The 103,141-nt window shown below is 39.4% G+C and overlaps 4 protein-coding genes across 7 annotated transcripts; 2 read left to right on the top strand and 2 right to left on the bottom strand.

Annotated features, from left to right (window-relative positions):
- Window positions 1–2,328: 2,328 nt before the first annotated feature.
- On the bottom strand, window positions 2,329–28,226 carry GPRIN2 (G protein regulated inducer of neurite outgrowth 2; the record flags this gene model as incomplete). Of its 2 annotated transcripts, none has more annotated exons than XM_084210382.1 (2): window positions 28,121–28,226; window positions 2,329–4,133 (listed from the first exon to the last, which is right to left on the bottom strand). In XM_084210382.1, the coding sequence occupies exons 1-2, from the start codon at window positions 28,161–28,163 to the stop codon at window positions 2,329–2,331; spliced, it is 1,848 nt and encodes a 615-aa protein (XP_084066508.1). In that variant the 5' UTR covers window positions 28,164–28,226. The 2 variants fall into 2 exon arrangements, with proteins under 2 accessions (XP_084066508.1, XP_084066509.1); XM_084210383.1 differs by lacking the exon at window positions 28,121–28,226 and adding an exon at window positions 5,072–5,175.
- Window positions 28,227–30,512: 2,286 nt separating this feature from the next.
- Window positions 30,513–39,551, top strand: LOC311156185 (synaptotagmin-15-like). Its single transcript, XM_084209938.1, has 8 exons — window positions 30,513–30,563; window positions 33,621–33,819; window positions 34,464–34,606; window positions 35,125–35,420; window positions 36,217–36,387; window positions 36,869–36,989; window positions 38,030–38,209; window positions 39,296–39,551. The coding sequence occupies exons 1-8, from the start codon at window positions 30,557–30,559 to the stop codon at window positions 39,430–39,432; spliced, it is 1,254 nt and encodes a 417-aa protein (XP_084066064.1). The 5' UTR covers window positions 30,513–30,556; the 3' UTR covers window positions 39,433–39,551.
- A 2,284-nt stretch (window positions 39,552–41,835) lies between these two features.
- On the bottom strand, window positions 41,836–70,651 carry SHLD2 (shieldin complex subunit 2). 3 transcript variants are annotated; one of them, XM_084210440.1, is made up of 11 exons: window positions 70,408–70,651; window positions 61,720–61,887; window positions 52,721–52,868; window positions 49,234–51,687; window positions 48,621–48,728; window positions 47,666–47,848; window positions 46,677–46,811; window positions 45,507–45,713; window positions 44,427–44,661; window positions 42,721–42,836; window positions 41,836–42,197 (listed from the first exon to the last, which is right to left on the bottom strand). In XM_084210440.1, exons 4-11 carry the CDS (start codon window positions 50,735–50,737, stop codon window positions 42,025–42,027), a joined length of 2,661 nt encoding a protein of 886 aa, XP_084066566.1. In that variant the 5' UTR covers window positions 50,738–51,687; window positions 52,721–52,868; window positions 61,720–61,887; window positions 70,408–70,651; the 3' UTR covers window positions 41,836–42,024. The 3 variants fall into 3 exon arrangements, 2 of the variants coding, with proteins under 2 accessions (XP_084066566.1, XP_084066567.1); XM_084210441.1 differs by having other exon boundaries at window positions 42,048–42,197; window positions 42,725–42,836; XR_014616341.1 differs by having other exon boundaries at window positions 42,170–42,197; window positions 44,608–44,661.
- Window positions 70,652–70,944: 293 nt separating this feature from the next.
- On the top strand, window positions 70,945–100,011 carry GLUD1 (glutamate dehydrogenase 1). Its single transcript, XM_084210186.1, has 13 exons — window positions 70,945–71,469; window positions 83,146–83,226; window positions 84,056–84,111; window positions 84,999–85,062; window positions 86,682–86,776; window positions 90,911–91,090; window positions 92,602–92,739; window positions 93,801–93,938; window positions 94,069–94,149; window positions 94,910–95,033; window positions 95,917–96,008; window positions 97,988–98,050; window positions 98,651–100,011. Exons 1-13 carry the CDS (start codon window positions 71,037–71,039, stop codon window positions 98,768–98,770), a joined length of 1,665 nt encoding a protein of 554 aa, XP_084066312.1. The 5' UTR covers window positions 70,945–71,036; the 3' UTR covers window positions 98,771–100,011.
- The last annotated feature ends 3,130 nt before the right edge of the window (window positions 100,012–103,141 follow it).

Raw genomic sequence — 103,141 nt, 5'->3', positions numbered from 1 at the left:
CCAATGCATAATCCATAACTAATTGATACCAGAACTGCATGAAATACAAGAATTGTTCCAGGTTTTATAGCACAACAGACAAAGAATTCAAGGGACTTTGCTGTATTATTCCAGTCCCTTCTGCAAACTCTCTCTTTCTGACCAGGTTGATACTGGTCTTATTATATCACATTCCTACAGTTAGGGGCTTTGTTTTGGAGAGGTGCCTGGAACAGCAGGGGTGGGAAGGAGAATATAGTTTTTCCACATGTCAAAGTATGGACTACAATGGCCATGGGAGGAAGGTACTCTTGCTATTTTAAAGCTTTAGTTTGACTCTTCAAATCTTGAATTCTCCTGCAACCTGAGGACAAGCTAACAGACAGCACGAGGTTTTATACCACTATAATGCTTAAAATTCTCAAAGTGTAATGTTTAAGAAAGAAAAAAAATCAGTGTTCAATATTCTGCACCATAAAATAAACCTGTATAGAAACTGCTTAGCTAAACTCTAAATAACAGCAGAGTCATTTTATTCAGTTAGTCATTACTTCCTTACTCCTATTAAAGCTTCACTAAAAGGAATTTTAACATCTAGAATCATTAGCAGAACTTAGATGCTCACAGCTATAGAGGCATACTGACTAAGGCATTATATTCCAGTGGCTTCATATTTGGTTTGTCTAAAACTCATTTTGAGCTCAGACTTCTTTGAGGCCAAAATCCCAGGGTCTAAACAAAGCTTCCTGAACACCAGGCGCATTTCACAGGAGCCAGCTCTTTGCCCAGGAGTGAAAATTTGATCTTGAACTACTCCACATCATTAAATTAATGCATCACAGGACATTCCAACTAGCAGGTCCTACATTTAAGGTTTTTATAGATGAAAGTTTAAAGCTGTCCTAATCACCAGGAGTTCCTCTGGACATGCAAAGTCAGGTGAACATTATGGTGTCAGTCTGCTAACTTACTGGGACAAAAACCAAACCAATCCAACAAAGCACAACCCCACATATTTAAAGTAAGAGTCAGTAATTCCACAGCAGTAGGTTCTCAGACATTGCAAATTTTCCTTTGAGACAGAAATGAATGTTTCTCTTCTCTCTCATAAAAAAAAATATTGCACATCTCATTTCCCCAAGAATCTTAGGCATTCACCAAAAACACATATGACACTAGAAATGGTATTCTCAGCTTTCTTGACAAACCTTTTACTTCGAATAGGCCCTGCACTACAGCTGCATTACACAATCATAACAGATTTCTCACTGAAAACTTGTTTGTGAAGTTGTTTCTAGAAGAAAATAAATCTTTAAGCTGCCCAAATGACCAAGGCACTCAGAATAACCTTAGGACTATCCTTTGGGGAAGATACAAGGTCTCACTTTCAGCAGATGCCTGACGTCAGACCAGAGAGGGAACACAAGACAGGCAAAGGTTACATGCAAACTGTCCCCTGTGGCTCATGCAAGAGCCAAATAACCACTGCTCAGGATAGATGCACATAAAAAGAACTCACTGGGAATTACTTTTAATATAAGCAAACCAAAACTGCTCGTGAGTTGTAGGGTATGGTGGTGCCACAGGCTAATCTGAACAGCTTCCATTTCAGGTCTCTAAAACAAGCATTCACATTACATCAGTCATCTTTGGTAACACTGTACACTTGTGTCAATCACTTGGTAAACATAAGTTCTGGATATTTTAGAGTGTAATTCATCATATCTACAAACTAATTGGAAAGCTGATGGAGTGTCCTCCAACTGTACATGAGCTTGCTAAGGGAAGAGTTCAGACTAGTAACACTGAAATTACTTCACAGTAATATAGACAAAAGTCACAATTCTTTGTCATAGAACATTACACTAGTTTGTTATTTTCTCTGCAGTTAAAGTGAGTTTATAGTCAGGATTATTAAATTAACAGCAAAACAGCTGCCAAAACAATTTAAAGGAATGTGATTTAAAGCTAAAAACTTGGATTAAACCATTTTTTCTAACCCTAAATTATTAAAATACAGAAAAAAGTCCTCATTGTTTCCAAAAGATGTATCATTAAAAAAGAAGTTCCATTCCCTACAATACAGTTTAAAACTAATGTAGAAAGAAACAGTGCTACATTAAATACAGTCAAGAGCATTTGGATGGCATTATTTAAGTCAAATCTTATGTTTTCTGTTTTATAGTCCAGCCATGGACTTCTCCTTGCTTTAGTGCATATTTGATGATCACTGAACTTTTCCCACTCGTCCTGGTGGGGGCTGCCCACACATATTGTGTTCACACTTAAGAGTCAGCATTTATGTACAATTTAAAAGCAGCACAGCTATCCTACACCCTACAGCTGTGCTCACTCCACTGCAGTACTGGAGCGAGCACAACAGCTTGGATATCTCAGGGAATGCATCATTGTTCTGAAAGGCCTTTTTTTCCCAGTTTTTTCAGCAGGTTGCTCCTCATTACTTTTCTCAGCTGCCTCAGCAGGCTCTGTCTGGAACTGCTCTATTTGAAACTCGAGATGTTTTTGAATGGCTACCCCGAGGACTTCCGGATCCACAGATGCCCCATACACTTCCCACGTCATTCCTTCATCATCCCATCTCACTTCACGAACTGGAGATTTGGGGGCCTCCAAGCCTTGCTCCAGGTTCACCTCTGGGAACACGTGTGAGTGACCTTCTGCTGCAGCTGCTGGGCTTGTTGCCACCGATTTGCATTCCATGGTTGGAAGAGTTTGTACCTCGGCATCTCTGCGCTCCAGGGCCGGTTTCAGGCCTTTGGTTATGTCATTCATAGAGGTCATAGTCCACATATCCTTAGTTGTCACTGCCATGTCTGCACCTTGCTGGCTGCTCAGGGCAACACAGGCAGCCTCGGCTTCTGGAGGAGCTCTCTCCTGCGGAGCAGGTTGCAGTTGTTCTCCAGAAACGTTACAGCACTTCAGGATTTTCTTGGCATCCAGGCCTGATTCACTTACTGAAGACACCAGCTTAGGATATGTCAGAATGTCAGAAGCAGAAAAGGGATGAAAGTAGCCAGGTGCTGCCTGCTCTTTTCCCGTCTCACTGACGGAGCACACCAACCGTGGGATGAGCTGGATGGATGGGATGGGCAAGGAGTGGCAATAGGCTGGGATGGTGGCGTCTGCCTTCAAGGTGTCCTGCCTGAGACTGCAGGGCCCCGCTGAGTTGTTGTGAACCGTCATCACCATGGGGGAGTAGGCAGAGTTTGGAATACTACCGTAAGTCAGACCACCATGAATAATCCCAGGGGCTTGACTGAACGTTGTCCTGTTTGGGAAACCATTTCCAGGCATGTGGGGTCCCAGAACAGCAGTGTGAAATGTGCCAGGATCTGTGTAAACAGTAGTGTTACGTGGAATACTGCCACTGTCAAAGGTATTTGTGGGTACTTGCTGGTCTCTAGGTAGGACTGGAAGATGAGTCACAAGGTTTTGATAGTGAGATGTGTTTTGATTTGTTTCTGATCCATAGCTCTGCGTTTGGAAAGACATTCTAGCCACTGGCGGACCGTGCCTGCAGCCAGAGGAGCTTAGGCTGGAGTGAGTAGCACTGGTTTCTATGTGAGTGACATGAGTCTGCTGTTTGCAGCTGCAGGTTAGGTCTGAGTGGCTTCTCTGAAGGGCAGGTCCTGATTCCTCCATTTTACACATGCCTTGCTGGTGAACAAAGCAGGCTGAAGAAACATTCTCAGCAGTGCTGCTCTTCACACACATCTTAGTGTCCCCCATTCCCCAGGATGCTGAGGACTGTTCAGTGACAAGAACATGGTTTGTATTCTTAGTTCTTCTCTCTGAATGGTCATTGGCTGACTGGTCATTTATGGTTGGGACCTCTGATCCAAGTCCCATCATTCCAGGCTGTGAGGAGGACCATCCAAGACTCTGTGCACTCCTTGCATCACTCCTGTTTTCCAGGATATGGCAGATGGTGCTACTATGGCTTTTCTTCAGCTCCTGTTTGTTTTGCCTTTCCTCTAAACTCCTTGAGTGCCCAATACAGGCCAGATTTGAGGAGCTCTTGGACAGGGGGTGACTGTTGACATTCAAGAGACTGTGACAAGTAGAACTTAGTGAGTCCTGGTAGCAATGGGTGTGGAGCTGGTGGCTGTCAGATGACATGGCGAAAAACAGACCTGCAAGAAATGGTGGAAAAGAAAAAGACACAATTTAAGTAGGAAATAAATGTACTGAAAACTATAATCTCTACTGACCTTCTGCTTGGGCTTCTCACCTTTCACAGTTCACAAGTACTTTCTAAAAAGCACAGTACTCTCAGTTGCCATTTCAGTTTCCCCAAAGAGTTTTTCCCTAAATTAGATGCAATATTTTTTAAAATTCTGGTGGGTTTTTTCCCAATTCATAAAACACAAAAAAATCCTCCTTGGTTTCTATCTTTTAACAATTACTATCTCAACATTACCAAGTATCATCTCCCCAAATTCACTGGAGCCATTTTTGGGTCATCCAGAGATGTCATGTAACCTAAGCATAGACAGAAGTATTTTCAAACTACATAACTTTTCACCACAGTGGTCATTAAGCCAATGACATTAACTGTATCATCAAAACAAAAAAAAAACCCTTTCACTTTTAGTCTCTTGACATTGTAATTTTAGAAGTTATCCAGTCACTGATGGAGCTTTTAAACCTTAAAGCTGCAACAACTGAACAAGTTCTCCCTTTTCCCCATACCTTTCCTAACAAGCTTCTTGATATTTCATGTTACAAGAAGATCACTGTTTTAGTCCACCATTTTCTCCGACCCCACACAAGTGTACAGCAGGTATGGACAAAGTTGTTTTGACCCCCTGTGACAAAGATGACATGAAATGACCTCTACCCAAGGAAATGACCTCTACCAAGCCAGCGTGGAGTCACTGCCAGTGTTCCCAGAACAAATAATTCTGGGCAGCACTCCAGCTTGTGCTCATCTCTGCCACCACAGGAGCTGGCTGCAAAGAGGGATCCAGTGAAAGGCTGGAGGTGAAACTCCTCTCTCTCTGTAAGGAGAATCTGCACCTCAGCACTGGCTCTGTTAAGGGTGCATGCTCTGGGCTCTCAGGCTGCTCACCTTTGCAAATCCATGCTAGCTGTGGAAGGTGTGCACTCGTGACACCAGAGGCAGGGTAAAAACAAAACAAGAAAATCTTTAGCCAAAGCCTTGCAGTTCTTCTGTCTCTTTTTATAGTGGCCTCCGTCATTTCTATTTTTAGAAAACCTTTATTTCTACCAGTTGGTGCAGTACCCTAGGCATTATTAACATTAATGTTAGCAGTTTCACATCTGAGGGGAGTTGTGATTGAAGATTTTGAATCTCACCAGATTTAGAGATCCATTTTTGCTGATTGAATCAGATCTTCCACTGATTGACTGCACATATTGCCTTGATGTCTCAAGGGTGTTGCAACATTTGTAAAACTAAAGTTATTTTAATATGCTCATATATATCTATATCTACCCACACAAATACATATGTCTTTTCCACAAGAACTCACTGTGTTGAGCAGAAAGATCCAGAGTACTTGTGCATTGCTTCCAGGCCAACTACTACCAGATAGTTTGTTGTGCAGATGTAGAGAGTGAAAGCCAGAATTTCTCATTTTAGACAACTTTCCCTCAGATACACTCTATGCACTCTGCTTCCTTAGCAGGTCTCTCACAGAAACCTGCACAATTTCTTGTGCACTTTATCACTAAAATAAAAATGAATGTGTGGAACAGGAAAGGTACATACACATGGTGAACAAAAGCACTCTGCAAATGTCACAGGGAAGTTCACTCCTGCCATCAAGGACACCGTGGCTGCAAGGGCTCACATTCCACACTCTCATATGTGATCCTTTTAAAGTGATATTTACAGGCTTCAAGAGTCACGAACCAGTGTAACAGATAAGAACATGCCTTTTGCTCCCTCTGCCAACCAAGAGCTCTACAGCTGATCCAGGCAGCTATCAGTGCTTGCAATTAATTCCCTTTCCATTGTAAATGTCTGCAGGCTAACAGGCTGCAATTTTCCCATCACCTGAAATTCACCTGTGTTGGCTGTTTTCCATGATGAAATTAAATTGAGCATAACAACATTAAAACATAATATATGCAATCACAATCTTAAAAAAAATTCTCATTGTGGGTTGTTTATCAGGGACTTGTGACCAGCAGCAATCTCCTCTAGCATAGGGTTGCTCCAATTTGGACTGTATACAGAAAAAAGGTGAATTCCCATCCTACATATATGTTACCTCTGCTGCAGTCACTTCTGCATGAGTATAGTCTGCCACAGGGTTCAAAGGAGTCAAGAGGATTAAACACCAGAGCAATAGCTACCTACAAGGTGAAAACCTTACATTTAATCTCTTTAAAAGATAACACCTGCAAAGGCTCTCACACACACCTGGATGAAACAACACTTACTAATGGCAATCCTCAGACACAAATATTGAGACTCAGATGAAAGGAAGCTTCAAACATATCCTGTTACAAACGATACAAGGCTGTGGGGAGCTTGAAGGGCTCTCTTACAAAGTTTAGAGCATTGAAATACGTACATGTACGCAGAAACAAAGGCTCTATTTGCTTTCTTTATGTAGCAATGGACATTGCTGCAGAAGCCTCTGTAACTGAAAGAAGTGATGCATTTGAAACTGATTTGTCACCTCACACGGAACACATTCAGATGGCTGAAACAGGCCAAACATAGTGACATCACTGAAAGCAACACCCAGGGTGATGCTGGCAAGGAAACCTCCAAAGAAAACTCGGAACACATTTATTTTTGCCCCACTACAAGTGAAATCATGACCAAACATGGGCCAATGTGACACATATTACACATGTACACGTAGAATATTCTAACCAGCTACTCCCAACAGCATCTGAACATTGTTGCTCAGACAGACCAGTGTTCCACACTAGCATAATTGTAGTTACTCTCCTTTGTGCTTGGGCCTTCCCAAACTCTGCATTTCACGCATGCACTGCTGGCACTGATTGCTCAGGATGCACGAAAATTCCCTGAGAAGAGGCCCAACACTGCACACACACCTCCCGAGGTGCCAGACCTCCCACCGTGCCCAGGGTCCAGCCCATGGCTTCTGGGAAAGGCTGGGAAGCAGAGGGGTCTGGCTGGTCCTTCCCACACCTCTGCCAGCGAGGGGCTGGGTCACATCCAGAGAATGAGGTGCCAAACCTCATTTTTATAATCCAACCCCAAAACATGGAACCTCTTCAATGTCACAGCCATGCAACTCCTTTGTATTTTGTGAATCAGCTAATCAGGAATGGATTACCCACATGAAACATGGATAGAAGCACACTGATTTTGTGGGTACATAGCACCCAAACCAACTTTCTTTGTGCGTGCTGAGTAGAGCAGACTGCTTGGTTTAACTTTCATTTTTAATATGTAAAAATATAACTTATAGGAAAGGAATTTTACTCATAAATATCTATTTTAAGTTCTGAGTCTGTCTGAAAGATTTTGATTTGAAAGAAAATTCATACCTGAAATTCACACCTGAAAACACAAGAAAGTATGAATTTTTGAGGCAGTTACTCTGCTATGAATATATAGAAAATTGTTAGACAAGCAGAGAAAGGATTAGGATAGAAATGGAATTAACATCCACTATTTTTGGCTTAGCTTCAGATAGCTTATGAGGGGATCTAGGCTGCTTTCACTAATTCCACTGAACTACTTTAAAGCAACAAATGTGTATTTTGCTATGACTTATGATTAAAGTTTTGACCTATTTATTGCACCAGTAAATTTAGTCTCAAAATATTAAATACAATGTATGTTATCAATTGAAAGACATTCGCTGCAAATTAACTATGATTCTAAAATCTTTTGGTATTTTTGTACTCCATGCATGTACTTTAACTGAAATTTTGACAACATTCTCATCTTTTAGTTTGAAACTGTTCCCCCTTGTCCTATCTGCCCATGAAAAAGTCCTTTCTCCTCTTTTTTAAGAATCCTCCTTTAGTCCTTTGTTACTATAGGAAGTTAACAGACAGTGAGGCAGTGAGAATCACCTGACATGTTGAACAATTCAAGTTAGCTGCAGAACTTGGGAAGAGTCAGAGAAATGTAATACTATTTACTAGAAATATGCATGCAACGCCAGAGACTTCTCTAAATCTTACACAGTCATTTTTCCTTTATATAACTCCAATGGTCAATCCACAAGTCAAGATTTGTAATCATGACTGCAGCTGTTTCACCCATCTTCACTTAGCTGATCATGCAAGAAAATTTTTTTCCTTAATTTTATGCTTTTAAAATCAGCATCTGACTGCAAAATAAGTCATAAAATCAAAGCCAGTTTCAGGGGTGAGAGCACTAATATGAAAATGTGGAATTTGGAAAAGCTAAACAATCTGATCCATACCACATTTTTGGGTGATGATTTATTTTTGGATGCTGACCAGGACCCTCCATGGCAGCACTAGTCCTTTCAGAGAAGACACCTTCTGAGAAGTGTTAGGGGGTTGCAAGGTCTTTGTCCTGAATTTGTTTCTTCATTTGCATCACTCTGGCCCTGCTGTGCAATAATCAGCTGCACAAAGCATGCATAGAATTTCTGCAACACCAAACTCCAAGGCAAACACAATTATATTTTGTACAAGAAGAACAGTGTCATTTTAATTAACTTAAGGAATATACTTGAATAGAAGGCTGCTAGATACAGGTTCTTAACTTCATTTCATGTTTTTTACAACACCACGGTTATAAATTTGAAATTAAGAGCAGTTTATGGCTAAAATGATGGCACTTTAATTACACCCTAAGGGGCAGCAGTCACTTAGCCATAAACACTGCTGACCCCTCCTGGGGCTCAAGACAGCACATTCAGGAAAACCTGCATTTCTGCCCAAACAGCCAAGCTCCCTCAGGTACCAGAAGCAATTCAGTATATTCACACTGGGTTCTCTTCAGGCCTGGTATTTTACAAACAATGTGTCTTCCTTACTGCAATCTACGACTAAACTTCTAACCAACTAATATGATAGTCATTTCTTTTAGAGCTGTACTAATTTTAAAGAAACTTATACCATCAAAATAAAAAAAAATAAGAGTGTGCTTATGTCTAAAAATTATCCTTGCTTGCCCACAGGGAAAACTACTTGCACAAGATAAGAAAGATCTGTTTTGCTTTAGACAAAGATTGGTATGATAGCATTATGAGATCCGATGGCCTCTCCCTAACTACTACTACTGCTACTGAAGGAAATGGTTCATTAACAATAATCTTTAACATTTACATTGGGGGGAGTCAAACCACTCGAGAGGCATTGGCAAAACAGGATTAACCATGGTAAAAAGCTTAGAGATTCAAGTGTCTGGGATTAGGAGTTTTGTTGTTGCTGTTTTTAATTGTTATTTTATTTTGGTAAGGTGCAAGTGAAAGGAATAAACAGAGGAGTTACAGTAGGGGAAAGAAATCACTTGTCAGGGAACATAAAAAAATTTCTCTAAATTCTGTCAATACAAAAAATAATTTCTCTAAATTCTGTCAGCTAGATTAATAAAGATTCAGGTTGAGACCCCAATCACTTAACCTTTAATCCATCATCTTTCTGTGGGCTTTCCATTTTGGAATAGCATTATAAACAAACCATGCCTTGTTCAGTTTAATCTGCTAATGCCCTTTTGTAAATATTTTCTATCATCCTAAGTATTTCCAAGTATCAGCCAGATCTACAGGACAGAGTGGCTTGGGCCTCCAGAGACACCAGCAGACAAACACAACGGGCCAGTGCACACTGGATGCAAAGGAATGGGGCTGTTTTCCAGTTCTGCACTGCAAGAGGCACCGGGGACAGTGGGGCCATGGCACTGGGACCATAACTCACAAGGAGGAGGGGGAGTGCACTTGGCAGGCTGATAAACATGACAGCAGGAGAGCTGTGACCCTCGGTGCTCAGCACTGCCAAAGCAGAGCCCTTGTGCCTGATGCCCTTACAAGGCCACTGGTCACAGCCTCCTTAGTTTCTGCTCATAACTGCTTTGGCTGCCAGGCTTTCCTGAAGCCCTTCTGTCTTTTGCCCACCCTGTGCTGAGCACATTGGGCAGGTTTCTCTGAGTGACTGGTGCCAAGACTCAGAGTGAGGAGCCCCCTTTACCCTGAGTGTTAAGGACCCTCGGCTCTCTCCTTCCTGAGGCACAGCAGAGATCTCTTCCCCAAAGGCTGAGGGTGCCATGGGTGAACTGGTTACCAGTGGCCTCAGCAGGAGATAACAAATGAGTTGCCACATCAGAAAATGAATAGATTCCAACATTTGCCCATGCATTCACCTCAGTGTGGAACGACAAGGCCGCTGGCCACAGTGCCCACAGCTATCCAACAGTTTGGAAGAGCCATGCAGGAAGGTCAGCATTCTCTTTTAAGGAGCAGGGACAGCCCACAGCCCCAACAGCCTGAGCAGAGCTGGAAACTCTGAATTCTAAAGATGAAAAAGGCTAAAATGAAAGTGCCAGGAGAAAGGAGCCTGATAGGGATGAGCCAAAGGAGACAATTTCAGTGACACCTTCAGCTGAATTCCCAGGAAGGACAATTCACATGGCTGTAAATATATTATTGGAAAATCAGAGAGAGAAGCACTCTGTCACAAGGGAGGCGTGTGTCGGGACATTGTCCTGACACCACCACACGATTTACTACTGCAGCATGTGGCATCTTCTTTGCCACCTTTTTAATTTAATCATCTATCCCAGTAACAACTTCAAAAATCTCTTGGACTTCATCTTTTTTTAGCAGAATTTTATGAGTGAAACATTACTCCCACTATATCTCCATGTGTAGATCTGCCTCAGCATACAAACTACCCTACAATATACCAAACAGAGATATTGTACAGTCATGTTTTGATGCTCACTTTTACTGTTTGACAGCTCACTTCTTTAAAGCTCATCTCTTCAGTTAGAAGACTTAAAACTATAATTACAAATTAAATATGATGACATGGTCATTTAATCAGCTGTTTTCACCAGCTGGGGCTTAAAAAAATCAAATATAATGACAGCAGGCAACATTGACCTAGAATCATGCTTACAGTGAATAGTGCATGCCTAAAGAAGTGGTATATTAATACAATTGTCTTTCTGGCTTAAGCAGAACAGAATTAAAAAAAAATGAAACTGTTAATTCAGATGCCAGGATTATGCTGCTAAGAATTCATGGCTACTGATACCCACTGGTATTGCAGAAGTCCTGTGACAAAAATATTTGATAGTTTCTTTAGGAATTCATCTTTAATGTAGAAAATATGCAGTGGCCTATCCATATTTGGATTTATTTCAGAGACAGGCACTAGTGAGCCTTTTCCTCTTCACAGCAGGGCATCAAATCCCATTCCTTCACGTGTTCCAACTTGGAGAAGACACAACTGGTCTGGTGTTCAACAACTCATGCTCTTCAGAGCTCCACTTTTGTAGCCTCTCTTCAGCCCTGAGCAGACCAGCTTCAAAGCAACCCCACTGACCTGGAACTCTGCAGAAACACATGGCCATAGCTTTGCTCAGTAAGCCTCTGCCTGTCAGAGGCCCAAGCCTGCCAACTGTGTGAATCACAGCTTCCTGGGCAGCAGCATGAACTTAAAAACCATACAGAAAGCCAGAAGCACGCTTACAGCCTCCTTCCAGTCTCAGAGTACAGCTGGATATCAGCGCAACCTGCACAAGGGGCCAGCAGTTTGCACTTCCAACAAACTCCACCCAAACTGGCTCAGTGATTTGATATCTACTTGCAAATTCGTGTGTTTTAGTAGAAAATATTCAAGCAATCATTTTTATTGTTTGCTTGCAAGCTTAACAGCAACAGTTAGAGGGAAGGCACAAACTCAGCTTATCCCCCCTGCCCTATGGACATCCCAGCTTTGATGGCACTGCACTGCTGTGTGTGGGCAGTGGGACACCCCTCCCTGCCAGGTGGACACACCTGTGACACCTAAAGCTGTGTCCCAGCCTGTGTCAGAGAGTGCACAGTCTGTGTGTGTGCTCTGTGCTGGCTACAAGGAGGCAGAATAGCACAGAGCTGAGCCTGTCTAACGTGCCCAGGCTCCCCATAAAGCTCACTCCCTTGCCTCAGTGTTGTGCCAACAGAGATAAAAGCTTACAACCAGCTGCAGTGGCAGACAAAGGAAGCTCAAATCTGCCTTAAGAATACTGAATATACAAACGTAGCCACAAGCACAGCAGCTTTTCATGTTCACATATCATCCCTAATTGAAGGATGGCAATTCCTAGAGCATCATCAAACAGCAATAATGGGGATATAAACAAAGGTCTCCAAACATCTCCGCTAGGATAAAGACAATAGATTTAGACAATAAGATTGAAGGACGCTTCACCAAAATAATTAAGGATGGTTCATTATTCTTCAACATGTGATAGCTGAATCTCTTTCTTACCCAGAGAAACCTGGCAACTTACCTAGCAAAACCTAGAAATTTATCTTTATTGCTTGGTCCCCTGTTTCCCCCGTGACTGAACACTATACATGGGCCACAAAATCCCCTTCAGTTCTTTATTTAAATAAGAGCATTTATGAACTGTATGGAGAACCTTGGAGAAAAAAGGTATTCAAAACCACAATCCATCTACCTCTAGAAGCTGCTCTCAGTGGTGGCAGAGAACAGACTGACTTTGACATGGTGGACTGACAGAAAAATTACTTCCAGAACTTAAAAACCAATTGCTCAGTAATTAGAAAGAAGAAACAATTGCTTTCTAATTCTGTCTGTGCTCACTGACATAGTGTATGACCTTGAGCAAGTCATTCCCTTTGTGACTCAGTTTACTCATCTGTGACTCAGAGATTAGATGCAGAAGCCCCTGATGTAGGTATTTAAAGGCTTAATTCATGATTGCAGAGCACTCTCAAATCCTAGAATAAAAGATATTAAATATAAGATGCTGAAGATAATGTATTCTGGCCCTTCTTTTGTAATATTTGGATTGGAAGAAATAAATAGTGCATCTCTACAGGAAATTCTTGTTGCATTTGCAGAAAACTCACCTTACCAGTAAAGGTCAGACACTATCTGTGCTTCAGAAGCATAAGTTTAAAGCATCCCCTGCAACTTTCCAACATCATGAGCACAAGTAATCTCAAGGATTTCAAATACTCAAACTCAGCAAAGTTTCTCAAATCAGGTCTTGTATGTATAAACTCTCTATACAATATGCATGCTGACAACATGTATATTGTATATGCAGGGTATATTAAGTAGCAATGATTAATTATTATAAGCAGCTTCATTAAATTTTCTAAGCAGAGTTGTCACAACTGCAGACCACATTTTCTTGCAGTGCCCCATGCACTTGTAGGTTTTTATTTACATAGTGAATTTCTCATGAAAAAAAGATTCTGTGACTAATATAAGCCTTCATTTCACACTGCAAGCTTTTATATATCCTTAAGCTGAAAAAGAGCTGGCAACCTCTATCCAAGGGGCTGAGTACTGAAAAGAACTAAAAAGGGGACTAGCTAATCGTGTTTCATAGCATTAAAAGGTGCCATTGTAGTATGAGGTAGCTTTGAAACAATTTAACCAAGGAATATGGCAAGAGGAAGTTTTCATTTCAAACATGGTGTTTTGTCATAAAAACCATTATGTCAAAGTGCAATTTCTGTCTCTCAGAAAAGAAACTGTCCCAGTTCATCTGTGGTCAAATCAGACCCACGTGGGGAACTATTATCTATAGTTTTCAGGGAACATCTGAAAGTGATGAAAGGGAACACTTCCTTACTCTCTCAAGACTGAGAGAAAAAAAACATTAGAGATTGGTTAGAGGAGAGCCCCTGCCTCCCAAGGCTTGATACCAGAGACTGGAAGGAGAAAAAATCCAAGACAGAATAAAGTTACAGCCCAAAGCAGCAGACTCAAGTTTGCAAATACTTTGTCAAATCCAAGTATGTGAAGGAGTTCCTCTAGAACTGATGTTTACACCCTATGTAAACAAACAAACTTCCCCTCCTCTTGGTTAATCTCAATCATAAACCAAGCTGCAGAAGTCTCCACTTCCTTATTAACATGTAATAATGTCAGAATCACAAAGTTTTGAGGTATAAATTTGAAACAACTCAAGAACCACAAGACAATTCATGTTCCTGTCAGCATTCAGTTGTCCTGTGTGCCATGGACAACTACAGAATAACTCTTCAGGCATTTGCTGTTAACTGCTAGCAACAAGATAGTGATTATAAAGAATAAAGGCTCTGCTACAGGAACACTTTGCCTTTCAAACATTGGTTTCACCATATTTAAGACTCACATAGACAGAACCCTAAGAAATCTGGTCTGACCTCAGCTATCTCTGCTTTGAGCAGGAGATTGGAATAGATGAATTCACAAGGTCCCTTCAAAAATTACTTTTTTTTTATTCTTTTCATAATAGGTGCTTTTATCCCTCAGTGCCAATGAATGCCATGTACCTTCTCAACCTGAGAAGCTGGAAAGTGCAGCTATTTTGTAATACTGAACCACTTTTAATTGATTAGTGGAACCTGTACATTTTACTGAAACCTGAGTACCTTTTACTGAGACAGGAATGATTTTGGAAAGGAAGCATAGAGGTGATCTATAGGAAAGAGGCAGTGACTCCAAAAGTTTCTTTCCAATCCATTAGCACCTCTGTTGTTACTACATCAACAAAATGACTCCACCCCTTTCACAGTTTAGAGGCTACTGAGAACCAAATAAAACTGCTATAACAAGATGTATGTTTTTCCTTGATGTTTCAAGAAGCACTGATCTACCCTGCTCAGTCATAAACACTGAACTTTCCCAGAAGATTCTCTGCAGAAAGCAATAATTTAATTTATTTTTTTTAATCAGTGTATGAGAGCTAGGGTGGCTTTGTGCATTCATCATCTGTCCAATTTCCATGTCAGGTTTGCTTAGCTTGAACTAGAAAGGAGTTGGATCTTTCACTTCAGCTCAGATGAACTGGTTTCTCTCAGTCTTTTGCACTGTTGACTGGAGTAAAGCTCTGCAAGTCAAATGAAGGTCTTACAACTGCTCAATCCCATTAACCTTCATTTGCACACTCAGGTGTGCCCTTGCTAAAGCTTAATTAGCAAATATTCTGCAGATGGAGAGACTCCTGCTCCTTTCTGTGCTTTGTATTAAATCCATACTGTGCACAAGTCAAGCCATAATTTTGCAAGAACTTCCCCACACAGGGACAGGCCAGTTGAAAGGTGTTCTTTCTTATGAAGCTTTTTTTGGTGCAGAATGATGCTTGGCTATAACTCACATGCTTAATGCTCACACACCAAACTATGAAAGACCTGGCTGATGTCAACTTCATTTAGTTGGCCTGACCCAATTCCCATGTTCTGAGTGCATCTACCTAAGCAGCCTCAAAGTGATATTTTTTCGTGATTCCTGTTGCTAAAGATAGTTTCTCAGAATTTTAACAGCTTTTCTAAATGGAAAAGGTCGTCTTCTTCCCAACAATCTCCCAAGCAATGAGAGAATACTCCTAAAGGAGAGTTCTTAACATACAGATGGACTACAACCTGCACAGCTATAGATTAATTCAATTGTTATAAGGCATCCATAGGAAATATTACATCAAATTATCTTAACCAGGGAAAAGCTCAGCAGTATCTTTCAGTTCACTGCCTTCTCTTTGTACCCCTTGTGCAGATATTCCTGACCACTGTACTCCAACACTTATTTTCATTCTCCCCCTCATTTTGCTTTTACAGAAAAGATCTCTCTCTCAGAACTGAAACGCTGCCCCCAACCTACCAGAAAAAAAAAAGAAAAATAAAAAAGGCTATTCAAAGTTTGTTTCATTCACATCTTCCAGAACTTTAATAACTCTGAGAGATACTGTGTGTGCATACAGCTTTATTGTTTACACCAGTTAAAATCTCTTATTTCTGTACAATGAAGCTGCAAGAATTAACTAAAAGGCCAGTGCCTGCATACCTCATGGTATGGCTCGTGGCCATGGAAAATGATTTAAGAAAAAAAAAAAAAGAGTTCAAGGCTGTCAAGGAAAGTAAAGTGCAACATCACTTGCAGCCTTTGATTCCTGCTGGACTGTTGCTCTTGGGCCAAAATGGTTTGAGACTAGAAGCAATGAAATATCACACACACCTGCCAAAGATACTTGCTGCAACAAAAATATTGGTATGATAAGAAAAATCAGATTTTTTTTTTCTGATTCATTGGAAAAAATACTTGAAGAACGAATACCATTAACAGGTATCTTTCAAGTTCCTAGCCTTGGAAAACATCATTCCTAGGCTTCATTCTCCTGCAAAATGTGTAACAGCTTGCAATATTCAAATACAAGGGACCAGAGTGAAGTACACTCCATCCTTATCTAAAAACATGAGCTTCCAGGGTAAAGGAATGAACAATTTAGTCTCTCTAACCTCCAGAAGAGTCCACTGGAGAAGAAACAAGACTTTGTTGCTGGTCTGCTCAGAAATAACCTGTCTGCAGTCAGGTGTAGCAGTATCTCACCGGTACAAGCAAATACCTCTGCTCATCTGCAGTGGTTAAAAGCAACCATTAATTTACCTTTTGTCATTGCCCTAACAGAAAGAAAGGAAATCAAACTTCAGAAGTCTAATGATCCTCAATAACAATTCTCCTCTGTTTTACCCTCCCTCATACATTTTTATTTTTCAAGTGCAGTTTGAATATGCATAGTTTACTATGGAAGGAAAAATGCTGACATGGTTATCTGATGGAAATTTATCACATTTTGTATTATAAACTAACTCTGACACTACAAGGCCATATACAATTTACTGCTCTTGTTTAAGCAGCCCAAAATAACTGTCAGATAAACTAAATTGCAATTCCAGCTTTCCCTGGAGTACAGTTACGATAAAATGTCTGGACAATAAAAGTCAACAAAACCTGATAAATGGAGAAGTGTTTATGGCATGAAAACACAAAGCCCTCATCTAATCCACCCTCCTGAATGAAAACTTCTCAAAACCTAATTGTTTTACACAGAGACTCCATGCAGAGGTCTCTAAACTCAGATCTTACTACAGCTGATGTACTGCAAACATTCAGACGAACTAAAACATGCAAACAACCGTCTGTAGGCTTTCAGCAATCTCTTGGGGCAAGAAAACCACCAATAGTTTTGTATTTTGTACTATATAATTACTTTGAAGCATGAGTCAATGGAAGAGAGGTAGATTTTGATCTATATAAGGTGCATCTCACTTCTGTCTGGGATCAGCATCTTGAAAAATGTATTTATTTTATCTTTCCTTTCCCATCACCTTTCATGCTTAGGGCTCACTAAATGGAAATAACTGCTTGCTCCCCCTCCCTTTTCCCTCTTCCCCTAAAATCCAGGAGTGCAGCAGCACAGACTCTTGCTTTTAATCACAACACATGCAGAAAACAGTCTTCTAAGGATTATTAACTAAATATTAATCTAGTGACAATAAAAAGTCAAACCAAATCAAATTTGTGACTTTGGGAAAAACATGTTTTGGTTTAAGAGAAAAATTTTGTTTGCCATTTTAAATAGAAATTGACCATTTATCTAGGAAGGTAAAGTGCAAAACAAAGCTGATATGCAGAAAGCACTGAAATATTCCTCAGATTTTTCTAGTGTTGGATAGTCCTAGGAATTTAAAAAACATGTGGTACACATGGTGGAAAATACTAAGGTAAATGATTCTCTGGCACATTAGTAGTAAAAGGCAGAAACTTAAAGCAATAAAATTTACACTTTTCTCTAATTTTTAGTATCCAAACACTAACATGCACACAAGAGATAATCAAAAAGCATTTTCATAAACTCACAGATATGCAGAGGAATAAGATGAACAAGCTTATGGGGTTTTTCTCCCCCACAGAAACAGTGACATGTATACTCTGGAAATATTTACCAAAAGACAAACACATGTAAGTGAAAGACATCAGCACAAAATAACCACCTTCTACAGAACTACATTAAATTCAATTAAAGCTTAGAGTTATAGTTCCCATCATTTCAGAAAAAGAGAAAGCTACCATTTCCTGGGATTTTCAGTGCAGCTATCAACCCCCTGCTGCCAACACAGCACTTACAGAAGCCTGGGTCTGTCTCTGTGCAGCTCCTCTCCCTTCCCTTCCCCTCATCTGCTTTGTTACTCTCCTGGCAAAGCACAGAGGGCTCGGTGTCCTCACAGGAGACAGAGAACTGCTGTGGTCCTTACCTTCCCCCCACTCAGAGATTGCACATCCAGCTTCCCTGCACAAGTTACTTGGAGGGCATTTAAAAACAGATGCTCAGAAATCTGAGGAGAACAAAAGCCCAAGGAGTTCAGATTTCCTCTCCTTGATCCGCCTGATGCTGTTGACACTAAGGTGAGCATATGATAAGGGGAAGGAGGTGGGATTGTCAGAGAGCATCAAAGGCAGGAGACTGGGAGATGGGGTTCCCTCTGCCTCGATGTGGTGCCCCTTCCTGGCTCCCCCTTTGGCTGGAGAGGAAATAAAATGGAGCCTAGGAGGGAGGGAGAGAGATAATCCTGCAGCTTCATCTGATTAGAGAAACTGGGCCTGTGCAGAGCTGGCAATGCCGCCAGGGAAGCACAGGGAGGGGAGGCACACAGGGGCAGGAAGAGGAGGAGCAGAGAGAAAGGAATAAAATTGTAAGGGTTAAAGGGAATTTATAAAGAGTATACAAAGGAACTGACTGCTGGGCCAAGGCATCCTGGTATGTGTTCAATATCAACCCTCATATAAAGGTGAAATCACCAGTAGGAAACACCCATTGCTTCCGGTAACGTGGAACAATCAGGAAAAAAACAAATCAAACCCCAAGCCCAGAATGCATCCGTCCTGCGGGCACAGACTGGGAACAAGGATGCATCCATGGACTGCGAAGAGTGAGATTGTTTGTGCTGAGCAGGGAGAAATGGAAAAAGCAGTATCCTACAGATAATTATCTAGATTGTGCCAAACAGGACACAATTCAGAAACCATTTTCTATTGCAAGTCATTTTCCAGAACCTGTTTCCACTTACTTACACACATCTTAGTTGAACCAAAGTGACTTCCAAGGAGCTCGTGCCAACACACGCATCGAGGAGCTCGCAGCTGAGGCTGCCCTCCCACAAGGCTCCCACTTGTGCCAGCCCCCTCTCCCACAGCTGGCACAGGTATTTCTGGGCTCACAGAGTGTGGCCATCCCCAGCCCTGCAGTGCTGCAGCCCTCAGGGGATCCCAGCCTGCCCTCCCTGCGGCGCTGTTTCCTTGCCCTTAGCCTGACACAGGGGCTCAGCCAGGCACGGGCAGGGTCCTGGGGGTGCTGCCACTGAGTATCCCCCACCCCATCCTCACCCAACAGGAATATCTTGCCTTGAGGAGACAGGCACACAGCTCCTCCATGCTGCCAGCTGTGACCTGTGGTGCACCAGGGAACATCAAGGACAGATGTGACCAGAGGAGTCTCGTCCCCATCCACAGTGGCCCATTTTTGTATAGAATCGCCTCTTCTGCTCACCTTTATGAGGGGCTACACTCAGTCCTTTCCCAAAGATCACTCCAAGTTTCCACATTGTGAGGCTGCTTTTACTCCTTTCTGACCTATTCCCTCCATTTAGAACTTCACACTAGGGAGGGTGGTTGGATCTCTAATGGAGCAAGGAGAAGGATGCCAAAACATCAGAAAAGAACCCTTTCAAGTCCTCTTTCTTTCTGTTCAGGAAGCAGTTAATAATTCTTGTAAACCACTTCCAGCAGTTCTCAATTTGCTCCTAAGCCTTCCTATCAGGCCTAGCTCATCTGAGACAGGGGGATCAACACCCCTCCCAAATGCTTTTAGGAATGTACAGTTGCTCCCTGAGTCTTCAGAATGGGCTGCAAAAACAGTAATTTCCTGTGTGCTTCCAGGCTTTGTTCCTAAGATGCACACCCCCACAGAGTCACTGAGCAATCACACCCTCGGGCTGCAGGTCAGGAAGCACTTTGGGGGTTAAGAGCCATGCACGGGTCAGCAGCAGCTTTCTGGCTGCATTATTTTACCTGCCATGTGTCACAGCAGCGAAGCAGAGCAGGCACTTGCAGTCAGCTCTTTGTGCTGACCTTGACATCCTTCCTGCCAGCCTGGAAACAGAAGTCCCTCGAACCTGTTCCTTCCAGCACATCCTTACAGCATTCCTGCTGGCCCGGGGTCATGCCCAGGCAACTCTTCCCATCCCATGGTATGGGACTGCAGTGGTGCTGCAGGGAGAGGGCAGCTCTACATCTTCCTTTTTTATTCCAGCAAAAGACCTTTGGCTGACATGGTGAGGCACACCCCTGGCACCTGTAGCTACTCCAACATTGTTCCAGTGGCCAGCCATGGAACAACTCAGTACGACCCTTCCGCTCCAATGCATCTTCCAAATGAGGGCCAGGTTGCCCAAATGACATCCCAAGAACAAAGAAAAGAGAAAATGTGAGGACAATACTGCACTTAGCTTTTCCCCTAAACCGTTTATAGAACGAAGTTGCAGGGCTTTCTTGCCCCAGATTTTCTCTGTCCAGCAAGGTTGACTATTTTCATTGAAAGCATCACAATGTGCTTACTGGAAGATACTGGTGATCAACTTTTACATCAACAGGTCACAAATCTGAGCATCCATAATGCAATTGGAATACAGCTTTCTCATTCTACATTTGATAAGAAAAGGTGTAAAACTGCCTCAAATTCAGATCTGGAGAATTCATTCTTGTATTTTTCTTTAAGAATGTTGATAGTTAAAGGAAGCTGAGAAATCAGTAGCCTACAGATCCATTAGGCCAAATCCAGACAATGCTGATGAATGCATTATTTTTCAAGAGAATGATTTCAGAACGGTTCTGCCACTGTGGCTCAGCCTGACTAGCATTCATGTTTTCCTGAGAACTCCACCCAAGCTTAGATATATGAGAATGTGTGTAATTTCATGAAATTAAAGTCCTATGTCCAGCCATGGAAGAAAGCTTTCAAAATTACTGTTAACTGATTTGGGTACTTGAGGGTCATATGAAAGCAAGCCACCAGCCCCCTGACTTTGAGTCACCTGGCGTGAGGAGAGGCAGTCAGCTCTGCTTGCCTGCTGAACAAGGGTACCACCCAGGCAGAGCTTTGGGCCTGCAGGCCAGCTTTTGTCAGTCTCCAGGGCAGCAACCAGGGCTTCTACATTCAAGAGAGGAGAAGTCCAGCCCAAACCCAAAAACCCCTTTATCCAACCTAAAATCCACTGGCACACTTTGGCAATCTACTCCTCTTCAGAAGAGGAAATGGGGTAGGAAAATCATCCTAATTGCTTGGTGCCTCCTAAAACCAGGTACTGAAGCCCTTCTCTCACCCCTTCCCATTTATAATCCCACAGTATTTTCTTGCCCTGCCTGCTGTCATTCAGAGCAAGTTTGCCCGCCAGGTGGGTGACCTGAACCCGCCCAGACTGTGCCTTCTGAACTCCTCCATCAGCCCTGAACCTGCCCAGCTCTGCTGCTCTTTGTGGGGCAGGTTGGAGTGCCCAAAAACACTGCCTGACATTTGTTTAAATCTCTGTCTGGAGGCTCTGCATGGAAACCCTGCAAGGCTGATATTTGTTGTCTGTTGATTCAAAGCCACTTAAGCCAGTGAAACTGCACCTTCCACCAGGCAGATTTTATCTTAATGCATTTCTGGGATATATTCTAGTCTTCCACAATAAGGCAGCCCTCCAGCAACAATATGCTGTCTTGTGGGTAACACTGCTCATTTGCCTGAATGTCATCTGCCACAGCCAATTTGGATCAGGTTTTGGATATCTCCATTGTAAAGTATTTTTGAGTGTTTCTGAAGAATAACAGCCCCTTAGCATAGTCTGGGAAAGCCTTCAAGATAATAACTAATGCACCATGGGCAAATTTAACTTTTTCTATGCCTATAACCAGCCAGAAGCTCTCCACTCCACATTCTACTTTTCCCTCATTGAAATTGGCATTCTGTATGCAGTGCCAGTTTTCAGTTTTTGTTTATACTGAGTGTAGGAGCTAGCATAACAAGTGTTCACACACACACTCAAGGCAACTGAAATGCACTGAGATTGTTTAAAAACATGAAACTGACCATCGCCTTCCATTTGACATAAACAGCAGGGTTGTTTCTAACAGAGTTCTATAAAGAGAGCAATTCTGTCAGGCAACTGATCTCACATTAACTTCAAACTTTCCAACATCCCAATTAATCACCACAAATATCATTCCATGAGGCTATGTGCCACATGTCTAACACATCTGTCAACATAATTTGTCTATAAACACTATATAGAGTTTTGGGCATAAATATAAACACTATACAGAGTGTTTCTATCCAGCAAGCATCATGAATAGTTCTGCTTCTTGTGCCTGGGAGAAGACAACTGCTGGTTAGACATCCCAATTATAGCAGACATGGTCTCTGAATAAGCCTCTATTCTGCAATTTTATTTTTCTCTGAAAAGGAAAATTATTTGTGTGGGTTTCTCTCATAAAGTCTCCATTAAGTCTGCCAGGTCACCTACATTTATCTTCATTGGGAATAATTCTGTAACACTACTGACATGACTTTTTTCAAGGAGCAACATAGATGCACTTCTCTTCTTTGCAGAATTAATCTTTTTGAAAGCTGTCAGAATTTTTAGACCTGTGAAAACTGTTGGTTTTGAGCTCTGTCATCTCCTTTCTTTTTCATCTTGGATATAAGAGCAGCTTTCTCAACAAAGCAGACCAGTTCTTTTGCCTTTATTTTACCTTGGCAGTTAGTGAGGCAGCCCACTGATAACAAACAATCTTATGTACTTCAAAGATTTAGCAAATCTCTACAAAGCACTATTTTTAGTTTGGTTATCAAATAAATAGAACAGTAGCTTATGGAGAATGAAAACAAGCTCCCTTTTTTAAGCATGTTTTGCAATAAGCCAAAGATGATATTGCACAAAACCTTACATCTCCTCTTAAATCAGGGGACTATCACATGGACACCCTGCTGCTCTACTTCTCCCAGATGTCATTTCCTCCCATGCACAACCACTAGAATGTCTTCCCTACACTTCTTTAATATCCATTAGCAGAAAGCAATAAATAATTGCACCAAAAAAACCAACCCTTCAAGCCAGTTTTGGGGTAGCTTTAAGCTGCCTTTCATGCAATAAGGGCTTTGGCCTTCTGTTAATTTAATCACATCTTCAGCTTCACCCTGCATTTGATTGCTAGTCTTCCATCTGTTCTGTACCCTCAACTGAAAAGGAGGGAAGCCAGGACCACATAAGCAGGCAGGGCTCCCAGAGCCTGCTTCCAGGAAAAAATCCCACTACAGAGCACCACACTTTGAGAAGTCACCACTAATTCTCTCCTTATGTGACTTGCCCAGCAGGACAATCTTGCAAGTTTGAATCTGACTTTTTTTTTCCAAAACTACATTCATGGAGATGCTAAGTGTCCTTGGTTTACTTTTGCAAATAATGTCATTAAAAAAAAAATTACTTGGTCTTTGAACAACACAGTATGAGAGTCTGTTCTAGATGTTAACTGGTGCCCAGGGCTGTAGAGAGAGTTTGTTTTACTCAATGGGAGTTAAGCATCTAACTAAAGACTTGAACTCCGATGCCTCAATTCCCACATGTAAAATGATGAAATGGGATCAGCAAGAAGCTGGGGAAAGTGCAAAGGAAAACACTACACAAGAGGAAAGTTCTGCAGCCTGGGAGCATAATTTGCCCTCATGCACTTTGAAAAAACGCAGCTCTGCAGCTCCAAGAAAGGCTTTGTTTTCCCATGTGACCCGCAATAATCCCAAACAACTCAGACCGCAGCCATCATAATGTCTCATGGCCTGTGAATCAGCTCCAGTCCACTCAAAATTCCTAATCCAGACTCCCTTTCCCTGGACAACAGGCCTGGGTAACATATCCATCCTCATTTCTTCCCCGAGCAGCAGGAGCTGCTTATCCTGGTCTCCCTGACTTCATCCAGGATATTCTGAGGAGAGGGTATCATGGAAGGAAGGAAGAGGGGCAGAGGCTTCAGGAAGGTTGGGGGGAAATTTGAAGAGGGTCTGGATCTAGTCCCTGGGGCTGCCTATAGAGAACCAGTCACCTCAGAGGCACAATGATCCTTGGTTAAATGAAACAGAATTATTGCACAACCAATACACCAGAGTGACATCCCAAATTAGACAGGAGCTGAGAGCAACCCCACTGTATGTTAAATAAGGCTTGCTGCACTAAGCCCTAGATTTCAGAGGAGCCCCACAGCAAGAGAACAATGCTATTTCAAATGTATCCAGTGCCAGAGGCAGTCCAGCAAGATGGAGTGTAAGCCCCAGGCTAGCTCTGCCTCCAATAATCTGCAGGCTTGACTCTGTGACAGATTGAAATGCAGTAATAGTGTTTATGCAACTAATTCTTGTTCTAATCTATTAGTTTATGTAACCTTTGCTCATGGACATACTGACTCATAGGTCTCAGGAATCTAAAGAAAATCTCCTTTAACTCTCTCCCATCCTTCAACCCCTGGTTGCCCAATAAACAGGTTGTCAGAGATCTTCATTCTCTGAGGAAAAATTATGTTGGCAATGGGAAAAAAGGTATCAGTTAAATTTCTCAAGCCAGTGTACTTCTCCATGCATACCAATAAAGTCATGTAATAAGCTCACCTGTGATGTGCAGGTGTCCTTCAGGTTAGCATTTCCAGCCACAGCATATATCATTTGAGCTGGGGAAGGCACAGCAATTGCTTGCTTGGCTCCTACAGAGAAAAAATACTGCTTTCTAGCATTTAGACTTTTTTTTTTCCCTGAATAAAACAAGGCAACAATATCTGTGTCAGTGCCACTTATTCTTCCTAGCTTGAAAGATTTATGTTCATCCTTCTCATATGTCTTGTATTTCCTAGAACATTCTCACATCTATTGTACGTGAAGAGCTAATCACAGGAACAGTGTGCAGAATCCCTTCTGCAGCAGCCACAACTCTGGTGATTACCACACAAAACGTGCCCACATCAGCTTATTTTATCCCTTCCTGGCTAGGCTCTAATATAGATTTTTGAAAGGATTGGAGTCAGAGAAACCCTTTTTGAGTTTTCTGGGTTGTGGGGGTTTTATGTTTGTTTTGGGTTTTTTTTGTTTTGTTTTTGGCTGGGGGGGGAGTTTCTGTGAGGGGTTTTTGGTTTTAGTTTGGTTTGAGGGGGGGGGTTGGGTTTTTTTGTTGTTTTGCCTGGGTTTTTTGAGGTTTTTTGCTGCCACTGGAATAGTTCACACAGCTGCTGCAATGTTGCCCTCATGACACTCGTTAAGTAACCTATACCTGATTTAATTTCTCTTTGCATCGAGGATTCCTACACAGACCAAACCTGACTGAAATCAACTGGAATCAAAAGTATTTGGACCAAACCCCATGGTATTGGGTGTATTTAGGAGACACCATCATGTATTTATGATGCATGCTGGGCACCATCAGTACTCGGTAAATACTCTGTAAATGGACCAGGCATTCCTCATTACTTGTTGCCAAAGCAGTGTAAGAATGGGCAGAGTGCCTCTCTGTAGTAGTTCCTCTGCTCGTGGGATGGTGCCCCAGTGGGTTCCTGGTCACACTGAAGCGTTTGCTCAGGTAGAGCCAGGAGCTGGGTCCCAGGGAGGTCGGCCAGTTCCAGCCCTGCCCTCTGGGGCCCCTTGCCAAGGAAATCCAGCAGGGACAGCCCCAGGATGGCGCCCGCTGGCCACCTCCTGGCCACTGCGCAAAGACAAAGGCATCGCTCACCCACGTGAAAAAACGACTTCATTATATGAAAGGTTTACTCTTTTTTTTCCTACAATCAGCATTTTAACTTTTTTTTCTTACATCTTTGACCCTCAAGATCTCCCTACAATCTTTCCCAGGCTTTTGAGCAACCTTTAATTCTTTTTAAACGCAAAAATGTATGGGACAACACCTATAAATCTGTTGCTGCTATACAGAGAGCAGTTTTAGGTGCACTGCAGAAACATCTTTAAGTTACAGATCTACAGCTTTCAGTCTGTGATTCCAAATGCTTCCAAAAAGAAACATCACCTTTTGCTCTCAGTTAAAAGTTTGTATCCCCTAAGGCTGTACCAGTTAGGGCTGTATTACACATGGTGTAATTGCTATGCCACATATATGATTTTGTGCTTCCCTGCAAACCTTAAGATGGATTAGTGTCTCCAGATTCACCTGCCTGCTCAGCAATCCCTCCCCATTTGTCTAATTCACATTATGTCTGGCCTAAATTTATTATCCCTCACTCAGAGAAGGTGAGGCTTAGGAAAAACCGTCTAAAATAAACACCGGTCTTGCCTTAGAGCAACTTCTGTTGTTCCCTACAGCTGTGTGAACAGCTCATTTTTCATGTGTACACATACAATCTTGCAAGGCCCTGTCAAAGTTATTGAGTTTAGATTACTCTTATCAAGGCCGGGAAGTGAACAGAACTGGAACAAAAAGTCAGATATTGCCCCCAAAAATCTTTAAAACCATGCAAGGCAGAGCTTCACAAGTGGTTTTCTCTGTGAAAGCCTCTACTTGTGTATATTATCTCTGAACCTGGAGTTTATTAATAAAGTAATTTTAAAAGGAAGATTTTGTATTCTTATTTTCTTAAAACATCATCCGCCAGCTAACTTTCTTAATGCAATTTACATTAGCAAAAAAACCTTGCAACCATAAGAATGCATTCTAGTAAAAGCAAACTTGAAATTCCTGTTATAAAGTACAGAAAGGAAAAGTCATTAGAAAGGAATAAAAGTTCATACTTTTCCATTTTGCTTCATACATTCAAAAAAAGTCACCTTTAAAGAACTTTTTGCTTTGCTCTATTATTTGCACCAAAGCCCAGCTTTGGACAGGAGGTGGTGCTATAGTCTGCGTAAATTTTGTTATTAGGCAACACCAACAGCTAAAGCTTACTAAAAGCAAAAGGAAAAGGTAAAAAAAAGAAACATTCTAAATCCTGTAGAAGTGCTAGCATGTAGACTTTACCTACAGGTGTTTTCATATCAGTAGGTATTCTGTAATATTGCTAAAAAGTTTTGTAAGAAGGCACTAAAATGTTTGTGTCTGTCAAAGATTTCAAAACATGATTATCAAAGCAGGGAAAAAAGCCTGTCATGCACAGCTCTGGGCAAGCTGTAACAGTTTTCAGTTTTTATGTGGCCAAGGCTCTGGTGAGCAGCTCTGGGCCATGAGGAAACTGATGAAACAGTGGAAGATTTTTGCAGCTCCAGTGAGAGCATTCTGTCTGCCTCTCCCTGAAGAATGTCAAGGTTTGCTGCAGGGTCATATTTACTGGGCCAAGATGAAATTGCCAAAGCAGGAATCCAAACCCCATGCCTCAGTTAATGCTCTTTCCCCCTCTCTCCTTTCTTCTTTTGCTGACTTTTTCCTCATGTCCATCTAGAAGCACCAAACATGGCATCTTTTGAAGATTTTTTTCTTGCTTTCCATGTTGCCCTGTCTCCATCCCCATTTTCCACCTGTAATTTTACTGGGAGAGCTATTCTGGATTGCAGTCTGCTTGACAGTGACTACCATCAGCCAAGCTGAGAGAAAACAATTGTGGAAGACTGGTTCCCTTCTGCCTGCACTTCCTCTCCCATTCTCATCTTTTCTTTGGAAAGGAAGCTAACAAATGACTCCCAGAATTGATCCAAGGGGGATTTTCTAAGAAAGCAGATCTTTCTTTCACATATTCCTTTCTGAAACTATCAATTATCCAGAGCCTGCTAAAGCCAAGAACTAGGTGTCAAACCAAGGCCAACAGCAGATTGTGGGAGAAATTCTTATCTCAGTTACACAAGTCTGGATCCGGAGGAACTCCAGTTATTAAACAATCTATAAAATTAGGATAACAATAAGTATTATTTCGAAAAGGTTTGTGATGATTAACTACCAGTAATTAATGCTGGTATAGAAATCAGGCAATGGTTGCCTGGAAATGAAAGGCACTATAGAAATTCTAAGTACTCATTATTTCTGCCATTTGCAATTATACTTTTCAATGTAATCTATTTGTTGTAGTCAGGGTGCCCATCAATGCTCCCTGCAGATCTCAATCTATTGTTCATGAATAATTCACTGGTCTCAATAACATTAGTTCACATTTCATTGGGGAAAAAAAAAAGTTTGCCTCTTTCTAGACGCCATTACAGATGAAGGTACCACCAACATAAAAGTCAAAATTCACAAACACAAGGGAGTTGGTGTGAAGGCAGAAGAACTTGAACATATTTCACTTGAAATGGATGGACTTGAAGACCATTCTACAACTGCAAAATGGGATTTAAAAAAAAATAAAACCCCTTTTATCGAATGGGATTGGTTGACACTTTAAGATTATTAATCAATTATAATAGGAGTTAGATTTCAGTGTAAAATGATGCTATAATTACTTACCTTTCTAAAGACATATTGATTCTTGTGATCCTACAGCTATATCTTCTTTAAATACTTTTCTATCCTTTATCAAGGAATGTTCCTATAAACAGATTTAAGTACTTACGTGCAGTCAAATTATTTAATTAATTGTAAATCAGAACTGGATAAAAAGGTTTATATGTCAAGTAAATACTGATTTTTTCAAAGATAACCAACTTAAAAAAATACATATATTGAATTTCACCCAGTCTAGTGGGAATTACATGAATATATGATAAATTATCTGCTGTTACTTAGATAGGTGTCAAATGAGGAATGTGACATCCCTGTTTTTAAGGTAACACACTTTGGAAAATTGTTTTGTGACAGAATTTTTGTCTTTCAAAGCTCAAGGTTTGACTGTAAGATGTCCCTGGACAGGGACACCAAAGAATGTGTATGTTACAAAATATGCACCAGAAACACAGAATATTTATAGCACAATATCTAGGTCCACAAAACATGAAACTCTTAGCTGTTCAGAGATTTAGGCTAAGAAGGAGGCTGCAATCAGAGATAAAGGAGGGTATGGTTGTGTTTGATGTCCTGCATTTATTCTGATTTCCAGCTGTTGCAAGAACTCAGCACAGAAAGACTGGAACCGGGAACTTCACAGTGGAGCCGAGAATCAAAATGAACGCTCCCTGCTCAACAGCTTTGCCATTAACTCCTTCCACAGGAACTTGGGGAGGTGGGATCTGCCCTCCAGGTCACGCTGTTCCATCCCAGGCGCACTGAAACAAGAGCTGAATCAGCAGGTGGTTCCTGGTTATGGCTTCCCAGATGTCCAAGCTCCCACAGCTCCACGCAGGCAGCATGGCTTGTGTGGGAGCCAGTGCATCTGGCACGGACCACTTCAGTGGGCAGCAGGGCTCTGGAAAGCAATCAGGTGTTCAAAGCAACTTCAGCACTCCTCACACAGCCACAAAAATGACCTCAAGCTAGAACACTGCAGGAGAAAGCAGGCAGTTGTTGTCTTGCCACACAACTCAAAATTTTTGGTTGCCTCAGACTGTTCATAGGCATTATCCTGACAAGTGCAAAACTGCTGAGAAAAAAACCTGTTACTTCAGTGTTTGCACTAAAACTCAATAGAGAAATAAGAGTAGCAAAAGCACCGACTGTGCAATATTTATTTAATAATTAACTATCTTACAAGCATAAAACTAAAATATATGAAGCTTTTTCTTTTATGGGTAAAAATTATCTAAATATTCTTCCAGAGGACTCAAAATTAATAGAAAAGGCTTAACCATGCTACATTTACAGCAGAACATTTTGAATGCAATGAAAAGAATTCTAAGATGCTACAAACCAGAATCTTAGAGCAGAGGATTCATTAGGAGGATTCAGAAGATTTATTTCATTAGGATCCTACTGCTTTTAATTCCTTTGCCTTTCTTTGGCTTTTAGATTAAACAACTCTATGTACTACACAAGCAACAATTGTGAAGAGAACATGTAATACAAACAGCTGTTAAATTCAAGGTACAGGTTCTGGTCATATACTGGCTGTGAAAGAAGCATTAGGAGACAAAAGGTGATGGCAAATACTTCGTTTCTGAACTATGCATGGGTAATTTGGCTGGTTAAGATCTGGTTGGTTGTATCCATCACACACTCAGAGATTAAAGAGCGTTACGTTCATAAATACAAATGGGAAGGCCTGTAATTGCAATTGTCTAAGGAGACACGCGTTCCTTTGTGCTTACTTATTTTGTTAAAGATACAAAAGAAATGCATGCTATTTCTTGCCCACATGAATATTCAAAATTAAGCTACTAATATCAAAGATTTTTTCTGAGCGCAAGTGGAGCTTTTGGAGCTCTCTCACACCGGCAGTGTCGCACAGGTGCCTTTTTAGGGCTGACAGAGGATTTATGCAGCGCAACGGCCAGCATCATTCCTGCCCGATTCCAGCCCTCCCTCGGGAAGATCGGCAATGTCTGTTGTCGGGGAGCCTTGGAGGGCGCGGGATCTTTCCCGAACGGGTCCCGTTGCTTTTCTTGGCCAGAGATGCCTCTCGGAGCCGCTGCTCTCAGCCTCTGCCGTGTGCGAGCCGGGGGCGGGCCGGGGAGGGGCCGCGGCGTTCGGCCACCGGGGCGGCGGCGGGCACTCGGCCCGGGCCCGCAGGAGCAGCGGCACCCATGCCCGGTAAGTGCCGGGGCGCAGGGAGGGAGGCGAGGAGGGGGTGCCCGGCTCCTGCCGCAGCCCCGGCCGGGCTGGCGCTGGGGAAGGCTCGCTAAAGCATCAGCCCAAACCTGTCCCCGCACCTGCCCGGCCGCGCTCCGCAGCCCGCCGGGGAAGGGGCAGCCTGGAACTGCAGGGCTGGCGGCAGCGCCCGGAGCGCCTGACAGAGGAGACAGGCACAGCAAATGTGGAGTCTTGCCTCCACTCCCCCCATTTAATTTATACTGTACGTGCTTAGACTGTCTTTATACGGGGATTAAAACTCATGGTGGAGAACGAGCTGCTTGTAAACTTGCTCATAAGCCGAAAAGCTTACTGCAAAGTTTAAGTAAAGCTTATTAAAAGCATATAATCACACAGTAAGCAAAAAGGGATACAATGGCAGAGGAGACAGAGGATGCCTGTCAGCACCTGCTCTATGCTAGGATAAACCTGGTACTATTAGCAGGAGCCAGTCCCCTGGCTCGGGTGGGGGGAGATGAAGTGATCCAACAGGTCTCTTCCTTCTCTGCCACGATCCTGTACCACAGCAGGATACAATACATCAATTTCTCATGATGACAGGTAGTTTTGTTAAAAGATACATATTTTCTCCCTGCATACAATGGATGCAACTTATCTCAGTCGATTTGTGACTAGTGCTACATTGTGCCCTAAGTCACTGGTTCTGTGGCTGATCTAATCAGATAAGATGGTCTAAAAGTGAGACAAATTCTCCTCACTCTCATTAAATTATAGGTAACTACTGAAATGAGTAAAACTTTACCTTATATTTACAGCTGTGTAAAGTTAAAAAAACCCCTGAATTGGAGTCTATGCCTATGGATGTGTCATGAATACTTAACATCATTCTGCAGTGAACAAATTCAGTACATACAAACTCCTTAACTAAGAGACTGCAAACTCATTCTCTTACTTGAAAATCAATACACACATCATCATACTGTCTTTAGTGGTAAATGGTGACAAACTGGCTATAAGGGAACACAGGACTGCTGCTGAGAGCATCAAAGACCTGTAAATGAAGAGGACAAGTTAAACAAAGACCTGTCCAGCTTGCTTGAAATGTTACCCTTTCAGATCCTTATGTCAGACAGTTAACTACCAGCCATATAGAGATTTGTGTTGTCTATAGTGCACCTACATGAAGGAAACCATTAATTTCTATTATGTTCATGGGCATTAAACTGAAGCATTTTTTCTACATCTGGCCTTCTGAGATGCAATAAAATGTGAGTCTGACTGAAGATATATTTGAGCATGCCCTGCAAAACTAAAAGGAACAAACACACAAAATCCCCATGCTCATATGCATTTCCTCATACTGTGCATTCTTATCAAGGAAAACCAATTTACCCACATGGCACAATCAGACTTGTCTCTGTATTAATATTAACCCACACCAAGTAGGTGCTCGTTTCCTGTTGCTCAGAATAAGGATTGCAGTAATAGTCTGGCTGAATGCTGGCACCCACTCAGTTCACCCAGCAGCTGCAAGGACAGCTAAGTGCTGTTGCTGTGGTGCAGCCATGAGCAGGGTGGCTGCTCCGTGGTGGTGCTGGGAGACAGGAGTGACTATGTGACTCAAGGAAGCAGCCAGCCAATTCCTGCAGAGACCTAAGGCAGCACACCTGGAGGGGAGCTGCAAAACCAACTTGGCTCCAGTGACTCCACCAAATGCAGGAAAATGAGTCAGGGTCAGATTAAGCCTTTGAGGCGCTATGGGCAGGTTAATTTTATGGCACAAGGTAATTACTTAAGTGTTCTGTAGCTGAAGGACATTTCATGTCACTTACTGCAATGGGGCAACCTGAAAAAGATCAGCAATATATGTATTTGCAACTCACCTCCCATTCACTTTACAGCTCTAATGAATAAACTAAATTAAATGAAAATAGTTTGGAATTATTCAAATCTATTATTATTTGATAGTCAAAACTATCACTAGTGTTGACTGATAATTTTGTGCTTGTGTTGTCTTTATTTTACTTGTACCATTGGACAGAGATGTCTAACTGCAATGTACCTACCGAGCACAGATAGATAAAAAGGGATAAAGCATAATCAAGTTAACTCTACCTAAAAGCAGAGAAGAAGAAAAAAAATCAGTACCAGTTGTGAGAAAATGCCAGGTCACTTCACTACTTCAGTTTCAGGGGAGACCTTGAGAACTGTCAGCACCCAGTACTCAGCTGCTCCTGAGCTGCCTCCCATGGCTGCACAGTGGAAGAGAATTCTAGCATTTAGGTACAGAGCAAAATAATCTTTACAGACTATCACTCCAGCATTCTCAACAAACATGTGAAAGCAATGAACTGAGCCCATTATCAATTGTCTACCCTTGGTCTAACAAGAAATTCTCACTACACAATTTCTCATATTCATATTAAATACATTTATTAAGTTTTATTTGGGTTTTGGTTTGTTCACAGTAATTATAACAAGATTTTGTTGTATGTTAAGTACTCACGATTCAGGAAACTGTGTTTAATGGATATTTAACTTTGACTTCACAGATCAGGAAGCACATGCATCCTTAGAAAGAAAACAACCCATAGCCTTACTTTGTTCCTTGTGCCAGGGTCTAGATTCAAGTGAACATAGATGAATAGTTAGAAGAACAAACCAAACCAAAATATAATGGTACCTTTCATATTAGGTGCTCCTGGGTTCTCTTTTTCTTCCATTATGCAAGCTCTAGCACTTCTGCCCTGCTAAGGGAAATGTTAATACAAAACAAGAGCCTGAATAATTCTTTGGCCTTTGGGGTTTTTTTCATGTCTGTAGTCTCTCACATTGCAGTAACTGCCAGTGCTTCTGAACACTAATCTGTCACTGCCATTGTCATGTCTCTTCAGGTGCTGCACCATGCTATAACCAAACAAAAACGTGCATGTGAGCTGAATGTTTCATTTAAAAATAATTTTGGAATGGTTTTTGTTAGCTTTAATATTCCTGTCTACACCCAAAAATATACTTTGATCTTCCTATGATGTTTTGTGTGCTTTTATGTTTGAACAGAACAAGCAGTTGCTGTGGCTGGAGGTATAATAGGAGGGATCCTTTTATTTGTCCTCCTTGGAATAACTGCATATCTGCTCTGGAAAAAATTTTGCCGCCTCTTTTCTTATGAAAAGCTCATCAACCCTGTCAAAACAACAAATGCAAATGCCATTTTCCAGGATCAGGCAAATTCTGAAATTAATCTAAAAAGCACAAGGTACCCATTTTCATTTTGTTTTTAAAGCATATGCTATGTAATTTATTTCACCTTGTCAAACGTCAGATGAGCAGGGGATCCAAATATATGCATGTACAGAAACAAAGCAGATCCCTAAATTATATGAAAACATCAGTTCTGTTTTGTTCCTTTAGGAAAAGGATAATCTGAAAGTGATGATTATTCCTGATTTATTTAAAAGAGAGTATATTCAAGTGTAACTGGTAAATGGATAGCTTTACCTGTTAGACAAACCCAGGCTATGTCCCAGAGTAATTTCTAGTCTAATAACAAAAACAACAGGACTTCAGGAAGGAGACTCTAAGAGAATTAATCATTGCAGAGGTTTTGGGTTCTAAAACAAGCAGCTGCAGTTAATTCTTCCTTTCCTTTGAGAGATAAAGTCTAAAAGGAAGGAAAGGGGAAAAGAGAAGAATCTGTCAGAAGAATTAAGACCTAATGTGCCTCACTGTCTTTTTATGCATTAAGCAATTGATTTTATTTGCTTTTTGATTATATTTTTACCTTTGCATGTCTGTAGAATTTTTACATTGTGACATAAGAACAGTAAACTTACTACTCTTATCGAGTTTGATTTCCAGCTTTAAGGCAGAAGAGTCAATAGGTGCTGTTGTCTTGAGCAGGTCTAGAAGTGTTCCATTTATCATTCCACCAACACTGCACGGGCGAGACTGGATTCACCTGACAAATGAAGAACAGGTTCAGGAAGACAGGGACCCCTTCATGACCCCTCAGTCTGGGCCACGGTCATCATTTCATTCTTTGGGTATGGCAGTGCAAAAATAGGACTATTTTTAAGGGAAGAGTGGCTTTAGTATTATGAAGCATAGATCTTGGGGGCCCACCAGAGACTGCATTACACAGCACAAATGCTCTATGCATTTATATATTTTATATGTGAGAATTGAGGAAGAATGTAGTCATTTTGTTCCCAGTGCTGTGGTACCTTACATATTTGGCAAAGAAATCTCTCCTCCCATATTTTGTAAAGGCCAGGAAGTGTCTGTTGTCCCCAGAAATGGCAGTCAGCAGCTGCACACTGCAACAACAAATAGCTAGAACTAACCAGGTACAATCACAGGAATAAGAGAAAGAAAAGTGGTGCAGCCTACAATTACTCCCCGAAATTTGAGGGAAAAGGAAAAAAAAAATGAAATTTGTACAAAAAATTGATTTCTAAGACAGAGGGTAATCTGATTTACCCAAATACAGCAGTGGTTATAAAAATGTCTGCAATGGCTCTTGAGGCTAATCTGAGGGTGCTTGTTTTGCCTTTTCTTGTAGCTGGAGCATATGTTGTAGGAACCATTAACCCAGATCTGTACAAGTTTCCTGAAGACAAAAGTGAAACAGATTTTCCTGATGGCAGCATTGGCCGCCTCTGGTTCTCCATAGAATACGAGCAAGAGTCAGAAAGGCTCCTTGTCTCCTTGATCAAAGTCAGAAAGCTGCAGCCTCCTGCTGATTCCTGCAGTCCATTTGTGAAAATCTACCTGCTGCCTGATGAAAGAAGCTACCTGCAGTCCAAAACAAAACGTAAAACTCTTAACCCGCAGTTTGATGAAAACTTTGTTTTCCAGGTAATTTTTTTTGATGAGGCAGATTTTTGTTTGCAAATATTAACTTGTCAAACTACAGTACGCTTGTCTGTTCACAATGCTTCTACCAAGACAGAAGTTGTTTCCACCACAGACAGGATTTTTTACTGGTGCTTCTGGAGATCCTGGGCTACAGAAGTGTGTGGCTCCAGAACTGCTCTTACTTCTGGTCTATACCAAAGTTAAGGGTTCCAGAACTTGCCCTGGGAATAATGAAAACTCCAGTTTGAACTACAGCCGAGCAGTTCAGTCCAGCAGTTCTAGAAGTCCAGAAGGAGCCAATACTGACATCATGCTTTCACAGCTTTTTGTTTCTTTGCTGTGGAAGTAGGCTAGACAACAGAACCTGGGAGGTATGACAGGGCTGCTATTTGTACAGTACTGCACAGCTTGGCTTCCCATGCTAACAGGCATTCAGCACACATCACAAGACAAAAGCTTTAAAACCAAAAAAAGTTTGCATTTCAGACAACTGAAAAAATGTTTACGGATTCTAAACATCTATGTCTGAAAGTGAATGCATCACACAGCACTAGATGCATATGAGGTAAAAAGTCACCAACTAACTTCATAGCTTTCTAATGAACTCATATTTTAGCTTGGATCTTGACCTCCACACAGCTCAAATTTTAGGCAAATTTTAAAAGTACTTCAAATATTAAAGGAAATCTCCACCTAAACTTACCACAGTTTTAAAAATATTTCCTTTGAAGTTATGCTAGAATAGGAAAGTGTCAGATGTTTTATAATTATTAATATTCTTCATTTTCCTGTACAGGTTTCCAGTAAAATGTTGCTCCAAAGGACACTAAAGTTTTTGGTTTATCATGTTGATAAACAGAAGAAGCATCATCTCCTAGGCCAAGTTATCTTTCCACTAAAAAATGAAGCATTAACTGAGGACAACAAACTAGTCATATGGAGAGATCTGGAGAAAGAAAACTTGGAGGTATGTGATACCAGGCTCTTGGCACTGTCACTCTTGGAACTTCTGTCATCTTACAAGTATTGGAAGGATAATGCAAAAGTACTTCATAAACATTTGGAATAGAAATTCCCATCTTACCAATCTGCAGATCCATAGCTGTTGTAAAAGGAGTACCCAGATGCTTAGAAAAAAAATGACATCAATTAGGAGGTCGTTACATAAGAACTTGCTATTTGCTTCTCTTTTCAATTAGTAAGAGCAGAAAAGAGCAGAAGAGGCAAGGAAATAAATATCCCCTGGAAAAGAGTAATTCTGAGGGTTGGAAGGCTGATTAATTGGTTCCATCAAATGTTACAACAGCATAAATAAAGCCATTACAACTCACTCACATGCCTTAGTGAGACAGAAACCATTAGCATGAAAAAGGATTTTTCTCCCCATTTGACCGCACGACGAGGGAGTTTTTCAGACATATTTGACAGGTGTTGTTCTCCTTCCAAAGCCTCCTTCAGAGCATGGTGATATCCAGTTCTCCCTGAGCTACAATGACTACCTGGGCCGTCTCACTGTGGTGGTTCTGAGGGCGAGGGGACTAAAGCTGCAGGAGGAGAGCCCTACTGTTGGTAAGTGAGATTTCCTCCCTGCTATCAGCTCCACAATTCCTGTTTTAATTTGCTCCTTCCTCATCTGTACACCCAGGCTTGTGCTGTGGGACTCTGAGAAGAACAAATAAACATCCTGGTGATTTGAGTGGAAACAAGCCATATTTTGCCCTGAGCCAATTAGATTTTGATAGCTTAGTTTTGCTATGTTTGGGGTTTGTTTCATAATAAAAGGTTTGTCCTGTGGCAATTGGTGGCAACTTTTTTCTCCTGTTTTGTACAGTAAGCAACATCCTTCTGCTGCTCTCCAGTACAGAGAAGGCAGCATTTCAGAGAATATCGACTTTAACAGTTGCCTCAAGTCAAATTCCCAGAGCTAACAGCTGCAGGACAACTGCTTAGGCTGAACAGTTGTCCTGGGAGGAACCGAGTTGAGAGAAAAGATTCCCAGTTTAGGACAGCCTGGCTATTGTTCAAAGGACTGTGGCATGGACTCACAATTTTCTCCCTTAGTGCAGAAGGCTTTTCCTGGTACATCATACTCATGTATACCTGGTCTCAGAGATGACCTCAAAATGCTTTTTAAAATCTAACACTCAAAAGCAAAAACAGATAAAGAACCAAACTTGTATTTAAGTCTGTAGTGATTTCTTGCAGGGCTTTGAAGCTAAACAATATAAATGCAAATACACCGACTATTTAAAAAGAAGTTTAGTCCTCTATATACACACATCACTATGAAGTTTTCTTTGAACAAATTAAGCCTTCAAAAAAGTCTCCATCAGATGAAGGGAAGGCACAGAAACATAAGATCAAGGATGCAGGGTAAGAATATGGCTGCTTATTTTAACAGCACTTAAATTGGAAAGTGCACTTCAAAACTGCACCCTCAGTACTTTGTAGGTTCCCTGCTTTATGCCATGCTGTCATGCGTGTTTCATGAATCTTTCACAATCTGATGTTGTACTTGATATTGACTCCCAAAACGAAGAAATTCCTTAAGCTGTCTCCCAACTGCTTCTTGAAGATGTCTTTTAGTCTTGAATTTCTTTTTCTCCAAGGTGTGTATGTCAAAGTCTCACTAATGAACCATAATAAATTCATCAAAAGTAAAAAGACAGCAGCTCTTCTGGGAACTCCCAATCCTGTGTACAATGAAACCTTCAGTTTCAAGGCAGATCAGACAGAGCTGGATACAGCAAGCCTGAGTCTATCTGTGCTCCAGAGTAACAAAGGAGAAAGTAAGTTACATAAATTATTACAGTCATATAATTACTACAGTCAAGGTGTCAAATCTCTTACATATTTGAGACATGTTTAAACCTGAGAGGAAGTGATTCATTTTCAGCAATAATCAGAAAATAGGTGAGTCTTAGGGTATTTCAAAGGCTGTCTCTTTAAAAGCAGAACAACTTATTTGTAGTTAAGCATATGTCTCTCTTTCAGAGGCTAAATTACATGAAAGACATGAAGATGCAGACTAGTCAATGCCAGTACAAGGTGCTGTGCCTTTGTTTCATTCCAGTATCCCATTTAAACAAGCTTACGTGAACACTTGTGTAACACAGCCTCCAAAACTGTGTGGCCATTCACTCTAAGCAAATTTGAAAGAGGAATAGGAATTTTAATTCTCTCAGCAGTGAGAAAAAGGAAAGATTAGCAAACATCCCCATTCCCTAGCAGAAAACCTGATGCTTGAGGCCACCACTTACTAACTGTTAGAGAATCCACTAAGGAGTTCTGCTTACAGAAGCAAATCAGAATTCAGTTTTTCCACTGCTCACAAGAAAAACATCTTCCCTGCAGTGCAAATATGATCTCAATAATTTTCCCCATTCATAGCTGAGCAATCCAGGCATGAATAAACAATCTGGTCCTTGGCAGTGGAAACACATATTACAGCTCCCAGCTCTCTCAGTAATTGCATTTATTTTTTGCAAAGCCAAAGCATCACGTGAATCCTACTGAGGTTGAAGATGCCCAAAATTATGGCATGCCTCCCCAGTATACCTGAGGTAAAGGGGCAGGGCAGATACAGATCAGGTATTTGTACCCCTTGAATATGTTTTAGTTTAACTTCAGGCAAAAGGAGAGGCCTGCATTGACTAAACACCCACTTACTGCCATACCTTTTTTAATGCTGAACCTCAGCAGGTAGAAGCTACAGAACCTGAAGTCCAAGGTTACTTCATTGAGAAATGTTTTGGTTTAAAAATACCTTTCAGAAAAGGCATTTTTGGAGAAATACATGCTGATATTCTAATGCAGGCAAGGATTTCAGAGAAGCATCATAGGTGTTCATCACTAACTGGTTTTTTTTTTCCCAGAAACACTTCTGCTGGGACGAGTAGTAGTTGGGCCTTTCATGTACACACGTGGCAGAGAACTGGAACACTGGAATGAGATGATCAGCAAGCCCAAGGAACTGGTTAAACGATGGCATGCTCTCTGCCACAGCACATGAACAGCACTGAGGAAAAATCAGTGATTTCACATGGAAAAGCTCTTACTATCTATCTTTCTCATCTAAACGGTATAAAAAACTTTGCTAAGATTTTGTACCCAAAGAAGACAAGAATAAAATAAATTATTTCCTTGACCAAACACAAATCAAAGATTTGGTCCCTGGTAGGCTGGGAGTCCCTCTTTCCTCTCATCAAAATATGTGTTAAATTTAATTAACATGCAGCTGAGCAAACAAACAGCCAAACATGATCTCTCAGTATTAATTATTTTGACTGGTGAATTCCACTTCTTGGTCATGAGTTCTGGGCACAAATGATCACACATGTAGATAGAGCCCAAGAATTGCCAGTGATGACACCAGGCCTATCACCACAGTGCTTCACCAAAGGGGAAAGAAGCCCAGTAAGCATGCCAAAACAGATAAAGCCCAAAAGACACTGACTAATACATGTAGAACTTGTTTAAAATAGCAGCGTTACATTTAAGACCTCTTTTGAACAGGAAGGGTGAAGGCACTGCTCATTGGTCACACACCTGGAAGCAGTTGTTCACATCCCTCAGCACAGTTTATTTCCTGCAGTAACTCAGTTCAGTGTTTTCAGCTGACCCCAAGTACAGCACTTTGTGTTGACACTAAGGGACAAGCAGAGAAGTCACAGTCACAAGTGACTGGAGGCTATTTCAGTACTGGAGTACTCTGAGACAGTAAGATGAGGACATGTCCTGTCCTATTATACTTCTCTCTAAACACATCTCTGCTGGAGACAGAGCATTGATTACAAGAGCCTTGGGTTTGACCTAGTATGACCATTCTCACACTGAAAATCCAATTAGCTTAAGCCCCCTGGGCATGTGTCTGTTTTAGTAGTAGAGTCCTCTTCATTAAGTAAATTACTGTTCTCTAAAGTAATTTGGAGCAATTATTCCTAATCAAAATAAAGTAGGACATTTTTCTCTTTTTGATTTTCCACTGGGGACCTGAGCTCTGTACTCATCTCACTGTAAGTCATAAACCAGACACACAGACTACTGCAGCAACACATTTTGCACAATCATGTTCCATAAACTCTACAGCTGAAATCAAACCAACTTCCTTTAAAACAGGATACAGTATTAATTAATTCAAAATCTTAAAGATATTGGGCTTCTCTGGGGAGAGGAAACCACTTTCCATTTTGATAACGTTGTTATTACCTGAAGGAAATGTTATGAATGAGAAGATACCACACAGGAATTGTAAGATAACAGACCTCTCTGATCCACCATCTGATATGTGTCTGTCTTGCTAATTACACTGCTGGATACAAAATGAGCCTAAACTCATTACATTAAGCTGAATTTGACAAAGTGCTCAACCTTCATTATATCTAAAGGGGTATACCAGCAACTCAATACCAGAGACCTGTATTCAAATTTCAGCCCCACAAAACTACTGCAAAACAATCTGATAAGCAAAGTTATTGTGTTTGTTCTGGGGAGAAAAACTACTCAGTTATCATTCAGTTCACGTATTACTAGAATAAAATTATTTTACTGAAAAAATTTTGTATATTATTATTTCAATCATACCACTAAGGATCTTAAAAGAAAGCAGTTAGTAGTATTTCAGACAGTTGGTTTATGAGCTTGTGCAGAAGATTCATGCAATGCACAGTGTCTGTTAACAAATACCCCTAAGGTGGGAAGTCACCTGTCTGAGTTGATGTACAGTATGGTCCTCTTTTCTTCTTATACATTAAAGTAACAATACTTTCAGCTTGTGTGTTCAGTAATTTCAGCTAAATTGTGAAGAAACAAATTCTAATGCACTTACCAATATACTTGTACTCATGGTCATCCAAAGGAAGCAAATGAGAAAGGCCCTTTTTGACTCCTCCTGAACAAAGTTATTTTAAAGCAAGAAACATAATCAAATAAGGAGTTCTAATACAATATTTTTAACTGTCACATAATGAGCAATTTTTTTACCTATTGCCTTTTATATAACATCCATCTGATCTTGTGCTTGAGACTTACCTTGAGCTGAAGGAGGTGGAATGATTACAAGACAGTTCTGTATTACAAGAGAAAAGAGCAGAAGCAAAATTGCTGAGGGTAAATGGCAAAAATCCTGCTGTTAAAAGAAGGAAAGCAACCACACCAGCCAAACAAAACCACCAAGCTACAGCTAGCATATGGAATAAGACGAAAAAAATTGTGTAACTAAAATATTACTGAATTCTCTCTGTCTTCCTCTAATATGCCAGGTCTCAGGAAAATTCAGTCTCTCACAATAGTAGTGAACTTTTCTGAGGAGAAAAAGGAAAATAGATACAAAATAAATGGTTGGAGTTTATTAATATAATTATTAATACAAATATGCATGTATAAAAATATATTTTATGAAAATTCATCAGTATTACTCCAGCACTATATACTATGAGCAGACATTCCACACCAGTCCTTTTGATGGTTTTGCTTTTTTCATAAGTTAAAACCAAAATCCTTTATTATAACTTTTTAAGAGATTTGTTTCCTTCAGCGAAATCATTTTTCTTCTCCTTCCCATCTGTGTCTCTTTATGGTCTTTGTTACCCAGTCAGTGCAGAGGTCAAAGATCTGGATGAAAATTCAGCAGATGGAAATCCTTTTGCAAAGGATAGCTGTTCTCATCTAGGACAAAGTGGCTTCTGATTTCCAACAAATAGGATGCTTCTGTATCTGCCAGCAGTGAATGACACAGATCTGCTACTATTGTGCTGTAGGTTATATCTGAAGAGGGCACTGCAAAACACAAAACAATTCAATTTACACTTGATTTTCATCTAACATTCAAATTCTACTTCCATGAAGCTCCATTGAATTACTGGAAGTGAAGTTCAACATCTGAATTAAAAATTAGCTTTTAATTTTTAAGTTCTTTTTAAAAAACAATGAGCTGAGCCTGTTTCTCATTAAACTGTTAACACCTGTGAATTACATAAAACACCTCAAGTCAAACAGGATGTATCAAATGAAGCTTGTCTGAAACAATGACATTCAATTTTGCACACAAGGAATCTATTTAGTTATTGAATATTTAGGTATATAACTACAACAACTTCGTTATATAGTAGGTATTCACACCATCTCACCTCCTGTTGTTGCAACCTCTCCTCTGCAATTCTGAGTTTGTCAGACAGCCACTGAAATATTCTTTGATGTTGGCTGCTTAGTGTTTTTTTAAATACTGTCAATGATTAAAAATTTTGCTTTCATTGTGAAGTTTGCTGCCTGTTTCTATCACAAGTAATTAATGAATCAGTACCTACTAGTCTCTTCAGCCAGTCTGCAGGAATATTGAGGAAGATTTTTTCCACCAACTCAGACACCACATGAACATAAATTTCATATCCTTCATCTTCTACTGTCATCAAAGCAGGTCTAGATCAGAAAAAAAAGTTTCATAAAAGTTAGCTTCTATGGTTTTTTATTGAAGCAAAATTTTTGAAAGCACTACAAGTTAAATCTCACTCTGCAACATAACACCAAGAAATTCTAGAAAAATGAGAAAATCTCTATGTACTCATGTGTCAAATCTGTAGCACTGGAATCAGTTTGAGGAATAAGGAAATGGCCTTAAACTGAGACAAGACACTCAGATGAGACATTAGAAGTAAATTTTTTCCTGTTAGGATGGTCAGGATTGCCTGCAAAGGAGGGACATAAGCTTAGGTCTATCACTTGCAATTGTACCATCTGTATCAACATCTATCTGTATTATCCATCTGAATACATCACTTTATAGCCACATAATACCAAGGTATATATCTTGTACTGTAACAAATGCCAAATGTTTTCACAAACCACTGAACAAATAAAAATCCCTGTTCGGAAATACTCCCAAGGTGATGCATTCTTACTAAACTAACCACAAGAAAATTTCAGCGCAAAAATGTCAGGCTTCTCTCTAAAAAAAAAATGGACACAAATTCTACATCTGGATGTGTTCCCATGCTGAGAACACAAACACTGGAAATCCTTTATCATTTTTCTACCATCTTTTGTGCAGGAGCAAATTGAGGTCCTTCATGCCCACTCAGATTTTATAGTCTTAGGAAAGACTGGCAGAACCTTTTTCAGTTAAGGAAAAAACCTCTTTGCACTTAATCCTCCCTCATAGGAAAACAAATACACACATACAGATGCAAGACTATTTTGCTTAGAGGAAAAATACTAAGTCACTACCTGGTTAGATAAACAGGATATTTAAGTCCTAGTTCATTAAGTAATAGTATTTAAGTCAATGATTCATTAAGCTCATTATGAAAGAGTTCAGAAAGAATTTGAGAAAAAAATTAGATTGAAGAGTTACATATTCTAGAATTCTATCATGTCCATAGTTGTCTCAATAAACATTCTCTAGCTACATGTCTTTCTAGTCACAATGAAAATTACGTAGCAAAAGTCCAAGATAAATGTGAGAATAGAACAACTAGTTAATAAAGATGTACCTACATCAACTGCATCCACTTAGTTTATTTTCTCCAAGTGTGAATATATGTGTCTCACAGTGCCATCTGGTGATAACTCACTATCTCTGCTCTCCCAGAATGTTTATTGAAAACATTTGTCAATATTATTTCTGCACAGCTGAAACTGACTAATCAGTTTAAAAACATGGTTCTGCATTCACGGGATTTCAGATTTAGGCTGGAACAAGATTATCAAGTTTTCCTTTGCTCCTCAAGCTTCTACTCCACCTCAGCTTTATCTGACACAGTACTGGGTAAACATCATTCCTACATGATATAGTATTCAAAGAAATAAAAAAGTTAGATTTAAACTAAGAATATAATGTATAAATAATGACAATATAATACAGCAATTCAAAAACAACAAACTGAAAATTCATTAGAGAGACAGGGATTGCTAACCACACCTTAAACAAAGAATTTTAGATATGGGGGAAATTAAAATGGAGAAAGTTTTCCTCCCTAATAATACACACTACTTTGACTTTATTTTATTTACCTGTAGAATGTTTTTACTTTGCTGTAGGGCAGACATCTAATACATTGCTTATAGATCATGTTCTCATCTGCCTGTAGTTCCAAACCACATTTGGCACAACCTGAATATGTAATCATAGACAGAGAAGCCAAAACACATTCCAGTGAAGTGTCAGCAGAGAAGATTAGTTGCTTGTACTGACCAGTGGACATGGTAAACTTCAATTCCAAGATATGGGCTTTCACTTGGACCACTCCTACAAAAACAATTCAAATATGAATTAAGCTTTATTTAGAACTGCAAGCAAAATCAATGGCTACAGCTGATTAAAAATCAAAATTGCTATCAAGAACTTTCTCAGTTTTTCGCCCTTTGTTAACACATGCTCAAATTTTTAGACGTATTTTATTCAGTGAAAAATCTTGGTGGCTAAATATTATTTGAAAATGTATAAAAGAACTGCATTTTCAGGTACTATATCAGTAGGTGCCACTATAGAAGGTGCCTGAATAAGAGATCAAAATTGTGCAAAGAATTTCCAAGTGATTTTCTTCCCACTGTTTCAAAGACACTGAAAAGCATAGCTTTAACAACTTAGCTTTTCACTATTTATATATAGACTAGAGTTAAATGCTGCAAGAACAACTTTAATCACTTCCTAGAATTTAACACCACTCATAGCCATCTTCTAGGTTTATCTGGGAAAGGATGACTGTGTAAAATGTCTTCTTTGTCTTGAAGAAGTTTTCAATAGCAGTAGCTATTGAGAGTTCCAGTTTTTGAGAAACACTGATACATTTTCAGTAATTAGCCACATCATTACTGGACTGGCTGGTGTGGACAACAAAAGTCACATTTCCCTCTGTGTTCCAAAGCTGCCTTTGCATGGCAGCACACACCACACCTACCTCTCTGCTGGGCTCATGGGATGAAGGCTGCATTCAGTTTGGCCAAGTACAGGGCAGCAGCCTCCAGAATAAATTCATAACCTGACCTGGGCTACCTTAAAAAAAACAATAATCTTACCTCATCAAGAGAACTTCTACTTTGCCTACTTATGCATGGCACAACAGACATTACAGAGCTATGTATAACATTTACCTGAGCATTTTTCTTCCAGGAGTGCTGAGAGCCTTGTCAACTCTATGAGGGATGTTTGACTTCTCTGAAACTTCTCTTTAAATTCAACTGCCCTTTTGTCATCATCAAACAAGCACTCATAGGATGACCAGGGAGTTGTGTGCAGTTCCAAGTCCCCTGAGACAGAACTACACTGGACCAAAAGGTATTTGAAATCCCATATGTGGTCTACAGAACAAAAAAGCAAACAGAAGAGTTTACTTTCTATACCATGGTTAATTTACAGAAAGACAAGGTCACTTACAAGACTGAGAAACAAATCAGAAGACATTCTCATATAGCCAGCTCTGGAAACTTCCTCTTAAGTGTGATGACATGTAAGGTTTTTCCTTTCCTTATAAACTTTGCATGAGTCGTTTCCCATAACAGAATTTCATTTCACCTCTACCAAATTCAGCTGTCACAACAACTCAGCATTTTTAAAAAGAAACCAGCTCTGAAACTTGTTGTCAGCACTAATGCTGGCAATGTCTCAGAGAAAAAAAATCTTCATGTTATTAATCAACTTCCATTTTTTAATATGTCTCTGTTTTTTAATCTTCTATCTCCACAATTATCAATTTAACATAAACCTAGTTTAACTTTTCTTAAAAGAATAAGAATAGGAATAAATCAAAGTTTGGTAGTAGTCACTGCACAGTCTATGTAATTCTTGCAAGAGACGCTTTTACTTAGTTACAGCTGGACTTGTTCCCAAGACCATCAGGATATAAAGCCTGATATGAGTAAAGTGGAAAGCAGAAAATGAAAAAAGAAGTAGGAAAAACCCAGCAATTCATGCTACACCAGACAATAATAAGGAAGACCCAGTAAAACTGGTAACACAGTTAACATTCATGGATTTTTATAGTTACATAACCAGGCACTATACAAGTAAGTGCATCTTGTATATAGATTCAAGTCTTATAAATATTTATGCCTTCTCAGTCTTCTGAAGTGCATTCAAATTCTATTGCTGATGGCACTGCTTGTAAACAGAGGAGATATGTTAGAATTAGCACAAAATACATTAGCCCTCCAAGGGGAGTATTTAAAGGCTGAATGGATAAATGTTACCGGCTGAATACTTAAAAGGCACTAACAGCATCAAAAAAATCTTTTCAGACCTACCAAGAGGTACAAGGACCTTACCTTTTTTCCTCTGAAGCTGGGGGTACCAGGCAGCCCCTGCTCCCCACAAAACCATCCTATAGTGTTCATCCATCTTCTGTTCTACTGTTAGAATAATTTTTCTTTGGCTGCCACCTCTGTAGCTGTACACAGATTCTGATAAGAATTGAAATTACATTACTTCTACAGTAAAAAGCATATAAGCACACAAACCCCATGTGGCTCAGTATTACAGTGAAATCATGGTGTTGTTGCATTTTATGCTACAATTAAAAGCTAAGAAGAACACACCTTCAATCTCTTCTGGACAGAAAATAACCTGCTTTCTTCTGCAACAGGAATCTAGTTTGAGGGAGTGCATAAAGTATATTAATTAACTTTTATCCATCTAAGTACTCAGTAATTGGACAACTCCCTTTGAAGCAAGAGGTATCTGAGCATCTTTCAGCTCCCATTCATCCCGACTTGTACTGAGTAGAAAGAAGTACTGCAACTGTTGTAATTGGAAGTTCCCATAACTTCTGCAGTGGAAGAATACACTTCTCTAGAAGTTATCACATAAAAGAAAACTATAGGCACAATGTGTACAAGGCATACTAAAACTATTAGTAATGCTACATAAAAATTGCAACAATTAGCAACTCTACACCACTCTTATCCAGGACACTGCATGTTTGTTTCAGTTCCACACTACAACTACAGCATTTTTCATAAATAATTATTGAACAAGAACACCTGGATGAAATATCTAACTAATATCTAGTTCCAAGATTTACATACTAGAGCAAATGATGAAGATTTTTATCTTCAAAATTCTGCATTTAAAACTAATAAACGTGCTATTGATGAAATGGGTAGAAATTTGTATCTTACGAGTTCAAGATGATAGTGCAACGTGATCAAATCTTTGTGCAAAGCTTGAAATCAAGCAGTGAGAAACATTTCGCCATGCAAAATTACTATTTAAGTTCCACCTACTGCAGAAGTTGAAGTCCAGAGCACAAACTTACCTGTTAACACAGAAATATTGATAATTTTGAGGATTGAGTGCACCAAAGTGTTTGGCTGGAGCTGATCTAGCTGAACATATTGAACATCATCCAGTCTCTGAACTTGTCTTTGTGGAATGTCTCGGAAGTGTGGAAATTCTGATGATATGTATGCCAATAAGCCATGGAGAACACCATCATCCACTAGAGGATAAGTTTATGTGGAAAAAAGGCAAAGTCACATACTGCTTTTTATGCTTAGAAGTGTAAAACTTGTGATTGGAACGTGTTTACAGTGAAAAAATCAGAACAGTTTTAGAATAATTTTAAAGTAAGAAATTCCTGAGATATATAACACTTGATTTGAAACTAAACTGTACTTCAGGGTAGTATCAAGAGAAGGCAGATGAAGTTAAGCTAAGTGCAATATTTTAAAGTACACCAAAAAAAAAACTTTTATCATAGCTTGGTATGAAGAAAGCTGTTCTTGATTATTGACCTCAGAATCTGCCTTAAGAGCTGGCATCACAATAGTGGACATCACAAAGACAGAACAACAACGGTGGTACTTCCAATGTATTTCCCCCTCAGTCTCCAACCCTCCATGGCCTGTAATTAATACCTTCCCTGAATGGATCTACTTACTCCATTTCGCAAAAAAATTAATCCTCATGCAATCTCAGACATCACATGGGCAGGTCCTGGGATAATGGCTCTTTCCTAAACCAAACTCTTTTTATTTTTTAGTTCAGAGTGGTACCCACCAAACTTTATCATGATCTCCACATGCCTATCTGATGTCATGTCCACATCTTGTGCTCAGGTGTTCCTGTCATATTTTTCTATTGTGCTTTGTACCTCTCAGTTGCACACATTTCTATTTTACCCTATGTGTGAGGCATTGCCAGCAAAACTGAGCACTTGAAATAGCTCTTTTACTGTGATTTTCATGGCAACTTATGCACTACAATCTTACATTCTTCTGTTTTGAGAGCTGAGCAGTTCCCCAGATTCAGTAACTGACTGGTAAATGTTGACTGAAGCATGACCTCTCCACACCAAGGATTCTCATACATTATTATATCTGCAAGAAAAAAGCAACTTTATCAACTCATGTCTTGACAATATTGAAGTGTATCATATTTTTCTTGACTATATAACTTTTACATACAGATGTGTAAGACAAAGGGTTTAAAAGTGATCATGTGGAAACACAGCGATTATTTTTTTTTCATCTACCAACACCATTTACAAAGAGGCAGTAAAATTCTCATTAGTTTTATGTAATTCTTAAATTTATTAGCCTCCTAGCAGACATTGCTTAGGTCTAGTTTGTGGTAGTACTTGTATTTTTCAGGAACAACTGTTTTAAAACACTGACTCCCTATGGCTGTGTCTGAGGGCAAACTTCCATGGAATAGTCAAATGTTCTACTGGCAGGATGACTGAGAACTCCATGATTTAAGTGATGTAAGAAAGCAACTTACAAATGCTTAGCCATAGGTTCCAAATTACTTGTTTCATTCTTCTACTTTAAACAGGCATTCTTAAAATCTGTATTTCAAAAAGGCAAACAAAAGAACTCTCACCTGTAAGCACTATGATATCCCCAGGAAACACAGTAAGGGACCAAAATGCAGCACCACGCCACAGCACCACCTTTCTCTCAATTTCTGACTGGTCAACAACAACAACTGTTGCCACAGGAACTTTACATGAAGATTTTGGTTTAGTCTTCTTCTGTATTTCTTTGATATGACAAGGATGTAAAACTGCAACCAAAATACTGTACTTTTGATTTTTGCTGCAGCAATTCTTAAGTAGTGATAGTTTCTTTTGGAGTTTCTTGAACTCTGCCATCCTGTCTGGGTCCACTCTCACCCCAGAACCAGGTGGAGAAGAATTCAGTTTAGCTCTCTTAGATTTCAGCTGTCTTTTAAATGCTGAGTGAGAAAGATGAAAGGAATCTTCATGCTTGCGGGGTCTTTTAGAAAAGTTCTTGTGAGAACAGTTCCCCTGAGAGCACAGTATTCCAGAGCTCAATGGCTCAATATGGATTTCATTTACAAGTTCCTTAGCAGGAACATTAAGTTCTTTAAATTGGTCTGCATTTTCCTGAGCACTTTCTTCCTGGTTTGTAGCTTTAATCAAAACATTTTCCCCATCATCCTCAGAGCTGAAAAGTTCAAGAGAACTTGCATCCTCTTCCTCATATTCATTTTCAGTCACAGTAGTAGTACATGTTCCAACACCAGAATTACATTGCAAATGATCAAACTGTCCTTCTTCAGCTTTTTTGCCTGCTTCTCTTTCTGATAGTTTGACAATACTTTCCTGCATCTCATTCTGTGCAAAAACAGCCACCTGACTCAAAGTCACTTCACTACGAAACTCTGCATCTGCTGACACTGCAAAGTCTGCAGAGTCATTTGATTCTTTTGGTTTGGACTCCTGACCTTTTTGGAAAAATACATCCATACACTGACTTTGATGTTCATGATGCTCACTTCTGTGAGCTGCCTGAAGTCCCCCAGACCGTAGATGGATGCTGACCTGCTCAGTGCTGGCAACCAACGCAGAAATGTCAGCGCCGTTAACTTCAGAAGGATGGGCTTTTCTCTCAGTGAGCTCTGGGCAGCAGGCACCTGATGGTTTCTCTTGTCCAGCTGATTCTGCACAGCCCTGGGGCAGGTGTTGATCTGCAGCCTGATTTACATCTGCAGGTGCAAATCTATCTTTGGGTCCATGACAATCAGAGCAAGTTAAACTTGCGCTCTTTTTAGGCATGCTGGTACAAGGTAGCGCCACAGGGGCAGGAGATGGCAAATCTTTTCCTTCTTTTGCCATGAACATGCCCTGCTGAGCTGCGTCCCCACTGGCAGTGACCCCTGTGGGTGTGGAGCTTTCTGCCTGGGGCACCGAGGGGGCAGCAGCACGCCGGAGCCTCCCAGGAGCAAAGCCAGGGCTATCACACAAACAGCGCAGCTCCCTCCATCGCTCACCAGCAGGGGCTGAGCTCTGCTCTAACCCCTCCCGTGGCCTCGGGATACTGGGTGCTCCCACAAAAATATGAATTTGAGGTCTTTTTGACATTTTTGACTGCTGTGTAAGTTTGACTTTAAATAATGTGGCTTATGCAATAAGCACAACAATAAATATTAGCAGATGCAAAAAAAAAAGGATTTTACTTTTTCTTTACAATTTTAAAAACACCTAAAATTCATGGGAGTATTTCACAGTTTAACCAGTAAAAACACTACCTAACTACTTAGAGCCTATAAAAATAGATGTACAAAATCTAAAAAAGAGAAATTATTTTAGAAATATTTAGCATTTATTTCTGTCAAATTTGCACAGAAAAATAAATTTACAGCAACACCTAGTTTCTGATTCTGATACATGGAAACACATTATAGTGAAGTTAAAATTAAGTTTGATTATGGACCTATTTGTCTTCATTTACTATTGCTAATTAAACAGTCAAATGTGACTTCACTATTCATTACTTGATTTTAACTCATCTGAAATAAATGTAAGAAATCTTCACAGCATAGTTAGATAATTTCATCTCCCAGAAAATTACAGTTTTAACTAAATGATTAAAACACTAGAGCTATTTAAAATTAAAGTTTGCTAGGAATGCAGTATTTTACATGCTGTTTTGGCATGAAACTACTGTTCCAGGCTATTACTGATAAATAATAATTATTTAATAACCACTTAGAGATCAGTAAAGCTTGAGCAGGTGATTTAGGATTTGCTTTAATTCATTTATGTAGTATCAAACTATTCAAGAAATTACTAGCTTTTCTAGCTAATTAAAAATAAGCTCACTTACAAAGCACGCAAAAAGAAGACCTTTTATTTTTTAAAATTTCTGCTGTATAACCATAATTTGAATATACGCAGAAACAGCTATAACTGTTCCTCAAAATGCTGATTACAGCTACTTGTTTTGGGAGTGCTGTTGCTAATAGAAATTGCTGCAATAGGCAATTCTGAAGACGTAGAGAACACCAGAAAAAATTTGAGAGCGAATCCAGCTGTAAATAGAAGGAAAAGACCATTGAAACAAATGCAGCATTGAAAAATATGCAAATTTTTCATTTAGCACTAATTAAATCAGCAACCATTTTCCTAACAACTCCACTAGGGGTCAATAAATCTGCACACTCATAAGGCTCATTGTAACATGTAAAAACCATAAACCCTGCAGAATAGTGATCTCTGGTGTATCACTGCTGTCACTGGAAAAGCAATATACATCACTAAAATTAGATAGGGCAAAATACAAAGAATCTACAAAATCCAGAGACTAGTATTGATCACTTCAATGCTCATAACAAAATAAATACCACTTAAAACATTCAAACTTCTGCAGTTATACATTTAAATTTAGTCCCAGAAAGTGGTAACTTTTAAAGGACAGCACCCATTTGAGTTATATAAAGAATGGTAATATACAAATAACCAGAAGAACAGAATTTATGGTCAATACTAAAGTAGTGGATCAGGTAAGGGAAAGACTAAGCAAAGTGATAGTGAGGTTGAATCCCTAAAGTAGTGATGTTAATAAGTTTTGTAGATAAAAGGCTGCCAATACATGATGTAAAAAGCTTAGCAACAGATCTGTGACCAAAAAAAAAAAGTTACTATCAGTTCAAATGAACTTAGTAAGTGTCCAGTTATATAGCAATTTATCAGCCCCTTGTTTTAAGTATCTCTTCTCTTTTGCTTGTTAACATGTTTAAAGGTTTACAAGTTACACAAAAATTCAGAAATTTTTCCTAAATTTTCCTTAACTTTCCAGTTCTGTAACTTCTCTAAACTTAGGATTTGCTTTGTTGATTCACATTTTGCAGTGCCAGTACATTAAAGCCAGGCTGGATGGGGCCCTGAGCAACTTGGTCTAGTGAAATGTGCCCATGGCACAGGGTTTGGAACTTGATTTTTAAGAGCCTTTCCAACCTGGGCTGTTCTATGATTCAGTGATCACACCAAAGGAATTGAATCTTGATGTTGTTTAATGAAAGTCTGCAATTAAAATACAGTTTATATTTTCAAAACATAAATTACCTTAGGAATGCTAAATGACCTCTGCCAACTTTCTGATTTGTGTAATAATAGGTCCAGTACTTTTGGCAATTTCCAAGTGACTTTTTGGGTCAAAGACGTGAAACTCCTTCCTGCACTAGGAATCATCAGTACCTAAAATCATTTAAGTCTGTAAAACAGAAAGAAAAGAAAAATTTAAGTTTACCTAAATTCTCTGTATGCAAAAGTGTTTAAAGAACCATTGTTTTGCTGCTTCAGAACAGAATTATTACTCACTTAATGAGTTTTCTTAGTGAAGTTCTACACCTTGTATAAAAGTCTGAAAGAACAATTCACTTCAGATTTTAAAAGGTGAGCAAAAAACCTATCAATTATTTTAGTAAAATTCTATGGCCACAAAAAAAATCCATTTTATACTGTAGTTAAATGATCTGTTTGCAGACAGTAGGTTAACTAACTACACAAAAGATAACAGGAGCTAAAACTCATGAAGATACAACTGAAAACTGAATGCACATATCCATTATACCTGTTAATTATTACACCATTTCCTAATTTGTGGAGAGGTGCTCTATTCCTAGCAGCCAATGAAGGTCAAGCTTTTTATCTCTGAAATGGTCAGAGTCTGATTGATGGGTCAATGATCTATTAAAAAACAGTAATTACATCAGCAAGTTTTACATTTGCAAGGCACTGCAACTGAGGTTTAATATACAGAAACAGATTATGCTACATAGCGTATTCCTTCCAATCTAAACAGTCAGGAATTCTAAATTTAAAAGTTTTTAAAATGAACTGTCATTAACAGATAGTTAATCTCTAGTGATCTGCTGCACAAAGAATAAAATTAAAAATAGCTTTAAAAATCCTTTTCCCTCTAGAAATATTCTGATGCTACATAGGCAACCTTAAAGTATCCCTAAAATACCCTAAAAATACTTGTCAATTTTATTCCATGTTTTTCTACTCATTAATAGTATTCACTCACCATGATAATCATTAAGCATTATGCCAAGGTAATTTAAGAGGGTGACACAGCTTCAGCTTCCTATAAATCCTGAATATTCACAGCAGCCACATGCCTAATTTCTGTTCTGAGAAGTTACATCCAAATAGTCTCATCAAGTCTTTACTCAAGTCCTGTACACTAAAAGTAAATGACACTAATTCAACCTGCAGTTAACAGTTTCTTTATGTCTGTTACACACCACAAAGTTTCAAACTACAAATAAAATTACAGAAATAAAAGACAGCACTGCATCAGAAGACAAAGAGCTATAGCAGTATTATGCAAAACTTTCCCCTCTAGGACCACTAAAGTTTTAGGAGACAAACAGTGTATTCTTTTAACTTCCTGCTTTGATTTGCTGCAGCTTAATGATGAACATTCTAAATGGTAAGTGGTTAATGACTTGACCCCTAAAATTTGCAAGAAAACATTATATTGTCCTTTACCTTCTGAAAAGCTGGCAATAAAGTAAGGACTAAATACATAAAGTAGGATATTTCTGAAATTCTAAATTTTAATTTCTATTGTGGACTTCACCCTCCCTTATTCATACACTTTTTATACTCCTCCTACATGTAGTATAAAAAAAAATAAAGGATTGATTCATCTACCTTACAACAGCGGAAACTGAATTATTCATAGCCATCTTCAGAGTATTTCATTTCAGTTCAATTCAAGCTGTAGGGTTTTTTTCTTTTTGTGATTGTGGAGTAGAAAATCTACTAAGACAGTTGCCAACCAAAGGGAAACCAGAAAAACTTCTTGGTGCAGAATTCTGTTTACATCACAGGAAACTCTTCTGGCACTTTCACCACGCTGCTCAGATCTCCCTCCAAAATTCAACGTGATCTTTTTAAAAAGCCAGGGACTGCAGCTGTACAGTAACTTTGAAAGAAGAAACAGCAAGCAGTGTAGTAACAGTTTCATACACTCAGAAACTGAAACAGCTCTGGAATGAAGTGAGGAATGCATTACACATTTGCTTGCAACTTGTGCAAGGGAAAGAAGGGAGATCCTTCTGCCAACAACTCCTGCTGGCACTGCAAGTGAATCAATATACCAGCAACAGCACCTATCTACTAAATCAATAACCTTGGTCCAAATAAATATGAGAGGAACACAATGGCAAATAAAAACTGACAGAAGAACTCAAGCTAAGCACCTTGCAGCTGAAGCAAACTTACTCTACATAAGAGTGAGGGATGTATCACGTGGGCTTCAAAGAAGATGCTATGTGTAAGTGAATGCCGTTCAAGGAGATTTACGTGGGCTGCAGTAGCCCAGGCTGGTGGCACCTAACAGGAACTCGAGGGAACACACGTGGGAGAACATACACATAACATGCTCAACTGGGGAAATGAACAGTATAGGTCTTACTTCTGTCATCTGTTCTTTGGATTGCTACAAGCACCAAATACCTCTTATCTGAATTTTAATACAAGGTTTCAGACAAAAACTGTAGTCCTGTCCATAGCTGACCAGCCTAACCAAATGCAATTTTACACCAGGATGATCATTTGGCTCACAAAGTAACACTGTGTTAGCACATGGAATACTGTGCACAGAGGCTCCTGTCAACCAGACCTGGTGGTATAGCAAGAACCCTGCTGGTTGGTATCAAAATTGAAGAAAATCACAAACCTTCATTTGCCTACAGCAGTATCTGTAATTAGCATAAAGTTACTTCTAAATGAGGTACTTGGGTTATAATTGACCATAAAATACTTTCTATTAGCACTTACTGTTGAAGTTAGGTAGCAGCATTCAGTATTTAGTTCTTTTCACTGGCTACTCCCAGAGGACTACAATACCATTTGGACTCAAGATAGGTACACAGGTGGTTTACAAGCGCACAAAATCTGTATTCGGCAATACCTACAAGGTAATGGATACAAGGCATCCATTTTTTTTTCCTTATTTGGAGCACTTTAAGTAACAAGATGATTTTTAGAACACAGAACACCTATGGTTTAGGTAACACAATAGAAACCCTCCTAAATACTTCTGCAGCAGCAGGGAAATAATTTAAACCAGAAATCAAGGTACTAAGCAGTTCCACAGCCTAACACTGTAAAAAATGTTAAATCAAAATACTGAGTAAGAAGAGGCAAGCTGTTCTTCATAACTATTACTGAACTATTAATATACAAAAAGAAGGCAAGTAATTAAATGGCATTGCTATTGCTAATATTTAATGTGTACCTACTTGCCAGCAGGATCAGGGCCTGTGTTTTCTAAAGTTGTGCTCCAGAAGGAATATATTTCCCTGGTTCTGAAATGAAGACATTTCTTCTATCAATACAAGCTTGGATCATATAAAGACATTTACGGAGCAGTTGCATCAACCATTTTATTTTACCATTATTATTTTTTGGAACCAAATGATGCAAAAATTTGAACACTGATAATACACTTTTAATTCAGCCACTGAGATAGTCTTCATTGTGTTTGAAAATTGGAGTAAAGGTGGTAGGCTTTTGTGATTAACTTGATAATTCCTGCCTTACAGCCTTTGTGCCTTTTGAGATGGCCCCTTAAGTAAATGCTGCATATTGATTTTTGTTTTGCAATACACAAAAACATATAATTAAGGAGATATGAGCATCCAGTGGCTGTTGCAAACAAAAGAAGTCAAAAGTTCTAGAGAACACTGACCTTTTGAGTAGAAAAGAAAGATAAAGGTAAAAGGTCAAAGATACACAAACGTGCCATGCACGTTTCATTGAAGAACACTCATTCCCCAAACCCATATTTTTGAGAACTACTTAAACAACAAAACTGCTATACCTTCTGTCAAGAAAGATATTGTTCCATATATTTCAGCATATTAAAGTATGCCACAATATTAGAACGGCATCATTGTGGCTTTTTTTAGAAAAACTATTTAGTTTGCAGAAAATTTTCTACAGGTATCATTACCAATGAAAATCTATGTTGGGACTGAAACCTGATAAACAGAGATGGATAAAGCAATACAGATGAAAGCAAGGTAACTGGTTAAAGAAACATCATAACAGCCTCATCTCCATCAGATTAACTGCTGGTAGATTTCACTTATTAGGATTAGGAGATAAATATATGTAAGAAATATTTAAAATACAAAGCCACTGATATTATTTTCCCATCCTTACAAAAGCCTTACTCAAAAATGATGAAGTTTTATAATGAAAATCTGGATGCTGACTGCATGTTCATAGTCAAAAATGGGATATTGTCACAATTTTGGGCAACAGCCATAGGTAAGGCTGTCCTTTTGATTTTGCATTGTGGGAGACAGGGTGTTGAAAAGGTGTAATTCTTAAGTTTACTGTGTAAAGTAATCCACTTTATTTTAATTCCATGTAAGTAATCTACTAGTGCCAGGAAAATGTATTTCACTCCTCACCACAAGTGGTTAAGTTAGCAATAAACCTTAACAGAAGTTGCACTTCCTCTTGCCTTTAAGACAAGTGGGATACTTCTCATTTGTAAGCATCACGAAACAATTCAAGTTCACTGTCAACTGAAAAAATCAGTCACTCCAAGAAGTCATATTGGAGCACACAAGTCATCACTACATCAAGTTATTTTCCAAGGCTGTTCAAAACTACAGGTGGCATACAAGCCCACAAGACACCTTTAGACCAATAGCTCAATCACAACTTCATTTACTCCATCACTATCTATAGAAGATCCCTTCAGAAGAGCAAACATTTAACCTTGCTGCAAACATAAATGGCAGCAAGTACTTTTTGTCAGGACTGAACCTATGGCACCAGAGCTATTTAATTCCCTCCCCGTGCCAAGCCACCTTGTGCACATTTCATCTGTTCCTCTAGTATGCAGCTACATCCTTTATGTGGCATCATTAGTGTATTTCTGTGAGGTTCAAAGGAGCTGGCAATCCAGTCCAATCAATAGCTGATCTCCTCAGTACTTTCATATCCCAGGAAGATGAAAGCTGGCTTTACACATTTCTATAGATTCAGTGTCCCAATAGAAAGGTTCAAACAAATGCTTTTGATGTGAGCATTGTAATTTAAACAAAACTCTTGAGAGATGTTAACTACATGTTAGTATAACAGTAATGCCTTTATATCCAAATAAAAAATTCCAGGTCTTGAAAAGGCAAAGGGTTTTCAAGATTGTGTTAATATTTCCCTTTTGCACACATAAGTATACACTTCAGCTGTAAGTGAAAAGGACTTGCTCTCCTATCTGCAAGTCAAGAGGTTTAAGATTTTTTAAGAGATAAAGCTCCCTTAAGGAAACATAACCTTCAGACTTGAGTCAAACTGTCTCTGTACACTGGTGAAGAGCATTCCAAAGATCACTGATGGTTCACTGCCCACACTTGCTCCTTGTTGTGGCCACAGAAGGAACACACCTACCAACTTCTTTGCAGAACTGCATGAACGTCAAACACTCTTTCATGGCTATTCCAGTAAGTAGTAAAGTTGTTAATTTACTAGGGCACTGCAGGAAAACAAGACAAAAAATTCAGATTATTTTAAGTGAGTGAGAACTACAGTGAGAATCTTCTAGAAACAGAAACAAAGTTTTCAAGTCCTTTGGCATTTATCTAGGAAAAAATTAGGATATGATAAATAAAGAAAATTAGCATTAGCTTATTAATATATAAGCCTTTATATTTCAATGGTTTAGATGGATGTTAGTTTAGCAAACTGGTTAAGCGTTAACAGGGAACAGGTGACACTGAGTAACTATCAACACAGCTGACTGAGCCAAAGGTGCCTTTTAGATGCAAATTTCCTTATTTCAAAGGGGTAGCTGTTCTATCAGACTTTAGGACAGCAATGCATTTGAGTACTTATTAAAAGTAATTTGACTGATTATACTTCAAAAAATGGTAGATCACAATTTCTATCCCACTGTGCCCTGAAAATTCAAAGGAAATCATCACAATTGAACAAAATGTGAATGAAGTGTACTAATTAAATGCCAGAAACACTGATTTGTCCTGTACCCTTTTCCATGGTAATTCAGTTGTCTGAAAACACCTCAAGAAAAATCAGAAAACTTAAGGTATGACGTAACAAATCATCCTGGGTCTCCCTCTACTGTTCCAGGTCATAGTGTGTAGCAGCAGCACACAGCTGCATAACCACTGGTAGAAACCTTCTTGTACCTTTGCTCTCAGGCAAAGCACATAATTTTCTTCATTGTTTTTGTTTGAGGCAATACCTCAATTGTTATCTGTACTGTGCCATTACTGCTGTGTACCTTCACTCAGGTGCCTTTGATTCAGTAACTTTTATAAATGCTTTTATTACTTGCAGTACTACATAGTTGTGCCCCTGAAATTATAAGTTGTTTAACTTTCAAACTCCTGAAATATGAAGAGTTAAGGATGGAAACTAAAGAGATTTATCTATTTATTCATTTGTCTTTATGCAGAAGCTGCTTCAATCTGAGGTAAAACTATAAATTGCTTCCTTCTGCAATATAATGCAAAAAGACTAGAGATTATAAAGAAATGGTCACCTCATAGTTTAACATCTTCTGTATTGGAAAGGCAGTCCTGTCTGCAAATGCTGTTCTTGTTCTGTCTGCCAGGTGTTGCAAGCTCTATATTTGATTTTCACTAGAATAGAAACAATAGGACTGATGTACACAAGGCCAATATTGGCTACTAGTATATTAGCATATTCTTTATCCAGAAAGGCATGTGAGCTGCTATACAAAGCAAAAATCACAATAGTCTTCAAAATATTTTTTTGAAAAACACTAGCAGGAAGTTTTCACATAGAAGTGACAGTGCCAATGTTGGAAACCTATCTTTTTAACAGGGGTTCTATTTAATGCCCCAACACACATTTGAGTTTGGTACTAAGGTAGCTCTGAAGGGTGTTTTGCAATCCACCCTTACTCCATGTCAAGTGACATCATCTACAGAAAGACTGCTACTGCTCCATGTGACTGGTGGTGCTTAAGTGCCACACACATGCACCTGAATTGTACATTCTGTAAAAACAGGAAAGAGGAAAATTAGAGGTGAAGAAACACAAGGAATTTGCAATCCATTCCATATCAAAGTACTCTTTGTATCCAGCTAATGATTTGTGTTAAGAAGCACATGGAATATAAATGAGCACCTTTGATAGTATTGAGCATATGACAGGAAATTAATACATATTGGTTTTCCTTCCAATAAGTTTCACATTAAAACCTGATTATGTGAGCTCAACTTTAAAAGATTTTAAAATTAGCAGATAAAGCAGAAAACCCAAAAAGCTATTACACTAAACACGTGATCCATTATCTTTCTCTAGAGATTAGTAATCTTTACAACAGACCAGAGATACAGCAATTCAAAAAGCAGTACAGTTTGTCCTATCTTGGCTAATCTTCTGAATTACCTGACATTGCATTCCAAGAAATAAAACTATGTTAACATCACATTTTATATTAAAACTTTATCCTGCAGGTCAAACTAACGTATCATCTAAATGAGTGCCAGTTTAGGAGCCACGTGCTCATAAAAAACATTAAGTGAGGTATGGCAACAGTTCATGTTAACTGTTATGGAACACTGGAGCAGAAGAAAAATTTGAGAAAAATAAAATACATAAAACTAAACCACTAACACATCATATTTGTCAGCACAAATCTAAAAAGCAGAAAATGGAGATTTAGTTTATATGATGGAAACCAGAAAAAAAATAATTGAAGGCATCTTTTCAAAAATAAAGATAGCATTCATTCAGTAAATACAAGATATTCAGAGACAAGTGAGAACCAAAATATTAACATACTTCTCTTAACAGGAACTTTATGACATTACAATATATAAACAATATGTTATGAACTTCAGCTACCAACAGAAAAACCATGCAGAAAACTGGACAGTCTGATCACAGTGAGAAAAAAATTAGTAAGTGATGGGTATGGATGGAAAGTTTCCTAAAATGAGCAAGTGCAAGAATTTGATTTGATGAAGCTGAAAAGCAAAACATCCAAAACAATGTCCACTTAAATTGCATTCCTCATTAAAAAAGGCAAATATAGAAGAGGGAAGAGGTAACATAAGAATTAAGAACTGTGCAGTCATAGTGTATGGTTTGTAATTCCTTCATACATTATGATGTTACTTGTCACTTCTTTCTCTATATGGCAAACAAGTAAGTTTTACTTTACCAGCTCTGAAGGAAGTTAAGATTCCAATCCCAAATGGGAAGCAGCTCAAGTCCCTTCACCTACGCTTATCCCTTTAACTTGGGAAACACAAGTGTTTAACAAGCACTTACATTTTATATCCAGGGAAGTTTAAAGGATAAAGTTCTGATCCTGGAAGCTATTCTATGCAGTTCCCTTGCAGTTCCCTTCTCCAGGCAGCTCTGAAGTGACAAACTGTTTAGTGGGCATCTCAGATTTCCTTGGAGCATGCAAACATGGACAAGGAAGCTGTCCATCAGCAACATTCTCCACTGCTTAGAATTGCAAAGCAACTGACACTGTACTGCTGGATAAACAGTGGTGTTAGGCAAAGCTTTTCCTTTCCAAAGAGAGCCCAGCTTCTTAAGACTATGAATATAGGAAAAATGACTTAAAAAATGTCTTGACTCACATTCACCTTTCAAGAATGAAAATTTCACTCTTGCAGCCAACATCAGTATTTTTGAAAGATGTGGGGAAACTTTACCCAAATAGGTCAAACTCTATTTTTTCAAATTCTCCATAGCTGATCTTATATAAATCAAAATACAGTTTAGCAGGGACTGAAGCTGTTCCAATGAAGAAGTTATCTTGGCTTTTCCACATTACAGTGGCTTTCCAGCTCCATGACAGAGATTTGCCACCACGCTTCACTTTAATAAGAGTACTCATGATACTTCAAGAGTAGTTCTAGCCCATATTCTAAAAAATAAATAGCGACTTCTCAGCTCAGGAACTAGATGTCAAGAGCAGAACTACTGGCAGAAAGCTTGCCACTGATCTTTAGGATTAGTACTGCTTTACAAGCATTGATGCAACAAGGGGCTTGAGCTTATTGTAAGAATTAATCTCACACCTGAGAAGTCAGAGCTCTGCCTCCTGGGGCTCCTCTGCTGGACACAGGAAGGCCAAGGAACAGCCCAACTGCAAAGTCTGTATTCCCAACAGGTCCTTTAGAATTAGCAATCCATGCAGTTACAGTCACCTTCCTCCATCTTATCTCAATTTTTTGCTCCTTTACGATCTAGGGTGGGAAAACAGAAAACAAAAACAAGTCTAAGTTCAAGAAACCACGCTGCATTAAACAAGCTGACCTGACATTCCCAGGAAAAAAAGCACAACCATATCTACACTGGCATATTCCCAAAGAACTCATGCCAATCCCAGTATTTATTTTCTTTGCTTGTTGAGTAATTCCACCTTACTTCGCATTTCAGAAATTTTTCTAATTAAATATAAGCACAGGTCAAATTACATTACCTTCTCTTTACCTGCCATCATGCAATTTGGTAGACGAAGATTTGCTGAAAGACTGACTGCTTTTCAGACATATTAAGCATACAGTATGAAAACAATTGAAATAAAATCTGCTGGCAAACATAAAAGTAATGTATTTGACAACCATTCCTCTTCTCCAAAATGACCCATTAAAGTAGCTTATGGATGAAGCTATGGATAGTACTTGTTATTTCAAGAGAACTTCTGCTCATTCCTCTATTACTAATTTCTCTGCATTCTTTTAATTCAACAGAACCTGCAAAAGCTTACATAATTTCTATTTTTCATCATCTTCAACATAAAATTAATGAACCGCAGTTCCATTAGACCTCACTATTTCTGTTCCTAAGAATGAGTAAATTGAATATGCTCCGAAAATGATAAACATTCAAGACATGAAGTATTTTACTTATCACTTTGGAAAATATTCCAGAGTGACTTTCCTTTATTCCTTGAAGAAAACCAAGTCTGATGGGACAGAAACTGTATGAGTTTATTAGAAAAGCAAACTCCAGGAGTTTCTCCTTAAGAATACATACTGCCCATAATCCTTAACTTCTGGCCTATATCAATTCAGATATGAGGACCTTACAAGTTTGTAGAACCAGCTCAGTTCCAAGCAATACTTAATGTATTTGTCCTCCCCATATTTTTAAGGCATTGGGAATAGATTATAATGGTTTTTTTAATGGGAACTGAGGCAATGAAAGGTTTAAGTAACTTAATTTTGCTTGCGCAGTACAATGAACCACGTGTAGAACTCAGTGAGTCTTACATACTCATACCTTAAACATTGCACTGCCATTCCCCAGTGCATAATCCTTCACCTTTTTGATAAGATACAAAACTACCCTTTTCACCTCAGCTTTTCACCCTACTTCTTGAGATTTTAATAGTCATCATACCTGGTTAAATCATTTCTATATCTGCAATCCTCTCTTCCTGCAATATGAGATTTATTGTCCTCCTCTGCTTTTATTCCTTACTTGAGGTCTCAGGTGATGGTGTACAAGCACAAAATAATCAAATTATTCAAAGTCAGGATTAACACAGGGCATCTGATGTAACTTTTTTTTCTTTTGTTTAGTTCCTGAACCTCATTCACTATTTGAAGGAAGTTCTCCTTTACATTATATTGTACAGAACTCACCCACACAATCACTCCTTGGTTTTCAAAATGTTAAGAATTATTTTAAGTCCTGAGGCAGTGCCCTATATTCTAGTGTGACTTTAGGACTCACTCTGGGAGAAAAAAGATGAGTGTTTCACCCCATAACTGACTTTTTTTTTCTTTAAGTTAACAGGCCCATTAACTTCTTTAACTTACATAACCTTCAGTAAATTAGCCATCAAATAAACAAGAATAAATTGCACCTGAAACTGAGTAACATTAATGGACTTGCTCTACAAGCATGAGTTCAGTGTGGGTGAGGGGTAAAGTATTTAGGGAGAAGAGAACAGAGAAGGAGAGTGGCTTCTAACTCCATCCTTCACCTGTTCATTGAGGTTTTTTGGTCACGTGAGGAAGAAGCTCAACTTCTGCTTAGGCAGCCCAATGTTACATTGATGTAAATGCCACAACGATAATGCAGCCTTAAAACCTGAGGTGAACATCTTAGCATCCTCTGTTCAAGAAAGCTGAATTCTAATGATAACTGAACAATCTAAAAGCATACATTATTTAGATTGCCACTTAGTGTTCCTTTACTAAAGAAAAACAGCAGGCTTATGTGAAAACTGATAAGACAAAAGAAACCAGAATAAGCATTTACAATTTCCATGGTGATTTTAACTCATTTAGTCAGAAGACCAGAATATAGTAGTCCTTCTGAAACCAGAGATATGCAGAGACCCTACCCTTCCAGTACTTCAAAATAAGTTTAATTTCAACCTACTGGCTTTCAAAGGAAAAAACCAAAAGATGAAGTAGAACAGGGAAGTTAGACATTATCTTGCCAACATTGACAAGATTTGACAATAAATAATAATCACGAAAAACTCCATATAGCGTTTTCAAAAATTGTTCAAGTGTGGTCAAGAAGGGACAATTTAATTAAAACAGAAATATTTCCTTTTCTGACCTATTTTCTCATTCTGAGATTCCTCTGGGATGAGCTATGCAACAGTGATTTTGTGCTGAATCTCCATGTAGTGGGCACCATGAACAATCCTGAGGTCTGTGAAAGATGACCAGGAAAAGATACCACATATACTGTTTTACATCTAGCATCACCAGCTATTTTTTTTTACCCCCAAGAAATGCATGATGTGGTGAACAATACCAGCCAATGCACTCCTAGAGTTTGCTGATAATACCAAGTTTAATTATACCAACAAACTTGAATGGTAATTCTTAACACTTTGTATCTGGGATTCATCCACCAACATTTTTCACAGAAGACTTAAGCATTCAAATATATTTTAACAATCTTGATTTCCATAACCACTCTTCCAAAGTGAAAGAGGCTAAAGTTGATTTTGCTAATAGAAATGCAAACAAAAGCACTACAGGGGACTAGTATTCTCTAGTTCATAGGAGCTTTAGTGTTTGTTATTTAAACAATACACACTATGTTTATGTCAACAACTTCTGACTGTCAATTGAGTATTAAACCAAGAAAAAACTGGTTTGCAGCCCCTGATGCTTTGATTCCAGGCTGGAAAGATTTTGGGTGTAATTTTCAGCCAAACAACCAAGGACACAAAGAGCTGCAAAAAAGATCCATTTCAATTGTAAGTGTTACTTTCAAACAATTCTTATTTCACTCCTGACAAACCACTTTCTACTGTTACTTGCTATGTTAACTGAAGTAGACAGGAATTTTCTAAAAAACTATTTCCAGGAAATAAACTGACTAAAGTACTTTATTTTCCCCATAACCTCATTTAAGAGAACAAAGCTGGCGTGCTCACAGTGCATCTGTGGAAGATTTATGCCTGTATATCTATCAGCTTTCCCATTACTATCTTTTTCATCAGCTAATTTCAAACACACTTAACAGCAAGATGAGAATCACAAATATTTCAGGATTGGGTAACTATATCATGCCTTCTTTTGTCTTTTAAATTAGAAATGAGGAAATACCAATCAAAAGCTACAGATTATGCCACAATGACACAAACCAGCTGCTTACACAGATTCTCATTGATACAGGAATTGAGAAAGGAGAAGCCTTCACACTGACCCACAAAAGTCTCTCATGAATGGCCATGTTGATGGGAAGGTCACTGAAATCAGATTAATTTGTTACTGACTTCAGCAAGCTTTGGGTCAGACCTGCTGCCTCCAGAGAGAGAGTTACTTTTTGTCCTACTCATCTGAAAACAAGAAGTGCTGTTACAGGGATAAGAGTCACTAAAAAGCATATTTAATGTTTATCAGTTAGATTATCTGGCAACACTCATTATCAATATATTGACAGTAACAGTGCCAAAACATGGCACTGAGAATTTCTGTATATCTATAGACTGCTTGACCAAGAGATGAGGGCATGAGCTCCTATATACATGAAGAGCTTTTTATATCTGCTCTGTCACAGAGCTGAAGTAACCAGTTGGCAACATCAGTCATCATGCACAGCAACTATATAAACAGAGGGAGACAGAAGGTCTTTAAAATAACAAACATAAGCACAACCACTTTTTGTGGCAATTAAAAATATTTACTCATGAAGTAGTTCTCATAATTTATTCAACATTTTGATTTCTGCAGCAGAATTATCAAGAAGTTAGAAGCTCAGAAAACTGCTCTGAATCACTTACTGAGGATTCTCCCAAGTACATTTCACTTGCAAATTAGGAATCCATGTCAAACTCAAATCCTAAATAATGGGCTAAAAGATCTATTACCAGAATTTCTGGAAATGCGCAGAAAGACAAAATCTTATGTTTGATTAAATAATAAATTTAAATATTATTTTGCTCAGCTACAGATTATTTTTATAGCAGTGTCTCAAGTGAAAAAACAAGACTCACTCTTGCCTAGTCCCTACTAGGATAAACCTAAAACTTCCTAATTTACTTGCACAATTTTGAGTTTCACTCACTAGTTTTACAGTGCTATAGACAAGGAAAAACATTACTATTTACAGATTAAGAAAATGACAGCAGCTCATTACTTCAACTCAGCAGTCAGGAAAAACTTAAATTTAATGCAAAGTAATACATAAAATTATTAAATAACCAGACCACAGGTACCTAAGCATCTCATTAATAAGATAAAACACTGAAAGGTTTAAAGCCCTTATCTCAAATGGAAACAATCTGAATACCTCTCCTCCAATTTTGCAACATTGCAGAAAGCACATCTCAAATTTGCAGCATGTGCAAATTAACTTCTGCATCCTGCCTGGAAAACCACCAAATTCAGATTCTTTTTTCCCAAGGCAAAAGGAGTAAATGAAGAAAACCTAGAAGTCTGCTCTCTAGATCTGCTGTGGCTCAACACAGCTGAAGCTATTTATAGAGGAAAGGTTCTAAACCAATAGATCTCAGTACTGGTATCTTATGCTATCAATAAAAAAAGCTTTTAATAAGCTTTGGTCTCTGATTGGTTGTAAACAGATGACTGAAATGAAGATTTCTAGTCAAGTGTTCATTTGGTAAAAGTGCTCATTCAGACAGTGCCAAATTAATGGAATCTTCTGGGATTCACCTAATTCATGTACTGCCTGTGGCAGCATCTTACAGGGACAGACCTCCAGCAACCGCAAAGCCAGAAAACTGCTCCACACATCCCAGTTCACTCCTGTCACATCCTGTACTGGCTAGGCATAAAAAGGGAAGAATATAACCAAGAAATATGGCACTTAGAGTACAACAATTAATTCAGAAATTTGGAATTAAAATTAAGATCAGATTAATTATTCCTTAGACTCTTTAATCTGTAGTATATTTGCTTCATTTAAAAATACATCTTTGAAAGAACAAATGCTGTACCAGCATCACCTCCCGTTACTCTGAAGACTGAATGCTGGTACATTCTCCTGCAGATAAAGAAATTGCCACCTCTATTTTCACAGCCTATGCCAAAACCAGTTAGACATGAAATTTTTACTTTAAAGCATTGGGAATGTGGAAAATAAAACCTATGAACTTGAGAACATCTCAAGGTAAAGATCTGGAAAATAATTACATTTCTATTTAGTACTATTTTAGTACATTTTACCACAATATCCAGGCAGGTCCCCTGCAGAAGGATTTCTGTGAAGTCCTACACACTTGCTGCTCATCTTCATTGTCTCCATTTACACAAACATACAGGATTTTAGCCAAGAGGTGTGTGAACAGTACTACACTTACCATTCCTGTCAGATTCATATCCTGCCATTCACCCAGCAACTATTATGAAACTGTCCAGAGATCTGTTGACTTGGCAGAGGCTGAAGAGTTTCTGCAGCAGTTTGGGGTAAGAAAATAACCTCAGCTCTCACCTATTTATTTACATTACCAAGGTCTACATAAAGCAGTAGCATAACATATAAGCCCAAGAAAAAAAAAAGGAAAATAGGCTTTTATTTTTGCAGTTTCTGGTGCAATGAGGAAAGGAAACATAAATGCTCATACATGCAATTCAAAGGCAAACTTGCTTCAAGTTTTACTCGGAATTTAGCTCAATCAATTCTTTAAGCAAAGGGACTTTGCTAAAACTGTCAAGTGCTTAATGTGGTATGGCTCACAACTTAAAATGAAATTTTCTAAATCAACTTTAATTCCATCTGCAGTTTATTTCAAAAGCAATTTACCACAGAAAGGAATTGGTCCTCTGTACAGATCAACTTTCTTCCTGAGTGTGTTGTCTAACAGAGGCTCAAACTCTGCACTGGAGGCAACCCCAGGGTTCCCTGGATTTGAAGGGTTCAGGCAGACAAGGGCAGTGTTATCCAGAGCACTGGGAGGATCCCTGATTTGCAGCTTCACTGCTCCTTCTCATCCACTCTGGTCAGCTGGTAAGAAGACTGGGATCTCAGCTGAGAATAGCTATTCCAGTTTCTGAGGGAATTCAGCACAAGTACACCCTGGGAATGTTTTAGCCCAAATAGCTAGTACTCTAAATAATAAATGGATTAAAGCAGGAAGTATTTGATTCCTGTCTTAGATCCCTTTTCTCAATAAAATTTTAAAATCCGACACAGAAAATTACTCCATCTGCTATGAAATTGCTAATACACACCTTAAAACAGCAGATTGCTTTAGGAAGCCACAATACAGTGCTCATTATTGTTCTTATCTATAATAAAAATAATCTGTTAAAATTCACATACAAGATATTTTAAAAGCAGCTAGCAAGAAATTAAATCACATTGTTTGCCTCCCTGAGCTATATTTCACAGATTTTAAATAGAAACTGATACCTGTCATGTACACACAGTTGAAAATGACCTTGCTGCAAAGTCCATGAATAATACAGACAGTTCCTACCACATAGGTATTGAGTTTTCTCTACTTACCTCTCTCTTCAGATGTAGTCCTAAGACCAAAACTTCATTAAATTAATGAAGTTAGTGAAACTCCTGATTGTGAAGACAATACCTTTTAATCCACCTCAGAGATTTTGTTTTTTACTGAGGCTACTCAAATGTACCCCACAAGGTATATGAGAGTAAAGAAGATACAGTTCCTCTTTTATTAATGTAATTACCACTTCCATGCCTACTAGAACTCATTCTGAAGCACGCCATTTTTAATTTCCTCTGGCAAACTGCTTTTGTTTCAACTGCTCAGTGCTTAGCACACAAGAACTCTGGAATAGGGGACACAGACAGTGTTGTAACTCCTGCCTCCAGAAAGGACTTGAATCAAACAGCAATTTGGTACAGAACTGCTGAGTTTGGTAAACTGCCTGTAAACTGCACACATTATTTCAGTCATAAAAACATGCCAAATAAAACTCCCTAGTTATCTTATCTCTTACAATGTTTAAAGACTAAGAAATTTAACATGCTGATTTAGTTATTCTCAGCATTCAACAGGCAGCTTGTTAAACACTTTGCCAAATTCCAGTCTTGTTTAGAAAGGAGGGTAGGTATGGTACAGCCATTGCTTCAAATACAACTGTGTGATTGAGCCTCTGGAGAGATCCACGTGGTTACCACATTGTCATGTCCCATGCTCAGGCTGAAATACATCCACAAACGTGTGCTGCAAACAGGCTGATACTGCAAGCAGCTGATAACTGAGTGAGCTCGTAAATCAGACAGAACACAGCTGAAAGCAGGACAGGAGCTAAGCACATTAACCTTAACATCTACTTCTACATGCTTGAGCAAACTGGCTAATCACATTCTTCATTTAACCTCTGTGTTTCTGCAGTGATATGCCAACCTACAAAACAAGGTGGAAATAATTACCTGATAAGGACTAATTGCCACAAAACCTCTCATCACCTTCTTTCCTATGAATTTACAAAATTTAAGAATTTGCACAGAAATGAGCTCTAGCTAATGAAAACATACAGATGACTGAAATCAAGTCAGCCACTGAGAATACTGCAGTTCTGTGAACTGAAAACTAACACCAAAATAGAAGTTTTCCATGAACCACCTATACTATGGGCAGAAAACCAAATCAGTGAGCTTGTTTCTGAAGCCCTGTGTGAACATCCAAAGAACAAACTGGCCTAAGAACCAGCTCCTTTCTTGATTTTTTTCCCCCTATATCACTATCAAGGATGTTTGTTCTGTAGACTACAATTATAAACCATCTTCATTACAGATAAAAACCAGTCTGATTAGTGGCCCTTAAGAGAACTTCTTCAGATTCTCAGGACAGAGAGCAACATTAAATCGAGATAAAAATAGAGCATCAATTGCCTGAAGAGTTTATGTGAGTTAAAGAATCTGTGACTAATCTCTCTGCTGACAAATACATACAGAAGTTAAATTACTTTCTCACAAGCCTTGTAGCACAGCCCATAGTGGTTAGAGAGATTCCCACAGCGATAAAGCAACTTCCTGGATATTCCAGGCTTAGGGGCATTGGTCTCCCACAAGCCTAAAAAGAAAAAAATACCCACTGTATTTTCCAATTAGCAGCCCAAACCGACAGAAAATGAAGAGGCCACTTAAGGCTTCTAAAATAAATTCAGTGCAACAGCATAGCACACTATCTCTCATGCTCTGAAAGCAGACCTTACAGAGTTTAAGCAACATTCTTAACAGATGTTGCCTGAGCTACATTTAAAAAATGGACTTGAATGGACCAAGAGCCAGCAAAATGAAAAACAGTCGAGCAGAGAAAGTAGATGAATCTCAAGGTCTTTCCCAACCTCAGTGATTCAACGGTTCTGTGAAGGCAGCCATGCTAACACCTTTACTCGAAGCCTCTGTCCCCGCTCGGCAGGACAGTCACATAAACACACGTGGAAAAGCTGCGTTCCCCCACAGGCGCCTTTCCCTGGGAGCGCCGAGCACTGTGTGTGAGCACGCCCTCACTGGCCCTGTACTTGCGCTAAGGGAGGCCTCATTTTTCACACGGCTGAAGGGCGGCACGTGAACGCAGCTCTCCGCGGGCCGCAGCACAGCCAACCGGTGCAGGGCCCCGCGTGCCGGGCGTTGGCAGCGGCCGCGCTCCCGGCGGGGCGGGCGGCGGGCCCGGCCTCACGGAAAAGGAAGGGGAAGGGGCGGCGCGGCGGGCGCGCATTGCGCAGACGCGGCCCGGCCCGGCCCCGCCCCCCCGCCGCGCCCCCTCCCCTCCGCGAATCCCGCCGGGGGCGGTGCGGGGCTCGGGGCGCAGGCGCGTTCGGGAGGCGCGGAGAGCTCCCGCCCCCCGCGCCCCTCGGGCGCGCCGCCCCCCCTGCAGCCCGCGTTTAAAGGCGGCGGCGGCGGCGCCCGGCCCCCGGCCCCTCCTGTGACAGCGGCAGCACCGCTCCGATCCTCGCTTCTGGCGGCCGCCGCCATGTACCGCTACTTGGGGGAGCTGCTGGCGTCCCGCCTGGCCGCCGGCTCGGTGCTGGCGGGCTCGGAGCCGGGCGGGCCGGCGGCGGCGGCTGGGGGTGCAGTGGTGGCGGCGGCATGGGGCGGCGGCCGGTGTCCGCGGCGACACTACTGTGAGGCGGCGAATAAAGAGGACGACCCCAACTTCTTCAAGATGGTGGAGGGGTTCTTCGATCGCGGCGCCAGCATCGTGGAGGACAAGCTGGTGGAGGGGCTGCGCACCCGCGAGGGACTGGAGGAGCGGCGCCACCGCGTCCGCGGCATCCTCCGCATCATCAAGCCCTGCAACCATGTGCTCAGCGTTTCCTTCCCCATCAAGCGCGACAATGGCGAGTGGGAGGTGATCGAGGGCTACCGGGCGCAGCACAGCCAGCACCGCACGCCCTGCAAGGGAGGTGAGAGCCGCCGCCTCGCCGGGCCCGCGGAGGGCCGGGCCGCCCCGCCCCGCCGTGCCCCCGACCAGCCCCCCCCCCGTCCCGCCGCGCCTGCTGCCCGCCCGGCCAGCGAGGGCAGGCGGCTGCCTCGCTGTGCCACCCGTGGTATCCGATAGCCGAGGAAAGGCAGGCGCAGGGCGGTTCCTCCGCAGCCCTCCGGCGCTCCGCTGTCCCGGCCCCGCGGGTGATCCCCGGGCCAGCCCCGGGGCCGGGTGTCACGGCCGCCGGTCGGGCCTTCGCCGCACCCATCGCCGGTGTGGCCCTAGGCATGGCGAAGAGATCCCCGCCTGATTTTAACTTGATGTGACTCAGACCTCGATAGTGTTTGTAGGGAAAGGGGGGAGCTCCATGCTAGAAGTGCCTGCTCGAGTCGGGAGCTGGAGGAGCCACTGTCGCTCAGCCGGTTGTGTTGGCGAAAAGCTAGTGCTCACACAGAAAACATCCCTAGAGAAAAATACAAGTTTTGATAACGAGTTAACTGTGTTTCCAGTTACCGGCTGGATACATAGTTAGACAAAAGTGATTTTTCTGGAAGTGGCTAGCTCTAGGTAGGTGAGACCAACGACATGCTGAGGGACCGAGAGGGTGAATCCCACTGGAGCTGAGCAGAGCTGGGCTCTCATGGGATCGGCCGTGATCTCAGAGGAATCAGACTCCCTTTTAGTCTGGGATAGATGGCATTTCCTTGAAAAACAAATACAGATGTCCTTCAGCATAACTTACTCAAGAGCTCTGATCTTTGTGGACATTTGAGTATTGGAAACCATTTCAGGTCTATGACTCTAACCAGAGCTTCTGTAGTCTGTAAACACATTTTTTTTTCAGTGTACATCAGCTTTATAGTAAATAATGACAGTTACAGAAGCCAAGCAATTTCTTATAAATGAAGTCATCTAACTTCAAGACTACATTAGGAAGGGTGTTCTTAGGTAAATGTGTTTGTGAGAATCAGTTCAGCTGGTATATATACATATGACATGAGAATTTCTCTCTGCAGCACAAATAGTATGTCCCATTAATGTGATTCCTAACATTCCAAAATCAAATATCTAGTGAGTGTCCTGTAACATGCTAAATTCTTACCCAAAAGAGGCTAACTCAACTTTTGGTTGTTTACTTGAAGCAAGAATTAGCATGAGACTCCAGCCAGCATGGGCGTGGCTGAAGTTTACTCTGTGTGAATCTACTGTTCTATACCATTGCTATAATTTCTTTTAAAATACTGATGGATATCACACTACTGTTGTATTTCTGCTTCAGTTAAGTTACTCTTTGCTGCTGCTTACAAAAAGTCCTTTGCTGGACAGCCTGTGTTACTCTTAAGAGCCTGCTTGCATAACAAAATGCAGTCCAGCAGCAAATGAAGTAATAAAAATAATATTAATATATGATAGCTTCTGATATTTCACATTAGTACAGCTCATAAGTGAAGGCACTAATGTTTACACAACAAATAATTATAAAATGCACTGTACATGAACAAACCCCAACAACTGGGTGATTGGACACTGTCCGTTCTGATGTCTACATTTCTAAATCCTCACCAGAATTTCTTGATTTTCAGTGGCATTTGTTATGCTTGTCTGCATTCACACTGAAGCAAACACTGGAACACTTATAGGCAATTGAAAATGACAGCTCAAGAAAGTAGGAAGTCTCAGTAGTTTGTCCTTTTCTTCTTGTGCTGCTCCCCACCCGCTCTGAATGTAGGGAAGGAATTGCAAATGATAGTTCCTTTCCATTCTTAAGCACAGAGATCATTAATGGATTTCACCTTCTACTGCTCTCTAGGAACTTGCTCACTATCAGGTGACAGATCCGAATTGGTAGTAAATTTGAATGGGATGCATGATAAGCAAAGATCAATTGCTTGAAACCCGGTATGAAAAAGCTGTGAGGAAGTAGAACATTCCTACTTTAAAGTCAAAGGAGTGGTAGAGATATTTCTGCATTTATAGTGCATTTGAACCACCTGAAATGCAACAACAACTTGAACTTTTGTCCAAAAGGAATTTTTTTAACTAGAATCCTAGTACAGTCCACAAGAATAAAAGCACAAAGTCCAATGAAACACAACTCCAAACTCCATGTAACAGTATGAAATGTGGAAACTTGCTGGAGTGTCCCACACACTCTGAATCCCAGAGTCCAATGCAAGTAATTCACACCATCAAGAAACAGCAAGGGGCATAAGGCCCCCTTCTAAATGAAGGGGTGAGTTGACAAGTGTAAGGCTTGCAAAGACATTAGGAGGAACACAGCACATCTTTTCACATGCAAAATTGTGACCTTTAACTTTGTGCTTCCTGAAAAGTAAAATTTGGTAAAGCAAGGTTACCTGTTCTGCTTTTATTCTGGGGGGGGGGGGGGGTGTGTGTCTCTGTGTATTTGGTTCTAAGAAAGAAATGGTGTTTAGTTACTGCTAGGTGATTGCAAGTAAGTGGGGATGCTTTTCATGTCTATTGTTCTTTGAAGGAGCATGGTGCTTTCAAAGCTCATCTCTTATGTTTCTTGATGTTTACATAAACTGAAGGATAAGCGATGCTGGTTAGAGAATATTAAATACTGTTCTGTATGCAGATTAGACAAATGATCAAAGTACACTTTAAGATTCAAGTAGGAAATGTAGGAGTACAAAAGTTTTAAAGTCTTTTAAAGGCTGCCCTCCTTTAATTATTCCTAATTTTTTCAGTACATTCATACAAAAATACTTCCTTAGAGGTTGTATGTTACTTCTGCATGCCTTTCTGTTTTTAAGGGCATTTACAGATTTAACCATGAACTAATGAAGAATTTAAACTGTAAATCAAATTTTAAAATCTTGATTTAAATGTCCTAAACTTGGAGGCATCTGAATTACTCAAAGAAAGAGAGTCTAAATAAACATTTTAATTATATGCACTTTAGCAGCAGCACCTTATTTCTACTAAACGTTTGTAGTTAACAGTATAACATTTGGATGATGTTCCTTCTGTCAGAGGTATCTTCAGTTTCTTTGCCTGCTCATTCTCCTCTGGAGTGAAATCTCAATCCCCATTTAGTGGTCCAGCCCAATTGTGAAAACTGTCAAATTCTAAATGAAAGGTTTATCTTTATACATTTCACATGTGCATGCAAATTATACCTGCTGGTATAAACCAGCAGTTCCTTGACTAGTAGTCCTTCCATACCTGCTCTGTGCTGGCTTCTTTTGCCTGCAAAGTAGAAATATCTCAGTAGAGTGAATGCCATGAGAAGACTGCTTTGAAAATACAGCTCCTGAGTGGGTGGATGACTGTAGCCTGATACAGCTGCATGAGGGCAAATCCAAGATCAGTCTGACATTTTTTGTATAGGCAAACTTCTACACCTTGGTGAGAAACTTAATTGTCGTATTTCTATTCAAGAAGTACAGTGCTCTTAATAACCTAATTCTAACAACCAAAAGAATTAATAAAAATAGGACGTTATTTAAAGGCTTTTCCTACTTTACTCTCTCCCCTCAAAGCACATGTAAGAACACAAGTCAGCTTGGCTGTGTTGGACGTAGCTGTCACTACATAGCAGTGCAAGTGATTCTTCATTGGGTGAAGAAAAGTGCTTTTCTGGAAAAGAAGCATGAAGTACTGAAACATGCTGTCTTTTCAGTTTACAACTTTTGGTGGTTTTCCACCTTATTGAGAGAACCCAGAAATAACACTTCTTGTTGAATCTTGTGGTGCTTACCTATTGAATTGTTGTAGAAGTTAATCCTTAATTCTGCTTTGGGGGTTGCTAGCTTTTGCAAGTTGAGAAGGTGGTGATTCTTTTTCTTAGCAGTGCTTTTCTGCTGTACTTTAGGAATCTTTACAGAACCATCATGAATATCCCCATTTAAGTGGTAGGTCTTGCAGTATGTCCAGCATGCAAATCCAGGTTTTAAGGACTCAATTTTCTGCAATGTAACTGTTTACTAGAAAAGAAAAATCAGTTAGATGCTTCCTAATCCTGCTGAGAATATGGAAGCAGTTTTCTTGTGTGTTGGAACTCAGGTTGCTTATGCTCCAAATGTCGTAAATATACAACTGGACTGATGCTGCCTGGTAGGTGGAGTAATGCTGTGGGTCACATCACTCTTTCCTTTGCTGATGTGGTGACTTGCATGCCAGTGGCCAGTACTAACAGGAAACCACAGCTGCTCTTGTTCACTGCACTGACAGCTGCCTAAAGAAGTAAAACAAACCAAGTAGGGTACAGGAAATGAGATGTCTGAATACAGATGACTTGGTTGGAAAGTACTCTGGCAGTTCCTACTTAAAATAATAAATTCTTCTAAATAATTTCATCAGGTTCTGTGAAAGGTGTAGAACTGGTTAAGCTACCTTTTATGTTGTTGCTGATGGCTATTTATCATTAATTGGTCAGTTTCAGAAAACAAAATGAACTTACTGAAGTTTTACCTGCTTAGTAGTATGGAAGTGATTTGTTAGGCAGCATTTGCTATGGGAATAATGCTGTTAAGTGGTTTCAAAACTTTTTCAAGCCTTTCCATGTTAACCAAGTGTCCAACAGGTCTGTTATAAATGAAACCAAATGAATCAGAGCCGGAAACAGCCTAACTTATTTGTGCTCTCCCAAATTGCTCACCCACTCAACCAAGTCCCAGCTGCTTCCTCAGTTAAGAAAGGTTTTAAAACCCTCCTTAGTCCTGGACTAGATTTAGTATAACGTTCATTTACAGAGGAATTTTGAAAGCTTCGTCAAACATTACTTCTGAGTTCACTCTTTTATGTGAAGACAAATGAGTCTTACTTTATTTGTTCAGTTGACTTGGAGGTGAATTAATTTGATTTCCTGTGTGGTACTGCCTTGGCTGGTTTGTGGAAGGAGCTATTCTGCATTACAAAACTTTCCTGTTGTCTGGTCTTGGCTGCATTTATTCTGCCTATCAGGATTTATCCTTCTCACTTGGCTCATGAGTTCATATTAATGAGTTTCTTACTGCATAAGGTGACTTTTATTCATGCCAGCCTTGCTGCAGTTTTCCAGTTGCAGAGGTCCAAGGCTGGCACTGATCTCAGTGCCCAGTCACAAAATACTCTCTTGCAGACATTTTTGTGGTCAAAACAGTGTACATACCTGATGATGGAAACCTTACTTGCAAAAGAAAAACCTGTACATGTAGGACTTGGACTAGTATATGTGCTTTCTCACCATTATTTATTCCTTTTCTAAGAGGGTAAGGAGTAGTGCTATAAGGTATCTTGGAACCAGCAGAGCTGTTTATCTTGGGGTTGAATTAGTGGCTTTGATTTTTTTAAATCATGCATGGGTGACAGTTGAGAGCTTTGCTTTTGGCCAGGAGTCTTTCAAGTAAGACATAGAAATGTACCCTATGGACCATGCGACAGATGTAACTATAACATGGACCATCTGTAACCTGAAATAAACCTTGGAAACTGATCTTACTCCAAAGAAGCAGGAGAGGTTTTTGGGGGAAAAAAGGTAATTAGCCAAATTGTAATAACACTTACAGTGTTACAGCTAAAGCTTGTACGAGTGCCTTACTTTCATAGAATCATTAAGACTGGAAAATACCTCTAAGATTTGAATCCAACTGTTGACCAATTTTCATAAGTTTCTGTTCTCTTATTGTAACTTGTCTAACTTCACAATTAGCGCAACAGTGGATATACATTTAAATTGCAAATGAAAAAATAAGGCAAGGAATGTATGTCTTGTATTTTACTGTCTTTTGATATGCTAGTTCTAATGTGAACCATATCAGGCTTTTGGTTTTACCTTTGATATTCTTGTAAGAGGCTATGCCTTACTCTTCTGGCTATGAATCTTTTTAGTCTCAGTTTTTTCATATAATCAGCTCTTACCGTTGCTGCGGTAGCCAGCTTTGTCCTTGATCTTAAATAGTTGTTTTCCCTTGCTACTGTTGGCTCTTTGTCTATTTATAGAGAGATCATACCTCTCTCAGCATTGGGCTTTCTGCATAAACACGTGTTGGGGAGAGGAATCTCCTGTGTGATAGTCTCCCTCCTGTTCTCTGGGTGATCCTAGCAAACACTTTTTTCTTGCATGAATTGCAACAGTTCCATCTTGTTAGAAATTAGACTCTTAGGAAGAGCATGGAATTTGCCTGCCTCATGTCAGCACTGTGGTGGCTTCTTGTTTTGTGGCTCCTATGGCATTTGGACCAGCCAGGGCCAACGTGTGTGTTATTTCCACCTTCTGCACACACCCCCCTGCACGTGGTAATAATAATAATATCTATGTGGAAGCAGTTTACTGTATCTCCTGTTTCTGTCCTTGTTTCTACAGCTTTGAGTGGACTATAATGAGCAATCTAATCCTTTAGGTGGGGCTGAAGTAGTTCTGTAGGTGAGAGACTTTACTTCATTGCCAGATTCCAAGTGCATAAATTCATGTCCTATTTGCTTGCCTGGTAGTGCACTAGATTTGCCATATTCACATTAAAAATACCAAGTCTTATCAATGCACCAGAGGTGCATTTTGAATAGAGAAAATTCTTGGCTTCGCTCAGCATGGATTGAAATAAACATGTATGTTTAAGCATACTTCAAGTGCAGCTTATTAAAAACATACAATAAGTGGTATATTGAAGTATTCTGTCTGGCTGAATACCTTACAGTCATTTTATACATACTGGTGCTTAAAGCAGAATGGGGGGGGTGTCTCTAAGGGGAATGTCTGTCCTACCCCAGCTTTGTAGCTGGCTAGTGCTGTGTAGGAAGAGATAAATATTTTTATCTCCTCTCTTGGCAGTTAGTGAAATGAATTTAGGAATTAGTGGTTCTTGTTGCTGATTGGTGTACAGTACTTGTTTTCCAGTATTGAATTACTCATCTTGCTTTGTTAGGTTTATCTGGAATTTCTTTGTCTTCAATAATTACAAATTGGTCACTGAGCTGTTTACCGCACCTTTCAAATGATTAAATAAGGCTCAGCAATCTCCTTCTTGGGAAGGCTGGATTGTCTTTCTGAGTCTAGAAAAATGTGTGTATTCTGAAAATGTTTAAGAATTGCTTGGACGATATGTCCCTTCTGAACACCTGTCCCTAGGTGTTAGTGAATACTGAGTTTGATGGCAATACAATCACAATTGCACTTGTTTACTAACCAAACATGAAAATATACATAATCCAGAATTAAAACATTAAGGAACTAAGGCACTGCAGTAAGTGCTGGGACTGATTTATGGATTTTGCAGAATCCATAGGTGAGCATCTATACTGAAGCTCCTTGAGACTGTCGTCTCAGGCCTTTGGACAGGGTCAGGCAAGCTGCTAACCCACAGAGCTGCTGCAGAATCCAGTGTTGCTAACTGGGAGATTAACATGCCTGTAGTCAGTCCTAAGAACTTCCAGAGGAGATGATGACATCTGTGTTGCTGAGTGCTGTATGGCTATTGTAGGATAGCTGCTGCTCTGGAAGGTTTCTTTTGATGAGCAAGCACTTTGCAAATAGGGGTGAGCAGAACAAATGCACCATATTAACAGGGATTGTCATCTGTAAAGGGCCCAAATTACTTCCAAAGTTCACAAGAACATGACAACCAGAAGAAAACACTGAAGTCCAAGGAGGACAAAACCCTTGGTTAGATATTAATAATTTAGGCTGAGATGCAAATGTGTTCCAGGTTCTGGGGAACTTGAGAGACTTACTAAGATTTACAAGATACTTAGAACAGGAGGAGTAGTTTACCAAGTGTTTTGCTTTGAACTGTTGCTATGGCAACTGTTGAGGGGTTTTTTGAGACTTTGACTACCTCGTACTCGTTAGTAGCGAGGGCACATGTAGGTACTACCATTTAGGATCGCTGCACAAGAAGCTCAGAAAATAGTGATACGAACTTCCCTAAATAGATTTGTAGGCGTACTAGAAAGGCAGTAGTCATCCTTGAAAAGGATCCTTGAAAAGGATGACTACTGTACACCACATTTTCTAAGGAGGCATAATAAACATACTTAACATCACAGAACATATTGAAGTCTCTACAATGTAAAATCTAGTAGGATGTATCACCAATTTTCTTGGAAATCACGGTCTTTGTTATGCATATGTTAGTACACCCCTTGCTACAAAATGATAAAATTATTAAAATTATAACTAACTGCTGTTGCTATAGAATCCAAAGTAGCCTTGCTGATAAAGACTCCTTTGATGTGAAGAAGTAACTGAGTGAAGTATAATATCTCCATAATACAGATCATAAAAAAGAAGTTTTAAAAGCACAGACACTGCCATGTAGTGATAAAGCCTTCTCTTTATACTGACCAATACTAAAAAATTAAATGAAAACTTATTTCCTCATTTAGAAGCCTTTGTGCATAGAAAAACAAAGTTACTCTTAACATACTATTTAACTTGGGGCGTGGTAAGGGAAGAGAATTCTCAACTGGAACAAGAATTCATATGTTTTCCAATGAAAAGTATTTTCCATGGCTATGAGTCATACTGTAACTTGAGGCTTTCTTCAAACTATTTTTTAGTAGTTTGCTGTAAAAGGCACAAGTTTCCAGAGACTTACTGAGTGGGACTTGCCAGAATTTAAAAAAATTGTAATCTTGCTACCTAACAGTGACTTTGTTTGCTTTTACGTGGTGAGAACCTTTAAAAAAAAAAAGCCAGAAAACCAAACCTAGTATTTGATCTGTGAATATGGTCCATTTTTAGACTTAGGCTATTGAATGCATAGTAACACTGCCAAAAGATGCCACACAAATGCATGGCAATACTCCTGCCAAATTAGGAAGCTGTCAAACTAAATTTCAATGATGTCCAAATAGAATAGAAATTAAGTAAGTCTTTTATCTTTGTGCATCTGCTTGCAGATGGAATGTACAGCATTCTCAGATGCCTGCTTCTCATCAGTCTTAACAACTTAGCAGGAATAACTTCCCTGTCAAGAGGTAGCCCTCCTGTAGAGTAATTACAATTCCTGGAAAAGAGTAACTGGCTGAATTGGGAAAAGGAATTATGTGTTAGGGCATCTTAAATGTTTTGTGCTCCTGCCAGGGAAGGGAAAAATTCATCACACCTGTCAGAGAACTTGGATTCACATCCTGAACTTCACCTAATGAAAGATTTTACCACATAAACCAGAGAAGAGTGACCAGTAAAGTCAGCACAACTCTTAGAACTGACTAGTCTTCCACTTAAAAAGATAAAGCCAGCAGTCAAGCCATTTTAATTACAACTGTTAAAAAGCCTGGAAAAGGAGTTAAACCTTATTCTGAAGCATGAAGTTGTCCAGAAAAGAATAGTTTTGACCTCAAGTCCAAAAGTTTCCTTTGTTCTGCTATGTGTACATGGCTGACAGACAGCTCAGTTGAAAGCCTGTCAGTACTTTGTTAGTTTTGGGGCTTTTCCCCTATTTACTTTCATATGAAAACTTAACATTTATTACGTCAAAGTTTGTGGTATTACAAGGAACCAGAGATCTAACTGTTCTACATGCACTGGAGTAAATATGTGCACCAGCACTTCCAGTTAAAGTGCTGCTTGTTTACCTCTTCAGATCCTGTCTTCTGTATGATTTGCAGAAGAGGCTTCCCTCTCTTTTTGTATTTTGCTTCTCTCTTGAAACTGTTCAAGATAACTATCCGAAAGTATTTAGTCTCCTTGCTGCTTTTCATATATCAATAAACATTTTGTATGCCTGCAGGAGTACATTTATAGCAAAACTGCTTTGTATACACAGCTTGGTAGTTTGAATAGGTAAATGGGTTGAATAAATACACAGTGATCTAGTTCACCTGGGGGGTGGAGGGGCAGAGTTCACTTTTGGCCAACATAGGCTGCGACTCCAAACTTGGCTGGCTTGAGCAATACTCAGATGAGACCTGTCCCCAGAGTACCTGCTCAACCAAGAAGGAATGGTTTCCCCAGGCAGGACAGCCAGTGCCATAGGTAGTGCTCATTCTTGCTCAGAGCTTGACAGAAGGATAACTGTTCCTCTGAAGGATCAGAGTAAGGCACATTAAAAAAACCCCAACACATTCATGTTCTAACGTTGACTGGTCTTTTGGGCTCTGATAGGTTCCACTTAAATTTTGAATATTACTTCCCATGAAAAGTTATTGAAAGCTCAGACATTAACTCCTTGCAGCTATCTAAGTCTGAAACTACTTGGTTTGCTTTTCAAGACCACCCTTCTCCCATATACACAATAAATTTAAATTCTGTTCTGCGGAGGCATGGTACTTTCTTTTACTGATTGAACTCACATAAGAAAGCAGCCCTTGGCCCTCAGCTTTGTTTGAGCAGCACTTAGTTCCTTTGAAACTGGGATTGTTTCCAGAGCATTCAGGAATGGCTTTCATAGCAGCACAGTGCTTTAGTTTGGATAATGTATGCTGGCCTTTTTTCACTCCTGAGAACCTGAATATGGTCTTCTCTTTACATAATAGGAAATTTGTGGTGCCATGTTCTGGCATCTGAAGGACACTCTGTGCCTGCTACAAACCACCGTGCAACTTGGCAGAACCTACAGCCAAAGATTTGGGGAGTAAAGATGGGAATAATAAATTATTCATGGCTCTGTTGTATACTTGGTTAAGTAGGAGAAGCTTGGATAGAAGCAAACATACAGCTGTAGGACCCTTTTGGTTGTGGCCACATGACTTTGGGCGCATGTTGATCTTAAACATCATATTTAAGGGTCTCTAGTTCTCAGCATCTGCTCTGTCAGTTTGGTTAAATATTTCCTACTCTGTAGCTACCTTCAGATATATGAATCTTAACTTTGAGTTCAATTAATTTATTGGATTTTTCCATTTTTCACAAGACTGGTAAGAGTCAGGCAGGTGAAAGATCTCCTTACCTTTATGTAACCAATTTTTTACTCAGCTCTGAGCTGCCTTGAATGCTGAGCTCATTCATTGTGCATCTGAGCTGCTACCAGCACACAACAAATTGAATTTGCATTTGTACCATGTGTCAGCACACACTTGCAGCCCTGCTGAGTGACTTGGAGCAGGGAATGCAGGTGTGGGTTGGCTTCAATGTGGGTGTGTGGGATGGGTGGCCTTGTCTTACAAGCTCACTGGTGTAGGACTATTCCTTCAAAATGTTTTAAAAAAATTCGAACTAGCAGAGTGGTTTGTTGTTTTTTGTTTTGTGACTGTGCCTAGCAGCCAGGCCTTAAAGCCAAGGCTTAGAACTTAACAGGAGCTTGTATTACTCCATCAAAAAGATCTTGATTATAACCTGTACTGATAAGTTATGTTCAGAAACAAAGTTAATCTTTAATATACAATGAATGAAGTCCGAAGCTAAAGATCTTGGGAATGCTGAAGAGCTTTATCAGCCTATCAAAAATTCTTCTCTTAGCTACCTGTTAGCTTGATTCATTTTCATCATAAGGAATATTCACTTTTTTCCCTAAGTGCTTTCCCTTTTTTCCTGAGTGCTGCTATTAAGCTACTTCATAGAAAATTACTGAAGCAGTGAATTTCTGCTACATAAAGGATAAACATTTAAGTAGGGGAACAGTGTCTTCTTCTTTATCTCTTAGAGTAAATAAGTTGATAAATAACCTACTTGCATGCTAAAGATTGTTGGTGTGGATTAATCCTTCCCAATTTATAAACACTTAGGAAGGTGTTTAGTGAATTCCTATTTTTTCTCATGTGTCTTTTGCAGGTATTCGTTACAGTATGGATGTTAGTGTGGATGAAGTGAAAGCCTTAGCATCTCTCATGACGTACAAATGTGCTGTGGTTGGTAAGTGTTCATTTTCCAAGCAAGATTTCAATCTTCAGTTTCAATCAGTACTGATGTAATTACATAGAAAAACCAAACATGTAAAGGATTAAAATGAATTTCAGACACTAATCTCTAATTTAAATCTGTAGCAAGGTGGGAAAATCTGTAGTGACCAAAATAATAATACGTATTCCCTCTCCTGTCACTGAAAATACTTAAATAAGTTTGCATTTTCGTTTGAAAAGTCCAGATTCTGCTAACTGTCCTCTCCCATAGAAAGTACTACATCTTGAATTCATATTCAAGTATGACAAACTTGGATTAGTAGGGGACTAATTTTAGGGGGAACAGATGGAGGTTGTAAAGGATTCAGGCAGGGGAGCTATGGAGAGCAAAGGATAAAATTCCTTTATAAAGAAGTATAATTTGTACGCAGCTACTAAGTTGTAGAGGAGTTTGGGGGGAATCTGCATATTATGAGTAAGAAAAGAAAATACTTTCCCCTGATGTATACAGGTGTGCTTAGGACTCCCAAAGTAAAATATTTGAGTGAAACCAGTAAAATATAAAACTTATTATTTCTACAAGCATCAAGTACAAGAGATATTTAAGCATACAAAATTTAAATAATGAACTTACGACTTTTAAAGACCATTTTCAAAGTGCCTTGAAAGATGTCCCATTTTTATAAGTGTACCTAGATTAGATTATAACTTACACTTCAGAAGCCAAAAATGCAGCAAAACCAAAATCACCACTAAAATCAAAGATATAATTACACATCTTTCTCATGTGTTCTGCCTTTATTGTTGAAAAAGTAAAATGATTTTCCTTTGCATTCTTGTAGATGTGCCATTTGGTGGGGCAAAGGCTGGTGTCAAGATCAATCCCAAGAACTACACAGTAAGCCTAATCATAGATAAAAATTTGGGTATCTGCAATACTGAAGCCAGCCAGTTAAAAAAGCTCTTCTAAGGGCATTATTGACCACTTAAAACCTGCCGCTTCTGCCTCCATAAACGCTGAATGTAGCCTGTGCATGCAATAGGTAGGAAAAGAATTTCTAAAAGGTCTGTGTTTCAGAGGTGGAATACTTCAATTACCTAATTTATTATTTTTTTTCTGAAAATCAGGAGACTACAAATAATTTGGAACCTGGAAATTTTTTAAAGTTGATACTGTTAATAAAAGCTTAAATTAAGTTACTCTTCAAAAAAAAAGTTAATGTTTTTGTTTATTTTGACTAATAGTTTTATGCTCCATTAAACCATTCTATGCAGTGTTCCAGTGTGAATAATAACTAACTTGGCTTATAAAAGGTTTACTGCAGGCTTGCCTTCATGCCCTAATTAAAACAACTTGTACAGAAAGGAATACTAGAATACATAACAGATATTGTAAGCTCAAAGCTCCTGTAAGGCTTTGTGTCAAGTCATTTGGCTGTGTTGATTACACAACTGGCAGGGCCAGCTCTTGCTGTTGCTGGTTGTAAATCGCTCACACAGGATATCAGATTTGTTTGCTGGAAATCTCTGCTGTGGGCACAGGTGGTTCTTCCTGTGCCATGCTCCCAATTTGTCATGGATCAGAATGTACAGAAAGAAAGCCCAATGTTTCTTGTGCTGCCTGAGTACCAACGGTCTGCTAGGGAGTGGCATATAAATTATATAAATTATGAATCATCCTTTCTTCTAAAAGAAGAGGGCGTTGGCTTATGCTTGGGCTAAGTTTGAGCAAATGCTCATAAGCACTAATGATTTCTTCTGATATTTATTGTGTTTTCTCTATAGGACAATGAATTGGAAAAGATCACAAGAAGGTTCACCATGGAGCTGGCAAAAAAGGGCTTTATTGGTATGTTGGGCAGCTTTACTATTCAAATTTGAGAATCTGATTTATTGTGCATTGGCAGCGTCTATTAGATGATAGCCTTAAATAACAGTATTTTTGAGAGCTGTAAACAATTTGGATACAGAACTTTCAGCAAGAACCACAAAGAATTGAGTCATTGCATCCTAGTGCATTTTAAAGGGAACTGTGTCTTAACTTTTTCTGGTGGCTGTTCTAGCTATGAGAAGCCACAAAAGCTGAGGTCACGGTATCCAAAATGAATCACATTTCTCTCAGATCATAAAATGGTGACCGTATTTGTTGCAGTTTTAATCTCTAATAGCAAGCTCTTCACTGTTACTGTTTCCTGTAGTCTCAGTTGAGGCTTTTGGCAGGTATCTGAGGAAAGAGAGGAAGGAAATAGAAGATCCACCCCAGCAAAAGTTGATGGCTTCACCCATGGCAACCAGAGGCTGGAAGGGAAGCGTAGGCAAGAAGCATAGGAGCCTGTTGTAACAGAACCTCAGCTTCTGTAATGTCAGCCGGGCTTTATTCACACTCAGCCCTGAGCTGTTCTGGTAGCTTTGCTCTCTGGACATCTCCTCTGCAGAAAGCTGACTATTGCAGCTCAACTTTTAATTGAAGGGAGCAGCTTTACCCAGAGAAGGTTCTTACTCAAATGAATAATGAGGCATGTAACTAGTTAAAGGTCTGTCATGTATTCCTGATATCTAACTGCCTTGGGACTGTCTGTCCTTTAATCTGCATTTTCTTGCTCTTCAGCCAGAGTGTTTGCTGCTCTTCCAGACAGAGCATTTATCATCTAAATTAATCTCCTTTATAAACACACTTACTGATGTTACATGTGACTCTGGTTTTACTATACACAGTGCAAGCTACAGTGATAATTAGTTCTGTGACAATTAAAATGGTTTGATAAAATTATCTTCCTTTTTGGCTCTCTGGTTGGTGCTACGCAACTTTTACAAACCTTTTAAAAATACTTAGAAAAATTTGTTGGGGCAGAGTTGCATATAATATCCTGATTAGGAAGTTTCTATGATCTTAAATAGTCTGGGGAAATACTATTTTTAGCTATCTACAAAAAACAGATTTTTTTTCTTTTAATTTCAACAGATGTGTGAGACTTCTTTTAAAGGTTTATTTCATTAAGAAAGAGAAATGAAACCTTTCTTGAAGTAAGCAGTAAAATCAAATACATGTGCTACAGTGCAGTAACTAGGTACAGCCTACCTTCAATATTTAAATTCACCAAGGAACAGAAAGGAAATTCTTATGCAGAAGAATCCAATCAATATCACAGTATATAGAAATCATACCCAGATAGCACCCTCCCTGCAGAAAAACCCAAACCACTGCTCTTCTTATTGACAAAGTGGCTTTCACCTTTTATCAAATGGCTTAGGTAAAGGTTGGGGGTTTTGATAATATTGTACAAATGTGTGATACAGCATCTAAAACTGCGCTGAATCCAGAAGAATATGTTGCTTACATAGTAAACTGAGGATTAAACAGGAAAACAGTTCTTCTCTGTCAAGGCCTGCACAGTTCCCAAGGGAATAATGATTGGCAATAACTATTTGTGTTGGATCCTAAAGAGCTGTTTTCACTGTTGCCAACAGGACCTGGTGTGGATGTGCCTGCTCCTGATATGAGCACGGGGGAGAGGGAGATGTCCTGGATTGCTGACACCTATGCCAGTACCATAGGACACTATGTAAGTCTTGTGCAGAGGCTTTCAAGCAGAAAAGCTGCCTAATCATATCAATTTGTTTACTTATTGGATCTAAAAATATTCTTGCAAACTGTGACAACCTCAGTGGTGTGAGGATTTTAGGGTACAGCAAAGGAAACAATAGCTTTAAGGATAATATTCTTACACAAGCCTTAAAAGAAGCTTCTCTGATACAATACCAATTGCAATTGTTCAACAAAAGAAAATACACTTTTAAAGGTATATAGTCTAAAATTGGTTTCTATTTCTATAATTTTCCTCTGTTTTTCATTTGTATGTAATTACTAATTTAAAATTGTTAACTGATAACTGAATTTACAAGTTTTATTAAATACATGCTTTTGTTCATTTAAGAGACCATGCAAATTATATTCACACTATTGGTATAACTTCTAAAAGTTTTAAGACTCTCTACAGTCTCCTGGAAGTAACAAGTTTCATTGTTGACCTCAGCAAATTCTTCAAAGTGTAAAGCAAAAGGACACTGTCATAATTTATAGCCTAGGAGGCAATAAAAAAAATTTAAATTTTTAAAAATTACTTTTTAATGCTAGCCCTTGGTTTGGCCTTTGTCCCTGTGTCAGTGGGGATATTTGTACGTGTTAACCAAACACTTTCGTTGTACGCTTTCAACAGGTCTGTTCAAAGAAAAACACATTTTGGACAACTTACTTGTCAGTAGCTGTGTATTTATGTGTTATTATGCTATTCTATTGCATGTTTGCCTATCCCAGCTCCTCTTTCCTTGTACTCAGTGCAGTCCCTTGCAGCAGCTCCCCTGAAGCCCTGCAGGGTGTGTGCCTCGGGCATTAGTGCCACGTGCCATGTGCCTTGCTCTAGCACATTGCTCAGGATGTCCTCAGGCAAATCCTGGCACAAGACTTGTCTGGGGCCTTGGACAGCAGAGGGGGGAGTGGCACAGGTTATTCTAAGTCTGAAATACAGTCTGAGGTATCTTATGGAAGGAAAAAAGGAATGCTTGAGGAATCAGTGTGGCATGCTGATTAGTTGAGTTAAATTACTTCTGCACAAAGGTCTCTGTTAGGGATATCACTGTAAAACATTATTTGCTTTTTGCTATTCACGTAGGTAAATATCTCAATTAAAACTTGATATCTGATAAAATGGGAAAGTTATGAATTCAGAAGGGCTTCAAAATGCAGGGTGGCAATTAGTTCCCTCAGTCAGAACTTAGGATTCCAACTTAGAGCAAAACTACTGCCTCAAAGCATTGAGTTTTAACATTTAACCCGTGGCACTAAAATGTGTATTTCACTGTGATACAACAGCACTGTGTTACTGAGACTAACAAGAAGGATCGCCGCAAGTAACCTGCTATAAGATTTGCTGTATTGAAGAGTTCTCATGCAGTTTCATACAAAAGCTCCATTTTTTAAAAAATTAAACTAAACCCTGATAGAGAGGTTTTCAAATGGATGAATTTCTTATTTTACCACTTTATAAGCTCACCCCATTGTGTAGTCCTACACATTCTTATGATTCAATGACAAAAGAAAAGAAAATAAGTACTGAGGATTAAAATTGGAATTACCCTACAACAGCTTCTTTTTAGACTCCCTATGTATGGCAGTATCCTATTGAAAAATAAAAAAACCTGAGAGGATTCAGGAACGCTTTTCTGCAAAGTTAATCTAAAATGGAAATAAGGGTGGGGATGGGGGGGGAATGTTAGTTTCTTTAATTTTGTTGGGTTGCTTGTTTGTGCTGGAGAGAGTAGTAGCCACAGTGGAACTCCAGAGAGCTATGACCAGGTAATGGAGAAGGAAAGTGAGAATTCTGACAAGGCTATAAAAAGGGGAACAATCCATCAAAACCAGGTTCTAAAGGAAGATGTTTCCGATAACTATCTGTTTGGGACACCAAGAGCAAAAATAAAGGTGATTAAGGAATACTAAAAAGATAAAAATGACCATGGGTTAAGAAGGGAAGGGAACTAAGAGCAGAAAATGAGCAACGAACAACAGTGAAACAAGCCGTAATTGCAAACACAGATGGAAGCTGTGCAGCACTGCTGCATTCAGTGGAGTGGAAAGATAACTCTGGTGAGAGGGATCTGTCTGAGATACAGACCTGATGGCTCTGTGCTTGCACACTGCACACAGCTGTGTTCAGGGAGTTTCAAGTGGGAAGGATAAATCAAACAACAGATATAAGCAGATAAAGGAAGTTTGCTCAAAACCAACCATTCAGAGTGAGGAAGCTGGAGAGACAAGGAGGACATCATAGCAGGGGGAAAAGGGGTAAAGAAAGGAGCTAAGGTTAGTGCCTGAACATCACCAATTAAGTTCATAAGCTACCAGTGCTGAAATAGAAGTCTTTGATGCTAGCTATGAGCCATTTTTAAGGTTCTCAGTAATAAGCCACGCTCTTTGGTTTTCACCCAAGATGTGTTGAAAGTTTTTGCTTATTTACTTGAAACCAAAGATTTTAGGACTTTGACATCAGCTGTGGCTTTTATATGTGACTTCAAGAAGACCTGGATCTGTCCTCGCTTCATGCTCTATTTTCTTGCCAAACCATGCAAGTTGTTAATAACTACCATGTTAACTGTTCCAGAAAATCCATCTGAAGTTGCTGGATCACTGACTTACATATGGCTGAAGTTTTTTATTAAATTAATCCTTTCCGCTCTCCTGTACTTCCTAACACAATCAACTGACTTTTGGTACACAGGAAAGGACTTTGATAAATACATTCTTAGATATGGTGGGAAGCTGTATTTCTTCACATATTTACAAAATATATTCCCTCTTTTGCGAATGCACAAAGCCCAAAGCATAGTTTAAGACCATATAACAGAATAAAAACCTGAAAGTCCATCAAAGCATCAGGCCAAGTCGTTCCAAGAGAACACCCCTGCCAATGTTTGTTACAGTTGACATGCCACAAGAGGGAGCATTCGGCTTATGGAGAGCAGCGAGCTGTGTTTTCGGAGGCTGAATTAGGAATTCTGTGGCAAGCCCAGCATCACCTTCATTGTTCTTAAAGAGGCTTATATGTTAACTCACTGACGTTTTCAAACAGTAAATAGTCTTAGTCGTCATTATGGCTCTAGTCTCCTCCAGCCATTCTGCCTCCACTTACTTTTGTCTGCTCCTTTCCTTCCTCTCACCAAGCACCCTGCACCACAGGCATGCAAATGCCTTTGGCACAAGGGATGGAGCAGAGGGAGCCTCCCAGTGAATGTGTGGCTGGTGGAATGGAAGCCCATCCGGCTGCTGGCACTCTCATTTCAGTGCATTCTCTTTCATCCCTCCTTTTTCACTTGTGCTGGAAGCCAAGCCACCATGTGACTGTGCTCCCAGGGTGTGGGAGCATGGGAACCACTGGTGACAGAGGAGGGAGTTCCAGTGTCTGGTTTGGAAGAATTTCTTTCACGTTATTAATTCCAACTGGAAAAATCAGCAATGTTTTTAAATAGCTATTTTATCTTTGCTGACTATCTGGAATATGGAAAACTTAATTTTATTGCCACCAAATTAAGAATAGAGTCTTGATTGTAAATGCTGCTTTTCTGAATAAAAGTAGTAAATCCACAACTTTTCCTATATGACCTTCAAACTGCAGATTTCCTCTGAGAACATCCCTGTATTCTGACTACAGACTTCATGCCTCGTTTTGTAATTGTAAAATAACTGAATTTGTTATAAAGGAACACTAAACACTGTTTAAAGATGATTAAAAGCCAGTTCAAGGATATGTCTGAGCCCTTAAAAAAATTAAGATATCAAAAGTAGTGATGTAAAGAAATTGTGGCTGTAAATAGGAGCTGACTTTAAAAAACATTCCTGAAAGATTTTTCATTTGTCTGCTTGTGGATGTCACCATAATACACAGACTGAAATTAACACACACACTTAGAGGCAACCAAAAATTACAGACCATATTCACAATTTCATTACACAACTTTCCTGAGGTGTTCACACAAAGTGAGGAAGGAGATCATCTTTACAAACCAAATTCATTTAAGCTATATCATGTTCTGACTCTTAAAATTTCTGTTTTCCCTTATGTCAAAAGTGTACAAAACTTCTTGTTCCAGCTGTTTTTTGGTTGATTAATTCCATGTTTCACAAGTCCTTTGCTGTTTTACAGGATATTAATGCACATGCATGTGTAACTGGTAAACCCATCAGCCAGGGTGGGATCCATGGACGTATATCTGCAACTGGCCGTGGTGTCTTCCATGGAATTGAAAATTTCATCAATGAAGCCTCATATATGAGCTTATTAGGAATGACTCCAGGATTTGGAGATAAAACATTTGCTGTTCAGGTAACTTTTTTCTTTAGACAGTAGGAAAAGAAGTAGTACACAGACTTTCAGTAGAACTGTTTTTAAAACAGGCTGTAGCCCTTAAAAACTGAGAGAGCTTTAAAAGTTCCAACTTAACCTTTACTCTCAAACTCTAGAAACATTTTTCAAGCAACATAGCATCCTTTATTTTGGACTGGTTTTTATAAACTGAACTTTCAGTTGCACTCTACAGGCACAAAGCCAAATCTCTATAGTCATTATGGTCTTGTAAGCTACAAACACCAAAATGAAATACTGTTACACAAGGTCTTTAAACTAAGCACACTTTTCAGTGAGCTGTGACACTGGTTTTACCTACACAAGTTTTGTTCCAATGTTTTACAATAAAAAATTTAAGAAGAGGAGAAATTGAGGGTTCCATTACAGAATAAGCAGTTGGAAAAATAGAAACTAAGACCTTATCCTAAATTTGTAGGGTTGAGTGCACATTTTTGGTGTTCCTAAGACGTAGGGATTTATGTAGTTGAATTCTGAAAGTGTTTGATTAGTCAGTAGTATGCGTTATCATTCCTAAGATTTCGAAGAGAGGAAACTTGTTCAACTTTAAACAATAAGTTAAATGGAGCATTTGAGGAACTGATTTGTTTTGTTGCTTTCTAAAGTGCTTGTTAGAAAAGAAATAGCAGAGTAATTGTAACCTCTAAGTTATCATCTAGTTAACCTGTGGTCTGCAACAAACATCTCTGCCCTGCACTGGCCCAGCAGCACACTCCTCTCCCTGCACTTTGGCATTTTCTGGCCTGGCAGAGGACTAACCAACAGGTACTTAAGCAAAACTTGGACTGAAAACATGGCCGTAAGAAAAGCAGAAAATTCTCACAGGAAAACGAACCTAGAGCATTTCAAAGAGACCTAAACCATGATAGACTCTTCTATCAAAGTTTGCTTCTAATACATAAGCAAAAATCCCAAATATAATTGAAGCTGTGTTATAAAGGAATTGATTATTCCTGTATAACATATATTTATAGCCTTTTTTTCAGCACAGAATTGTACTACAAACTTCAACGTTGACCATATGACTTTTTGTCTGCTATGTGTGTTCTTTTACTTCCAGAACATCAGCATTCTGGAAGTAAAGAAACTTAATGGCCTGGAATTAAGTCAGTAGTCATGCAAAAATCCATTAATCCTTTTAAGAGGGTGCCAGTCATAAAGTGGATACACAGAGCATTCCCAGGTTGATAAACATCATCATTTTGACACTTTCATAGTAGCATTACCTCTTCCTTTCTATATTTCCAGTATAAAACACTCATCACAACTGTACATTGCTGGCTACAGTGCATCATTTCTGCAGTGAGATTCAGACAAGAATAGCATGGATGTAGATTTCTTCCATCTTGCCTATGCACATCTAATGCCAATATGTGCCAATAGATGAAAAACTATTTAAAACTGTGTTAGCCCTAGCAGTAACCATCATTTTAACTGGAGTGTTAACTACTTTACCTTTCTCTTTCCCTCAGGGATTTGGTAACGTGGGCTTGCATTCTATGAGATACTTGCATCGTTTTGGTGCAAAATGCGTTGCTGTCGGAGAGTTCAATGGTTCCATCTGGAATCCTGATGGGATTGACCCAAAGGAACTAGAAGATTTCAAATTGGTATGAAACTTAGCTAAGCAGAAAGAGTTTCATTTTTGTCAGCTTTGCAAGTACATAGAATGACTGATGACTGTAAACTGGTGTTATGATATTTAAAGCATGCTGCAAATAGTCCTTACAAAATGGCTTAGAAATATTGATTCTTCTGACTTTCCTTCTTATCCCCAACAAGAATGCAAATGCATGTGCTACCTTTTTTACCCTTTGACCTGACTCTCAAAAAAATGTCTGTATGTGTGCAGGCTAATTACTTTGTTTTCAGAATTGGAATTATTATTATGTTACCTTTCTTATTCCTAAACTACAAAGGACTTCTTAAGGAACCAGGGCCAGGAGGTTCCTGGAGGACTCCTGACTGAGAATCACAAGCACATAGTTGTTTAAGATGTACAAAGTGTACTTTTGCTGTTTCTTACCTATTGGATGTTTCTGAAAGAATGAAAGCCTGCCTGGCAGTGTGACTTGAATATGGAGTTTATAATGAAAACTGGATGTGGTCTTTTTATTTCAGCTTCCAAGTGAAGCAGACTTGCGGGGACAGTTCACAGGCACTAAAATACAGTCTTCTGCTTAAAGCTTCTGTGGGGCTTATTTTATGTATCTTCTTTTATATAGGGAATATTTGAATTTCTTTATCACCCTCTTTCTCAAAAGAATGTAGATTCTTTCACTAAACAAAGGCTATCATTGTAGTACTGAATTTTAAAAACCATTTGAATGTTATGTGATGCAACTTATCCTGGGTGTAGCAGACTAGTGAGTCATTTTGGTTGCTTGAAAACTATTTTAAGAGCTGAGAGGAACCTTTTTTTTTAAAATATTCCAGAGCCCAAATGTTTCTCAGTGTCTTCATGCAGAGAGCAGTTATGCTTCAGTCTTGGGAACTTTGTTCCTGAAGCTTTGTAGCTTGCTTTTTAAGTCTAAGTCAGGATAGGAATTACATTATGTGCTGTCTCTCTAATATTGTTGCTTCTTCCTTTTCTCACTCAAAGTCAGAAGGGAAGAAATAGGTATGAGTGCACAACACATTAAAACCATTGTGGTTTGTTTTCTTCACACAGCAACACGGGACAATCATGGGCTTCCCTAAAGCAAAGCCACTTGAGGGCAGCATTCTGGAAACAGACTGTGACATTCTCATCCCTGCTGCCAGCGAGAAGCAGTTGACCAAGGCCAATGCACACAAGGTTAAAGCAAAAGTAAGTCAGAGAGTTCAAATGGAAATGAAAATTTCCAGAGATGGTCTGTTTAAATACTAATATTCAATAATCAGCATGAACAAACCCAAATCTATACCTGTGAGTTACTCTGTGCTGTGATTTCTTTCAGATTATTGCTGAAGGTGCCAATGGGCCTACAACTCCTGAAGCTGATAAAATCTTCTTGGAGCGGAATATCATGGTTATCCCTGTAAGGTTCTATTGTGACCTTTGATTTTCATTTCAAAGGAACATTTTTGTGAAGAGTACCAAGACCCTAGTTATTGAAGGCTTTTATTAATAGCCATTCATTCTAAGAGTGTTTTTAATAACTGATGTCTAGGAAATGGGTGTCAATGTTGCTGAAGAAATATAGTATTTATTAAAGACCTCACTACAACTGTAAATGACCAAAGATAATGATTGTTAGCTGCCATTTGCTCAATCAAAAAGTGCACTAAACACAGGAAGAAGGAAGAGTTAATATTCTGGCCAGTTTGTAGACATGGTGTGTCTAGGTGATGCTCTGACAGAACTGTGTACTGCAGAGTGTATAGAGTATGTGTAGTGATAGTTTGAAATAAGACCTATCCAGCTATAATGACAATTTTTTTCACAGAGGAAGGGTGATCAAGTGATCTTGCTAGATAGAGTACCTGATCTTCAGCCTTTACTCACTGAGATGGCCTAAGAATGCTCTAATTTTCTTAAAGATTTGTGCTAAAGTAGAAGTAAGTAGTCTGTCAAACACACCTGAACTAGATGTGTTCTAAAGTCAAGTCCTGTTTTAAACCGGTAGAAGTAATCCCTGAACTGAAGAAGATGATGTTGTCCTGTAAGAGCAAGAACTGGATTGTCTTCTGTTCTGCAGTTTAAAGTAGTGCCTTGGACATGATACTGCTTGCTTTTACAGAATATGATAGTGCTTTGTCACGTGTTCACAATTAAAAATATTTCTTCTTTCTGTGCAGGATCTTTACCTGAATGCTGGTGGTGTAACAGTATCATACTTTGAATGGCTGAAAAACTTGAACCACGTCAGTTATGGCCGTCTGACTTTCAAATATGAAAGAGATTCAAACTACCACTTGCTCAGTAAGTGCTCACTTCTGCTTCCACACACTGTTTAATTAATAGACTGGACTAGCAAACACCAAATGTGGGAGAAATGGAAACAGAACTCTTAAATTCACCACAATTTCCCCAGAAGTCTGTAATTGCTGCTTACTAAAGAACAGAAAAGGTTTCCTAGGTTAACTGACCTGCAACTCTAATGACTTACGTTAAATGCATTCTTGTCTAGTTATCTTTAAATTCTTTCCTCAGTTTTGTAAAATACTAAAGTCAAGCCACTTAAGTGAAATATTTATTACTTCTTACTAAACATCTTTCAGCTGTACACTTGGTATTTAGGAAGCATTCAAATGAAGTTCAAACAGGTGCCATTGTTCTGCACATACAACAATAAATGATTTCTATAAAGGCCAATAATATAATAAAGACAGGCACTGGAAAAACCTGCTTATGGCTCACAGCTCCACTTATGGTCATTCTGTGCTGCCTGCTTTCTGGGAAACAATAACAATTGCATGATGAGAGGAAGCTCAGTGAAGAAGAACTAGAGGATGTTGCTCCATTTTAAACAATACTCTGTAGAAAACATTAGAATCTTGAGACACTGGACTTGACAAAACATACACCATAGTTTTTAATATAACCCTTTCTCATAAATCATACATTGTAAAGTGTTTCTAAAGTAGGGGAGAGTTATAGCTGTTCTCATTTAAATCCCTTTCTTAACTTCGAGATTGTGTTGTCTCAAATGCTTTTTGTTGCTGTTTAGGAATTTCAGAACTAAGATTAAATAAATATCAATGAAAAAACCAAAGCACTGCTCACTGTCCTAAGGGAAAAAAAATCCTAAAATTTCACATTTTTCAGTTACCTTGCATCTACTTTTTGTTTCTTTTTTCTGTAGTGTCTGTCCAGGAAAGCTTGGAAAGAAAATTTGGGAAGCATGGGGGAACTATTCCAGTTGTGCCTACAGCAGAATTTCAAGATAGGATATCGGTAAGTAGTTGCTGCTGGTTTTTTTTACTGTTAGGGAAACTGTACTCTATATTATCTATATAGATATTATAACTGAAATCTAAATTTTACCATTGTAACTATCATGGAGCACTTTTCCCCAAGCAAAGCATTAGTACATGATTAGCCTGATGGCCCAACAAAGCGAGAAAATGATCTGAACTGCTTCAGAATATTGGAAATAAGCTATTTTTGATTTCTTTTACTTCAGTCCATGCAAAATACCTCCAATATAGTAAAAAAGCTACAGTTTTCATACAGATGCTTTTTGTATTTTGGAGCTCTTGTTGATATAGTTTGCCTGGCTTTCCAAAAAACTTTGAACAACATATCACACTACAGACAGTTTGATGTTTCTGTAACTCTAGAATAACAACTGGGTGAAAAACTGTAGCTTGTTCATTTAAGAGTGAATCAACAGGCAAAGAAATGTCAGGTAAAATTCATTGCTCTCTATTGTGTAGCAATGCATGGTGGGACAATTTCCACATGAAGGGATGGGTTGTGAGCTCATCTATTAGGATTTAAAAGGAAATTGTGGAGGTGATGACAAAATACAAGCCTAGAAATCCACAGCAATCAATAACCAAATCCAGCATTAGAAATTGTTCTGAAGGGGTAAGACTGACTGATGATGCCACCATATGAATTCAGGGTGTGCTGCCTTCTGAATACTGTGTGCAGATTAGGTCTCTGCATCTTCATACACTGGAATGCTGGAAAAAGTTCAGAGCAAGATCACAACGATAGATAAAAGTACAGAAGCTTCTCTGACGTGGAACAATGAACTAACCTAGGTCCTACCAGCCTGAACAAGGCCTGAGGTGGAGACAGTGATCTGTAGAATGAGGGCTATGGAAAGAGGTGGGTAAGGATAGATTGTTCACTTCAGGGACTGGTGGAAGAGAGTGAGATGTGTTCCAACAAAACCAGCACAGTCAGGTGTAGAATGAAGAATAAGGGGATGGTTCCAAGCAGAGCAGACAGTTCAGGTGTGCAATACTCTGCCAAGGGATACATGGAAACCAAAAGCATCAGTTGGTTAGGTTTTTAAACTCTAATTCAGGAGGAAGTGAGACAAATGAGGAGGAGGGAAAAGTCCAGCAAGTTGTGAAAAACATAAAACCATACTTCCTCAGGAAGAAATCAGGGGAAGTGCATATAAACTTGGACTACAGCCACATGATAGCAATAGACTTTAGCCTGATCCAGAATGGTGCATTTTATACTTGTTAGGCTATATGAGTAGCATGTGATGGGTTCTGTGGTTTAAAGTAAATGCTGGATCTCTTAAACACAAGCCATAGAAACTGACCTAGTACTTTCTGCTTCCAGCCTAAATTGGTATTTGAAGGAAAACAAGTATTTTGTGGTCCCAGATGTCAAATTATTAGTAAATTACAGCAATCAGGATGATGGAACATTGAACCTGTAATGAGTCATCCTAATTTTTCAACTGCTTATTGTTCTGTGTATTTAAATTTTAATGGGAATAAAGCTGTGGAGTTGCTAAGGGCTAATGTAATGTGGAGTAGTATATGAATTTTTGATCTATGCCCTTCCTAAGACCTGTCTTCAAAACAATTGCAATAAGTTGTTGACTCTTGAAAACTTTTTTGTTTAATATTTACTGTGCGGTCTGAAGGCTGAAAACAGTAATTACTGCATCAGTAGACAATGGTAGCATCATGCATCTAGAAGCTAGGCCCATAAAAGTCTTCAGTGCTTACATCTGAGGTTTTAGAACTGAATTGACCATAGCTAGCTCTTCACATAACACAGTAAAGGCTATTTAGATTCTTCACCCATCATTAGAAGAAAATGAGTGAGCAAGCTTCAGTAATGATGGGAATCCAACATGTCATTGTCCCCAGCACACAATGAGGTTGTTTTTGTGTCTTCGGACACAAAAGAATTAAAAATCAAGGATTAAACCTGGATTTTATTCTCTGTTGTTGCAGGGTGCATCCGAGAAAGACATTGTGCACTCTGGGTTGGCTTACACGATGGAACGCTCTGCCCGGGTAAATATTGCATAACTCTATATACTTACATGAAGGAAAACTCACATGGCTTTGGGACAGTTTTTGAATAGGTTGTACAGAATTTCTTTGCAATTAAGCAAGCAGATAAATAGTACATGATTAACGAAAGTCACTTAGAATATGAAGAATTTCTGCTTTGGGCCATCATGGCCAACTTTAACTGGGTATAATAAACATTAGAGATTATTCTGGTAGAAGCTGTAGTAAGTAGAAACTTTTTAGTTGTCATTTTGTACCTGTCTAATCTGGGACACGTACATAAGAGTGCTTTACTTCACCGTTAACAGTTTTAGATTAATTCCTCTATGCTGTATGTTTAATTAGTGAGACAAAGGCTACTTGAAACATCTCATCTCTCCCTATCAGTGTAAGACTTGAAAAGGGGTAATATAATGACCCTTTCAGTTCTCAGTTGTAAGGGGAAATCAAGAAATTTCAGAATTGATCCAGAAAGGATCAGAGCTCTGATTCCAATCTAGCAGCTCCTTACTTTTTACTCCTGCTTGGATCCTACAAGCAAAACTGTTGAGCTCCTATGGAGTAACCTGCCAAAACTACATGTAACCTTTTCTGTTTCAGCAAATCATGCGTACTGCCATGACATACAACCTGGGTCTGGACCTGAGAACAGCTGCCTATGTCAATGCAATTGAGAAAGTCTTCAAAGTGTACAATGAGGCTGGTTTGACCTTTACATAAACAGGCCATGACCGCTCCTTGTTGTATCCCACCCCTCGCTGTTAATGTACCCTCTTCTTGAGAAAGCTTATCACAAGTTTACATGTAACCACAAAATTTTCTTTTCTTCTGACATTATAGTGGATTCTATTCTCAATTAGTTTCAGTTCCAAACTAGTCTTTTTTACAATAAAAATCCATGGATTAGGAAATTGTATACAAGTATGTATCTGAAGATAACAGTTGATCTGCACTTGTGGGGGCCATTCTGGGTGTTTCGCCTACAAAACAAAATGGTACATTTTATGTGTGGAAGAGTGGTCTTGCCACCTGAGCCACTTCTCAGACTTCAGATCAGATACTGTACTATATGAGCACTTAGCTCATTATTACTTCATGCACTTTTGTTTAATGACATAATTTTGGCTTCAGCACTTTGAGTAAGGCCTTGTATGATCAATGCTGTGGCATTGTCAAAGGAAGAATGGGCCTCCAGCAGGGATTAACTTTGATAGGAGTCTAGTTTTTATTTGTAGTAAAGCTTCAGGCCTAATTCTCTTAAGGCAATATTTTTTCTTTAACTGTGCTACTGTTACAGGACTGCCTTCCCTCACTTGTTCAAGCTAGTTTGACTATCATCATGACGTTTGTAGCGCTGCCAGACTAATATTTTTATAAGCTGAAACTATTGAGCAACTCTAGTTATGTTTTTAATCAAGTATCTACATAACTACTCTGACTATAGGTTGTTTCCTTTCTTTTAAGAAAGGGATATTCTGAATTTGGTAAGCAATCGTACTTAGGTTTTTTTGGAATTCTTTTTCAGTCTTTTCCTTTCAGAGGCTTTCTGAAAATTAGATACTGCCTCAGTGAACAACTAGAGTGAAACTGAACCCAGAAATCATTGGCCAAACCACAGAGGAGTTAGAATGCTGCTATAAACTTAATTCACTGTCTTAACACACACAGCCTTTTTTTTTTTTGTCATCAGGAGGTCTTGAAAGTTTTGAACATAAAGTACAACAAAATGGACCTCAACAAAATATTGGATCAAGCACAGTTTTTGAAGTTTAAGGCTTTTGTCCCTTGGAGTCCCCTTGAAGTGCCAGATGTTATTTATGTAATGAATATGAATGGTTTTTTTTAAAAAGACAATTAGTCCCTCCCAGAAACTCATGCTTTTTTCCTAACTACTTTGTAACTGCATGACATAACCTGGAGAGAGAGCAGTTATTAAAAAAAAGTTGACCTTTCCAAACCAACTATGCTGGTGTATTACTGTTTTCTATTTCATGCAGTAGCTTTCTGTAGCTACAATCTGTATCTCTTCACAGCAAACATGTCAGTTCATTACCTGAGCACTACTAAGATACTGTCCCTGAATTATCTTAAGGGGCTCACTAATACAGATCTTTGTCTCTTGAACTTGCCTGTCAGCAAGATTTTGAAGTTGCATATATTTAGTAAATAATTTCAGGTCTTTTTAGCTTATCCTCTAAAATTTGTATGAAGAACTATTTAGTAGTTAGCATGGAGCAATAAACCTGTGTGAGGCATTTAATTGGTGGCTTACTCCGTCATGTATGCTAGCATCTAGGGTTATGAAAGTACTACAAGATAAGTAAGTGCAATATATCTATATACACACTGATACTATTTAAAAAAACATGAACCCTTAGAGCTTGAGAATTGTTGTGATCAAGGTATGGATCTCTAAACACAAGATCTGTATCCTGGATCATATCCTTCAGTACTGTTTTTACATAAACCATTACAAAGTAAAACAAAATTATGATTTTAACAGTTCAGCTCTGACAAATTGTAACCAAAACTTGGAGGCTAAAAGCTCACAAATAAACAGTATTACAAAAAAATAGAAATAATCTTACAAGTAGTGTTGCATTATCTGGCAGCAAACTCATTTAAAGCAAAATTCTTACTATTGTTCTCCCTCCCCCACCTAATTTCCTCTATAGCTGGTAGAGCAGCCCTACTTTGGCTGGGTAAACTTGAAAAATGGGACCCTTTCAGTGCTGGAGCATACAGAAAGCTGGCATAGATACCTCACTGGGATATTTTCTACCTCCTACCATCTTGGAAGGGAAAAAAAGCAAAACCCTGCACAATGCCTGTATTCCCTGGTACATTAGCATCCTCTATTCTTGTGTACACGCACATTACCACTTCTTTTCTGGGGACTTCTTGGAAAAAAAAAGCAGACCTAACACCTGGCATGATTTTACTAAACCCAGAGATGAACCCTTAAGGTTCACTGGATCTCTACTCAGCAGCTTGATTGCAGTAGTTACTGACCTCTGGTTAAACAGAGTCAGTGTTGGAGACATGAATCCAAGCATATCCTATGGCCGGTGTTACAACAACTTAAGGCACTTTTAATCAAAGAATTGAGATTCTTGAGGAGACACATGCTTGGAGGCTGACTTGAGAGCTGATTTGCCCTTTGTAGCTAAACACAAGAACCAAATCCTTATCCGTGATCCCAGACTTCTTGTGATAGGCTGTTCTGAAATAATCTCACACCAGTTCTGAGCATTGTTGGCATCACTCCTAATGTTAAAACAGTTAAGGAAAAAAAATAGAGTCGCATATTCCTTATCACATTTCGTGCACGGACCTCTCAACACCCAGCAACAACAACAGAGTGAAGAAAGCAGTAAAATTTTGTACAGTTTCTATGAGTTAATGTGATTTCAGAAGTTTGGGTACAAAGCAGCTCTAGCCCTTTCCCAGCCCAAGCCACAGTTGAAAGCAATCACTCTCTGGGATGCATGTCATAAATACTGGGGTTTTTCTACTAAAACTCTAACTTCAGTTAGATGTTGGACCCTCCTTACATATAATGTACACACACACAAACACACAAGTCTTATCTGCCAGCTAATAACTTTATCACTGCTTGTATTCACTTATATGCCACTAGATGTTTACTAAGAATCTTGCTGTATTGTTTGGCAGGGAGCCAGTTAGGACCTGAAGTCAGATCAGAACACAGATTTGTAACTGCTCTGGACCACACCTACTACACAGAGTAAAGCACATCCTTATTGGGTGTTTGTAAGCTCTCAGTCAGCACTTAATACTGCTTAGGTACATAGTTGGTGTTGAATAGCAGCTCAGCAAGTACTCTAAAGCTGCAAGTGAATCCCATGAGGATGACAACCATGGTGTTCAGGGTCACATAGCACCTGCTATTATACAGAAGAACAAGCAGAACAAATTTTTTTTTATCCCAGCAAAGAACTCAGTACTACACCTCTTTTTGATTGGTGTCAACTGTCACCATCAGGAAGAAGTGTCAAAGCAATGTAAATTCTTGCTGTGATTTCAAGATGCTGGGTAAGTAACCTCTAAATTATTCTGTTACTCATTGAGAAGGTTGTAGTATCAGATTCTAAGATCTCATTCTAAGTTCATATGCACAACAGAGTGTTCCTGGCCTTCGAGGATTTTTTCTGGTTGTTGATGCATTACTCAGAATTACCTGGTTCTGATTCTTTCAGCTGCTGTCCCTGTGTGGGTTTAACAGGAGCCCTGCAGACTTGGTTAGTGCCTCCTCTGTGGCGCAGCATTGCCTGCTGTGCCTGTGCAGAGCTGCAGGAGTGGCCCCAGTGACCCAGCCCAGCACTAAGCAGGTACTGCAGCCAAGTGCTCTGCTGGCAGCAGTGCAACCTCCTGCTGCTGGCACTGGCTCTGAGTGTCACAGTGCTGCTGGGCAGTGGTCACACACACCTCAAACACACTTGAGCCTTCCTCAACACAGGAGCTAACTGTGATTTTACTAGTGAGAGCAGAACAAACACAGTCAGAGAGGCACAGCAGTTCTTACCTTGTCTGGAGAGGGCTGTTAGGTGCTCAGCTTGTGAGACTTGTACCCACACACACAATCAAGGCTTAGGCTCCGTGACAAATGGGAGACCAGCTCTCAAGTGCTTGACTTTACATGCTGCCCACTTTAAGCCAGCCCTTACCCCGCAACAAAACCCAAGAAAACAACAAACCAAAAAGCATCTTGGCATTAGTAGCTTAGCACAGCTCTAGCTGCCTTCTCTAGATCTAGATCTCTGATCAGTAAATCCAGTCTCTCTAGACCAGTGATTGTAAATGGGGTTTTATATGTGTAACCAAAGGAATACATCCAAGCCAGGTAGAGTGTTAAGTATTGTCTTTATTTTGGAGTATATGTAGTAGAAACTTGTTTACAAAAATTTCAGTGGTGATACATTTTGATCTTTATTGTCCAAAGCTTTTGCCCCATGAAGTTGCTTGGTTTGCTACATTTTTTACAGCTTTTTCACCAGTTTCAGCAACTTTGTAGACTTCATCAAGTGCTTTTAAAAGAGAAAAAAAGAAATGTAACTGTAGCATCATTGC

The sequence above is a fragment of the Fringilla coelebs genome, assembly GCF_963513975.1.
Source record: "Fringilla coelebs genome assembly, chromosome: 8".
Lineage (NCBI taxonomy): Eukaryota > Metazoa > Chordata > Aves > Passeriformes > Fringillidae > Fringilla > Fringilla coelebs.
This window is presented reverse-complemented; position numbering and strand designations above follow the sequence as displayed.

Excerpts from the sequence above, each read along its gene's own strand:
- LOC311156185 (XM_084209938.1), top strand. Across the intron at positions 35,421-36,216 it reads ATGAAAACTTTGTTTTCCAG|GTTTCCAGTAAAATGTTGCT; the intron begins GTAATTTTTTTT and ends TTTCCTGTACAG. Across the intron at positions 38,210-39,295 it reads CCAGAGTAACAAAGGAGAAA|AAACACTTCTGCTGGGACGA; the intron begins GTAAGTTACATA and ends TTTTTTTCCCAG.
- SHLD2 (XM_084210440.1), bottom strand. The coding sequence starts at position 50,737 with ATGTCAAAAAGACCTCAAATTCATATTTTTGTGGGAGCACCCAGTATC. Across the intron at positions 47,849-48,620 it reads AGCTCTCAAAACAGAAGAAT|TGGATGATGGTGTTCTCCAT; the intron begins GTAAGATTGTAG and ends CTTATCCTCTAG. Across the intron at positions 42,198-42,720 it reads CTGGCTGAAGAGACTAGTAG|TGCCCTCTTCAGATATAACC; the intron begins GTACTGATTCAT and ends TGTGTTTTGCAG.
- GLUD1 (XM_084210186.1), top strand. The coding sequence starts at position 71,037 with ATGTACCGCTACTTGGGGGAGCTGCTGGCGTCCCGCCTGGCCGCCGGC. Across the intron at positions 92,740-93,800 it reads AACTAGAAGATTTCAAATTG|CAACACGGGACAATCATGGG; the intron begins GTATGAAACTTA and ends TTCTTCACACAG. Across the intron at positions 98,051-98,650 it reads CGATGGAACGCTCTGCCCGG|CAAATCATGCGTACTGCCAT; the intron begins GTAAATATTGCA and ends TTTCTGTTTCAG.